Source organism: Anabrus simplex, chromosome 11 (assembly GCF_040414725.1).
Source record: "Anabrus simplex isolate iqAnaSimp1 chromosome 11, ASM4041472v1, whole genome shotgun sequence".
Taxonomy (NCBI): Eukaryota; Metazoa; Arthropoda; class Insecta; order Orthoptera; family Tettigoniidae; genus Anabrus; species Anabrus simplex.
In genome coordinates this window covers 113,978,297-114,122,475 of record NC_090275.1, presented here as the reverse complement: position 1 = coordinate 114,122,475, position 144,179 = coordinate 113,978,297, and positions in this window count along the sequence as shown.

Here is a 144,179-nt window from a genome sequence, read left to right as displayed (position 1 = left end):
TCTAAACACTAGCCACAAGGTGTTATAACTAATACCCGGGTATTTGGCTATCAAGTTTCTGACTGAGGGTAGGGCTGCCAATCCTCTGTTTTTCATCCTTCTAATCTGATCTTTCCACGTTCCTTTACTGTTAAAAATCACTCCTAAATATTCCAAGTTCCTTACTTGTTCCAATCTTTCTCCCTGGAGTATCCATTTCCCATCCATCTTTCTTCCTTTGTGTCCCTGAACTACTAATATTTTAGATTTATTACCATTAATTTTCAAGCCCCATTTCTTCGCAAACAACGACACTGCATTTAAAGCTCTATTCATCCCCCCTGAAGTTAGAGTCATCAATATCACGTCATCAGCAAATATCAGTCCCGGCACCTCCAGGCCATTAATTACCGGCACAGCCCAGTTGTTTGCCCCATGCCCCTCCAGAATATCGTTAATAAATAAAATAAACAATATTGGCGATAACTTGCACCCTTGTTTTAAACCCACTCTGGACTCTAAGGGTCTACTCAGTCTCTCATCTCCCAATTTTACACAAAACCTGACAACCCTATATATTCCCTCTACTGCCCTCAACATCTTGTCTGAAATCCCCAGCCTACCTAATTTCTCTAATAGGGCCTCTCTATTCACCTTATCAAACGCTTTCTCAAAATCTATTGCTTCCACATAAACCGTACTCTTGTACTTTTCTAAAAACAGTCTTCACTATCATTATATTATCCACTGTTCTCTTCTTTTTTCCTAAATCCCCTTGAAAATCTGTCAATATTTCATTTTCTTCCGCCCACCCGCTTAATCTGTTCGCTAACACCCCAATGTATATTTTACTTAAGGAGTCTAGCAGAGATATTCCTCTATAATTGTTCACACTGTTCCTATTACCCTTACCTTTATATATTGGACATAAAATTCCTATTTCCCATTCCTTTGGGTACTTACCTCCCTCATAGATCTTATTATATAATTTAACTGTGCCCTCTATCATAGTCTCATTTTGCTAATTTCTTTCCAAAACTTGTTATTTATCCCATTACATCCCCCGGGCGACTTTCCTCTAACTCTGCTTATCACTCTCAGGATTTCCTCCCTTGTAATTTCCTTGTCCAGTTCATAAATTGCCACTCTCCTATTCCTCCAAATTACTTCATCCCCCGCCCTTCTCCATCTTTCTTCCCCCTTCTCCCCCAGTAATTCATCAAAGTACCTCACCCATTGAACTTCCTCAATACTCGCTCACTCTATATTCCTTCCACCTTTAATTATTCTATTAATCTTTTCCCATACTCTCTCAAAGTTGTTAGATTTACAATCCTTATTTATGGTTTCAATTTGTTCCTCTAACCACGCATTTTTTACTTCACAAATTTTCTTTTTATACTCCTTCCTCAAATTGGAAGGATTTCTGTATTCTCCTAACGCGCCCAGCACTGTCCTCCGCATTTCTTCACACTCTCTGTTAAACCATGCTTCTCCCTCTTTCTTAGTTCTCTTTCCACAATCCGCCTTCTGCGCTATCATCTTTATAGGATGTAGCAGCAATTCCAAGGCTTTATCAATATTATTCTCCTCTAACGCACCTTCCCACATATATTTCAGAAGTTGTACTTCCTCTTTTACTACCCTATTCCAAGCCCTTCCGACTTCCTCTGTCCATTTATACTTATTATATATACTCCCGTGTATATCCTTCGTCTCAGCTTTCTTCCTTGTACCCTTCTCTTCCCCTCTTCTCAACATAACCCATGCTGGGAAATCGTGTGATTGAATCCAGTCTCCTACTTCCATTCTTACAATATCCTCAGTCACTCCTTCCGAACTTAATATCATATCTATCACACTACCACCCTTCTCAGTAACATACGTCAATTTCCCCTTATTGTCACCCTCCATCCATCCATTCAGGATATACAAATTCCCCACAGCGCACATCTCTGGGAGCTTCTCCCCATAACTGTTTATAATTTTATCCTCACTCCTTCTATTCTTCCACATACACAATCCATCCTCGCTACTATATACTGGGCTCTGTTCCCCTATTCTCGCATTCCAATCCCCGAATAACAACATATCCTCTTCTCCTGGAAACTTTCCTCTTATCCTACTAATGTCCACCAATAACTCTTCCAAAAAATATTTGTTTGCCTATGCTGAACTACTAGGATGGCAGTAAACGAAAGCCAGATTTATTATCTTCCCATTTCCCTCAACCCCTCCCATATTCAATCTCAACCATATAGTTTCTTTCATATCCGTCTCTATATCCTCTACCAGATCACTAGTTTCTTCCCTTATTAAAACTATCATCCCTCCTGGGGAGCGGTCCTTATTCCTCTCCTTTCTTCTATATTTATATTTTATCACAAACCCCTTCCATGAAATCTCCCTCCCTGTATCCAGGCCACGTCTCCAAGAGTACCACAACATCGAAACTTTCTATTACCTTCCGGACTTTTTTATTCCCTAATTTATTCATTACTCACTCAATATTCACACATCCTATTTTCCAATATAGTTATAACTTTCCCTCCCTCCCTTCTAAGTCTCTCGCTCTATTCTTGCTCCTTGTATTTATTCCCCGGATGTCTTTTAAACTCATTTAACTCATTTAAACTTCTTCCTTTACTCATAATTGCTTTACCTTCCTGCTGATCAGTCTTCTCGGAACCCTTGTTGCTCACTACACCACTACACTCTGCCCTCACAGTTTCTTGCTGCTCACTCTCCCTGCCCCCTTCACTCGCTTGCTCTTCTATCTCCACACGGCACTGTCCGTCCCCTGTTCCTTCCTTGTCGGTGTTCATACACTCACTTCCACTTAGCACCTCTCTCTGTCTCTCTTCGCACTTTTCACTAATACTTTCGATAATTGCACTTCTACCATCGTCCTCTTCTCCATTTTCAATATCTTTCACTTGACTATCTTCCCCACAATTCTCTACACTTCTCTTTGCCTCTTGGTCTTGTTTCATCGTCATTTCTAGGTCCAATAGTCTATCAACCGACCAGATTTTACTCCAGTTGTTGCCTGACACCACTAGTTCCTGTCCTCTGATGATTGCTCTCAATCCCTGCTGCCTGGCTCGTATCCTATGTTTTCTAAGGATTCTTTCGTTCTTCCTCGCTTCAGTTCCCATGTCCCTCTTTATCCATATTTTTTCCTCCTCAAGTTATCTTCATTACCAACCACTATATCAGCCATCAATGTAGAAAATAGTTGCACTTTGATAGGCCTATTACCTCTCAATCTTCCCACTTTCTGCACATCATCTATGTCCACTTGACTGAAATTTATTTTCATTTTCCCTTGAATTAGGTCCACTACTTTATAAATTATACTCGTCTTATCTTCCTTCTTCTCCTCTTGCACGGCGTATATAAATAGGCATTTATTTCTACGATTTCGAGTGTTAGTAACTACTTCGGCTTTCAGTTTCGCCATCTCCTCTTCTAATCGCCCTATTTTCTTTCTTAATGCTGAAACTTCTGCGCCATTTTTCCTCACCTGCGAAGCTGTGTCTTCTGCCTTTTCTTGGAACCACCCCTTCATTTTTTCAAACTCCCTCGTTTGTTCCGGGATCATGTTTTTGATTTGCTCAAAGGGACAGACCTCCGCGACCACCTCCTTTACTATTTTTCTAATTGCTTCCATGTGCTCCCAGCTCATATTTCCCCTGGAAGTCGGACCTGGGTTCAGTTCTACCCCACCAATCCAAAGCAATATCATAATTACCGCCGCAGATAGCAATAATTCTCCTATTTTTTCCAATTCTATTTTACATCCTCTTGTCTTCACTTCTTCTTCCTTCTTTCTTCTTTCTTCCCTCCCATCCTCCTATGCTCGCCCTGTACTGCTCCACACCAATCAATGGCTGTAAGCACCTCACTGCCTTCCTGCACTCCGCACTTACACTGCCTTCTCCCACTCCAGGGACCCTCCACTACATACGTCCGCACTCGCCAGTGGCTCAAGCTGAACTGTGAAATAATTCGTTGTCACGACAGAAGGAATTTAGTTTTAGGCTGTTCCTGTTCCGAAATATAATCGATTGGGGAATTTACGCCGCAACTTCGTCAGTAACCCTTCTGGAGAAAACGACGTCCATGAAGGTATGAGGCCTCCCTTGAAAGAATGTTCGATCGCCAAAGGCTGTATGAATTTCGTGTGTTAAATCAAGAAGAAGAAAAGACTAAGCGAAGGCAGAAGTGACAGAGATAGCATACGCAGTTTCAAACAACTACGTTTCAAGAAAGATGAATTGAGAAAAGTCAAGTCACCGGAAAGAGAGAGTAATTCGCAGACCTCTACATCTCACGTAAGAACGTCAGAAGATGAAGAGTAAATGAGACAGGTTAAGGTAATCATTTGGGACGAGGTAACCATGGCTCCCCATTACGCTCTTTCAGCTGTAGGTTAGCTACTTATAATGAACACAAAATTCACCTTTCGCTAGAAAAGTGATTTTGCTTAGTCCAGAATTCCGACTGTTACAGAACAGGTGGTATTTAGTCAAATTTTAAATATTCTCCTTCAGGGGCTAAAATTAAGATTTCGCTTCACTGAACGGCTTCTGATCCTCGCAGACGGTGAACTAGGATAAATGGCACTATTGAGATTCAACAAAAGAAAATTTCAAATAATATTCTACAAGTTTCAATTGGTTCTTCTTTTCATCCAAGTCAGAATACAATGTTTCCCAAAGAAGAAATTTTTTGCCCGAGAAACGGACAAGATAACATCATCAACCAGTAGGTTATGAACAGTTTCGTAAGTGGCCAGGTAAAGTGATATATCATTGCCTCCATAATGCGCGTTGAGGTTAATGAAGTTAATAAATCCGTTTTGTGCAATGGAATGGGATTGAATCTACGGTAGAAGAACAAAAATATTGTTCACGCAGAAATTCATACAGGAAGAGAGTGTTTTATACACAGAATAGATTTAGAAGCAGTGAATTCGGGTATAAACTCTTTCTTAAATGGAAGCAATTTACTCTAAATTTAGTCACCTCTATCACAATGAATAAGTTATCAGGTTAAATTTTAAAGTTGCAATAAATCTCCAAATTCCTGTGTTTTGGACAGTTTTGTGTATCATTCTGAAGAGTATGCAGATCCATGGACGTCGAAGTACAACTCCGAGCTACAACTGCACTGAATATGGTTTGTAAGGAAGTACTACAACGCCTGTTTTGACTCCATTCGAATGCCATATCCAAGCTGGATAGTGTAAATTGTATTCATGAGATACAGTAAACGTCCGTTTAGAATTACTTTATTGATAGTAGTTTCGACTGCCGGAGACAGACTTTTGTACTAGTAAACAAATATTTGTCCCAATTTGTCCTCTGAAATTCTAACTTTATTTTCATATTGTGATGTTTCCTACTTTTAAAAACACCACTCTAAAGTATTCTTCTAATGTCATTCTACGCCATCTCTCCACTGAAGGCTCGGAACATACGAATTAGCCGTGCAGCTCGTCTCCTCTCTCCCAATTCTTCCCAGCCCTAACTTTGCAACACTTTCGTAACGCTACTCTTTTGTCCGAAATTACAGAGAACAAATCGAACTGCTTTTCTTTGGATTCTTTCCAGTTTCCGAATCAAGTAATACTGATGAGGGTCCCAACCCTGGAACCATACTGTACTTGGGGTCTTACCAGAGATTTTTACGCCCTCTCCTTCAGTTCCTTTCTAAAACCTCTAAATACCATTACAACCATGTGGAGAGGTCTGTACCTTTTATTTACAAAACCGTTTATATTATTAACCCCCAATGAAGATCTTTTCTTATATTAAAATTTCGACAGATTTCTGGTAGTAATTACTTAAAAAATGAGAAATTAACCGTTTATTTTGCTTGTATACCTTCTCGGAATGAAGGAAAGGTAAATGGGCACTAAAGAGCTAAATGGCTAAAGGGCAATAAAGGGCACCAAATGGAAGAAAGGTGTACATGGCAATAAATAGCTGAAGGGCATTAAATGGTAGAATGGCCAAAGGTTTCTAAAGGACTAAATAGCACTATATAACACTGACACCTTAAAGGTTGCTGAAGTCTGGAATACTCAATTTCTGATGTTAAATGTAGAGCTTTGAACTCGTGAGACTACAGTAGCCGACAGTATATTTTTATCACATTAGAAATTAAATCTTTGTTTTCATAACCGAGAACGGTTCGCACTATTTGCCTAATGAAATGGAGATACACCAACAATATTTCCGAGACGTATAAGCAGAACATAATCTATTAAGAAACAATAATTACTTGTAGCACGATTCAAAAAAAGTTCACTTAAATTACTCTTATTGGACTAAGGAAGTGGGGTAAAGGCTAATGCGTATACATAGCTAAATCAGGTCAGGGGCTCACAACCTGTAGGAGCTGCTTGTCATCGGACTATAGCTGGAGACCTGACGCAGAGATATTGCGTTTATATTCCTCTCGAAGTTAGGCTGTCTCTCCTGCTTTATCCGGACTTGAAATCGGCTCTACAGCTAGTGGCGGAGTTAACAATATAAGGAGGAGGAGGAGGTTAGGGAGGAGTCTATAGTAATATAGCTATTTAAGCCAGCGTATGGTAAAGAGGAAGACTGTACTGTTGAAAGTTAGCTTAGAGATGAGGCCTTCACTTTGAAGACCTATTATTCAATAACAACGCACGACGTAATTCTTGCTCTAATTCTGAATGTTTTAGGAATAGTTCGGGGTCTTTAAAGTATGTTACGTCTACACAGGGTAACAGGGGCGTGGTGATAACTTTGAGTCTACGTGCAGACAATTGGTATGTAGGAACTTGTTTTGATCGGAGACACACTTGTGCAGGTTATTCGGTGTCTTGCTCATGGGCAGTCTGCACGTCAATGTGAGTGGAGCTTTACCTAGGATGAAATCTAATGCGCAACATGGTACAAAATCCCAGTCCCGAGTCTGAGGAAGTAAGTAATGAAGGTTGAAATCTTTGACCCGGACTCCCGCAAACAAACAGCTATGTAGTAATACAATGTCAGGCTCGAGACGTTGACTATCCGCCAAGTTCATTGTCGTATCGTCCTACTCCAGCTCAACTTCCACCACAGCCACCTGCGCTTGCAGTAATAACATAGCCTTCAGACTCCTTTAAGTCACTTCTTTCAACAGTATTCCAACATCTTCCCGCCTACAGAGAAAGAAAAATGCCACTGTTATTACATCACCCCAACAAGGACTGAACTTGGGAAGGGCAGCGGGTTAGGAAGATGAGGTCGAGTCGGGGCTCCTATTAACTAATACAAATATGAAAGGAATAGGCCGGATGAAGGCAAGCTAAACGAGTGAGGTCACCATTTACCTCAGGTTATCAGAGGTAGTTGCGCGTGACCGCCATATTGCGCATTAGCTCCTAGCCCAGGACGCCTCATTTCACCCTACTAATGCATATTTCCAGTTACTGTCGGCTGAAGAACGGTGTTACATGTGCTGCATTTTACATTTTATGAGGTTATACGAGATTGGTTATATTTCTGTGCACTTTAGCGAAATCAAGATTCGCAGTTTGAATAAACATTTGATGTAATAATAGACAGTAGTAGCTTCTGCCGTGAGGTATGCGTGGACAATAAGGAAGGAAAGGAGGAGCGAACATAATGGTTGAAATAGATGAAAGCAATGCCTTTGCTGGCAGGACCTAGTGTTTACAGTGCACTATGTCTTCTGGTATAGGCTAGAGCAATTTTGTTACTTTCATTGTCCTGTCTCTGTCTTATCCTTGACTTTGACAATGTGAAAGTGACTGAGGTATGAGCGATGCTTATGCAGCCAGTCCCTGCTATGAATGGTGTGAAAATGTTGCTCATATGGTCGGTTGGTGCATGCATTTTAGTGGGCTTGGCAGACTGATTGTAATAGCAACTTCTGGCTCGGTGAGGAAAGCAACGGGAAACTACCTCACTCCTCATTTCCCTAGTACGCCTCTTCAGTGATGCCTAGGCCATCTATGACAGCTGATGGCAGAGCTGTTGAGGATCCAACCAGCCTTAGGGCTGAAGACTGAACTTACATACAGATGAAAGCCAATTTCGGAAAATCTACAAATGTATAAACGTCACTGAGGGGAAATATTACAGGGCAGCGTTTATTCGTGGTGCAGAAAGGCAGAATTATTTAAAAATCTTGTTTCATTCGAGAGACGAAATAAGGAAGTAATGAAAGAGTGAATACCGCCGATTGCTTGAAACCTTACGACTGTTTGCAGGAGGAAGTGTCTGTTTATAACTTCGTGTGAATCACGATAGCAACAAGAATAGAGGGAGCAGATGGTGATGTTCGTTAATAGAACTTCTGTATACATTCAGAACACTGAAACATAATCTCTTCTGAACTTTCGCAGGAGAAAGCAACATTCCATTGGCTATCTTTACTCATTTATCTTCAAAAGTGTAAAGCAAGACAGCTCTCCTCTCCATTAATATACCTATAATTACTCGCCATTGCATTCTGTGTGTAAGGCTTGGACTTTGTTTACGGGTGTGTGTGTAATAACTTTTCAGCATTGGTTATTGCGGATGAATGAGAGTAATACGTCATTAACCATCTCGTTAAAGACAGGTTAGAGATCCGACATCGCGCTGTTCGGACGTCGTAGGCCTTTAGTAATCCCTCAACAAGACCTACTCGGGTGGTAAAGAGCTATTAAACACCAAAATATTAAATTAACATAAATTAGTTTTGTTTGTGTAATAATTTTCGGTAGCTGTGTTGAACACTCGGAGTGAAGTAACATTGTACAAATATCAGCCAATGGAAGTATTTATTGATGCCAGCTGTAGGTAAAATAACAAACGATTTATGATATCTAAGTATATAAAATAAGAGTTTTGTCTGTACATTGTTCAGAATAAAGAAAAATGGATTTCTGTTTCGGTCTTGTCCAAGGTTACAACAAAATGCACTTTTTCATTTTCAGTAATTTCTGTTTGTCTTCCTGTATGTATTGCGCCCGTTTAGGGATATCGGAGAACAAGTGGCACCTCCGGGGGTGCTCAGTAAGGATTTGACATCAATGGGTATAGTAGACCCAACTGGCAGAATAATAACGATAGTTTCGGTAATGAAAAAGAAAATATCGATATCACTTGAAATTATATATAATTTATTCACGGAAAGGAGAAAAATGTCTAGCCATCCTGACTAACTATAATTTATGAATATGATCACTACGTTAAGGTTAATTTTATTAAGGCTCTTGAAGTAACAAAAAAGGTATTCTGAACAAATGGGATAGTTCAGGCAAATTATTAGTCCTAATAATTCTAACGGAATTGATTGATGATCACAGTTATGTTTAATATATTTTAAACAAATCAATTATGTATGTCTTTAGTAACGAGGCCGTCGAGGTAAAATTTCGCGAGTAAATCTGGAAAATACATTAAATTTCAGTTAAAATTTGAACTATAAAACTTTTAAAGATTCACAAAAGTGAGTTTTCCTGTGATTAAATTTAGATTGAAATTGCATAAGTAGAATTTAAAAATAAAAATTATTATAATTTAATTTTATTTTAATATGCTATCAGAACAGTCAAAATTAAATCGAGACGTCAATTATATCTCTTTCGAATGAATATAAGTTTTTCACTACGTAATTTAACATATAACGTTAAGTGGCCAATTCAAATAAACTGAAAAATTAACAGTTCTTCAAAATCAAAATTGAGCAACTCTGAAACATGGACAGCCACCCGACACTTAAAACAACACTGATCTGCCTGCATGTCATAACACATATTTCTGAAATAAATCACACTATCAAACATCTCCTTTACTACAAATATAACTCAACTCTACAATAAAACTACGAAGAATGCTATAGAAGAGCTATCAATATCTACGAATAATCAATCAGTACTCTCACACACCAATCTAATTAACTTCGATATGCGAATGATGAACATGCAATTTAACACGTGGTCCAGGGTTCGTGCGCTAATGATTTGGGTACGCTTGAAATAGAACTGACGAAGGTTTGAGTAATTAATTATGAAAGAATCTATGTCATAATCCAAATATTCCTCGGTAAATAACCAACAAATCCGCTCAACAATTTTGAACAAATTATCTCATTAAATTACACCAGGATAAAATGTTCACAGTCACAAAATCAGGATTTAGGGGTACACCTGTCACACTTCTTCTTACAATTATCAAAAGACTTACCACGTCGACCATTGTGATCTATTATCATACATCACATAAAACAAGTGGTCGAGAAAAATCATAAAATATCACACAAGAAATAAACCTTAATTTGTCGAATGGATCTCGAGGATTGAAACTAACATTCTTAATCCTCTAATTTTACTCAAGTACTCCAAAGTTAATCAATTACTTGATGTTTGAATTAATATCTCAATGCCACTGCCTTCAATCACCACGAGGCCGAGTGTAATCTCCAAATATTACCGAAATATTGATTGAAAATGGAAAATATTACCAAACTATATTCATATGACACATATCTCTTCACACATATCGTAATATCCTTTAAATGTATAAAAATGATCACGATAACCCATGGATGAACTTTCAATGAACGATCGCTGTCATGAGAATGTAACACGTGGTTACGAAAACCTTTAATTCCATATGACTCAAATATGCGAATAAAGATCCACATTTCAACACATTTTATCTACAGAGTAATAAAAAGAAGATATATAAGAAATCGAGCAAATGATAAGCTAAAAGACCACACCACAAGAATAATAAGAAATAAACAACAACAACATAGAAGAGATATTTAGTATAAGACGTAATCGACTTTACTTAAACTGTAGACTCCAGGTTGAATTATGGAAAGTCGTCCTTAATTGGAAAGATTAAGGCGGATGCCCCTGCCTTTCTCCGCCGCTGGCGACGGTCTGACAATTTAGCAGCTCATAGTGGAATACATGTTGAACACGGCGATGAACGCCATCCTTGCATTTGCTGGTTATAGTAATTCACTGAAACTTGCACAGAATTATTAGCAATAATCCTAGGGTATGCGTACTTTCTTATTAATAATTTAATCACATTCGACGTCTGTTGGTGAAGTAGTTTATGTTTGAGTTGTGGAAGCAGGTGCACTTTTATAAGCTCCCATCTGGCACTCGAACTGCCCAATGCGACGGTCAGGATTGGAATGAGGTCTCGTAGTGACGTTCCAAAACGAAGTGAGGATATGCAGATATAATGAGAATGAACATTTAAATAGAGCACTTTCCCCCACTAGTCGTCGGAAATACAGGTCCAATTTAGATACTGAACTCTTGTAGGCTCATTGGATTTAATTATCACTAAAGTCACACGAGCATTTTCAGTGATTTAAGTATAAATTAAAATCTTAATATCGTAATTTAGATATGACATCATTATCACTATATGACCTAGTTACATATTGACATATTCGTTCGTTCGTAATCTGTTTGTCCTCCAGGGTTGGTTTTTCCCTCGGACTCAGCGAGGGATCCCACCTCTACCGCCTCAAGGGCAGTGTCCTGAAGCTTCAGACTCTGGGTCTGGGGATACAACTGCGGAGCATGACCAGTATCTCTCCCAGGCTGCCTCACCTGCTATGCTGAACAGGTGCCTTGTGGGGGATGGGAAGTTTGGAAAGGATAGGCAAGGAAGAGGGAAGGAAGCAGCCGTGGCCTTAAGTTAGGTACCATCCCGACATTTGCCAGGACGAGAAGTGGGAAACCACGGAAAACCACTTCCAGGCTGGCTGAGGATGGAATCGAACCCCCTCTACTCAGTTGACCTCCCGAGGCTGAGTGGACCGCGTTCCAGCCCTCGTACACGCAGGCACATTAATGGTGTCCCGACATAAACAATCAACACTGCCCCAATCCAGTACTGAAAAGGAGGGGAAGGGAGTGAACAAGGAGTGCTGAATATACAGTGTGTGTAATCCGGCGTTATACTGTAACATTGTAATAAGATGGCTCCTATCCTATCGCAGGTGAATCGAGGACGTATTATTGGCATGTGGGAGGGTCATATGGTCCCCCAAGCAATAGCAGAAGCAATACCATGCAGTCTTAAGACAGTTTGGAAATGGGTAGAAATATGGCAAGAACGAGGTGAAGAAGGATTGGTAAACCCAATATAACGCAGCTACAGAATATTCCTAACTACTGTAGTATAAAATACTTTTCGGTTAAAAACCTCCTTCACCTCTTAATACTGTAATTATCAGAGTAGGTTACTTTTTTAATTGTTTGTGTTATAATGCTATTTGTTCGGGGCGTCGACCTATAGAGTTCTTTTTCCCCTACTTGCACACTATATGAACCTGCATGTAATTGGAATTGCGGAAGTGTTGAGTGTTGAATGTGAGGAACGTTAAGGACGACACAAACACCGCAGTTCCCAAGCCAGGGATATTAATCATTCACAATTAAAACCCCCTGACCCGACCGGGAATCGAACTCGGGGCGACCGGACGCGTTGCCCCGTACACCGTTGGGCCGGACGAGTAGGTAACCTAATACTGTACTTCAGTCCATGCAGCAATGCGTTATGCGAGAAAGTGAGTAATTGTGCCTTCGACACTATCCCTTCACTCTCTCCCCTTCTTTTCAGTACTGGAGTGGGGCCGTGTTCATTGTTTATGTCGGGACATCATTAATGTGCACGTCTGTACCACTTTTAAAATTTCGTGGCAGAGCCGGGAATCGAACCCGGACCTCTGGGGGTGGCAGCTAATCACACTAACCACTACACCACAAAGGCGGACCTATTAACACGTAATTACCGTAGATCGCGCTGTGATGCCTCCTTTCATTTATTAGATGAGTGACAGCTGTAAGCGTGCATGATTCATTCATTTCTTCCTTTTCTATTTGTGTCGAGCTAGTCCGTCCCCCATCGATTGATAACAATTTGCCGCTCTACTAGGACAAATAAGACACGTGTCATGGCAACAAACGAGAGGCCAGGTGTTTCTCGTCGTATAAAGCAATATTTGGAAAGAAGCATACTGTCACAGGATGTACGCGCGTCATTATGAAACGGCTGAGGAGAATTTTAATCATAATCGGTGTGTAAAGTCAGGGATTAAGTCGCTACAATCTAGGCGATAAATAATATTATTCACGCTGAATGAAATCGTAGTTTATGGGAACGCCTAAAATTTAATTCTCAAATATTTATGTTATTAGCAGTCCCATCGATAACTAAAGTTATATAGTATTACATTTCCGATCATTTATGTCTTATACATTTTTACCGTACCGGCTTTGATAACGGAGATTATCTTTAAATTTGATTTATTTTTGCAAGTCCTTATCGGTGCCTAGTCAAGAGAAAATGGGTAAACAGAATTTGATGAAGATCGGTTTGTTCAGTAAATCAGTGAATAAAAAAATACAGTCGACGCTATAAGTTATTTTATCAGGCGCCCAAATATCAGAGTTTATAGGAAACACAATGTTAAGGCCTATATTATAGAGAGCTCATAATCACATTGATGAGCCTTCGTGGCTCCGACGGCAGCACGTCGGCCTCTCACCGCTTGATACCGTGGTTCAAATCCCGATAGCTCCATGTCAGATTTGTGCTGGACAAAGCGGAGGCGGGTACTGTGGTTTTCCCTGTCATCTTTCATTCCAGCAACACTCTCCATTATCATTTCATAGCATTTATCAGTCATTCATAAATCACTTTGGGAGTGGCGACCCCATCGTACTAACAGCCTATATATGGTTCATTCATTACATCCCTGACCCGGTCAAGGTTCCAAGGTTTTATTTTTATTTTCACATCACATCGACCATTGATTGTTGTGATGTGATTTGTGTCTTCTCTTGCCACTCGTCTCCGATAGATGGAGTTATCGTTGCATACCAAGTATAACAGTCTGCCTGAATATTGGCGGGAAGTATCTGGGGGTTAGATAACTTCCTTCCCTAGGTGAACATTCCGCTGGTTCATAAATATTCTGATACTGCTGGTACTTAACACAGTGGTTTATCACAGCATTCGAGTTATTCAGGCCCTAAACTGAGGCACTGATTGGAATTAGCAATGTGCACACATAACGGAGTAATAACAGAGGAGTGTTGACGACTGCCCGCGGCCTGGTCATTCTAGCGTTGGAACTTTTGAATGTTAGATCGGCACCGTATTCCTGTTTCTTTAAAATTGAGAAAATTTTCCATTTGACAGAGTATTTTACATGATAACATTGCTTTAATCGCTACATTCCTTCTGACGTCATTGTAATAACTTATGTTGACTTCCGTTGGGTAAACCACAGAGACAGTCTTTCTGAGAATTCCGTAGAGAAGCGCGGGTACATCAGCTAGTCAGGTTGTAAGATCACTTACTGAGAAGTGGTGTGCAGTAAGATTTATATGACTTAACACTGCGTAATATACTTTAATATGATTTATGCTGAGGAAAGCGTCGTCAAGATTCACCGTGCATGTCATTCCTGTTGTGTCATATTATGTCTTCTTCAGATAACGAGAGCAGCAAAGTACATTTGGGAGGTTATGGCGCATAGTGCTTTACGTATCGCACATTTACAGGCGCAACAGATTAAGTCGAACATCTTTCATTTGAGAAAAATAAGTTTGTAAGTTTCCGCACTCAGAAGAGCAATATTCCTCTTTAAAATTATACAGTAGGTTTGTTAGCGCTGTACAGCAGCTGTTGTACTCATTATAACTAACAAGTTCATCTAACAGTTTTATTTTATTGAAACATGTCACTGTTTTAGCTGCCAAACACAACTCAAGTGGGAGCTCCTTGGATCAACTCTTTACTACAGGCTGGGCACATGGTGGTTGAATTTTACCACCCCGTTGTGGGAAGTGACGAGGGAGGTGGGAATTTCCCTTGCCAAAATGCCTACATTCAAAATGTTTTAAATTCTTCCATTTGCTTCTGCAATAACAATTCTGTTATTTTACCCCATAAAACAAGGACACCACGAACATTTGTCTTCTGTTCCAGTCGCACAATACGATGAATACGACGCTACGGACAATGGCCGTATCTTTGGCGGTGTTCCAGCAGCTATCGAGGACTTCCCGTTCCTTGTAAGTACACCAGCATTTTAATGATTTCGCATATTTTACTGTAACTCCTATCATTGCTCCTCCTACCCCCACGTTCCACGTAATGAATGTAGCGAGGTTCTTTGGTTCGTTGCTGCGAAATCGTATTTTGAATCGTCTGTTATCAGCATCGCGTGTTAGAGCCCAGCGAAGGAGATCTCATGTCGAGAACCCGGCAGATAAGTCCATAGATCTGCCGTCTAGTGGATATGGCACAGAGAAGTGCACAGTAGCCTAGTGGTTGCTCAGCACTCGGCCGCAGATCTGCCGTCTGGTGGAATTTCTGGAATGGTGTTGCCAAAAATTCTCTGACACGTACAGTTGTCAATGTTAGGGTGAAAAGGGACGTTGTAGTTTTTCCGTGAACAGTATTGCCTCAGTCTCACACAGTTCATAGCGCAAAACTTGGAAGCATTCAAGTACCTACCAGTCTGAAAATGTACAAAATTAAACCACACGTGTCAGTTCATTTAAGAAGCCAACTCTGATGATACTGTGTTTTCTACTACATCGTAAGCTGTGGGAAACTAAAGTATCGCCTGAAAGATGCAGCATATTGGTCGCGAGAATCTTGTGCGTGCTCTTGAACTTTCGGCAGAGAGAGCTGCAATTCCGTGCTTGGCACCTACTGTTGCTTCAGCATCCTCCAAGTCATCGCAGTTGTGCGAGGTGTTAGGGTCAGCAAATATTCCTCTATTTAAAATCTCTAATCCGAAATTACAAGTACGTTTTTAAAAACCCACAGAAACCAAGAAATACCAGACGAGTCGACATAACGTAAGAATTATGTACCATAGTGCTACGAGGAAACATCAAATAAAATAAGCTGTGGTACTCCTGAGTTTCTATCGATCAAGCAACTGATGCTGTGGGGCCCTAACTAGCCAACTTTGTGACTGGAACATCAGAATTGGACAGACCAGGTTAAATATTTGTATTGACTACCCGGAGTGGTAGAAAGGCGAATTACTGGAGGATTTCCAATTTTCTTCATGGCCTGATGCAATTAAACATGAAAATGTGCTTTTATTTCAAGGTGACGCAACACCATGTGTATGGTATGAGCAGATAACTTATTGAAGAAATTTACTCTAAAATGGTGCTTGTCATGTGCCTATACAGGGTTTCAAGCAGGTGGGAGCAAATTATCCCAAAGTAGTTAGATTTGTGGCTAATACAGCCTCCAAACTAGTGCCCGCATTTCTTTAGTAGTAGTATTCATTCATACATTACGTTGTTTACATACTATTTACATGATTCTGTTTTTATATACACTGACTGACAGAGCAAATGCAACACCAAGAAGGAGTGGTCAGAACTTTATGCCAATTGCAGGGTAGACTGACGTCACTGAGGTATGCTCATGATGTGAAATGCGCCGCTGTGCTGCGCACGTAGCGAACGATAAATGGGACACGGCGTTGGCGAATGGCCCACTTCGTACCGTGATTTCTCAGCCGACAGTCATTGTAGAACGTGTTGTCGTGTGCCACAGAACACGTGTATAGCTAAGAATGCCAGGCTGCCGTCAACGGAGGCATTTCCAGCAGACAGACGACTTTACGAGGGGTATGGTGATCGGGCTGAGAAGGGCAGGTTGGTCGCTTCGTCAAATCGCAGCCGATACCCATAGGGATGTGTCCACGGTGCAGCGCCTGTGGCGGAGATGGTTGGCGCAGGGACATGTGGCACGTGCGAGGGGTCCAGGCGCAGCCCGAGTGACGTCAGCACGCGAGGATCGGCGCATCCGCCGCCAAGCGGTGGCAGCCCCGCACGCCACGTCAACCGCCATTCTTCAGCATGTGCAAGACACCCTGGCTGTTCCAATATCGACCAGAACAATTTCCCGTCGATTGGTTGAAGGAGGCCTGCACTCCCGGCGTCCGCTCAGGAGACTACCATTGACTCCACAGCATAGACGTGCACGCCTGGCATGGTGCCGGGCTAGAGCGACTTGGATGAGGGAATGGCGAAACGTCGTGTTCTCCGATGAGTCACCCTTCTGTTCTGTCAGTGATAGTCACCGCAGACGAGTGTGGCGTCGGCGTGGAGAAAGTTCAAATCCGGCAGTAACTGTGGAGCGCCGTACCGCTAGACAACGCGGCATCATGGTTTGGGGCGCTATTGCGTATGATTCCACGTCACCTCTAGTGCGTATTCAAGGCACGTTAAATGCCCACCGCTACGTGCAGCATGTGCTGCGGCCGGTGGCACTCCCGTACCTTCAGGGGCTGCCCAATGCTCTGTTTCAGCAGGATAATGCCCGCCCACACACTGCTCGCATCTCCCAACAGGCTCTACGAGGTGTACAGATGCTTCCGTGGCCAGCGTACTCTCCGGATCTCTCACCAATCGAACACGTGTGGGATCTCATTGGACGCCGTTTGCAAACTCTGCCCCAGCCTCGTACGGACGACCAACTGTGGCAAATGGTTGACAGAGAATGGAGAACCGTCCCTCAGGACACCATCCGCACTCTTATTGACTCTGTACCTCGACGTGTTTCTGCGTGCATCGCCGCTCGCGGTGGTTCTACATCCTACTGAGTCGATGCCGTGCGCATTGTATAACCTGCATATCGGTTTGAAATAAACATCAATTATTCGTCCGTGCCGTCTCTGTTTTTTCCCCAACTTTCATCCCTTTCGAACCACTCCTTCTTGGTGTTGCATTTGCTCTGTCAGTCAATGTACATAACACTTCTGACAACAATAATACTTAAAAGAAATTAATCACGGAAATAACTCTTACATATTATTAGTATTATTACCGTATCCACAATTAAAATAACGTCGTTATTATTATTATTATTATTATTATTATTATTATTATTATTATTATTATTATATATATATATATTGCGAATGAGCCCATTAGGACTACGCAAAGTATTTAGAGACAGGCATTTGCCTTTCTTTGTGCCCACACTTCCTTCATTCGTTTGCTGTGTGCTTCTTTTCTCTCTTGAGACCATGTTGTTCCGGTCTTCTTCTTTGGTTTTTCCTCTTGGTCAACTTGCCACTTATGAACTTTGGTTCTGAAGATAACCCGGCTTTGGATGTCTTCAGGTGTAATTCCTGCCAGTTTGAGATCTGTTTTAATTTCGCCAATCCATTTTATTGTGTCCGTTTTAGCTTCACTTCGGTTTTCATAAAATTCAACTATTTGCTTGGTAAGTCTATCTGGGTTCATCCTTTTTATATGTCCAAAGAATCTTAATCTGCGTTTTCTGATGTCGCTGTGAATGTTAGAAAATTGTTTGATTTCCTGTTTCCCTCTAAGGCGGTACTGTTCATCTACGAGTTTTGGGCCTAAAATTTTTCTAATGATCTTGCGTTCCTTTTTCTGAATATTTTCTAGATCAGTTTTCCTGTTCAAAATTAGTGTCTCTGATCCATAGAGGCATTCTGGTTTTATAACTGTATTATAGTGTCTTAGTTTAGCATGCTTGGAGAGACACTTTTTGTTATAGATATTTTATTATTATTCAAGTGTCATATTCGGTTGCCGAGACGTCGGCGATTACTCTGTCTTCTGCCAGTCGGAAGAGTCTCTCAGTTGTCTCAATACCGGTCCACTGCTTGCTGTTGTGTAACCATGTTATCTCTGGTCTGCCAACTCGCCGTTTGCCCTCTATTTTACCTTGAAGAATGAGTTTTATGAGGCCATATTTGTTTCCTCTTAATATGTGACCTAGATAAGCTATTTTGCGAACTTTTATAGTTGTTATTAGTTCTTGCTTCGTCCTAGCTCTACTTAGGACTTCATCGTTTGTTATCATATCTGTTCAGGGTGTTCTAAGCTTTCTTCTGTGCAACCACATTTCAAAGGCGGCAAGTCGTTTGATACTTGTGGCGTTTAAGGTCCATGTTTCTGCTCCATATAACAGTATTGACCAGATGTAGCACTTCATTAATCTCTGTCTGAGCTTCAGATTCAGATGATTATTACAGAACAAAGAACTCATCCTGAGAAATGCAGCTCTAGCGTTCTCAATTCTGCATCTGATTTCCTTATCTTGATCCATACTGTCTGCTATTATGCTGCCGAGGTACTTGAACTGATGGACTTGTTCTATTTTACTGTTGTTTAACGACAAGGTGATGTTTGCATTACTATTTCTGCTAAATACCATTAACTTAGTTTTCGCTTCATTTATATTGAGACCATACTGTAAACCTTTGACATGGATTCTGTTCAGGAGTTCTTGAAGGCCTTCTATAGTGTTGCACAGAATTACAGTGTCATCTGCATATCTAATATTATTGATCGAAACACCATTTACTTTCATACCCAGTTCAACATAATGCAAAGCTTCTTTAAAAATGATGTCAGAATAGATATTTACAAGGACCGGCGAGAGTATACCACCTTGGCGTACCCCCCTTCTGATTTTCAAATCTGATGTTTTGATTTGGTTGATTTTGACTGTTGCTTGTTGGCCCCAGTAGAGATTTTGTATGATGCGTATGTCTTTTCCATCGAGATGTTTTCGCTGGAGAATCTCTATCAGTTTTTCATGTTTCACTCTATCAAATGCTTTCCCATAGTCAATGAAACATGCAAATACATCTTTGTGTAGTTGGCGGCATTTTTGGAGCAGGACACTGACGCTGAATAAGGCTTCTCATGTGCCAAAGGCATTTCTGAAACCCATTTTGTTGTCATCCAAGTCTATTTCGCACTTCGTTCTAATGCGTGCGTGTATTATACGTAAGAATGCTTTTAGCATATGACTCATCAGACTTATGAGACGGTAGTCACTTCATTTCTTTGGATGAGACTTTTTAGGTATTGCGATGAATGTCGATTCCAAGCAGTCCTCTGGGATTATTCCCGTCTCATACATCGTATTGAAAAGTTTAGCAATTTGGTCAACATTCTCTTCAGTTATTAGTTTTAGAACCTCAGCTGGTATCTGGTCTGGACCCACTGCTTTACCATTAGGTGATATTGTGATGGAATGTAATACTTCTTCTTTTGTTATTTTTGGACCTTTTGCATTGTGTAAGTACACAATTTCACCCCTGTCATCACTGAACAACTCGTATCTGTATTCTGTCCAGGTCTGTATGAATTTTTGTTCATCTAGGATGGGTTTGCTGGTGTCATCAAAGAGAGTCATTGGCGTCAATTTTCTGTACAGCCCAGCTATCTCTTTTACTTTCTTGTATAACTTGAAACTATCATGGTCTTTATTTAGTTCTTTTATTTCTTCACAGTTCATTGTCATCCATCTTTCCTTGGCTAATCTGATTTTCTTCTTAATCTCCCTTTGTGTCTGTCGGTAGCTGTCTTCTCTGCCCTTTCCTTGTCTTCTCCGTTCCATTAGATCAAGCATTTCATCAGTCATCCATCTCTGCTTCTTTTGCCTTGTTGGTGTAAGAAGATCCTTACAGACTTTTAACAGTGTGTCATGTAATATTTTCCATTGATATTCTGTACTGTTGTCATTGTTGGTTTGCATTTTGTTGTTCAGGTCTTGTATTACTGCCTTTTTAATTGTACCATCTCGCAATTTGGTAACATCAAACTTGTTAGACACTTGCTTTGATGTGGTGGTTTTCAATTTCAATCTGATATCTGCCACTAAAGGCACATGGTCGGACCCAATATCTGCTCCAGGATACGTTGTTGCTCGTTTGACAATATTTATAAATGTTTTGTTATCCAGAATATAATCAATCTGATTCCTGATTGGTCTTCCTGTTCCCTTTTTTAGTTGTGAAATCCATGTGTAGAGGCGCCATTTATGAAATTTGAACCAAGTGATACAAACAACTAGATCTTGCTCTTGGCAGAATTGGAATAGACTGTCTCCTCTTTTGGTAGCTGAACCCAATCCATATTCTCCCACTAAGTCAGACCTTCTACCTGGCCCAATTTTGGCACTGAAATCTCCTGATATTATTATTATGTCAGTGCTGTTTTCTCTACACACCTTATTCAGCATATCATAGAACTCATCAACGTCGCTGTCATGTTTTGTGTCCGCTGTTGGAGCATATACTTGTATAATGCTTACATTAAAGGGCTGACTCTGCATCTGTAACAGCATTATACGGTCAGAGATTGGTATGAAGTTTTTGACATACCTGACATAGTTCGCCGAAACGAACACACCCACTCCATTCCAGTGATTGCGGTCTTGCGGGTCCCTGCCAGAGTAGTAGAGTGTGCCATGTTCATAGCGACACAATCCAGAACCTGGCCAGCGTAGCTCACTGATTCCTAAGATGTTCATTTTCAATCGCCTGACTTCTTGAATCATATTGTCCAGCTTTCCAGCTGCATATAAACTTATAACGTTCCATGTAGCTGTACGTAGTTGATTTTTAATTATGTTAAACCGGGGAATTCTTAGCACCCCTTGCCCACTTAAGGGCTGCCCGGGGCTAGGGGCCTTTCATTTATAATTTCTCACCATAGTAACTTCCTGGGACTATTGTCACTGGGCTGGTTTCCCGTTGCCTTCCCCTGTATGAATACAGCCGCTCCTAACATGAACAACAGACGCTGGGTGTAGCCGCCCACTATGGATCAGACGCTACCTGCCTGTTGGTCCGCGGGAGGTATTTCATTTCCCTCCTACCACCCTTATCTGGGAGGCATTCCCCTATCCGCCACCTGAAGACGTGCCATCTAGGGGTTACAGGCTCCCCTGAGGATCATTATTATCATTATTATTATTATTATTATTATTATTATTATTATTATTATTATTATTATTATTATTATTATTATTATTATTATTATTATTATTATTATTATTATATGGTTCACGGCGTGGGTCACTGTAGTAACGTCCTAGTTCGTGCACCTTGCCCTAGTATGTGGTCCTGAGTGTCGGGATACCAGTTGCTACGGAATGGGAATGAACATCTCGGCCATATTCTGAGTCATGGCCCTCCTTGTTCTCTGGCGGCTAGGACTACACAATCCACCGGCAGTCCCTAACCAGTTCGAGGAGAGGTCCTCACTTGGACTATGTGTAAGTAGGGTAGCATCCTGCTTCACGGATTAACCGAGCTCAGAACATTTTTAAGCAAGCCTCGAACTTATGGGAGTAACTGAGTCTCACTCTCATTTGACAGGCGTACATGGGTACATTATTCTAGCGTAAGGCTATTAACCGCTAGAAATGGGAGGGACTTCTTGGAAACAACTTAGCGAACGAAACTGAATTTAATGTGGAGCTCTCAATAGTAATGGGGCCTATGGAGGACAGAAAGTAGAAACGGCTAAGTCAGCAAAGAGGATGCATCCGGATATGCTAGGAGTAATTAATATTAGGGAAAGGAGAGATAACTAGGAGGATATAGGAGATTGTAAAGTTTACTCAACGGGTGTTAAAAATGGAAGGACAGAGTGTGGGGTAGTGCTGTTCATCAGAAAACTATTGCAGGCAACACAGTTTGTGTCATGTACAAAAATGAACAAATGACGTGAGTTGGCAGTTGGAGAAATTAAGAGGATAATTGTCTCAGTGTTTTAACTATTGAGGTTGCAGAAGGGGATGAAGTTAGCAATTTGTGTGAAGCATTGAATGACATCGTAGTCAGAGTCAACAGCAACGATAGGACAGTGCACCATTGAGGGTGCAGAAGGGGATGAAGTTGACAACTTGAATGAAGCATTGAATGGCATCGTAGTCAGAGTCAACAGCAAGCATAGGACAGTGCTAATGGGCGATTTCAATGCTAGAGTTGGCAATAGAACTGAAGGATACGAAAGAGTGATTGGAAAATGTGGGGAAGATATGGAAGCTAATAAGAATGTGAAGCGTTTTCTGGACTTCTGTGCTAGTGCGTGTTTAGCTTTTATGAGTACATTATTCTAGCGCAAAGCTATTAACCGCTACAAATGGGAGGGTAGGGGTACCAGATCCATAGTGGACTATATCTTAACCGACTTCGAATTCAGGAAACCTGTTAGGAATGTACGGGTTTTCCGGAGATTTTTCGATGATACAGACTATCTGATCTGTAGTGAACTAAGTATCTCAAGGTCTAGGATACAAAATGTAAAATCTGTCTGCAAACGAATAAGAGTAGAAAATCTCCAGAACGAGGAAATTAGACAGAAGTATATGGATATGATTAGTGAGAAGTATCGAGCAATAGGCAGTAAGCAGTTTCAAGAGATAGAATGAGATGCTGTAGTAAAAGCATCAAGAGTATGCCTAGGAACAACTGTGTGTAAAGGTGGGAAAAAGCGAACATATCGTGGGAGTGATGAAGTGAGAGGAGCTTGTGAACGTGAAAAGAAGGCTTAACAGAAATGGCTCCGAACAAGGACTTGTGCAGACAGGGAATTTTACTTTGATGAAAGAAACAGGGCGGAACAAATTTTTGTTGAATCCAGGAAGAAGTCGTGGGGAGATTTTTGGTAATAACCTGGAAAGTCTTAGCAAGATGCAAGAAGACCTTCCTGGACAGTAATAAAGGATCTTAGGAAAGGAGGGAGAAAGTAAATGAACAGTGTTTTGGGTAATTCATGTGAACCCATAACTGATCTCAGGGAATCACTGAACATGTGGAGGATATATTTTGAAAATCTTCAAAACTTTGAAGGAAATCTTCATTATGGAGTCGTGAATAATCGAGCTCATGGGGACGAGGAGAATGACGTTAGTAAAATTAGGCTTGAGGAAGTAAATAGCATGGAATATAAACTCCACTGTTATAAAGCAACAGGAATAGATGAGAATAGACTTGAAATGATGAAGTATAGAAGGAAGGCAGAGATGAGATATCTTCATAGACTAATAAGGTTAGCATGGAATGTTGGTAAGGTACCTTCAGATTGAACAAAAGCAGTAACTGCACCCATCCGCTGTGTAAGCAAGGGAACACGAAAGATTGCAACAACTATCGAGGTATCACATTGATTAGTACACCAGGAAAAAAGTATTCATTGGCATCTTTGAAAGAAGTGTGCGATGAGTGGTTGAGAAGAAGTTGGATGAAAACGAGTGTGGTTTCAGATCAAAGAGGGGCTGTCAGGTTCAGATTTGCTGTATGGGCCAGATAATTGAATAATGCTACCAGAGAAATGGCATGTTCATCTTTGGTAGACCTGGAGAGAGCATATGCGCCTTACTGGGGGACAATGGGAGTAAAGATAGATTATTACAATCAATCAAAGGCATTTATGGTGACAATTGGGCTGCAGTGAGAATTGATGGTAGAACGAGTTATTGGTTCAGGGTACTTACGGGGGTTAGACAAGGCTGTAAGCTATCACCTCTGTTGTTCGTAGTTTACATGGATTTTTCTGCTGAAAGGTGTACATTTGCACGGAGGGATTCGGTTAAGTGGTAATGTAATAGAGAGTCTGGCCTATGCTGACGACTTTATCCTAAAGAGAGATTGTGCCGAAAGATTGCAGGCTAATATATTGGAACTTGAAAATTGGTGCAATGAATATGGTATGAAAATTAGCGGTTCGAAAACTAAATTGATATCAGAATGTAAGGGAACCAAGAGAAATGAATGTCAAATTGGTGATACAAAGCTGGAACTGGTAGACAATTTTAAGTATTTCGAATGTATGTTCTCCCAGGGTGGTAATATATAAGTGAGACTAAATTAAGATGGAGTAAAGGCAATGCAGTGAGGATGAGTGTACTGTATGATGGGTATGATCAACAGCACGTGGTGGAGCAATGGATACAAATGGAATGGAATGACGTGATATTTTTATTAGTTATTTCTTCAATAACAGTTTTATTATGCATGGCAAAGGATTTAAGACGCTTCAAGATTATTCTCTGGCGTAATGAAATCGGTCGTAAAGAATCAGTAAGGATATTAAAGATGTTTTTGTATAACATACACCTCTTACTGCATCTTGAATCTTCATGGTTTATATTCTCAATTATATTCCCTTCTTGTTAATATATTTCGATACCTCAAGAGCATACAGCTGCTTTATATTAAATATATTTGTTTCTGCATATAACCATCTACTTGGGTGTAATCATTATTTATTGTACACTACCCGTAAATTAAGACTTCGAACAACTTTTGGTTTAGTGTTTAGGTTTTTTAAGCTCCTTCCCATATAAATATCCCGAAGCAAAGAATAGACTGAACCAGAACGTTATAAACCTATGTTAACAAATTCATAAAGGCTATGCGCTTCAAAGTGTGAAATGTATAAATAGGTCTTTTGAGTTTGTTTCTTAAATCGATAATATGATTTTTCATTTTATGTTCGCGTCAATTAATAAACCCAAATACTTAACATTACATCCTACATACATTTTATAGCAGTTACAATTAAATTTTCACTTGATGTTGTGTACAGACAATTCATTAAAATTATCCCTTGTATCTATTATTGAAAAATACACACAGTTTGTTTTGTTAATGTGTATAAACAAGTATTTACTGCACAAGCCTACTTCAACTTTAAGCAGTGCTTGAGTAGCTTACTGTCTGATGGGGTTCAGCCTATCACCTTCAACATAAGCGACTGTATCATCTGCATATGCAGTCGAACCCCGCTTAACCGAAATGGTCTGGCAAAATTTTAATGTAATTTTTTTTACTCTCTCGTTCTTAGCCGTCGATATTAGTAATTCTCTTGAGACATGTGCTGAGAGCTACGAGGCAAACCCTATTTTTATATTATGACTTATGTCAGAATGCACGTGTAGCATAAAACAAAACAGTTCCTTACCCTATAGTTCTTTCCATGATATATGTTTTCTTGAACAAGCAGGAATTATTATTATTATTAATATTATTATTATTATTATTTTATCATTATTATCATTATTATTGTATTATCATCATCATTATTACTACTATTATTACTGTATTATTCGTCATGTAGATTATGCAGACGACTCCGAACTTGACAATGGCAGTTTTGAGAATCGATTTACAGCAGATGATGGATTTAATGCAATCGAGGTAAGATTGATTTCAAATTTTTTAATACAGTACCACACGCTTAAATTACAGTACTGTAATAAAATCACTATATCCAGTATTCGGTTCAGTAGTAACAAAAATAATTGTTTCATTATTTCAGATTGCTTTGCGCCTTGTTGAACAAAGGAATGAATCTACAGCCGCTGATGTATTGTTGATTAGACGGTGGCGCGACATAGCTGCACGAGAAAGCTGCACTAAGAAAATTGAGACGAAAATCACAGATTTTATACAATGAGTGGCAGTATGTAAACATTTCAATGTTAATATACTGTCTGCACCTGTGCTTAACAAAGTTTATGCATTTTTATTTCGACATTTAACTTCCTAAAATATTCAGCATGTGTCATCCGATAAACCGCGTCAACCGAAGTGGCTCCGCCCCCTGTATTTCGGATAAACGGGGTTCTACTGAATTACAAAGTGCGTATGTTCGTCGTTTGCTACTGTTTGCTCTAGATAATTAATAAATAGAATAAATAATGATGGACCTAATACTGTTCCTTGTGGGAAACCCGATATTATCTTCATCGGTATGCTCAAATATGGATAAATTTTGGCGTCCTTTACGCTGTCAAACAAATCTCAAGCAAATCCAGCACCTTAACTTAATACTATTTCTTCCAATTTCTGGAGGAGCAAGCGGTGCGTCATACTATCAAACGCCTTTTCAAAGGTCGAGAAATATAGATAGATAGATAGATAGATAGATAAATAAATAGATAGATAGATAGATAGATAGATAGATAGATAGATAGATAGATAGATAGATAGATAGATAAATGTCTCTATTGGCTTAGTTAAGGCCATTAGGCCTTCTCTTACACTAAACCAATTTGTACATAGAATCAAAGTTAACACTACCGTAATTAATACTAAGTATAGCACAGTTAAAGGCAATCTAAAGACATTATAACAGAAATAAAATTCCATTCCAGTGAGATAAACATACTTACAACAACAACAATAATAACAGGCCTAATAATAATAATAATAATAATAATAATAATAATAATAATAATAATAATAATAATAGCTAGTGGTAATAATGTACTAACACCATCAGTAAAGGACTAGAACTGCACAGTTCATTCGTATCCTGTTGTACCTCTTAACGCTCTTTTAAATGACCTTGTGGTTGGTATTCCTCTGACGTCATCCGGTAAGCGATTCCATTCTCTGGCGGCAAACACGGAAAATGAGTTATTATATGTTGCAGTTCGATGGTGAGGAATGACGAGCAGGTTTGATGTAGCCCTTGTATCACTGTTATGCACATTTGAGAAAAAATTAAAACGCGAAGAAAGGTAAGATGGGGTAGATGTAGGCTAGTAAGGACTCGGTGGAGGAGAGACAGAGTATGATGATTACGGCGAACGTGTAGTCGGGACCACTCTACTTCTAGGAAAGATGATGACACGTGGTCATATTTTCCTAGATTGCATATATACCTCACACATGCATTTTGAGCGCGTTGTGGACAGCAGTGGCCTCACATCATTGAAAACAACATCGCAATAATCGAAATGTGGCATTACAAGAGCCTCGATTGATTTCTGCTTAAGTTTTATAGGAAATATATATTTATATTTATATAAAGAATGAAGAGCAGAGAAAACCTTTTGGCAGATATGTAAGATATGTCCAGACCAAGTCATGCGTTCGTCCATGATAACGCCTAGGTTCTTCACCTGTGGTACAAAAGGAATTGCAACATTCTGAAGGATTACTCTCGGCAATGGACGTTTATTGATACTTGCCATTTGATTTTGATGGCCAAGAATGATTACTTGTGACTTTGTAGGGTTCAATTGCAGGCCGTGGGCAGCAGACCATTCACTAACAGTCTGTAAGTCAATGTTTAGTAAGTCTATATTTTCCTGAAGGTCTTGTGCTGTAGAGTCTGTGTAGAGTTGAAGGTCGTCAGCGTACATGTGGTATTTGCAATGTCTTAAATTCGATGATATGTCATTCACAAAAAGTGCGAAATGAAGAGGTCCAAGTACAGAGCCTTGAGGGACTCCTCTATTCACGTGGCGCCACGACGAAACAATTCCATTATTACCTTTCACACATTGTTGACGTCCGTGAAGATAGGAGTGCATCCAAGCAATCGTACCCTGAAAAAATGTAGAGCCTTCAGTTTGACAAGTAATATGTCAATGTCTATGCTGTCAAAAGCTCTACTGTAATCTAGTAGTACTAGAACTGTGACTCGTCCTCTGTCTATATCTTGTCGAACGGCCTTCGTCACTCTGAGTAAGGCTGTAGTTGTACTATGTCCTTGTCGGAAAGCGGACTGGAAAGGATTAAGGAGATTGTGCGTTTGAAGGTACTCTGTCATTTGTTTATGGACTATATATTCTAAGATTTTAGATAAAGCTGATAAAATACATATTGGACGATAGTGTCCCTCGTTCGAAGGCGTTTGACTTTTTGGAAAAGGTAGCACAATAGCCTTCTTCCAGAGAGTTGTATATGTGGAATATAGAAGAGAGAAATAGATTATATGGGTTAAGGTGGGTAATATAAAATCAAGAATTAGTTTGATCAATTCCTTTCGCTTTCGTGCTTATCCTAAGGACTGCTTTCCTGACTTGGAGGGGTGTCACGTGACTGAAATATAATTTATCTCTGTCAGGCGTGGAGTGTGTATCGTAATGGTTCATAAGTTTCTGTTTATCGTCAGGTCGTATTGCAGAGGAACTAGCAATAAAGTACTCGTTAAGAGTCTCGAGAGGTACTGTAATATCGTCTTTGTTTTTTTCTTCGTAAGTCCAAAATTATTAATAGATTTCCACAATGTCGTCGCTGTTCTACCGTTAGGCGTAATTAAACTGTAAGCGTGTCGCAGTTTAGCGTTCCGTATTTGTTGTGATACCTTGTTTCGTAACTTCCTATATTCGTCAAACTTGTAGACTAGGGTCACTTTTGTATTGTCTGTGGGCGCAGTCTCTTTGTTTGATTAGTTGTCTAATGTCGTCATTTAACCACGGGGAGGGTCCTTTAGATTTTCTCGCTCGCCGCTTTGGGGCATGCTTGTCAAATAGTTCCGTTACTTTGCTGTTAAAGAAGGTGGCTTTGTCGTCTAGTTTGTTATATGTCGTTATGTTATGCCAGGGTATGTTGCTTGCGTCCTGGAAGAGTCTCTCTTTATTTATACTTTTCAATGGTCGGTTTCGGTGGCCGGAGGTTATACGAGATGTATATTGCGTAATGTGCAGAAATACCAGGTACAGAGGTTTGACCAACATTGAGAACTCTGTCTGAATTGCTGGTAACTATAAGATCTAACAAAGTGTGTGAATGAGATGTGTGGTGAGTTGGAGAAAGAGGCAAGATGTCCACATTATAGGATTGAAACAATGTTTTAAGTCGCGTGGTTTCGGGAGAAGTTACGTCAATTAAGTCCGTATTAAAATCTCCCATAATTATTGTGTGGGGGTAGTCTGGCAGCAGTTCAGTTAAGCCAGCTTCAAAGTCCTCTAAGAGGCCTATATTCGGAGATTTGTAAACTACTCCTACAAGTGCTTTAATCCCATTCACTGTTATTTCTACGAACATGTATTCTGGTTTTCTCTCATACCTGCCTGGTGAATGACCTAACATTTTGGGTTTGAGGCTGGTTAAGAAAAAGCCACATACCCCTCCACCTCGCTTGTGGGTGCGGTCATTTCTCAGAAGCGAGTAGCCTTCAATTTGACACAAAGAAGAATGGCTCTTATCAGTCAACCATGTCTCAGACACTAGTAGGCCATAGAAAACAACTGGGGGTGAATATTTCTGTAAGCTCATCCATTCGATTGGCAGCTAATAAGCTTTGGTCGTTTATATGGCAGACGTGAAGGGCTCTAGGGTGTTGCGAGACGAAGTTCTTAAGAATGTTAGCGGTACTTTGGTCAGGTTGGAACTACAGGGTGGGGGTAGCGGGGACAGCGGAAGGAAAGGAGAGGGTAATGGCCTGGTGGCTGCTGAGATAGACTGGTGACGTCAGAGGAATGTCCATTGTGATTCGTGACAGTAACCAATCACCAAAATAGACAAATAAACACGAGGAGCTAGGAGGAAATTATCGTTAACTGAAGTACAAGGGTGCAGGTAATGAATTAACTGTGGATAAAATTACCTAATATTTTTAAAGTACAACGAAACTAGGGGTGTCTTGTCATAAATTAATGAAGTATATATTACTGGTAAACTATTCAAACTATTTAAATATATTACATTAATAATAATCATAAAAAATAAGAACGCAAGTACACGTATTTGGTTAAATTCAAAAGCTAATTAAAATTAAAAATGAAGTGTTGCGAATAGGAAAGGTATATACAAATATAGTTATACTGAAATATCAAAGTCACAGTTCAGAATAGTGGGCAACGGAGTTTCATAACTATGGAAAATAACGTTATCTTAATATTTACAATGTGATGTGTTCCATCCGTGTTGCTCGGATTTTGCTGGTTTGCGAATGATGACCGTGCAGTCTTTGGTCCACACGTTACGTAGTCCGTGGAGCTCCACTGCTGCGCGAAGGATGCTCAGCCGGCAGGTCGTCAGATCTTCCCGGATGGTGACCCCACTCCCTTTAAGCTTGGTCCACACGTTACGTAGTCCGTGGAGCTCCACTGCTGCGCGAAGGATGCTCAGCCGGCAGGTCGTCAGATCTTCCCGGATGGTGACCCCACTCCCTTTAAGCTTGGTCCACACGTTACGTAGTCCGTGGAGCTCCAAGGCTGCGCGAAGGATGCTCAGCCGGCAGGTCGTCAGATCTTCCCGGATGGTGACCCCACTCCCTTTAAGCTTCCTCTTGTTATGAAACAGTCTGCTGCGGTCTCTGTATGACACAAATTTAACTATTATCGGGCGAGGTTTCTATCCCGCCTTCGGACCAACACGGTGGTTGCGCGAAATATCGGCTAACTGAATGTCAGCTCCTATTTTTCGTGCAACATCCAGTACAAGATGGTCAGTGTCTTCCCCTTCAGTCTAAGACACACCAAACACTCGCAGATTGTCTCTCCTCTGGTACTGCTCGAGGTCATCAGTCCGAGAGATAATTTCTTCTTTAGACGATGTCCTTAGCGCCTCCAAGCTTTGCCTCACATGTTCAATTTTACTGACCTTTAAACTGAGTTGTTTTCTAATTTCCTCGTTCAAAGTCTTGAACTCGGACAGTGCCCCCTCCACTCTATTTAAAATTTTAGTTTCTATGCTGGCTGCAACCGCATCGGCCAACACCTTCGCTACGTCCGGCTCCTGGAGTACGCACCGAATGGTGTCCTTCACGCCAGAGTTGGCAGCACTTCCTCTGGGCTTGGATGCAGGCATGACGCTACTTCACAAAGCAATCAGTAATTTAAAGATAATTATGACGCCGCAGCTTTTTCGTATGTGGTACTGAACCGTATCATCACATGCTTCATTGGCAAATTTTAATCGTGATAGAACACTGTGGACTTATTGCGCAACATGGCTTTGTGTGGGAGTCTGTTTGGGAGACGGTTAGATACCTGACCACGCTAGCATAAGAGGAGCGGCCCGTGGATGGCTTCAGACAACGAACTTTGTTTAAATTTGAACGTGGTTGCTGGAAACCGCCGCAGTATTCTTTGTCAAGCCAGTTTTGAAATCCGCCAATCACGAGCTAGTACGAGGACTCTGCGAACGGCCGAACCGCAATGGTAGAATAACCAACCATCTAACTGCATCTTTGAACCAGTTTCCATTTATGATAATAATCTGTCATTGCGCCGATATTCCACAGTTCTGATGTGTCCAGGGTGATAAGGGTAATTTTTCTGATGCCTGAGAATATATTTGGTGCCTACTTAAGGCATAGATGTTATTTCGCATTTACCAACAGCTTCTCATTCAAACTAAACCGCCGCTCAACAGACTTTCTATTCTTCAGAAGGGAGTTCCGTTATCTCAAAAACTCGAAGAGTCTTTATAACTGCCAGTAACAAGGGAGCGTCACCTCATTCTCTGCCTGAACTTCGTGCCGTATAGTCGCTTGCACGCCGAGACTATGTTTACCGGAGGACGCTCTTTTCTTATGTTTGAGAACTAAGCCAGTGATACGGGTTCGAGTAAATACAATCTATAACTGTGATCAACTGTGGCACAATGTATGTGCAGTATCTTAATTCGATCCGGGAGTGATCCGTATATATGCGATAAAAACAATTTGCGGGCGCGATCGGGAACCCTCGGAATCGTGTGTCGCGTTGCCGCGCCAAGGACTCTTCACGTCCGGGCCGAATTGCCCTTAAATTAATGGTGAGCTGGACGAACTAATTTCTGCTTGCGGGTCGTAGTCAATTGACGGCCAAGCATTAAGGGCGTGATCTCACACACGTGTGTGACTAGCGGCGAAGAAACGGTGCCTAATTCAACTGTTACAGGTGCAACATCAATCAGCGCTATGGAGCCCACGCCGAGCATCGATGGACTGTCTTCCCACATCCGGAAGACTGGGATGACCATGGCCTAAGTTCGTGATGACGCCAGTGGCCATGTAAACATCATGGGTGATGACGCCGGCGCAAGATAAGCACCTTGTCATTTTTTTAGCATGCCTGGGTAATAGTTGCACACTAGTTTAGGTCAGATGTAAATAAATAAATTTCAAGTTAATTCTCAGCCAGAGGGCACAGTGGTTCTTCAATTCAAGTTATAGTTACATGCGTCCTGGGCTGATGCATGCTTTTATTTTCCTTTTATTTTTTTAAGTTAGTTTAGATGGGGTTAAGGGTGTGCCAGTGTAGGTATAGGAGTGTTTTCATGTGTTTTGCTTTCCAGTGTATTCCAATATGTGGTCGATATGCAAGCTCTGATCGTCATTTACAGAGGCTACACGCCGGTGATGATGTATGGGAAATCAGTTTACAGCTGTAGTTTTTCTCTTTTAATTTTATTTTCATGCATGGGAATTTCAGCTGTGGTCAGGAAGCAGAATAGCGGAGATTCAACGTTGTTACGTAGAGTCATTACTATACAAGGGAAGGGCGAGTAACGGTTCTTATCGAACAGCTGACCGACCAAGTAAGACGCCGGAAGTGCATGTTATAGATGAATGTTAACCTGGGGCTGGTTATGTGAGCCGAATGGAATCACGTGTATATTGGTGAGTAATTCAGGGGTTGATAGATTGAGACATGTGAAGGAGGCTGGAACGGCCGTAGTCATGACATAAGGAGGGCGAGAACCCGTGTACTGCAAGATGAAAGACCCGAGTATGGTCTCAGGATCTACAGTATGTGATGTGGGTATTCATATAAGAGAGGCTGACGCCTGTATTGAAGTGCCTTTATTTTAAAGCTGCGAATTGAGATCGCAGGTCATTATAAGGAAGAAGCAGTAATAGTGCTGCGAATGTTGTGAATTTATCCTTGTCTCCGAACGAGAGTTAGCAGGTAGAGACCAACCCTTTTCTTGAAAATTCAAGTGTACTTCCCCAAGGCTGTGTTTCCATAGAGTGCTAGGTGGACCGTTATTCGCATTCTCTCCCGAGAAGTCAGGAAGTTACAGGTAACAGCTGTTTGCGACAGTGAAAGTGGTCCTTAAGGGATTGCCCTTGCGTCCGACTTATGGACGTAACCCATGTACCTGCCTGCTGGGGAGGATCCCGCTGACCACATGTGGAGCGTTTATGCATATTTCATGTTGTTATTTTTCAGGTTCCATACTCCCACTTTATTTACATATGTTATATGCTTATCTGGTTTGATCCATGATTTCTAGGAGATGGTGACGACTGGTTTGTTTTGTTTGTGTTTGTTTATTTCCTTTGCATTAGGTGTCGGCGTGACCAGCGTTGCATTAGATTATTCGTGTGTTTTATTAGCTCGTTTGCTAAACAGGTGGTCGTTGGCACTCGTGCCATCCAATTCCTATGTGGACGGCCACATATTTAGAATCAGTGTAGTCATAAGTTGCAGCTCAGGGCTAGTGTTGAATTGAATTGATTTTGTTATTGATATGTAAATATGTATAGTTTGGATCGGTTACTAGTGTGTTTAACTATTTACCGCGGTCATGTATAGACACTTTCCGAAGCGCATCCCATAAGGGAATCATGACATTGAAGCGAATCTTGCGTCGACTTAAAGTAAAATGTATTCATCCGAAGTCAGTTCCAAGTCGTGTCTTTTTTTCAATAGGAATTCTAGAAATTGTGTGTTTTAACATGGACATGTGCGGGGCACATATTTTACCTTGGTTTTATGAGGCCATCGGGCTTAATGTATATATATATTTCATGTCGAAGTGAATGGGTTAATGTCTTGAATAAATCCATTTTACCCCCAATTTCTCTGTCTTATTCACGTAGTCTATGTACCCGACTTCCTGTCATGTACCTTTGGTATATTGCTCGTGACGAGTTTTGAATTTGTGTGCCCATATCGTTTTTTCTTCTCTTTGAACGGTAACCACGTCTCTGCCGCGACTAGCCCGGGATATTATGAAGACGGGTACGGTACAGTACGTAGCTATCAGTTAAACACGCTTTACACACGGAACACAAGCACAGTTTCAATGCACACTTCACTGTTTTACCCCTCCAATTTTTACTTTCTCCGGGAGCCTCACAACTCACGTTGTTGAGTGGAGAGAAGAATAAATCTTTTAATATATTCACTTTATTAAGGTGGATATGACATTAGTCATTTCAAGATTCCTAATGAATCCAAACTGTCTGGGCGAAAGAATCTAATGATTTTTCTAAAAATTGTTAAATGTTGTTGTTTAATAATATTGTTGTAATTATCGAAATGGGTCTGTAATTTCGAATGCTACGAATATTTCCTGACTTGTGAAGGGGTCTTACTATTGTTGTTTTAAGCTGCTTTTGAAAATAACCTAAGGTGAATCATTGCAAATATTCAGCAAATCTTCCTTTAATGATTCGATATTTCCTTGAATTATTCGAGCCGAAATACTGTCTATTCCTACAGTTTTATTTTCATTTACATTACCGAAATATCTTTAAAAATCGTAATCCGCTACCGGTCCAAGGAAGCAAGGATGAGATTATAATAAATATTTGGTGATAAAAAGGTTGCGTAATATTAATAATCTGCTGACGCGTTTCGATCTTGCGGCCAGGATCGTCTTCAGAGCAGTAACAAAGCATAGTGGCAATTGTCACTCCACAGTAACCAGACTCAAGATAGAGAGACCCTGTTAGAAATATAGTTTATTCCAGGGCCTCCAGAGTCACGGAGAGAGATGTTGACGAGTTAGCTATTAAGAGTAGCGATGATCTCAGTATATAGCCATCACCTTTGTTAAAATTATTAGGGCGTGTAGCAATTTCTATCGCCTTCGAATGATTCTAGGAATAAAATGTTTCTCTATGTAAATGACAGAAGATGCATCAAAAAGGATTTGATGGTCATTATGTATGGCACGTTTTGCCACAGCAGACTTACCTGGCTGGCAAAGACGTAAGTACCTGCGATGTTCTTTAACCCTTGGTGTTACGTTCCTACATGTTTGGCCAACATAAACCGATCCAAAAGAGCATATTCCATCACAGTTTAAACCAATAGGATCTTTGGCAGATGGCAACAGATGTTCCTATGATGATATTAGGCTTAAAAGTGGTCTCGATCTTGTGCTTTCTGATAATATTGCCAATCTAATCCGTGACAGATAGTACGTATGGTAAGAAGGCCAGTCTCAAAGGACGAAAATCACGTGAAAATCTATATTTTGGCTTAGGATGTAGCACTTCGTCAATCTGTTTCCTTGAGTAGTCATTACTCAGAAATATTCCGGTTAGGAACTCAAGTTCACCGTTTAATTTTTCCTCCACACAAACCTCCCTTGCTTGGCTGATAAGGGTGTTAATCACAGCATGCATTTGGCAACGATGGTGGTGAGAGTACCCATGAAGGTATCTATTAGTATGGGAGGGTATATGGTAAACCGAATGACCTATGGTTCCATCTGATTTCCAAGAAACCAAAAAATCCAAGAACGGCAAACATCCTCGACGTTCAGTCTCCACGGTAAGTTAATCCAAAAATATGGATAATTCGTGTTGACCGTGGGGCCGGATAAACAATGTGCCATCCACATATCTCAAACAGATGGAAGGCTTGGGCGTGCAAGATTGAAGACAACGCTCTTAAAAATTTTGCATATACGAAGGGGGCATCACATATTGTTTTACACTTTACTTTTTTCTACCCAAATGGAGTACATTACACATCAGTTGTTACACCCACCTTCTCAACATTATCTCCTTGTAACTGAATGCACTTTCGACATCGATGTACAAGTCTCCACAGACCTTCCTGAAACTATTCTTTCGGAGTGCTGCGTAACCATCCCTTGACAGCTGTGTCCAGTTCTGCAAAATCCGCTAAACGGCGACTACGCAGAGCTTTCTTCATGTTTCGGAACAGGGTGATAATCACTTGGTGCCAGGTCGGGAGAGTATGGTGGGTGTGACAGCACCATGAATCCCATTTGATCTATGGGGGTGGGCTCATCACCAGTCACAAGCCTAGCCATGAAGTCGGCTGGCTCTTGATCATGACGTCGCAAAAGTTCTCGTCACACGTACACACGCCTCTGCTTTTCGTCTGCAGACAATAGTCTAAGCACCCACGTGGATGATACCTTCCTGAACTGTAAGTGGCCGTGCACGATCCGATGCAGGGTGTTTCGGCTAATTGCCGTGGCTGCCTCCTTTTCCGTAAGCGTGATGCATTTGTTTCCTTGGATGGCTTATTTGACCAGGGCAATGTTAGCTGGTGTTGACACTGTCATATTCCTACTAGAACTGGTTCCATTTTCCACACATGTGTGCCCTGTTTTCCAACCTTCCACCCAGTTGTAAACTGTTTTCCGTGACGGCGCATGTTCTCCACACACTGCCACCAAGCGCCGACGAATTTCTGCAGTGGCCACACCTTCCTTCCATAGGTGCCAAGTCGTATTGCGCTGTCCCTGAAGGTTGCTTTCCATGTTGTCTGCTCCTACGCTGACAGTGTTGTGATGAAATGGCTATGGCGAGTGCATTCGTTGGCTCCTGTGCGTGTGCTGCTACCAAACGGTGGAAAAAGACACTAGTTACACGTCACCACCTTCAGAAGTGAAATGTGAACCATACTCAGATCTACAAATAATAAAGTGTAAAACGAAATAGTACACCCTAATAGAAATTAGCGGTTACTGGTGCCAGTGGAGATCCCATGGCAACACCATCCATTTGTTCAGACATTGTACCATGTGGTGGTGAGAACAAAGTGAAACAGTTTCACAATATCATCAGGATTTTATTCAACAGAGACAAAGTGTCCTTGATTGGAACCCTAGTGAACATAGGCACTATCAAAACTGACTAGAATATCACCAGGAGAAACATGCAGATTGAATAAAATGCCAATAAACTCCGATGAATTTCTGATGGCTGCCCCATTACAGAACCTATGTACGGCTTGAGAAGTTCTAAAAGGTATTTGGCAACGTTGTATGTGGGAGAACCTATACTGTTAACAATAGATCTAAGGAGAAATCCGTCTTAGTGGATCTTACGGAGGCCATAAAGTCGGTGAACTCTCGTTTCACAATCCACTTTTAATCAAAGAATGATCAATAGATTATTTACTTGTACCAGATACTGTAGTAGGATTGTTTATTAAAGTCAGGAAATTATTTTCTTGCAAAATGTTGACATGTTCTTCAGAATCATGTTCATTCAAAATGTCTGTATTTTAGTCCTCTCTTATCAGTTCTGATTGAAACTGTTATCTCACCTGGATACAACAATCTAACGCTACTTATTATATTCATGTGACCGACTTACTCCTGTGATAGCTACTTTTTTGTTGTCATAGGTAATTACTATTTTGAGAAATTTAAAGTTGTCATACTCAAGAATTTCCATTTCCAGATACAAACTATTTCTACTATTAATACAAAACCATCAGTGTAGTTAATTGGACCATCGTTGTAATAATGTTTTACATGGCACGATTACATGTATTTACATTACCCAGAGTCCAATTTTCTGATAAAATTATGACATCGAACCTGCGATCATATGCTTTCAATACAACGTCCTCATTTTTCGTTATGCTTCTAAAACTGTACATGAATATAATAAGCAGCGTTAGATTATTGTATCCAGGGGAGATAACAGTTTCAATCTGTAATCAACTCATGTAATCTCTGATGCCCCTATTCGCCTCTGAAAGAGTTTGGTACGTTACCTGATCATCTCCTAAACCTATTCTGATTATTTACAGGATAAGCTCATATTCAACGGATAGATAATGCTAAGAAGGAAGTGAAGCATGGAGTTCCTACAGATAGTTGGGGCGAGATCAGTGTCCAGAGCTAGTGAATTTGAAGCAGGTAGATGAGATGCGTTCGCCCAAATTGGGTGGGATGAGATAGCAGAGAAGGGAAGAGTGATATGTCTTAGAACAGCGCACAAAACTCAGCTACTCATGAGCTAGTAAAATGAACAGAAGATTAATACGATATGGAATGTCACTCATCTGCTGGCATCATATCAGGGCTTTTGAACCGGATTTCTCCAGGTCGAGGTTTATTACCACTTTTAAGCCTGACTCTGCGGCTCCGGTCAATATCAGTCAGTTTTATTTCTGCACCAACGTCACGCACAACGTTCAATACCAGATAATGCGTGTCCTTATTAGAATGCTAAATATGTTTAGGTTATTTCTACGTTGATACTGTTCCAACTGATCGTAATTTGATTTCACTTTCGCTTTTAGTTGTGTGAGTTCCTTGTATCCCTGAGCGATCTGTTTCTTTAAGTGTTTACATGCACAGATTATTCCAGGCTTTGTGTTACACACTCTGGTATTGCGTCTATTATTATACTCACAGTTAACTTCACGCATACTGTGGCGTTCCATTGTCCTGATTGCTAATACACGGAGTCAAGATGTTTACTATTTACCGCAAATAAAATTAAATAGTACGCATTAAAACGTCAGAGAAATACAAAGTTATACGATACAGATGCAATAGGGAACATGCTTGATCCCGGCTTTTAATTATAAATATGCTAATCTTATTCAAAATTTCATGCAGAATTCAAAAATGTGAACAGAATGTACAAATAATAACTCCAAACGTGATAAAATTCTAAATGTCACGTGACGCAAGTCCGCGATCTCATTGGTCTGACGTCATCGTACAGGTTGACTGAATAAGCAGACGAAATAACACATAGTGTGCTGTGAGAAACAGGATACACTTCGCGTATTTCTACTTTATGTTAGTGTCGGGCTGAGTGGTTCAGACGGTTGAGGCGCTGGAATTCTGGCCCCAACTTGGCAGGTTCGATCCTGGTTCAGTCCGGTGGTAGTTGAAGGTGCTCAAATACGTCAGCCTCGTGTCGGTAGGTTTACTGGCACGTAAAAGAACTCCTGCGGGACTAAATTCCTGCACCCCGGCGTCTCCGAAAACCGTAGAAATAGTTAGTGGGGCATAATGCCAATAACATTAATTACATTTGGCTTTTAACAAGCTGAGCATATCACGCAAGAAAAGTGTCTTGGTGACATTTTGGTCGTTCAATATAGGAATGTCTTTGGGTTTATTGACTTGACTTGTACGAGTATAACCTAAAACTTAGGCTAAGTTTGGATAATATTTTAAACACCAACATCAGTGTTATTTTAGTACCAGTAATGTATTTTCACCTGTGTGCAACTCACAGGGGTGCCGGGTTCGATTCCCGGCAGGGTGGGGAATTTTATACATCATTGGTTAATTTCGCTGGCACGGGGGCTGGGTGTATGTGTCGTTTTCATCATCATTTCATCCTCATCACGACGCGCAGGTCACCTACGGAAGTCAAATCAAAAGACCTGCATCTGGCGAGCCGAACTTGTCCTCAGACACTCCCGGCACTAAAAGCCATACGCCATTTCATTTCATCACCTGTGTGCAATTATGTTATTTCATTAATATTATGATAATTATTATAACTGAACATAGTTAACTTATAAGACTGAGACCACTCCAACCGACAGTGAGGGATTCAACCTCCATCGCTTCAAGAGCAGTGTCCTGGAGCGTGAGACTTTGGGTATGGTGATACAACTGGTGATGAGGGCCAGTAACTCAACCAGGCTGCCTCACCTGCTATGCTCAACATGGACCTTGTGGGAGGATACGAAGATCGGAAGGGGTAGACAAGGAAGAGGAAAGGAAATGGTCGTGGCCTTATTTAGGTGCCTGGAGGAGAAGTGAGAAACTATGGAAAACTGCTTTGAGGATGGCTGAGGTGGTAATCGAAACCCTTCTACTCAGTTGACCTCCCGAGGCTGAGTGGACCTTGTTCCAGCCCTCTTACTATTTGTTTTCAACTTTCATGGCAGAGCCGGGAATCGAAACCGGTCCTCCGGGGGTGGCAGCTAATCACATTAACCACTTCACCACAGAGGCGGACTAGTACTATAATGCTACCTATATGTTTATGTCAGTGCTGAAATCCGATTTGTTACTTTAGTAATGCTGAAAACCCGAAAAGGTAATGTTATTCTCTAATATGGGAACCAGTCTAGAATGAAATGTTAAAAGTGATGTGATTTCTATCCAGGTTCGTTGTTATCCTAATACTATAAGTTACACTACACTGAATGTATGTAAAAGATGCCACTTACCAATTTGCTTGCGATCCGCGAATTTCTGCAGCCACAAAAGTCACTATTTTTCAAGAATGATTACATCTACACATGGTAGATTGTCTGACTGTGCTGTTTTGAACCCTTCTTCTGTCATTTTGAAGGTATTCGCGATCACGAATAATAAACAATCGGCTTTTAGTAACAGCTGATCCACAATGGCTGGTAGAGTTGCATGCGGTACTGGATCGTGACGTCACAGCGCGCCGCTTACGTCAGAGGCCGTTTCAGTCGTCTTGCGGAAAGGGACTTTTAAATATTTTTTTAATGGTAGAAAACAAGGCAACTTACTACAATGTAATACGTTTACGTACTATATCATTGGTATACTTTTCAAAAATAAAAATTGAAAATTATGCATGTTCCCTATTCGAATCTTAGTGGCCATGACCGAGACAAAATGTATCTTTTAAATTGTTAGCACCAACACTGAGAACAAGAGGGAACTGATTTCAGAAGGCTGGCGAGAAAGTCAGCATACGCAATTTCAAGAAGAGAAGAGATATTTGCAAGGTTAATCATCAAATTAACCAGGAGAAATACAAAGAATAGCAATAATATACGTTCACACGTTTAATACATATTTAATTTATTACATAAAACGTACAACATATTCAACAGAGTAATTGAATTCATCCAGAAATGTAGAAGGAAGGAAAGGAAGAAGCTATTGACGGACCTGACTTGTATGAAAAAGGTTTCGTTAGGAAGCATATATAAAGAAAACGCAATCATATAGAAGATACTATTGAATTAAACTACGTAAAGTCACGCCAGACATTTTGGTAGTCTGTATAATAACTTAGACGTAAACGCTTATCTAAAACAATACTGCAATAAAAGTAGGCTTTGCATTTGACAAAATGTTTTCATTAATGTTTTCATTGAATCTGTATTTCCTAAAAGCACAAAAGACTGACATGATGGACCTGTAAATCGAGAATGGGGTTGACGAGCAGAGGAGACCAGCCAACTTGACGGGCAGACGAGAGCTCGATTCCCGCAGAAGAGATTCCAGATGACCGAGTCCATAACATCAAAGGACTAGTGCAGCTGATGGTTTAGCTGGATCAATACCAATCCCGGCAGAAGAATACGGAATAAGATAAGTTGTCAGAATATTATCAAGTGAGTTTTATGTTTTCTTTGTATAATGTAGACTGTGTATATTTGTTTGGAGTGCAATAGGTCGTTACATCTTCATAATGTAATTCAATATCGATCAGTTTCTCGCGAGTGATCTAAAACGTGACATGTTTAGGAAGGCGATAGGTAGTCTTCAGCATGAATAATGTTTATCTCAATATAGTGAAGTAACCATATAAAAGTATAATGTTATGTCAACCAAATCAGACAATCATAATACACCACGCCATTAATGAAAGAGTATAATTATGATGAGAATATAGTGTGATAGGTAGTAATATTTAGATGTAGGACATCAGGTTCGTAAAGATAAATCATTTATCGCCATTAATTAATCAGAGGAGGTTAGATATGGATGCATGTGTATGAATAAGGGACGTATTGGCAGAAATCAGAGACTGATATTGATCCGGGGAATAATTTAAAAAAAAGTGAATTGAATCATGCCTTACTGTGAATTAAATAAGAAATATTGACATGTGGTGCGGTAAAGATATAAAGAGAAACATCAGAAATGAAGTGTGAGATGGTCGAATATTGATATATGAAGGAAAGAATTGAAGAATTGTGATAATGGTGCGACGAAATAAGAGGAAAGATTTATATATTAATAAATAAAATGTAGTTTAATGGCGCAGACGCGGATCAGTGGTAGATATTGTGGTGGTAATGATGTTTACACAATGAATAATTCATATCGCATAACAAATGGCAACACGATAAGGTATTTACGAGCTATTGATAGGGATTGATCATCAAAATACATCCTGAGACCCATGATTTTCACTCAAATGGCGATTTCAATTATAAATTCATACTTTTTAAGTGGCTTAAGTTTATCAAAGCTAATATAAGAAGATATCAGTGACATGAATACACTATAATGTCTTCTTAATAATATTTTATGACTGATAATGACTTAGAATTTTCATCCAAGGTATCCATTATAAACCTACACAAGATTGACTGGATTTCATGAAATGATATACTAGAGTTGCAACTTAATTATGAAGATACCATAATTATTTAGGACAAGTTCACTCATTTCAAAAGTAGATATTGAATGTGTTGGTGATCATTAGTAATTTAGTAGATAGTAATTGATATGTAGCCAATGAATGCTACACAGGGATGAAAGTAATATTATTCTGTCTGCGTCTAATGTAAAGAAAACATCTAAATGCATTCGTTCTTAACATGAAGAAGTGAGTTCATGATGAAATGAGAGACATTTCTGTTAAGAAGATTAATTAATTAATTCAAACTATTCAAATCCATGCAGATTTGTAAAAATTTGATACGTTTTATTTTATCATGAGTTGTTAAAGCAAAGTTGAGTTAATTACCTTTTCAATGAATATTATGACAATTCCTACGATGAAAAAAAAAACATTGTTGAACAAATAATTTTGAAGATAATATTTCAATTTCATCATTAATTTCAAACTTTAAGCAAACCTTATATTTTAATTTATTCATCATATTCATTTTCTTGAATAAATGATGTTTAGTTAATATAATTTATTTTTCATTAGTATAGATTATCGGTATAGTATGCAAGTTATGATTACTGCAGCATTAACATATAAAACCGTCACCTAATTGACAAGCGATAGAGAGGTCTGTCAGATTTATCTTGAACGAATGAAAGCGTTGCGTTGAGCATTTATCTCTGGATTCAAATTAAAAATACATGTTATTGGTTACAAACTCTGAGATGCCTACCGACCCTAAACGTGAATTTTTCTTTGACGCCAAGGGACCTAGACTCGGGAATCGGCGTAATATCTTAGACTGGAGAGTCTCCTCTATAATTTCCGTGAGTGTGTCTTCTGTTGGGTTGGCACTCCCGCAGTCGGATTGTTGTTGCTTGTGCCATTTCAATGTTACACTTCAGTAATTACACAACACAGTCGCTCTTGTTTTCACCTGCCGAAAGTCGTAAATTCCGGATGCAAAAACTCACGCATGTAATTCATACGGCATCACACTGGAAAAGTGAGCTTTAAGTACTTTGTAAGTTTGTATCTAACCTATTACATTCTGAAGAATTTTAAGGCATTATGTTTAAACATAATTTTTGTATATTTTATGATGCATTTTCTGAACATTTTGGTCATTTAATGAAGTAACTTTAAGCGCACTTTTTAATATTCTTTCCGTGAATAATATCCGGACCTTATAATGGATTCTCACAGTTTTTCAAATTAAAACTCACACAATGTTCAACTTCCAACCAGGAGGAGAAAGCAAGAAGCAGAGTTGCTGACAGCTTAATCGTCGAACTTTGCCTACCACTTTATCAAATACTTACATCTTGATTCTGGTCACGAATGCTAGCATTTTCTCTAGGTCTAGCTTGAGTGCGTATCACCATCAGCGCCATACGCCCTGCGGAGAGGTTTGGAACTGAATGCAGTAACAGTTAAACAGGCAAATAATATCCAGGAAACAACTTTAGAGCAATGTATCATAAATTTTACATCACATAGCGAAAACTGAAGGCGTGCAACTAACCTCTTCTACATATTACAATTAAATATTTTCCCACCAGATCGTGCATCAATCGTCTGTCAATATGTATACATTTCGACTATCGTACTAAACTTCTTCCGCCAGAGTGTGCAAACATTGCATGTGCGCGCGCACCTCCTCTATCCACTGCTTATCGATCTGCTATAATGCACACGCACTGCATGCTGATCTATGCATTCCCCCACCCGCTCAACGTAGGAATATTAACTGAGGATTGAAATGAGATTATTGAATGGGTATGTGATCCAAATGGGTCAGTAGAAGATAAGGAACTACGTTCGGATGCAGTAAGTGAGTGGTTTATTAAGAAGTGTTATAGGGAAGTACAATGAAGAACGCTGGGTGGACGTCGGAGCGGTGATGGCAGTATAGGAAGCAGAAAGTCGAGTAAGAATGACATAAATGGCTAGTCTTAAAATGTAGAAGGATTGTATACAAATGAATATCACAAAGTATCTTAATAGCTAATTAACTATATAAATAAAGTTGTAAGAGGTCCGCTGTATATAATACCGTTTGTTTTGCCAATTTTTCAGATATTTATCCGATTTAGATCAAGCCATGACCGTATCAGTGGCTTTCAGCTTTCGTTTCTGTTTGTCCGTCAGTCTGTTCTATCGTCACGGCGAAACTGCTGGGTATATCTTCATATATAGAGTACACTGAATAGACTGGGTTTTAAGGGGGGAAACCACAACAGTTTGCTTCCATTTTCTCTTATGCTACCGATTTTCTGTAAAATGCATCTACTATATGTGAAACGGCCCTTCGTTCTTAACAACTGTTGTTATGAGCATAATTTTGCTTACGCTTCAAATGACGGAGAGCGGGTTTCATGCTTTGCATAGAGAGACCGACGAACCGACTACGAACCTACCTGTTACCATAGCAACGGCTCTGGCCATATGCAAATACCAATTTGTTCTATCCGGCTGTCGTTAGATATAATCCTCCTATTTTTTTATTAATTTCAGCGTTCCTAACTCTAATAACTACATCCTTATTTACTCCCTATATTGTTGTTGTTGTTTGAGTCATCAGTACAGAGACTGGTTTGATGCAGCGCTCAATTGCACACTATACTGTGCTAACTGCTTCATTTCTACATAACTGCTGCATCCTACATCTGCACCAAACTGCTTGTCATATACATACATTGGTCTACCCATACACTTCCCTCAAAAACCAACTGCACAAGTCCTGGGTGTCTTAAGAAGTGTCCTCTCCTTCTATCTCTTCATCTCGTTAAATTTAGCCACAATGCTCTCCTCTCACTAATTCGATTCAATAACACTTCATTTGTGATTCGATCTATACATCTCTCCTTCAGCATTTTCCTGTAACGCTATATTTCGAAAGCTTCTTTTCTCTTTCTTTCTCAACGTGTTATCGTACAAGTTTCACTTCCAGACAATGCCGTGCTTCTAAGGAAAGTCCTCAAAACATTTTTCTAATTCCTATGGCAATATTCGAAGTGAGCAATTTTTTTCCTTAAGAAAGGCCTTCCTTGCTTGTGCTAGCCTGAATTTTATTTCCTCCTTGCTTCTCCCATAGTTAGTTATTTTACTACCCTAGTAAAAATATTCATCTACTTCGTTTAAGACTTAATTTCCTAATCAAATATTTCCTGCATCACCTGACTTCGTACGACAGCACTCCATTAATATTTTGGACTTATTTATTTTCATCCTATACTCCTCACACAATATTCCTTCCATACCATACAGCAACTTCTCCAGATCTTCCCCAGTCTCAGATATAATAAAAATATCCTCGGCTAATCTCATGGTTTTTATTTCCTCTCCTTGGATTGTGATTTCTTTCCAGTAGTATAATAAGCGGGTTCGCCTCAGGGCTCCCAGGGGCCCCTCCGCCTCCGCCTCACGGGAGGCCCTCCCAGAGGCCTCCTCCGCCTCCGCCTCCCGAGGGGCCTTCCCAGAGGCCTCCTCCGCCTCCCGCGGGAAATTTGAATTGGTAAACAAAGCCACGTGCTTTTTGACAGCTGTCATCGACAACAACGCATCGCTAACCTCACTGCTGCCATCTTGACGGGCCTAAACCTCAGTAGTACCAACTTAACCTCACAACCGCGAGATAAACAAAGCCACGTGCTTTTTGACAGCCACGTGCTTTTTTGACAGCTGTCATCCGCCATCTTTAAACTACAGAGCACCGTGCTGCCCTCTTTATCGCAGTAGCTGCAAATTCGTCACCTGTCATCGGCAGTGCTGCCATCTTGGCGGGCCTAAACCTTAGTGCTACCAACTTAACCTCATTAGCGCGAGATAAACAAATCCACGTGCAGCTGTCATTCACCATCTTTAATCTATAGAACACAGTGCTGCCCTCTTTAGCTAGATACCTGTGGTGGCAGGCAATTCTACGTGACAACAGCCAACTTTGAGCACCGTGCTGCCCTCTATGTGGTGGTGGCAAATTCTACATGCTCTTGTTTGGAAACAAACCCACGCGCTTTTTTTGACAGCCATCATCCGCCATCTTTAAGCAACAGAGTACAGTGCTGCCCTCTTTGTGGTGGCGGCAAATTCCACGGGCTCTTGTTTGGAAACAAAGCCACATGCTTTTTTGACAGCTGTCACCCGCCATCTTTAACCAACAGAGCACTATGCTACTATCTTGCGGGCAATTTCGTTAGCTGTCATCCGCCATCTTTAATGAACAGAGCACCGTGCTGCCCTCATGCGGGGAAATTTCGTTAGCTGTCATCCGCCATCTTTAATCAACAGAGCACCGTGCTGTCCTCATGCGGGGCAATTTCGTTAGCTGTCATCCGCCATCTTTAATGAACAGAGCACCGTGCTGCCCTCGTGCGGGGCAATTTCGTTAGCTGGCATCCGCCATCTTTAATGAACAGAGCACCGTGCTGCCATCTTTGTGTTGGCATCTTTATTCTTTGACATGTGGTAGCGGCAAATTCTACATCCACAATCTGAGAGCACCGTGACGTACTCTTCGTTGTGGCGGACAATTTAAAAAGAACATGTCAAGGAATACCTTTGTTCTAAAAGAAAACAAGACTACAGTTCTGAACGGCTTGCGTAAGATAGCGATTGTTATAACCTCCTTTTCCCTGCTCTGTTAAGGCATAGCTTTATCGAACATACAACGCGATCTTACACATAAAACAGCATGCATATCGCGTACCTGCAAGTTTAGACATGAACACATAATACTGCTTATAGTTCGAAGTTGTTGAACACTGCATTGCATGACTAGAATCGAGCACTGTTTAGAAAAAAATATCTTCTCAACATACTTACTAAGCTGCTCTTCTTCCTCTATCAAGCTACATCTCTATCGAACATGCATTGCAAAAGCAAGAGTGTGCAAGTTTAGACTTGAACACATACTACCGTTCATAGTTCGATGTTGTTGAACACTGCATTGCAATCAAACACTGTTTAGAAAAATAAAAAAAATTCTCTTCTCAACATGAGCTAGACAATAACATACTTACGAATCTGCTCAACACCTTTTTTCTTGCTTTTCTTCTTTGAGTAATAAACGCAACTCTATCTTGCAAATAAGGAGCGGGAAGAAGGTAATACCTAATCTAAAATAAAAGAATATGCCAATTCTACATTATTTATTTACATCTTGTATGTACAAGTTTTATCTTGAATCATTTTACCCTAGTGATGTTTGCGTACTTCTCCCATTCTCGACGCAATTCTTGTATGTACAAGTTTAAACTTGCCGTACTACGCTCTCAGCGTACCTCTCCCTATCTTTATACAATATGTACAGTGAATTGTGATGTAAGACAGCGTAACGTATATATTACAAAGTACACACCTCTAGCATAATGTTTACACACATCTGCTTTATGTAAAGTAGTACCTATCAATACTACTATGCCCCCAGGCTAGAGTGTTGGTAGAATTTGGAATGACAAACCGTTTGCAATCAACATTATTAAGGGCTACCTTACTAATTAAATGAGTGTACAACTGGTGCTTCATGCTTCTAATGATAGACATTTGCTTATGCAAAACAGTGGATTACTTTTAATGCAATTGTTATAGTTTTCAAAACTTAGCTGATTCTGAACGACATTCTTTTTAACCCCCTTCAATCTCTTTATTTGTAGTTCATTTAAGAGTTTTATGCAATATGACTTGGATTTAGTACCTACAAATGAATCGATAATATTCCCAGCACATTCATCTTTCATTTTACCTAGAACCTTTTTGTTCACTAGCGGTAGATGATATTAATTATTTGCAGGATATTTACTTGTATCAAACCTACCCAAGTCTGGTTTTATATCATTGTAATAGTCATCAGTTTTGATTTGATAAATAAACGAATCGGCTTATTATACTACTTTTTCCAAACTCTTCTTTAATTTCGTTTACTGCTTGTTCTACATAAACATTGAAAAGGATGGGGGACAAACTACAACCATGCCTCATCCCTTTCTGGATTGCTGCTTCTTTTTCATAGACCTCGATTCTTATCACTGCAGACAGATTTTTGTGCAGATTTTAAATAATTTGTCTTTCTCGGCATCTGATCCCGATCACCTTAAGAATATTAAATAGCTTGATCCAATCAACATTATCAAATGCCTTTTATAGATCTACGAACGCCATGTATGTGGGCTTGCCCTTCTTAATTCTATCCTCTAAGATCAGACGTAAAGTCAGGATTGCTTCACGTGTTCCTACATTTCTTCTGAAGCCAAATTGATTCTCCCTCCTCAGTTTATAACTGCCTTTCCATTCTTCTCTAAATAAAACGTGTTAGAATTTTGCAGGCATGAGATATGAGATAAGATAAGATAAGATAAGATAAGATAACTCTTTATTGCCACCCTAGTTTGCACTATCTGTTACAGGCAATAAAGAACATAAAATACACATGAAACCAAACAAAACAGTATAAACTAACATACTATTATATATAATGTAAAGCTCTAACTATCTACACTAAAAGTATTAACTATGGACCCAAAAAACCACACAAAATAATATAAACCAAACAAAACGATTTACTGTCTGAAGGCTGAAAAAACTTGATGAACACCAACAGCAGCAGAACGTGTCTTTGGCAACAGTGGAAGTAGCAAGGAAGGTCAGTGACGTAGAAAGGAGTGATATTACGGAAGTGAGCGAAGTCCACATCACATCAGGTGCGGGAAGTAGAGATGTGCTGAACAGCAGTGCCAGCAACCAGGTGGGCGGAAATGCAGAGTCCTTGAAGAGTCATCACAACACAGAGATGGAGGAAGCAAGTAATGTGCCACAACTGGTGAGGAGTACAGTGAAAATTGTGAATGAAGGTAACAGTAGGCAGGGTAAGAATGCATCCTCTCCGAGTAAAAGTAACACAGAAAATAAAATGGAAAAAAGACAGGCGCTAAATAAGGAAAGATCATTAAGTTTGAAAGATTTGTGGGGAAAGAGAAAAGGCGTAGGTATGGAGAAAGGGAAGGATGACGGGAGAAAAGAGGATGAGGAGAGATCTGGAGAGGACTCACAAGGAAGAGTGACAAGGAGTAGAGGTGGAAATGGAGAAGCACAGGTGCAAGGAGTGGGAGGGAATAAATAACTAGAGATGGCGATAGGGTTGTGGAATATTGAGGGGTTTATGGGGAAGATAGGGAATAAAGAATTGGAGAAAACAGTAAAGGAGTATGAGATTATTGCCCTAGTAGAGACGTGGTTAGGGAAAGGGATAGAAATTGAATGGGATGGGTATAGAGTAGTCAACGTGATAAAAGAGAAAAGGGGGAGAATGGGAAGAAACCCGGGTGGGATAACAGTTTTAATAAAAAAGGAGATAGTAGAGAGAGTAGAGAGAATACAGAATGAGGTAGAAGGGGTGGTATGGCTGAGAATTAAAATGGGAAATGATGCGAAGGAGGCAATTTGCCTGGCTCTATTATACAACCATCCTAAAGACTCAACTTATGCGAATAAAACATTTTTTGAAGAACTGATTGAAGAAATAAACAAAATGAAAGGATTATATGTGGAAGATGGAATGATATTGTTAGGGGATTGGAATGCAAGAGTGAGTAATAGGGTACCCGATTATGGGAGAGAGGATAATGAAGTGAGAGAGTACAGAAGAAATAGTAAAGACAAAGATATAAATAGCTATGGGGTAAGATTATTAGAGTTATGTGCTATAGAAAAATTATATATTTTAAATGGATGGATGAAGGGAGATAGTAATGGTGAACTGACATTCATCACATCAAAGGGCGGGAGTGTAGTATATATAGGAGTAAGCACGGAAATAGCTCTAAAGAAGATAATAAGTTTTGAGGTGACAGAATGTGTGATAACAGAACATATGCCCATCAAGATAAAATTAAGAGGGGAGTATGATGGAGTGAAGAGAAGGGTAAGAAAAAGAGACAGGTATAAGGAGGGATGGAAGTACATTTGGAATGATACTACGATCGAGAGATTGAGAACAGAGTTAAAAGAGAGTGAAGAAAGTATAAGTGTTGAAAGTGAAAGGATGTTGGAAGGAGGGGATGTGGATAAAGTTTTAAAACTAATAGAACGCCCAGTATGGAAGGTGGGTAAGAAAGTGAGAATAAGGGAAGAGATAGACAGAAACATAGGCACGGGGTGGTTTGATGAAGAGTGTAAGAGGAAACGAGTGGTTGTAATGACAGCTCTAGCAGACTTCAAGAAAGGAGGGGAACAAGGGAAAAGAGAGGAATATTGTAAATTAAGAAGAGATTACAAGAAGTTACTAAATGAGAAAAAAGTGCTGGAAAGAGGCGGAAGCTGAGAGAGTGAACAGGTATGGTAAAGAGAAAAGATTTGATAGGGTTTGGGAAACTATAAATAAGATAAAGAGAACTAGATCGACAGCGGGAGGAACAATGATAACAGAAAATGAGTGGATAGGATATTTTGCAGAGCTTTTGGGTGGGAGGGGAGAAGGACAGTGGGGTATGGAAAAGACGTATATTGTAAAGGAAGTACAAACAGGAGTACAGTTACTAGATGAGGAGATAACAAGTCAGGAAATAGTTAGGGTGTTAAGTAAAGTAAAAACCAAAACGGCGGGTGGGGCAAATGGTATTACTAACAGGATATGGAAGGAAGTAGGAGCAATTGAAGTAATGTTGAAAGTGATGGTGAAATATTTTAACAAGATATGGGAAACGAATAAACTCCCTAGCGAGTGGAGAAAAGGAGTACTTTGTCCTATATATAAGAACAAAGGAAGTCGAAGTGATCCAAACAACTATAGAGGAATAACACTCCTGGACTTGCTGTCGAAGGTATATACAGGAATTTTAGCTAATAGGATTATAAATTGGGCAGAGAAATATGGAAGGATTTCGGACTATCAAAATGGATTTCGAAAAGAGAAAAATACTGTGGATAATGTATGGATTTTGGATACTTTAATTACGAAGTATGTGAAAATAGCAGGGAAAAGATTATATGTAGCAGCAATAGATTTAGAGAAATCCTTCGATGCAGTGAATAGAGAGGCGTTATTTACTAGATTAAGAGAGGTTGGGTTATCGGAAAAAATGAGGCTGGCAATAGAAGGAATATATGAGAAAGTATTGGTGATGATTAAACTAAAAGGGGGTGGGTTGAGTAAGTGTGTGGAATCGAAAAGGGGTGTGAGGCAGGGTTGTAAGCTATCACCGATATTATTTCTACTGTTTATAAATAATATATTGGATAGACATGGAGGCGAGAGATGGCAATGCCCTTGGATTGGGAAGAGGGAGATACCGGGGCTGCTATTTGCAGACGATTTATTGATCTTGGCATTAACAGCAAAGGGGTTGCAGGAAGGGCTAAATGAGGTAGTGGAATATACTAGAAGATGGGCACTCAAGATAAATGTACGGAAGACGCAGATAATGATATATAGGAAGAGGAAAGCCAAAAAAGAAAATAAATTCTGGACAGTCGAGCAGCAAGAAATCAGACCAGAAAAAATGGAGTACTTAGGAGTTATAATTAGTAGTAACGGCACGTGGGAAAATCAGATTAGAAGAGCCAGATATAAAGGGAGGGGAGCACTGGCAGTAGTGGGGATATTAGAAAATAAATTTCCGGATATAAAGTACAAAATACAGAGATTGGGGTTCCAATCAATGGTCAAAGGAAAAATGTTATATGGGGTAGAAATATGGGGATTAGAGGAAAATAGAAAAGAACAAAACCATGTGGTGGCGAAATTTAGTAAGTTTATTATGGGAGTCCCAAACTGTACTGCAAATGTGGGGCTAGATTAGTATGTAAAGAATCGATAGACACTACTATAGCCAAGAGGGTGATGAAGTATTGGATGAGATTGGAAGAAGGGAAGGGAGGGGATTTAGTACAAGACACATATAGGTTCCAGAAAAATTTGGAGAACGAGAGGTATTGGCTAAATAAGTGCAAAAATAAATTACGAAAACTGGGGTTAGGAGATATAGGATGTGAGAGGTGGAGAGAGAAGAAAGAATGGATATGGAGAAGGGTTATAAGGAGAGTTGCCGATATAGAGAGAGAGAGTTTAATAATGGAATGTAGAGAAAGAGCCTCACTATCAGTATTAAACAAATTGTTAGAAATCATGATCCCGAAAATCGAAGTTGAGGAGCGGAAGGGCAAAAGAGGTCTATACTGGTGGATTTTTGGAATTCCTAGAAACAGAGGGTGGATAGGTACAGAAAAATGCGGGCATGAGATATCAAACTAACTGTGCAGTAGTTTTCACACTTGTCAACCCCGGCTTTCTTGGGAGTAGGTATTACAACATTCTGCCGAAATTGGATGGCGATTCTCCCGTCTCATACATCTTGCACACTAAGTGGAACAACCGTGCATTGCTGGTTTCTCCTAAAGCAGTCGGTAATTCAGAAGGACCGCCATCAATTCCAGGTACTTGTCTCCTATTTAGGTCTCAGAAACTGTGTCGAATTCTGACCTCAAAGTTAGGTCACCCATTCAATCAGCATCCAAAGGCTCTTCTTGCTCCAGAACCATATCATCTATGTCCTTACCTTGATATAACCGTTGGATATGTTCTTTTAATCTTTCTGCCATATCTTCTTTCCCTAGAAGTGGTTTCCCATCTGATCTCTTAATAATCATATACCTAGTTTTCATTTCTGCTATGGTTTCCTTAATTTTCCTCTATGCAGTACCTAATATTCCTAGGACCATACAACTTTCAACACTCTTGCACTTCTCCTTCAGCCATTCTTCCTTAGCTGCCCTGCACTTAATTCTTTAGTCGCCTGTATTCTTTTCTGCCCTTTTCACTTTTTTCATTCTTGTATTTTCGTCGTTCATCGATCAGGTATAGTGTCTCCTGATTTATCCATTGTTTCTTAATTTATCTTTCCTTACTTTCTAACATCTCTTCAGCAGCCCTACTTACCTGATTCTTCATGACTTTCCATTCTTCTCCTATTGTGTTTCATTTAGCCTTTCCATTTTTTCCTTGTGCAATATGTTCCTTGAAACTGTCCCGCGCACTCTTTTCTTTCAAATTGTCTAGATCCCATCTCACTGGATTCCTTCCCTTCTTCAATTAATTCAACTTTATATTTCATTTCATGATCAAGAAGTTGTGATCAGAGTTCGCGTCTACTCCTGGGAAAGTTTTACAATCCAACACAAGGTTTCTGAATCTTCTCCTCGTTCATGTGTACAGCCGTCGTTTGTAGTGTTTGAACCAAGTATTAGCAAGGACGAAATTATGACTGGTGCGAAATTAAACCAGTCGATTTCCTCTTTTGTTCCTTTGTCCCAATCCGAATTCTCCTACTGCAGCACATTCTCTTCCTTGGCCTACCACTGCATTCCAGTCTCCCATCACAATTAGATTCTCGTCACCTTTTACATACTGTATTAAAACTTCTATCTTGTCATATATTCCATCGACTTCCTCAACATCCGCTGAACTAGTAGGCATGTAGACATGCAATATTGTAATGGGCTTTGGTTTGGTGTCTGTCTTGACAACAAGAATCCTTTCATTATGCTGGTCGTAGTAGCTTACCCCCCGCCCTATTTTCTTATTGATTATTAAACCAACTCCTGCATTTACCCTATTTGATTATGTGTTTATAATTTTGTAGTCGCTTGACCAAAAATCCTGCTCTTCCTGCTAACGTACTTCACTTATACCACATCCCACTCTTCAGATTCTATAACCTACCATAACGATTCAAACTTCCAACATTTCACTCTCCGACTCGCAAAATGTTAGTATCCACCTTCCTGATGATCGCTCCCTCTCGTGTAGTTCTCACTCGGAGATCCGAATGGGGGACTATATTACCCCCGGAATATTTTAACCGGGAGGGAGCCATCATCAGTACTTCATTCATACAGAGAGAACTACATGTCCTCGGGAGTTAGTTACGGATGTAGTTTCCCGTTGTTTTCAGCCGTGCAGCATATCAACGGAGAGAAGCCATGTTGAGTATTATTAGAAGACCATATCAGTCAATCATCTAGACAGCCGCCCTTGCAACTTCCGAAAGCCTGCTACCCCCCTTTCGCTGAACCACTTGTTAGCCTGGTCTCTCGACAGATACCCATCCGATATTGTTGCACCTACGGCTCAGCTATCTGCTTCATTTGGATTCGCAAGACTCTCACCGCGGCAGGGCCACATCGCTCGCAGGGGGTACTCCGTATGTATGCGGATGCTAATGCAGAAACCTGGACACTCTTTCCTTTGAGTAAAAATTCCAACCTATTTAAATATATAAGTTTTAGGCCCCCGAACACATGGGAATGGAGGCCGTTTCAATGACAGTACAGGCCTCCTTATCGGGTAATTGGTGGCTAAACGGTAAGTCGTATCACAAAACAGACTGCACAGCCGCGTTTCAATCTGGAGAGATCTACAACTTTGGCCTCGTACGATCGATATACGTTAGGTAGAGCTGCATTTCTCAATTTTAAATTAATTGTGCACGATTTAATGTATATGCCATCGTTTGACACACTTATACAAAAAATAGAATCATCAAATTTGTTACGCACATTGACACGACTATTGGTCATATATTAGCCAAATTTTATGATTCCAGCTGTCATACAATTATTCGCAAAATACAGTAATTTGTGAAAACTATACTCTAATTTAACCCTGATGGCTTATACAGAATCCATGACAGTTTTCTTCCGTTTCCTCGTATACTATTGAATTTCTGTAAAATCCGTGGACTGTACGTGAAACGTCGCTTCATATTAAGCAAATTTTGTTATATGTGTAATTTCGCTTGGTCACTGGACACTATTTTCTTTGAGGGGAAACATGAGGCCCAGGAAAGTATCGAAATATGAAGGCAATTTCAATGGGGGTGCAGATCTTCGTTTCGTGGTAACTGCTTTGTAAACGTTAAGTCATTTCACAAGGCAGATTACACAATTGCTGCCGAATTTCGAGAGATCTTCAACTTTGATCGTATGTCTTATTGTCGTATCTCAATTCTTTATACTTTAGATAGCGCTTAATTTATCTAATATAATAAATTCTCTCCAACTCGATCCTGACTTGCATTTGGGAAGCGAACCTCTCATTATAATGCAAACTACTCATCTCTATTGCCAAAGGAAGTTGGCAAGTGATCTTGTCGTTATTGTATAAACTCCCGAACGCTGTTGTGAATGGCAGTAGGAAATGTGGCCTGCCATTATCATCAAAATGTCCCCAATGTGCACCTTACACCGAAAATATTGTGTGGGTTCTACCACGTCTTGTTTCTCGGATAGCACTAAGAGACATGCAATTTAATATAATCTGACTCACTACGTGTACAGTAACTTACGTAGAACTCCGTTTACAAGGTAGAATACCGCAGCGAAGCGCGGGTATATTTGCTAGTTAGAAATAAAAATGTATGAATCGTACACAAGTTTGCAAAAAATCACGTCTTACAACAGGAGATGATTGAGTTTCTTCCTTTTTTTTTTTTTTTTTTTTTTTGCAGTTAGTAATATGGTATCTGTCACATAGAAGGTTGCAGAGATCACAAAGGCAGTCCTGTTAAGGATCATGGATCTTTTTTTACGTGTTTTGTGGTGGGAACCATGCACCCCTAATACCATTGTCAAAGGACGAAGATCTCGTTTGGGCCCTATTTATGACTGAAATAAAACTCCTACCATATTCTTTTCCTCTTCTCTTTTCCTTCTTTTACAACTTCCTCCCAGATAGTCGTGAAGGTGAGTGAGAAATTTACTGTATTCGTAGGTCCTCCATCAGGAAAGTTCGTATACTGAACTTGGTGAAGTTCTAAAACCAACTTTAAGAAACGGGATATTTTGTACCATAACATAGGGTCTGAATTGAGTCAAGGCTGAAAAGTGGTTTTATGGATGCGGAAATTTTGTCATGGAACTGGATTGTTTATCGAGAGAAACGTTAGGATCGATCGGAAAGGGCATATTCATACGGGTGAAAGTAGAATTTGGGAACTCCGAAAAAGTTAAGGATGAAACTTTAGGTGTAAGACATATATCTGAGGACAATAGGCAACTTGATGCCTTTGCGGAGTGCGGACCTGGCAAGGCTGGCGCTCACGCTAATGCTGGGTGAGGTAGTGAGTTATGTGGGAATGACACAGGAAGAAAATTTATTGTATCAGGTCATTAGAACTTACCAAATGTAACCTGGGAAAGGGGCGCGAATGACAAAAGGCATGGCAAACAAATGGTGAATAAGTTAATCTGGGAAGGTCAGTGGAAACAAAAAGTCATGGAACCAACTCATTGAACGGGGGGAGGTGAATCTTACGGACAGGTTGCTAATAAAAGCAGATTAGCTCTATAGAGAAACTCAAGTGATACTTGCTATGGATGATCATGAATTTTGTCGTAGTTTAAAAAATGTGAAAGGATTAACGGTTGTAAAATTAGGACTATTAGGCAGCACCCAATGGTTAAGAGTCAATCACTACTGATCTGCATTTAGGGCAGTCGCCCAGTTGATAGATTCCCTATCTCTTGTTCACCTAGGTTGTTCCTAAATGATATCAAAGAAATTGGAATTCGATTATTTTACATCACCCTGGGTAGGTTATTCCAGTCCCTGACTCCTCTTGAGCTCCAAAATTATCTTCATATTGTGGTCTTTCCTACATTTAAAGGCACCACTCAAACTTAATCGTCAACTAATATCGTGCCACGCCATCTCTCCACTGACAGCTCGGAACATACCGCTTAATCGAGCAGCTCGTCTCCTTTCCTCCAAGTCTTCCCAGCCCAAACTTTGCAACATTTTTGTAACGCTACTCTTTTGTGGGAAATCACCCAGAACAAATCGAGCAGCTTTTTCCTGGATCTTTCCAGCTCTCGAATCAAGTAAATCAAGTAATCCAGGTCAGGGTCCCACACACTCTATTTGGGGTCTTAACAGAGACTTATATGCCCTCTCATTTACATCCTTACTAAAACCCATAAATACCTTCATAACAATGTGCAGAGAATTGTACCCTTTAGTTACAATCCCATTTCCGTGCTTACTCCATTGAAGATCTTTCCTTATACGACTCCTAGGTACTTACAATGATTCCCAAAAGGAACTTTCACCCCATCAACGCAGTAATTGAAACTGAGAGGACTTTTCCGGATTGTGAAACTCACAACCTGGCTTTTAACCTCGTTTATCATAATACTATTGCGTATTGTCAATCTCACAATATTATCAAGTTCATTTTGCAGTTGCTCTTGTAACTTATTCATAACTCTATACAGAATAACATCATCCGTAAACGTCTTATCTCTGACTCCACTTCCTTACTCATATATATATAAGAAAAATAATGGTGTACTAATACTGCTTTGAGGAATTCCCCTCTTAATTATTACAGGGTTAAATAAAGCTTTGCTTACTCCTATTTTCTGAGATCTATTTTCTAGAAATATAGCCACCCATTCAGTCACCCTTTTGTGCGATCCCATTGCACTCATTTTTGCCTCTGAAATGCCCTAGACCGGTCAATCGCGATACAACCCCTTTGACCTCCTGAATTCAAGATATCTGCTATATCTTGCTGGAATCCTACAAGTTGAGCTTTAGTGGAATAATCTTTCCTAAACCCGAACTGACTTCTATCGAGCCAGTTATTAATTTCTCAAACATGTCTAATATAATCAGAAATAATGCATTCCCAAAACTTACATGCAAAGCATGTCAAACTGACTGGCCTGCAATTTTCAGATTTATGTCTATCACCCTTTCCTTCATACACAGGGTCTACTATAAAAACTCTCCATTCATTTGGTATAGATTTTTCATGCAAACTATAATTAAATAATTATTCAGTTTTTCACGCGTTGCCAGTTCTACAAAATAAGTGGTTTGTTTCAGAAAGCATTCATCCGAAAGGTTATAGATAAGAGAACTGTGCAACTTATAAATGCGTTGCATGGTAAATATTACAGCATTCGAAAATAATGTACACGAGATAAGAATAAAGATTCGTTTAAGCAGAAAATTGAAGGGTTTAAGCAAAAATGCTCATTGCTTTTTGACGTAGAGGCTTGCAAATGGACCATTGTTTTAATTGCATTTGTAACAGAACCCCTTATTTATGTGAATGCGATGTAACTGAAAACTGTGTTTGTGCAAAATAAAATAAAATACCTGCTATTGAACTTAGATTTGTTTACTTATTACGAGCGCACGGAATAGGAAAAACTGGAGGGCTGGACGTGTCTGAAACAAAGAAACGTATTAAATCATTGGGAAGGAGCTCGCAAATCTCACCTGAGACCCTTGTGCTCACATTCAAATATAAATATTGCCAATACTGACGATGAATACCAATATTCTTCTAGTAAAGGTAGCGATAGCGACCAATATTTTTGAAGTTCCAAAAAGGTTTCTTCTGATAATTGGCCAAAATCTACTGCATTACTATTATGGAGTTTCTGATCGTACTACCGTTGCAATCGCATGAAGTGTTTTGCACGACGTTGGATTAATCTCCGATTCTGACGTCTCACATGTTATAGAAGAACACAAAGTAAGAAGAGGAAAACGAAATGTTAGAGCTGAATTGTGCAGTAAATCTGAAGAATTTCTATTTTGATGGGAGGAAGGACGGCACGATAGTGGTAGACCTACCCCATTCGAAAAGGTTCCGTGGAGTAAAATTGGAAGAGCATTCCTGGATAAATCAAGAACCTGGTTCAGTCTACATTGGCAATATTACTCCAACTTCTGGAAGTTCTGAAGATATTCTCACCTCTATTACTTCTTATCTGTCTGGTCGTGGTAATTCTCTTGAAAGTTTAGTTGTCGTAGGATGTGATTGCACTGCTGTTGATACAGGTTGGAAAAATGGTCTGATTTGCCGAATAATAAATTCATTTGGGGAAACCGTTACAATGGGCAGTTTCTCCTCTATTATGAGAAAGGATATAAAATATCTACTCGATATTTCCATAGCAATAAATTCGGGAAACCGTAAAGAGGTTTTGCTGTACGAGATCCTGTTCCCTTGTCACACCGTACCAATCAATACAATATTCAAGGTACCTGCCTGAAAACTTACGTAATATTGTCGACCCTGTGATAGAACGAAATGGCTTTCTCTCCCATCCAGGACATTTAATGTTAGCCAGAGCAAGCAGGATACTAAGAAGATAAACCAAATCACGTAAGAAAGCTCGGACTTCGACGAGTTATGAAGAAGAGACAATTAGATCGAAAGAGAACAACTATCAGAACATTCCTGCCGCCGAAACTCAATTTCACGGCTCAAGACTACTTGGAAATAATTAACTAGATGGACTGTTATTTATCTTCTCCCCCAGTATTAAAAGATATCAGTGACGATGAGATTAAATCGTAGGTTCAAAGTGACTCAGTCCCTAATTGAGATACAACATTCAAAACATTCTCGGTTCACACACAGGCAGTTGAACGATGTGTAAAATTCGTGACAGAAGCCTCAAGAAAAGTTTGTGGAGCTGAATCTAGGATGTTTTTATCAGAGCGAATCTGCTTCCAAGGTCAACCATGCCTAACTTCGCCCATAAATACCTTCAGCTAGGAATGAGTGACAACTGTGATGAGTTTCTTCTGCCGTACGCACCTCATGTCAGCACGGGGCAGCTTGTGTTGGTGATTGCATTCGGATTTCGTAAAGTGCCTCTGATAGTAGACCCTACTCACTGGTCTGTAAAAAACAGGGAAAGGTCCACGGTTTTGGTTCAAACCCGTCAAACATCCCTTTAAAAAATAGCACATACCTACACCAGTGTATTTAAACCTCAATGGTTGTGCGGTTTTAGCTTAAAAATTGTTTATAAATATTACTTATGGTCTAAAATAATTTGTTTTTGAATATTTAACCCATATATGCCCGCAACTTTTGTTTTTGAATGAAGTGCTCATTTTCACATTTGTTGCTTCTTTTAGTGATATTAGTTTAATGGCATCACTGATTTTTTGTTTCTATTAGCGTCACTGTCTGATTGGCCATGGGTCGAAAACGACCCTGTGGGCATATAAACTACCTTTACCTAAATTGCTGTCATAACATATCTTACAGTTATTTACTAATACAGACAACCATTATTGTGTGAAATGTTATTGTTTTGTTTATTACAATTATACACACATGTTATTACACAGATAATTATGAGTTCAAGTACAATGGTGAAATACAACACATTCACAAAAATATTGCAGCACTAGAAAGTTACAAGCACTGTGTGCATCTTACACTGAAGTCTCAGTCTTAATGAAAAGCTATGCATGAAACGTTAAGAAACATTTATAATGCAACGCGACATTGCATCTCTTGCATGCTTTCGTGGTTTTACTTTTGCACGAAACACATCTTTTACGTTTCTGACCCACAGTAATCGTATGACCATCACTTTTGTGTGCGATTTCAGGGACATTCTTTACGACATTCCTTGATCGGGTAGATGGGCCGGGTTGTGTTCGCGCAACTCCGTATTTCAGAAGAAGCGTTTTAGCTAGTTCCCTACGAAATGATAGAAGATCATTGGTTCTTCCAAGGGAACGAGCTAGAAGGTAGGCATTGTTCACAGAAACATCTAGCAGCCAAAATACAATCGGTGTGTACCATTGCTTTCCCCTAATTCCAACCCGGTACACAACAACATTGCTATCCATTTGATCCACTCCGCGCATATAACCATTTTACTGATGAAAACCGAATGTCTGAGGAATAGCAATTCCTTTCTTCTGTGCTGAAGAGTACCTTTGCGTGGGTCGAATAGGATGAACTCCGTACTCACTTGACAGGAGCGTAACAACGTTGTTATCATGCCACCTAATTGTGTTGATACCGTGTTTCTTGTTTATCATGGTGTCAAATGCTCCTTTAGGCTCCTTGCCCATAACATCAATTCCCTTTAGTGGACAGTGTCCTGTACGGTCCTTTCTAACAGTTCCTGTTGCCTTTACACCTTTTGTCTGAAGCAATGACCTTCTTCAGTGGGAGGTTGTATAGCCACATCAATAGTTAAAACCTCTTGTTTGGAAGATAACCTTTCAAGCTCTTCTAAAATCTCAAAAGTTATAAGACTGTTTGGGAAACTCGGAAACATGAGAAGAAGAACTCTTAAGTTTTAGTACCGAGTCGGTAATTGATTCCCGTGATAATTCCCTCTCCCCAAATATAAAAACGTTGCAATAATAATGGAAAGAAACTAAGCTATATCTTATCATTGAGCAATAGTGCAATTATGATCATATTTGATGAAATGCATGAAAGGTTCCTTATATCTCGTTTTATTACATGACCATATAGAAAAATTAAATAACTTGTGACATGTAGTCGTAAACTATATTCTTTACTCTAAGTAACAGCACAAGAACTAAGCTAAAATAATAAACAGCAAAATTGTCAACTTACATTTTCTGCCACACTGCATCAACACTATGCTGAAGGATGTAACACAGCAATCTGTTTGCAGTTACAAGGCAAACAATACAGCTTCAAATCAACAATCACACATTCACAATAATAGCCAACATGCTGACAAATACATAATCATGATTTTAAGTCGAAAACGAATGCATTGGGATAAATGATGGCAAATGAATATTGTGGGTCGTTTTCGACCCTGTGGGCATATATGGCTTAATATTCAATAAATAAAACAAAAATAAACGCGGACGTTGTTATTATTTCATTCTCCTTGAACTGTAATCAACTTTATTTGTATACAGGTTCTTTTCAAATTTTCCTTAAAGTTGAAGGAAAGGCGCGACCAGAAAATGTTGATGGATTTAAATAAACATTATTTTCTGTGGTTCTAGTACGCAAGAATTCGACTTACTGCATTCGGGAAGAGGCCATTTATAAAATGTTAACAATTATCGAAAAAGTGATATTTTTTCCAAATTTCTAAAAATTTAGAGCACATGAGCGAACGGAAAATATAAACCGGTTTTGTTAATTCTTTTGCCCATTCTTATTCTCTCGAATTCGCAACTTTTTCTTGGTATTACGACTTGGAAAAGAATATCCGAGCTTTTTCTGCCCACCCTAAGTCGTACAAAACCTGATAGAAAAAGCTCTAACGACCAGCTCAGTAAAACTAAGCGCAGCTTAATAAATTTTTGCACAACCAAACCCTACTAGTTGTTAGCGAGTGTACTTATCCTCCCATCACTGTGTGTATTGTATTGTGAACTTGGTCAGTGGACCAGACTGCGTGGCAAGTCGGGGGGAACTGAATAAATTAGAATCATTAATAAGTGTACTGGGCTCATGCTTAGAATTTATCTTGCTAAATTAATTGAGAAAACTTTGTTATTTCTAATTATGTATGGGTTTCACGGGATCTCAGATCAGGACTTGCTGGGGTTAAGAAATAAGTTGAAAACTGGAAGTCAGCTAGCTGGGATAAATGCAAGTCGGACCCCAAGACGAAGTGTGGTCAGTTCATTCTGAATTGAAACTGAGAACACATACTGGATTTAATCAAAACTTATCTTTAAAGTCCTAGATATTCTCGCAGTGTGTGATGTTGCCTTTGGATTGTAGTTTCAAGTTTCTTGAATACCAGTATTATATACCCACGTTTTAAAATTTTTTGCTAATCGACCCCCGCTCCACCCTTTCTTTCTTGAGCCTTTTACCTATCCTATTTCTATTTTAGGGTTTGGTTGGGATAAAATAAAAATACGCGCCTGTCGTTAAAGTTATATTAGATTATGTACGTGTGTTAAATTTTATTCCCCTTTTTTCGGAGTTACTTTCTGGGCACGTTGGATCGAGCGTCGAGATCCAGCGTATAGGTCTACCTATTCTCTGGACCTTAATCCACCGGCTTATGTCTGTGGAGACACATGAAAACATGGTGTACGCTTCTCTGGTTAACGACCTCAATAACCTGGAGCAGCTGCTCAACAGGAGTTCGTTTGATCACAGGAAATGCACCCTCTTGTCCCGACGTTTCTTACAAAATGTTAACTGTGCGATAACGTGGAAGGTCATTTTCATACTTTATTTTTCAGGTTCACCTACACATAACACGCAAGGATAAATATGATATCACCGGTAGCCTTCATGGTTGTGGTGGAGCCATCATAACAGACGACTGGGTGCTAACGGCTGCTCAATGCGTGGATCCTGGTAAGTACGAGACCACATTTCGAACGTCTCGTTATACAATGCTATTTCATTGATTAAGAATAGAGGCAAATTTACAAGAAGTTGGCAGTAGGAGCCGACTTAAGAGTATGACGTTGCACACACTCTGGCCTGGATGCATGCATTGATTCGGTTGGGAACAGTGTGATAAAGCCGTTGAATCTTCTGGCGCACAACTGTTATAACTCGTCCCTCATATCCTGGATATAGGGATGGAGTTGACCTCCGATCTGGTCCCAAACATGTTCTATCGCGAACTGACCTGAGGATTTTGCCGGCCACGGGAGTACCTCGACAACACGCAGACAGTTCATAGAGACACGTGCCGTGTGTGGATATTGTACGATCACAGTGATCACGCAACATCTAGCGCCGTTCACGCCCGTTATAAGTCTCACCAGGCGTGGTAAGAAAACTAATGCACTCTGGTGGCCGTTCTACTTGACACGCAGAGTTGTACATGCCCGCCAATGGTTTGTACGTTGACATGCGATCATTTCTTCTGGGAGCTCGTATTTTTTGTCAGACATTATACATGCCTAATAGTCGGGAGGAAAATGGAATTTCACATCAAATTTCCTTCTCTTATGAAAAATCCCTGAAGCACCGATAGCGATTCAAAGTGGTGACGTCACTCAACTATCATGTCCCCAATAATGTAGAAGTCGTTTTATTGGAGGATCATCTCGATCAAAAGCGACAAAAAGACACCGCATGCGATTGTGCTGCTATGTTCACAGTTACTAAAAACTATCGTTAACCTGAAGTTCCGAGTGAGAACCATAATTACATTCTTACGAAATATATTTTCCTTGTCGGTTTGTCTATTGCTAGATATATTTATTATGTGTCTCGCATAATAAATGTTACTAAGATACTACCGAAAAATGAAGAAATTCAAATAATTATATATATAAATTATTTACATAATACACAACATTTTCAGTAGCCACCAGTGTAGTATGACAATGCGTCTGATAGCTTGTCTAGGAAACGCGGATATGCACGCAGTAACTGTAATTTATACAGTTTAAATATAGTTATCCCCGGATTGGTAAAGCTCGCAATACGAGGCTAGGAACGTTATTAGTGCCAATTGTTTAATTACAAGTGATACAAAAGTGATGTACATGTTACCAAATTGTACTTCCATCAAGTGCTTAAGTCCGTGGAGTATTGCGGATGGTACGGCGAATCCCGGCCCCATTCACCGAACTGTATGTGGCCGAGCGTTGTCGTGGACGGTTTTGTAGAAAGTGCCGCCGCTTCGTCATGCAGCACATTGACGGTCTGTTGTAGAGAACCGCAATGCGTTAGGATAACACCATCACAGTCGTACCCGAGAATAACTGTAACTTTCACACATCTGAGGTCCTGACGAACATTCGATCTTTGTTGTTACCAGTAATGCCACCATTTGTTCGATTGGCGTTTCCGTTGTGGCTCGTATGATTTGGCCCATGTCTCATCCAGAGTAAGAAACCGTCTCCTTCACGCTCATAGCGCTCCAGGTGGTTACGAGCAGAGTCGTATCGTAACCATTTCTGCATTTCTGTCAAATCACGCGGAACACATCGTGATGCAATTTTAGTCATACCTAAGCGTTCGTGCAGAATGCGAAACACAGTCGTATGCGCTAATCCGGTGTCCAGCGCCAGCTCACGAATCGTATGGGGTCAGCCAGTGTTCAGTAACGTGGCAACTTCACTGTCACTTTGACGACATGGGCGACGCGTGTTTGCCAAATTTTGGCGTCCCACCGTACCACTGTTCTGTAACGCAATGCAGATTCCCCGCAAGCCTCTTGGAGACCTTGATGACACTGTCATGTTGTACGAACGCTGACACATTGAATCATTATCCAACTCCGTTGTTCCTGTTTCGACACTACTTTTGACAGCCAACTAACTCAAGGCTCTGTTCTTTTCGCCAGGTGGCATGCGCGCGATATCGTTGTACTCTGAGGTAAGATAGGTATGTAACTAACGTGTGCTACCAGCGACATTATTAGGTCCAGTTGCATAGCTTATCTACAGCAGGGTGCTACTATTAAAGTCCTTACGATGTACAGCGTTTTGCACAGCCTCAATATATTTATAGCACTTTGTTTGGTTCTCATTGGACATCTGGGCTAATATTGGTGTTACTATTGAATTAATTCTTTCTACTTGTCCGTTGACACGTTATAATCCGGTAGTTATCGGCTTGTATGGATTGTTCTCAAACTCCTTTGAAGTGAAAGATGACCTTCAATCATAGATTATTTGCTCTGGATTCCCAAACACTGCCTTTTGTATATCAAATTTGGTGATCACTCCTCCAGCAGTTGTGGACTTCTTAGGACTTCGTAAATCTACCACAGCAAACTTGTATGGATCACACGAGGACTTGAACTCTCTGGAAATCCCAAACAATTTCAGTTTACACGTCATTGTATGATGAGAGCAAGATTTTTGTAGGTTGAGGACGTATTTACGAAGTTGTAAATGCCAGTTTACTTTCTTTTTCCGTTTGAATCTCGCGCCACACCAGCTGATCACAACCACGTTGTGAACTGCAAAGTTAGACGTATTGCATAGCTAGAGCATGAAGGGGCAATGCAGTGGCTATAGCAGTTATCAGCACAAATTCTTGTGTGATCACAGTCCGCTGGCCAGCTTCCAATGCCTTCTCCTAAAATTGTCCTCGAATCTCAAAGACGGCAGCATGTATCGCTTAGACGTGACTGCCGGTAAGGCGTAGGGTGCTAACACGGAGTAGCTGTTTGTCAATCGCAGATGAATCCAAAATACTGTACCTTCAGCTAACTGCTTGCTAACAGAAAAGATATGTAATCTCAGTTTCTGAAGTTGAAAATATTAATTCATTAGGATTCCTACAAGTATGTTGGCGGCCCTTTTAGTAGGATGGGAGGATATACTCCTTGAAGTGGAGGGGAGAGTTCCTTTAACAGCAATATTACTGGTATCATCATCATCATCATTAGTCGTTGTGCTCATTACTGAGCTTCGTGACCTCATAACTCTATCATTTCCCTGTTGCAACCTTGACAAGGTGTCTCCATTCCGAGCGCTTTTCAGATTTCTTTAATATGATCTGAAGTGGTAGACCAGTGATCTTCTTCGCCTGATCTATCCATCTGCTTGCTGTTCTTCCTCGTGGTGTACTGCCTTCGATTTAGCCTTGCGAAATGACCTTTTCCAAGTTCTCTTCGTCTCGTCTTAAAATGTGGCCAAGGAACTGGAGGTAACGCTCACTCACACGGGAAGATACCGGTAGGCGTTTCTTGACGCAGAGTTCGTGCAGAATGGAAATATTAGTTCTTCTTTCTGTCCGGGGTACACGTAGCATTCTACGCCAACACCACTTCTTAAAGGCATCAATGCGCGTTTTGTCTTTAGCATTCACGGTCCACGTCTCACAGCCGTACAAACACTCGGAGAACACTAGTGATTCTACCAAGCGCGTCTTCCTGGCTTATGATATCGCCGGGTTCTGCCAGATCTTAGTAAGTTCAACCATTGCAGCACGACCTAAGACAAGTCTTTTTACCTCTTTATCACAGCTTCCCGTGTCATTGATGACAGACCCGAAGTATACAAATTCCTTACCTATACATTACCGGTATATAAGTTATTTATAAATTTCCGGTATCAACTTCATATTTGCTCTGCTCGGCTACTTCCTTTGAATGTTTCATTTCAGGATTTGTATTAACTGTTTGATATCTTTGTAGATTTCCTTATTGTGACGTTGACTGCTAGTTTACGAACTCTTTTACAAATTTAGAGTTATTGTTATGTGTATAACTTTTAGTTTGAGATTATAAATCGCGTTAAGCTACTGTATTTCCTTGTGGCAGCCCAGATTGCCAGGGATATAACGGTTCCTTTCTAACAAATAATAAAGGTAAGTTATAATTTTATGTATTTACGCCTCGCACAATAGATATGATTCCAAATGTCACTAGGACCGTCACCAATCAGGATAGGGGCCCGAAAACCTGTTCACTCAACACATAAATATCGATCATTTTGGAAGTTTTCTTCTTCACGCCTTCCAACTTCTATTCCGACTGGGACTGAACTTTGACTTACACGGCATTCGGAATGTCACATTTTGTCTTAGCGACCCCGAAAACTATGGAATCGGGTATAATATAGGTCGTTCTGGATAATTTTTAAATTTCATTCCCTCCCTCATATTTGTACTATGTTTGGTTGAGTGCTATGCTCGAACATAAACAAATACATCCATAATCTCGATCATTTGGAACATTTTCTTCTCACCAAGTAGCCTATGCCGATGAGAGTGAACATTGACTTAAATATTATCCAGACTGTCACGGTTCATCTTAGCGACCCCGATAACTACGGACACAATTTTCTATTCTTTTATATACCACCCCTTCCCACTTCCATCCCTAGGGGTGCTAGGGATGGCTTACGCCCACATCGTTCTCTTCCAGATAGTAAGTCATTAGTGTACAAAGTCTGGTTAAATTCATCAATTGGTTTAGGAGGAGATACGGAAATGTACTTTCTAAAACATGGCGGCATGATGCCGTCCTCGCATATACAGCATTTCTGATCGGACTACCATAATACATAGTAAGTCGCTGTAACTTAGAGACAATATGTCCATCAAGGTTGATCCTAATATTGGTGCGGCTTTGAAAATAAATTAGTTACATGAAATAGCTCATCAAAACAAACTACAGTGCGGTACCTAATTTCATTCAAACAACTTCCTAAACACACTGAGAAGTATTAATAAATAAAACGAGACATTTTCAGCGAAATCTGTTCAGTAGATTTTGGGTCCATTCGAGACTTTCAAACAAGCTACCATACATACAGGTATGGATAGAAACATGTCCGCTTATTCTACAATACTATTTAAAATACAATATAGGCAGAATGGGCTACCGTTAACCGACTGAGTGCCAATTTATAGATAGTTTCTTAGTATACCGCTTGTTCTGTGTGCACAGAGTGACAACTCATAGTTAGTTTGTTAGTATACTGCCTGCTCTGTGTGCACAGAGTGACAACTCATAGTTAGTTTGTTAGTATACTGCCTGCTCTGTGTGCACAGAGTGATAACTCATAGTTAGTTTGTTAGTATACTGCCTGCTCTGTGTGCACAGAGTGACAACTCATAGTTAGTTTGTTAGTATACTGCCTGCTCTGTGTGCACAGAGTGACAACTCATAGTTAGTTTGTTAGTATACTGCCTGCTCTGTGTGCACAGAGTGACAACTCATAGTTAGTTTGTTAGTATACTGCCTCCTCTGTGTGCACAGAGTGACAACTCATAGTTAGTTTGTTAGTATACTGCCTGCTCTGTGTGCACAGAGTGATAACTCATAGATAGTTTGTTAGTATACTGACGGCTCTGTGTGCACAGAGTGACAACTCATAGATAGTTTGTTAGTATACTGCCAGCTCTGTGTGCACAGAGTGACAACTCATAGTTAGTTTGTTAGTATACTGCCTGCTCTGTGTGCACAGGGTGATAACTCATAGTTAGTTTGTTAGTATACTGCCTGCTCTGTGTGCACAGAGTGACAACTCATAGTTAGTTTGTTAGTATACTGCCTGCTCTGTGTGCACAGAGTGATAACTCATAGATAGTTTGTTAGTATACTGACTGCTCTGTGTGCACAGAGTGACAACTCATAGTTAGTTTGTTAGTATACTGCCTGCTCTGTGTGCACAGAGTGATAACTCATAGTTAGTTTGTTAGTATACTGCCTGCTCTGTGTGCACAGAGTGATAACTCATAGTTAGTTTGTTAGTATACCGCCTGCTCTGTGTGCACAGAGTGACAACTCATAGTTAGTTTTGCACCACTCCCGCGTGCAGGTGGGGATACACGAGTTCCAGACTAGCTCTTAATAACAATTTCATCTGCCAAATATTGCTGGGTTGTGAGTTCCGCGTGAAAGAACACCGCTGGCCTACGGTAAATCCCAACCTACGTAGATGAACGTCTTCAACACGCTATGAGTCGGATACCGTACTTGTATGATACCAAAATTTATCGTGAAATTCAGATTATCATGGCTTGTCAAGAATTCCGTACATGTCATTATCATAATCGCAATCAGAATTAGTCATTATAAGCTTATATCTAGTACTTATTCTAAATAGACATTGAAAGAATTTAATGTTTTCACTACTCAGCTTTTATTAATAAATTGGTCTAAGTATGAGTTGAAATAAAGGTAGAATATCTTGAAAAATTATTTATACACTGTGGCTGATTCCCTACGCAATCAGCATCTCTAAATGACGTAATTATGTTGCCTTGAAGAAAACAGGTTTAGAAAAACCTCTAATAAATAAATGAAATTAGGCCTCATTCATCTGTATCCTAGTCCTGGCCTGTCAAAGAATTGTATCATAACTAAATAGTATCAAGGGAATTAAATGAAAAGGAAAATAAATAAATTATATAATCAAGTAAAATTATTCAACATAAATGTAATAATTGGATGCATCCAAATGATTTAAGTAAAACAAGCTATACTCCCTACTATATACAATGTTCAAATTGAGTTTCAATTGAAAATGTGAAAACGCAAGGAAGGTGGCCAATAATTAATCAATTAATTAATTAATTAATTAATTAAGATCTGGAATCTTTCAATATTAAGCTGGGTTGCTTCTTAAAATTACCAAAATTCAATCGTCTGAACCTAAATTCACATGCAATAAAAGAAATGCATATCACTCGGTTGAACACTTCACATCAATGTCCACGCACAGTAGAAAAATCGTGTGAGAAGATTAATGTCTGTCCATTAGGGATTTTCTCTAGTTGAGGTTCCAAATTATTTTATGTTTCATATTTCATTTCAACTGACCTCCATATAAGCAAATCTAAGTCCACTTTAAGTCGTAAGCAATCTCAAATTAATTTCATTGTAAGGTTTATGTGACTAAATCATTCAATTATTATTTTAATTCATGGTTGAAATTCAATTAAAGTGCGTATATGACTTAATATAGCATTACCAAGTGTATTTAATTAACCTTCCAACGAATAATACCATAGGTGGAAAAATTGACACATAGGAAGACTCTATCTTCATCTAAAATCCACATATGAAAGACTAAGTTACCAGTGATGTGTTAAGTTGCTCCCATGAAATCACAAGTTAAATTGCCGTAAGTGAGAATACATGAAAACAATCGTAGATATGTCAGTGAAGGCCTAAATATTGACGTAAGTGGCCTCTCGGCTCTTCTGATGATCCTACTTACTCAATTGATTCTATAGTGATGGCATTGAGATCGTATCCTAATCTGTATTATATATATATATTAGGGAATAAAATAGCAATTGAAAACAGTATGTTTCAATACCTATACCTTAGCATGTGCAACCTACACATACTACCATCTCTCGAAGAATACTATGACCAACTTCCTAAATGACAATAACTATCACCATCAAAATATACTATCAACTCATATGCTTATTACATCCACCATTTCACACTTCAATTATCGCGTAGCATTCATAATCAAAGCACTCGTTTCATCAAATATGCAACATATGTGCCATAACCTACATATATCATATATCATTACTGTCATAGTATCAAAGAACAGCACATCGTAACCTTAAAACTGTGCCACTATATTTTATTGTAACATTCCCTAAATACGATCTTTACGCATGTTATTTTGTTAAAGCCATCACGCATATAAATATTAGCTTCCTCTTAATACTCTAACACTTCACTGACAACGAATTAAGAAAAAATATCACTCACTTCTCCAATACCATATTGACAAACTTACGAACGGCATTCACTGGTATTTTTACACCTATGTCTGGGATTTACGGTAACTTCGGATGAATACCTATTTCCTTGTAAGCACACTCGTGTATTGACTACGCACACACAATGTCATAATGCACATTATATATTAACCAAAAGAATAAGGTTTTCTACTTACGACACGACTCAAATGGGGACTTAACTTTGCTTATTGGGTATTGACTTCCATCTCGCTGTTGATCGTCATGGGATGGTAGGCCTCGCTCCATGGTTCGGCTTAGGTAATCGGGTCCATCTCGTCCTCACAGCTGATTACCGCCCTCCTGGATCATCGATCTCGTGAAGCGTCACCATAGCCAGAGTAGTCTTTGCCTCAGCTTCTTAGAACATCATAGTGGTCTTCATTGCGTCAAGGACAGAATAACACAAGGCATTAGTTGATTTATACATGCTGTAATCTGCTTAGTAGTGCTAATGCGAAAAATATATTTGTAATTTGGTCCGTCTAATTTGCTTATAAGGCTCTAAATATCGTCTTATTTCAACTGTCTTGCTCGCCGAAACGGTGTGAATTTTACGTGCTTTTAGAATTGCACTTTATTTTCCGTTTAATTCAGCTCTCTTGAAGTTGTGCAGTATCGGGCAAATACAATGTTCCGAGCCCAACCGTGACGTAGTACAGATCCAACTTGACGTTTCCTAACAGCTGGTCTATAATCCCACGTATATGTGTCAACCACAGCTGATGTTAAGCGGGTTATCGTAGATTTGATCTTATCTCTAATAATTGATTAAAGAATCCGATAAGTAGCTGTTTTCTTTACTCGATTCCGTCTTTTCTTCGATGCAGTGCTGAATTGAGATTTCTTCTAATGGAAGACTTTTTTTTTTTTCAATAATCGGTTTAAATAATCCGCTCTCGTCATTCTTTCGCACCGCCTTCTAAAAGTGGTTCTTTCCGTGATTGCCGGTTGAATTTATTGTCTCTTCAACTCGTACGGCTGCTAATTGCTTTTATACTGATCCGTTAATAGCCGGAGCGCCATTTTTGTTCCTAATACTGCAACTATAGAACAGTGAAATGGCACATTTACTCCTCCCACGTTGATTTAAATATATGGCTTGCTATATATTTATCTCATATATTTCTAATGTCATAATGGGACTTTTCACTGTTCTTAGTCAGAATTTTGGGCACATTACTGTAAGTTTTTACAGATCAATTGGTTCATTCTTGTCATAGGCCATTCCAGTTCTCATTCCTTGTTTAACTGCGATATTTGATAGACTCTAATCCCTTTGTTCCTTGAAGTATAATTTAATATTTGCCGCGTTGTGTATTCCTTTACTTCTACCATTCAGGTCGTGAACTTCGTATGCGTTGTTCCCAAATGATCGATGTATAACAAATGGTCCATCGAATAAATGTACGAACTTTGCAAATACTTTAGTGGATACATTCGAGATTGCTGGCTTCTTTACTAATATGAGGATTGATTTCCCACGAGTCTACTCGTGTTTTAACAACTATGAATTTTGAATTTTTCATTGCGTTTTCAACATTCTCCTTGTCTTTCTATAGATAAGTTAACATTCCTTTCTTTCTGTCTGGTAATCTTGACGTCCATTTTCGTTCGTCTTCTTCCCTTCTTGCTTTCGTCTTCATCTTCAAACATGGTTCGTTCTCTTCATACGTATTTGCTCGCCAATTCTCTGAAGTAACCTTTAGTTTTCTTACGGATCGTTTGGTAAGTACGGTGTTAGCCTCAAGTAAATGGATTTCTTCCTCTTCTTCATGTAAATCTGCCCTATGCATATTTATGTGATTCTGCATCTGCAAAATTTCTGCTTGAACTATCTTGGTTTCCATTTTTCTTCTTTTTCTTTGTCTCTCCTCCATTCTTGCAATTTGCTTCAGCTGCTTTCGTTGCCATTCTTCTCGTATGTCTGGTTTTCTTGGTCTTTCTCTTCTTATTTCTTCCCTGAATAGCTTTCGTCGTTTCTCCTCTGGTTGTTCAATTATTCTCAGTAGCTTTTCTTCTCGGTTCTCAACATCTTCTTCTTTCTTCTCCTCCGGTTTCTCAGCTTCTTCTTGTGATGATCCTCGTTGATTCTCATGTTCTTCTTTCTTCTCCATTCCTCCTTTAATTTCGGCTCTCCATTCATCTATAGTGTTAATGATCGCGTTCGCCTTTGACCGTGTTTTCAGAATCTCTTCCTTTATCTCCGTCACTATTGTTTTGTATCCCTCTTCTTGCTCTTGATGACCTTTCTTCATCTCCTCCTTCATTTCTTGCTTCATCTCCTCCATCATTTGCTTCTGCTTCTCTTCCTGTTTACTAATGATTTCTTCCATCATTTGTTTCATCTCCTGTCGATATTCTCTCCTTTCCTTTCTCATTTCTTCCACGAGTCTTTGACATCTCTCTTCCCTTTCTTGTTTCTCTTTTTTTCTCTCTTCTTCCTGCCTCTTCTCCTTTTCTTCCTGTTCTTCCTTCCGTTTTCTATACATTTTTTCTATCATTTCCCTTAATCTTTCCTCTTGCTTTCTCATTTCTTCTTGCCTTTCTCTCTTATTTTGTTCATCACGTTCTCTAGCTTCTTCATTGTGCTTTCGGTTTTCTTCCATCATTTGCTTTATGGCTTGCAACATTCCCTGTTGTTCTTCTTTCTGTTCTTTCCGATATTTCTCCTGCTCATTCTGGTATTTTTCTTGTTTCTCCTCCTGTACCTTCTGGTACTCTTCAAATTGTGCTTTTAATTGGCTCAATGTTGACATCTTTACTTTTACGTATTATTTCCGAATTCTCTATTATTTCAGATAATACTCTAATTCTGCCCTAACTTCTCTATAGTTCAATATTCACAAATATTCTTATTCTTACTCACTCAACTGTACTTGTATTATGCTTAAATATAGGCTTAACTACTCTGACTAGGCTTTGCTTACGAGGTTGACCCAATTACTCCATGAAATATGAAACATTTACCCTATTGATTAAGATTCCAAACCTTAATTCTGGCATGATTAATTAAAAAGGCTCAAATAACTCAATTTCTTACCATCTACTTCCTATATCTAAGTTATTTCATAATAAATTGTGACTAACATATTAGCAACATCCCTTAAATTCACTTCCAACTATTTATATTTACAATTATAAAGTCTTCATATTCTACCTCAGCTTCCTCTAGACAGAAATTCGATTATTTCCAGCCGTCCTGAGATATTTTCTTCATCTCATCCATCCGTTTCTCTTCTCTCTTATCTCTGATTATTATTATGGGGCATCTACTCGACTTCACAGCCCATCGACCTCCTGTGCTTTCTTCGATCCCAATACAAAAATTTATCTGGTCAAACGACAACTTCTTTTACCAGATATAACTAAATTTTGCATGATACTTCCATTTTCACTCCTCATCTGGTCCATACGTTCAAAATCCTCTGTCAATCAATTCCTAAAATACCTTTCCTTCTTATCAAGGTTCTCTCAGTAAATTTTTTTTCTCAGACTGCCACATGTTTGCGTAATTCTACAAGACTCGACAACTCCATTTCTTGACCTTAATACCTTTCTCTTCATTATGAATATGACGTAGCATCAAATGTACATGGTCTGATGACCAACGTCTCTCTCCCACGGTGTTTTTCTCTCAAACTTCCACGGGTATGAGCGACAAAATTACATGCCTTCGGAAACCATACCAGTATCTTTCTCAAAATTGCCACACAATTGGGCACGAAAAATTACATGTTTTGGCAGCTCTACTCCCACGGTGTCTTTCTCTTGAATTGCAACACGTTGCGGCGCCAAAAACTACATGTTTTGGCGACCCTTTACTCCCACGGTGTCTTTCTCTATTTGCCACACGTATGGGCGACAATTACTACATGCACCACTCCCGCGTGCAGGTGGGGATACACGAGTTCCAGACTAGCCCTTAATAACAATTTCATCTGCCAAATATTGCTGGGTTGTGAGTTCCGTGTGAAAGAACACCGCTGGCCTACGGTAAATCCCAACCTACGTAGATGAACGTCTTCAACACGCTATGAGTCGGATACCGTACTTGTATGATACCAAAATTTATCGTGAAATTCAGATTATCATGGCTTGTCAAGAATTCCGTACATGTCATTATCATAATCGCAATCAGAATTAGTCATTATAAGCTTATATCTAGTACTTATTCTAAATAGACATTGAAAGAATTTAATGTTTTCACTACTCAGCTTTTATTAATAAATTGGTCTAAGTATGAGTTGAAATAAAGGTAGAATATCTTGAAAAATTATTTATACACTGTGGCTGATTCCCTACGCAATCAGCATCTCTAAATGACGTAATTATGTTGCCTTGAAGAAAACAGGTTTAGAAAAACCTCTAATAAATAAATGAAATTAGGCCTCATTCATCTGTATCCTAGTCCTGGCCTGTCAAAGAATTGTATCATAACTAAATAGTATCAAGGGAATTAAATGAAAAGGAAAATAAATAAATTATATAATCAAGTAAAATTATTCAACATAAATGTAATAATTGGATGCATCCAAATGATTTAAGTAAAACAAGCTATACTCCCTACTATATACAATGTTCAAATTGAGTTTCAATTGAAAATGTGAAAACGCAAGGAAGGTGGCCAATAATTAATCAATTAATTAATTAATTAATTAATTAAGATCTGGAATCTTTCAATATTAAGCTGGGTTGCTTCTTAAAATTACCAAAATTCAATCGTCTGAACCTAAATTCACATGCAATAAAAGAAATGCATATCACTCGGTTGAACACTTCACATCAATGTCCACGCACAGTAGAAAAATCGTGTGAGAAGATTAATGTCTGTCCATTAGGGATTTTCTCTAGTTGAGGTTCCAAATTATTTTATGTTTCATATTTCATTTCAACTGACCTCCATATAAGCAAATCTAAGTCCACTTTAAGTCGTAAGCAATCTCAAATTAATTTCATTGTAAGGTTTATGTGACTAAATCATTCAATTATTATTTTAATTCATGGTTGAAATTCAATTAAAGTGCGTATATGACTTAATATAGCATTACCAAGTGTATTTAATTAACCTTCCAACGAATAATACCATAGGTGGAAAAATTGACACATAGGAAGACTCTATCTTCATCTAAAATCCACATATGAAAGACTAAGTTACCAGTGATGTGTTAAGTTGCTCCCATGAAATCACAAGTTAAATTGCCGTAAGTGAGAATACATGAAAACAATCGTAGATATGTCAGTGAAGGCCTAAATATTGACGTAAGTGGCCTCTCGGCTCTTCTGATGATCCTACTTACTCAATTGATTCTATAGTGATGGCATTGAGATCGTATCCTAATCTGTATTATATATATATATTAGGGAATAAAATAGCAATTGAAAACAGTATGTTTCAATACCTATACCTTAGCATGTGCAACCTACACATACTACCATCTCTCGAAGAATACTATGACCAACTTCCTAAATGACAATAACTATCACCATCAAAATATACTATCAACTCATATGCTTATTACATCCACCATTTCACACTTCAATTATCGCGTAGCATTCATAATCAAAGCACTCGTTTCATCAAATATGCAACATATGTGCCATAACCTACATATATCATATATCATTACTGTCATAGTATCAAAGAACAGCACATCGTAACCTTAAAACTGTGCCACTATATTTTATTGTAAAATTCCCTAAATACGATTTTTACGCATGTTATTTTGTTAAAGCCATCACGCATATAAATATTAGCTTCCTCTTAATACTCTAACACTTCACTGACAACGAATGAAGAAAAAATATCACTCACTTCTCCAATACCATATTGACAAACTTACGAACGGCATTCACTGGTATTTTTACACCTATGTCTGGGATTTACGGTAACTTCGGATGAATACCTATTTCCTTGTAAGCACACTCGTATATTGACTACGCACACACAATGTCATAATGCACATTATATATTAACCAAAAGAATAAGGTTTTCTACTTACGACACGACTCAAATGGGGACTTAACTTTGCTTATTGGGTATTGACTTCCATCTCGCTGTTGATCGTCATGGGATGGTAGGCCTCGCTCCATGGTTCGGCTTAGGTAATCGGGTCCATCTTGTCCTCACAGCTGATTACCGCCCTCCTGGATCATCGATCTCGTGAAGCGTCACCATAGCCAGAGTAGTCTTTGCCTCAGCTTCTTAGAACATCATAGTGGTCTTCATTGCGCCAAGGACAGAATAACACAAGGCATTAGTTGATTTATACATGCTGTAATCTGCTTAGTAGTGCTAATGCGAAAAATATATTTGTAATTTGGTCCGTCTAATTTGCTTATAAGGCTCTAAATATCGTCTTATTTCAACTGTCTTGCTCGCCGAAACGGTGTGAATTTTACGTGCTTTTAGAATTGCACTTTATTTTCCGTTTAATTCAGCTCTCTTGAAGTTGTGCAGTATCGGGCAAATACAATGTTCCGAGCCCAACCGTGACGTAGTACAGATCCAACTTGACGTTTCCTAACAGCTGGTCTATAATCTCACGAATATGTGTCAACCACAGCTGATGTTAAGCGGGTTATCGTAGATTTGATCTTATCTCCAATAATTGATTAAAGAATCCGATAAGTAGCTGTTTTCTTTACTCGATTCCGTCTTTTCTTCGATGCAGTGCTGAATTGAGATTTCTTCTAATGGAAGACTTTTTTTTCAATAATCGGTTTAAATAATCCGCTCTCGTCATTCTTTCGCACCGCCTTCTAAAAGTGGTTCTTTCCGTGATTGCCGGTTGAATTTATTGTCTCTTCAGCTCGTACGGCTGCTAATTGCTTTTATACTGATCCGTTAATAGCCGGAGCGCCATTTTTGTTCCTAATACTGCAACTATAGAACAGTGAAATGGCACAGTTTGTTAGTATACTGCCTGCTCTGTGTGCACAGAGTGACAACTCATAGTTAGTTTGTTAGGATACTGCCTGCTCTGTGTGTACAGAGTGATAACTCATAGTTAGTTTGTTAGTATACTGCCTGCTCTGTGTGCACAGAGTGATAACTCATAGTTAGTTTGTTAGTATACTGCCTGCTCTGTGTGCACAGAGTGATAACTCATAGATAGTTTGTTAGTATACTGCCTGCTCTGTGTGCACAGAGTGACAACTCATAGTTAGTTTGTTAGTATACTGCCTGCTCTGTGTGCACAGAGTGATAACTCATAGTTAGTTTGTTAGTATACTGCCTGCTCTGTGTGCACAGAGTGATAACTCATAGATAGTTTGTTAGTATACTGACTGCTCTGTGTGCCCAGAGTGACAACTCATAGATAGTTTGTTAGTATACTGCCTGCTCTGTGTGCACACTCAACGCCACTGGACCAAGGTGATCAATATGATAATTATATAAAAGTAGACTTTCCTTGAAAAGTGACTCTACTAAAACTTCTTTTTTTTCTAACTTTTAGATTGATCACATTGACTAAGACACACACAACTCTTCTGTTGAGATCTGGAATTTCAAACCCTTCACTGACAGCACCTGCAGGTTTTTAAATCAGAAATGTCTCATCTCGTGGACGCTCTTGATCATTTCTTCTTGCATTCCTTTTGGTACGGCAAGCACTCCTCAACATACTCGAATATTGAACAGGTTACCATCTCGGATCGTGAATTCTTATACGGTCGCTTTATTAGTAATTCCCTAATAGCATTGAGTCCGTCATCGTCTCTCTGTGCCCTTTTTATTCTGTGGTCTTTCTCTTCTTATTACTCATGACATACACTGGGTGAAACTCGTCATCCTACAAGCTTCTGGAGGAGAACACCCCAATAACTACGTTTACTTGTGTGTGTATGAAGTTTTGTTTCATATGAAGGATAGAAGATGCTTAAGTCCGGTTTCTTGCAAACTGATTCGTAGAATTTTTTTAATGCAGCCCTCTGTTGTTGCTCAAACCTGAATTTCTGAAGGATCCAAAGAGGTCTAAGAAACTCTGGACCAGTTTTACAGTTGTTGGCTCCTGGAAAATCATAACAGAGGAAGATAATCCTGGCGAAGAATAGATTTTATGATACTGGATTGGATGTTCTAAAAATTCAATACTAGTCTTAACGAATTTACATTTCTTCTTATTCACTGCTAGCCTACATGTTTTAGCTGTATCCAGCACTAGCTTCAACGCTGCAATGCTTCATTCTTGTCCTTTTCAAGAATTAGGATACCTTCCTCATAGATCCATAGTATTCCTGGCAAAACCCATGGACGGACTGCAAATTTACAAATCTTTGGGAAACCTCAGAGAATTAAATTTGCTGGCGGGATGTAGTGTTTACAGGCCACTATGTCTTCTAGTATGGGCTAGAATAAATTTATCTTCATTGATCTGTCTCCGTCTCATCCTGGGCTTTGACAATATGAAAGTGACTGAGGTATGAGTGGTGCTAGTAATACCATTCCTTATGCAGCCAGTCTCTGTTATGAATGGTGTGAAAATATCCCTCATAAGGTCGGTAGTTGCATGCATTTCATTGGGCTTGGCAGACTGATATGCAATAGTAACTTCTGGTTCGGTGAGGAAAGTGAAGGGAAACTACATCACTCCTAATTTCGCTAGTACGACTCTTCAGTGACACCTAGGCTCTTTATGACAGATTTTGGCAGAAGAAAGGGGGATCAAACCAGCTTTGGGGCTAAAGGCACAATATACAATATTTAAATTTTTCTTCGTAAATTTGTACTGACTTGGTCGTGTTAAGAAAGCGGTGCATTTTCTACTTTATTTCTCAACAGCAACGTGAAAAAGTCCTTTCTTTAAATCCTGAATGCAAAATACAATCGATCCTTGTAACTTATCCAACAGCTCTTCTATGAGCGGCAACGGATATCGATACTTTACAACAGTTGTGTTAATCAATGCACACTCGGGGAGATCGTCTTTCTTCTCTGCCACCACAAACTCCGATGAGCTGGACTCGATGATTCCCTGCTCCAACCAGCTCTTCACTCAGCTGGCGATAAACGCCTTGATCTGCTGAAAATTCGTTCGTCATCCTTCATTGTGATTTTAAACTTCACCTCTCACTCTCTGGTTTTCTTAGGCTCTTGATGAGGCAGTGTTAAGGCCTCGAAGATGGGAGCATATTGATCTGGATCTGATGTATCTTGAACAAATATGGCTTCATCGGGCTCATCAAATTGTTGTTCAGACGCTATTAATGACATATCTATCCGAAATGTATATCTTTCTGGCTTTACCTTGACCTTTCTGTTTCCCTTGACTTGACTTTCTGTTTTTGTTGTAAATAAAAATGGAGGATGTCTCAAATGGGAAGGACTTCTTAGCTATTTCAGTCGTTTTAAACACGATACGCCGACCTCTTGCCTACACCAGGCGATTGATTTCTTCATATAACCACAAGACACGAGGTAATGAAATTCTTAATAGCCCGATAGGCTAGTATCATCGGTTCGTACCTTACCGAACATTTATTTGGAAACGATTGCCAGAAGTATTCCCGGGATGTGTGTTGATTCCATATTTTGATGTTATTTTTTGGCTCGAGCCTGATACCTCTTGGTTTCGATTTACAAGTGATTTTCTTTCCTTGAATGATACTGCAAATGATTAATGGCATGCGTCTCTCATGCTATGTACGTGTTCTGATATTTTTTAGGAGACCGTGCTACGAAATGCGTATGTGGGAGTGATATCATCGGTCGTACCTAGAGGTCTTAGTTTTGTCTGCCGTATGCACCTAGTATCAGTACAAGATTTTGTGCTGTATGGGGATGTTTGGGGCAGCTTGTGTTGGTGATTGCATTCGGATTTCGTAAAAGGCCTCTGATAGTAGACCCTACTCACTGGTCTGTAAAAGAAAAGGTAAAGGTCCACGGCTTTGGTTCAAACCCGTCAAACATCCCTTATAAACATTACCACATACCTAAACCAATGCATTTAAACCTCAATGGTTGTGCGGCATTAGCTAGAGGTCTGCAGAACTGTTTCTGTGGAAATTGCTATGAGTAATCTCCTTTAATACTACAATAGCAGTATAATGGGGGGATTCGGCGGCCACCTCCACCTCCGGCTCCCAGGGGCCCGCTCCTCCTCCTCCCGGGAGGCCTTCCAGGGGTCCGCTCCTCCTCCCGCGCGGAATTTGAATTGGTAAACAAAACCGTGTGCTTTTTGACAGCTATCATCGACAACAACGCATCGCTAACCTCAGTACTGCCATCTTAACGGGCCTAAATCTCAATGCTGCCAACTTAAGTACACTAGCGCGAGATTTGTATCGGTAAACAAATCCACGTGCTTTTGGAAAACCACGTGCTTTTTAACAGACAACAACATATCGCTAACCTCAGTGCCGCCATCGTAACGGGCCTGAACCTCAGTGCTGCCCTCTTTATCGTAGTAGCAGGCAATTTCTTCAGCTGTTATCCGCCATCTTTAATCAACAGAACACAGTGCTGCACTCTTTAGCTACTTACCTTTGAAATGTGGTGGTGGCAATTTGAAAAATTCTACGTGCTCTTGTGTGGAAACAAACCCACGTGCTTTTTTGACAGCTGATATCCGCCATCTTTAATCAAGACAGCACCGTGCCGCACTCTTTAGTTGAAATGTGGTGGTGGCAATTTGAAAAATTCCACATTCCTTTGTTTGGAAACCAACTCACGTCCTTTTTTGACAGCTGTCATCCGCCATTTTTAATCAAGAGAGCACCGTGTTGCACTCTTTAGCTACATACCTTTAAAATGTGGTGGCGGCAAATTGAAATATTCCACATTCTCTTGTTTCGAAACAAACTCACGTGCTTTATTGACAGCTGTCATCCACCATCTTTAATCAAGAGAGCACCGTGCTGCACTCTTTAGGTACATACCTTTGAAATGTGGTGGCGGATAATTTGAAAAGCAGCCATCTTTTTATCAACAGAGCACCGTACTGCTATCTTTATCGTAGTAGTGGGCAATTTCTACGTCACAGCTGTCATCCGCCATCTTGCATAGCAAACCTCAATGCTGCACTCTTTAGCTCCATACCTTTGAAATATGGTGACAGATAATTTACAAATTTCTACACCAGCCATCTCTCAACGCTAATTGCACAAGATGGCGGCTATACATGACTCCTTAAGCGTGCTTACGCAAGATGGCTGCTATACATAGGTTCTTATGGCACACCCTTGAGATGGTTGCGCAAGATGGCGTCTATACATGGCTCCTTATGAGACACCCTAGGGATGCTTGCTTAAGATGGCGGCTGCTCTTATGAGACGACTTAAGGGTGCTTGCACAAGATGGCTTGAGACGCCCTAAGGATGCTTGCGCAAGATGGCGGACACAAAATGGCGGCTATACACGACTCCTTATGAGACGCCTTAAGGGTGCTTGCGCAAGATGGCTGCTGCTCTTATGAAGAAAGCTAGCTTAGAGGCTAACGTGCCATGCTAGTTCGATTCATTAAATTTGGGGCTCAAATGCAAAATGTTAAATATCTCGGAAACAGTGCGTCGTAGAGCAAAACGGACAACATTTTTCGGCCTACTTCCCGGGTTCGCAGCATCAGGAACATGATAGCATTAGAAAAGTAGTCTAATGATGAGATCAAAGGTTCGATTCCTACTTACGCCCTTTGGCATTGGCAGCTTTCTACAAGATGGCGGCTATACATAGCTCCTTATGAGACGGCGTAAGAGCGCTTGCACAAGATGGCTGCTGCTCGTAGGAGACTCCCTAGGGGTGCTTGCGCAAGGTAGCAGCGACAAGACGGTGACTATACACAGCTCCTTATGATACGGCCTAGGGGTGCTTACACAATATGGTGGCTGCTCTGATGAAGAAAGCTACCGTAGAGGCTACTGCGAAAGATATCGGCTGCTGTTATGCATACGATAAAGGGCAATTTGAAATTCTACGTGCACTCGTTTGAAAAATTCTACATGCTATTTTTTTACCGTTCTCATCTTTAATCAACAGAGAATCATGCAGGTATCTTTACACCACTAAACCTCATACCTTTGAAATGTGGTGGCGGCAATTTGAAAAATTCTTTGAACAGCTGTCATCTTTAAACAACGGCGGCTATACATAGGCTGTTAAGGCCTCATCATACTCCTCCTCCACCACCTGCTCCTCCGCCTCCTATGTCAAGGCATAGCTTTATCGAACAAGTTTAAACCTGCATCGCGAAGGCAAGAGTGGGCAGCGATAACATCACTGTGCATGTTTAGACTTGCGAAAAATAACAAGACTAGAATTAAACACTGTAATCGATGTCGTTAACCTCAACATGTGATCAGAACATTGATTGATGTGTTCAGAACACTGCATAAGTGATTAAGACTAGAATCGAACACTGTACCCGATACAACATGTGTTTACAACATGTTAGGGGATACCTTTGTTCTAAGAAGATGAGATTGAAACATAACAAGACTAGAATAGAACACCGTATTCGATGATGTTAACTTCAACATGTGATCAGAACATTGTTTGATGTGTTCAGAGCAAAAGTACAATTTCAATGATTTGCTTACCAGAAAAAATTCAAAAACACACTGTGCACATATCGCGTAGCTAACTCGCTTAGTAACGATATTGCAAAAGTACAAATTCAATGATTTGCCTAGTGTAAAATTCGAAAACACACTGTGCGCATATTGCGTAGCTAACTCGCTCAGCAAATGATATTGTAAAAGTACAACTTCAATGATTCGCCTAGTGTAAAAAATCAGAAACACACTGTGCAAATACTGCGTAGCCAACTCGCTCGGTAAACGATATAGCAAAAGTAAAACTTCAAATGATTTACCTACTATCATTCGTCTTATGGGAAAATAAAAAACTACAGAAAAACTATACTGCGTAGCCAACTCGCTCGGTAAACGATAATCTGATTTAGTTACAATAGAAAAAACATAGATTCAAACCTGTTCTATTATCGCAAATACGCAGAGTAAAATTAAACAGAACGATTGGTGCTATAAGAAATACATTGGTTAAATTTAAGTCCCTAGCAGTCGAACAAATTATCGCATAAACATGAAATACTAGTCAATATGTTGGCATGGGTTCTAATCACATGTTGAAGTTACGTCACTGATTCTAGTCTTAATCACTTCTTTTGTAATCTGATCCTTTTTAGAACAAAAGTATCCTGTGACATGTTCTAAACACATGTTGTATCGAGTACAGTGTTCGATTCTAGTCTTAATCACTTATGCAGTGTTCTGAACACATCAATCAATGTTCTGATCACATGTTGAGGTTAACGACATCGAGTACAGTGTTTAATTCTAGTCTTGTTATTTTTCGCAAGTCTAAACATGCACAGTGATGTTATCGGTGCACACTCTTGCCTTCGCGATGCAGGTTTAAACTTGTTCGATAAAGCTATGCCTTGACATAGGAGGCGGAGGAGCAGGTGGTGGAGGAGGAGTATGATGAGGCCTTAATAGCCTATGTATAGCCGCCGTTGTTTAAAGATGACAGCTGTTCAAAGAATTTTTCAAATTGCCGCCACCACATTTCAAAGGTATGAGGTTTAGTGCTGTAAAGATACCTGCATGATGCTCTGTTGATTAAAGATGAGAACGGTAAAAAAATAGCATGTAGAATTTTTCAAACGAGAGCACGTAGAATTTCAAATTGCCCTTTATCGTATGCATAACAGCAGCCGATATCTTTCGCAGTAGCCTCTAAGCTAGCTTTCTTCATCAGAGCAGCCACCATCTTGTGTAAGCACCCCTAGGCCGTATCATAAGGAGCTGTGTATAGTCACCGTCTTGTCGCTGCTACCTTGCTCAAGCACCCCTAGGGAGTCTCATACGAGCAACAGCCATCTTGTGCAAGCGCTCTTAAGCCGTCTCATAAGGAGCTATGTGTAGCCGCCATCTTGTAGAATTAGATAGCTGCCAATGTCAAAGGGCCTAAGTAGGAATCGAACCGTTGATCTCATCATTAGACTACTTTTTTCTTATGGTATCATGTTCCTGATATTGCGAACCTCGGTATTAGGCAGAAAAATGCTGTCCGTTTTGCTCTACGATGCACCGTTTTCGAGATATTTAACATTTTGCATTTGAGCCCCAAATTTAATTAATCGAACCAGCATAGCACGTTATACTCTCGACTATAGCTAGACCTGATCATGTTACAAAAACTTGCTTCAGTACAAGCAAAAACAGAGTAAATGCCAAATTGCCTAAGTATGAACCGAACCGTTGATCTCATCATTAGACTATGTTTTTCTTATACTTTCATGTTCCTCATACTGCGAACCTGGGTGGTAGGCAGATTAGTTTTGTCCGTTTTGCTCTACGACGCAACGTTTTCGAAATATTTAACATTTTGTATTTGAGCCCCAGATTTAATGAATCGAACTAGCACGGCACGTTAGCCTCTAAGATAGCTTTCTTCATAAGAGCAGCAGCCATCTTGCGCAAGCACCCTTAAGGCGTCTCATAAGGAGTCGTGTATAGCCGCCATCTGGTGTCCACCATCTTGCAAAGCATCCTTAGGGCGTCTCAAGCCATCTTGTGCAAGCACCCTTGAGCCGTCTCATAAGAGCAGCCGCCATCTTAAGCAAGCATCCCTAGGGCGTCTCATAAGGAGCCATGTATAGCCGCCATCTTGCGCAAGCGTCTCATGGGCGTGTCATAAGAACTTATGTATAGTTGCCATCTTGCGTAAACACCCTTAAGGAGTCATGTATAGCCGCTATCTTGCGCAATTAGCGTTGAGAGATGGCTGGTGTAGAAATTTTGAAATTATCCGTCACCATATTTCAAAGGTATGTAGCTAAAGAGTGCAGCATTGAGGTTTGTGATGCATAAAGATGGTGGATGACAGCTGTCGAAAAAGCACGTGGCTTTGTTTACCGATTCATATCTTGCGCTAGTAAGGTTAAGTTGGCAGCACTGAGGTTTAGGCCTGTCAAGATGGTGGCACTGAGGTTAGCGATACGTTGTTGTCTGTCAAAAAGCACGTGGTTGTAAAAAAAACTCGTGGATTTGTTTACCGATTCAAATCCCGCGCTAGTGTAGTTAAGTTGGCAGCATTGAGGTTTAGGCCTGTTAAGATGGCAGTACTGAGGTTAGCGATGCGTTGTTGTCGATGATAGTTTTCAAAAAGCACGTGGCTTTGTTTACCAATTCAAATTTCCCGCGGGAGGAGGAGCGGGCCCCTGGGAAGGCCCCTCGGGAGGAGGAGGTTGAGCGGGCCCCTGGGAGCCGGAGGTGGAAGTGGCCGCCGAATCCCCCCATTATACTACTTACAATAACCAATTATCATTGACCTAATTGCCCCATTGGCTGCTTAACTCTGGCTTATGATGATCAGGTTCAGTTCAAGAATATTTCTATCTGATATGGTCGGATCCATTGGATAACTTGTATATCTTTTGGGCATAATCTCTTCTTACGTTTCCACTACACGGCGTTTTTTGCTTAGTATATGATAACTGTTGATGTTTCCTCAATAGTCTTTCTCTTTGATATTTTATTGCGTAAGGGGGATTGGTACACTGTGAGCGATCCGTCTTTCTTCTTTACCACCACAACCTCATTAGCGTATTCCGATGCATTCGACTGGATGATTCCCTGCTTCAACCTCTCCTTCACTTGATTGCCAATAATGAAATCCTCAGCTGGTGATAAACGCCTTGATCTGCTAAAAATCGGTTCGCCCTCTTTCATTGTGATTTTCAACTTCGCCTCTGTCTCTCTGGTTTTCTCAGGGTCTTAGTTACAAATAAGCTGCTCGATTTCATTCTTGTATTCTCCTGTTACCATTTCATTTATGTTCAGCGCTTATTCTTCAGTCTCATCGATTCTCAGAAAATAAACGCCGGCTGTTTTCCCTTGTTCCATTCATAACAGCCTTTCCTTTGGTTATACGATTGATAGTTAGTTTTGATTGAGTTAAAAGCTCATTCCTAATAATCATTGGTAACATGTTTATTGTGTCTCTGGATGTCAGCTTCATATACTTCTTCCTCTATCTGTAGTTTAGTGCGTAGGTATCCTCGTGGTGAAATGAAGATTATTCCCGAAACCTATTAGCCATATACCAGTCTTGTTTAAGAGCAGTGAACCAATGTCTTAACTCATGTCCTCGCAAATGAGGTAAAGTTGGCATCCAGTATCTATTAATGCTTCGTTTGTTTTGGGACCAATCTGAATTGTCTTCATCTTACTTATTGTATTCGAGACATACCTAACTGGATTCCTACCCCCCCCCCCCTCACCCCTCTTGGCTTTGAATATGCATATGACCAATTTTGTTGCAGTTTAAACATTTCAAACCCTTTTCTTAGGACAGGCAACTTGCTGACTTATGCCCTGCTCCACCGCAACCAAAACACTTTGAAGATACCAGTCTTTCTTTCCGTGAGTTTTGCTCTCGAAGGATGCTCTCTGCAGGCAATCTTCCTCAACAGCCTTCACGATGACTCTTTCGCAATAAAATTATTATATATTCTTAGTACCGTCTAGATTTATAATATTTCCAGAAACATCCGCTAAACCATGAATAACATACTGAAAACGGGAGTCTTTATCAATATCACCCCTGCTGGATATTTCCCCTCATCACGGAAATGCATTCGATTCGATCTTGTGTTTCTTACACTTAATGAGTAACTTCGAAAATTCCGCAGTGGTCGTCCTTGTATCAAACATTTATCTTAGTGCTTATCGTAATTTACGCCATGATGAGTATCCTGTTTCACTCTGAATTAAAAGTTTAGTCAGACATGTCATCGAATTCTTGGCGAACCCTAGCATCTGCATTTCATCCCAGCCCATTAACGTTGCCTTTTCCTCACACTGCTCTATCCATTTTCTAAACATGTAACTTCTACTGCCATCAAAGTGTCGTATGGAACATTCAACGTTAGGACAAATGAATGACGATCATCACTTGGTCTTTGTTGACGTGTACTGACAGCCACGTGCGTTTCCCATGGCTGTATTCTCCATGTCGGCATAACTGACACTCACACTTCGACGACATAATTTCCGCCCTCTTTTTTACTTTTTCCGCTTTCTAACTCAAGTCTGAGAGGTTTGAATTGACTCATCGCAAGTTGCTTCATAACTGAGGCACAGCATGCTACTTCACCCTCCTTAAAGTTTTCACGAAAATTAGTTTATTATTGTAGTCATCAGAAACATCAGAAATTCTCTGAGGCGTTTTGGATTTCGCCTGTCCTCTTCATTGCCATAAAATGGTTTATGAAATATTCTAACAACTCAAAATGGAACTGTATATACATTTCTGCGGATATCCTCTATTTCACCTAGCTTAGTTGTTTTCAAGATGTGGTACACTAACCAATTATGAATTGCAAATCAAGAACATATTATCAGTACACTTCCTACGGAATTTCTTAACAGCTAGCTTTAACATGAATAAATCACAGAGCCTTCTTAACCGGCTCAAAGAACACCCCAAAACACAAACACGGCACAAAGTGAGCAAATACAAGAACAAGAATCAAATACTACTTACCTTGCCCACAGTTAATTAGGTAAATAAAATGTGGAAGTTACAATTTAATTAATTAGATATAAAAGGCCAGGACTAAAACGAAATAAGACACTTGACAAATAACTAACTATACTCAGTGTACCAAATGATAAGACAAGACCTTTGTAAGGCGGAAACAAAATATTTAATAAGTATTAAAATTTAACTTGGAGTTAAACAAATTGGGAGATGTTTCAAATACTTACAGTGTTTAGCAAAGATCAGGAAAATATATGGATCAATAACAGAAAACAATTCTCATATAAAATCTGAAATACTGGACAGTCATTAAATTTTTGACATAGTTCCCGTTGATAGTTACAAATAAGTTAATTGGATCGAACTGAAAATAATATATAATGAAATTAATGAAAGTTGAAATTTGCTTCAACCAAATCAAACTTCACATTAAAATGGTTAAATTATAATCATAGTAACAATTTCAACTTCAATATGCACATCAAATGCGACCTCAATGAAAGTAGAAATTAATCTCAAGCCTTCAAATTAACATTACAAAATCACAGTAAAACGTAACCCGATATAATCACATAACATTAAAGAAAATATGAGTTTTCCACCAAAACTGCAAAAGAAAATCACAAAAGGAAGGGAATAAAGCTGTCCAAGCCAAGCTACTACTAACAACAGGCGGGGCCTGCTTAACCAAATCGTACACAAAAAAGAAGGAAATCGCTAGTAAAATTGGAAAGGAAGAAAATAAAACACAGATGTGGATCATACTGGCGAGTGGCTAAGAAAAGAAAAATTAAGAATTAGAAGAATCAAATTTCAACTCTCTGCATACCACGACGGTGATAATAATAAGAAGATTCACATTAGATTGTATTATTTTCATTGCACATAAACACTAAATTTAACAGAGGAAAAAAGCGTGGTCATTGAACTTAATGTAAGGTAGCCTTCGAAGTGACATGATGGACTTATGAGGTAGAATTTAAACACTAAACACCAGAAGAAAAGAAAAAAGAAGAACGATCCCTTCACGAGAAAACACCATACACAGACAAAGCTCACAATTAAGTAATAATACTGTAACTTTACGAGTGTATGATTCGCAATTTTAGGTTAGGAAATTTTCGTAAAATAATTTTAATATAAAGTAGTAAATATCTTGTGAGTTTTGAATTGAGATGTAAGAACATTGTATTAAAAGAAGAATTTGGTAGTAGGGAATTATGTATCTGTTTCTTTATATTGACGTAACCTTAATTTGTGCATTAATCCGCACATGGCATAGCAGTAAAGTTTATGCAAGCGGGAAAACAGCTGCTATATCGGTAAAGACAGTTGAAGATTGGCGGACGCTGTGCTGCATATGTACGTGCTTGCTACGAGTTTATTGGTATTATTTTGGAATTGTTGTGCATAACTGTTACAGTTGCTGATTATTGCTATTGAGGTTAATGTTGACGATAATTGATACCGCGAAGTGGGTGCTGCACGGGAGCTTTTTTACTGCACAATTACGGACTCAACAGTCCATTGCTCGTTAATAGACTTTCCCAGTGAGCGGTTGGTGGAAGATGCTACACGGTGATGTTTTATAAGACTATGGATTTTTTCCTCGCCGAGGAAATGCACGTTGTAGGCAGCCTTTATATGTGTAGTGTGGAAGTAATATGTGGTTCACAGAACTAATTACAGGTACAACTTGATGATATACAGCCCAGTTGTTCGTTACCTGCGTATTCTTGGAAGAATACCACATGCTTGTTGCTATTTATCGTGGATAGAGGCTTTATAAACTTAGGCGAGAATGGAACTGGAATCATATTGTTTTACATTGTCCGATGTGCATTCAGATTCAGTAACCAGTACGGACTCAGTGTGTGGACAGTTTTCATTTATACTTGTTTGGCTGCAGTTGTCTTCGTTTCACTTAATTTGTTATTTTTTCGCAAGCACCTGACTTGACATTGTACGTAGATAAGATTGGATTTGATTTCACCTAGGACGCTGATGTGTCTCATACAGTGACATTACTTGGTGTTCTCAAACGGTGATGGTGTTTCTTATTCAATATGTATACGAGGTCAAATGGGACGAAGATCTCGTACTTCTAAACTGTCAGTAATAGGCTAAGCAGTCTGTAATCTGGATAAAGATCAGGGGAATTGGTGCAGTGTTTCCTGGGTGGTGAGCAACTAACCAACTTATAGATGGTTATGGCAGTTCGAAAGGCCCAGAAGTCAAGATTTAAGAAGTGAGCGTTGTGTTAGGTTAGGGATGCACCTAGCAAATAACTGGTTTCAAATCATAATGCTAGTTGGGGCATCTAGACCTTACTAATCAATATGTTGAGTGAAAATAATATGTGTTTGAATCTGTTATAAGGGCATACCACATGAGGTATGTATGTACAGAGTAAATTTTAAAGTGATTTGCAAAGAATTATATATTATGTTGTTTGTGAAAATGGCAAGATGGAAATGTAATCGTATATTGTGAATAATGTTAGAATTTTTGATAAATTTTAATTCTCAGTAAATTTAATAGTTAAACGTACGATAACTTTTACATAGATCATGATGTGGGTTACTGTAGTCATGTACTAGTTTGTGAGCCATGGACAACGTCTGAGTGGCCTAGTAAGTGGTCCTGAGAGTCGGGATACCAGTTGATATGGAATGGGATATATTCTAAGTCATGGCCCTCTTTGTGCTCAAGCGGCTAGGACTATACAAGTCACAGGCAGTCCATAACCCGTTGGAGGAGAGAACCTCACTTGGACTATGTGCAAGTAGGGTAGCATCCTGCTTCATGAATTTACCTAGCTCATAACATTTTAAGCCAGCCTCGGACCTTTGGGAGTAAGGGAGTCCCACTCCCATTTGGCAGGCGAGGGACTCCTTGGAAACAACTTGGCGAACGAAATTGAATTCGATGGGGAGAAGAGGTATAGAACTAAATGAGGCCACAACACTAGTTGTAAATCGAGGATTGTGGCGACGTTTAGTAAATTCACAGAGGTTTGGAGACTGAACGCTGAAAGGCATAACAGTCTATAATGATAATGTATGTAACATATGATAACTTTTACTCGTGGAGTGAAAATCTGGCATGACGCCTAAATTTTATTTTCAGGGGTAAACAGGGACAAGTAGGGTTCTATAGCATGTTTGGAGCATCGTCAGCCTGATGACCGCCATATTGGGAGAGGGAGTTCTGTGAGTCAATGATTCCTGTAAAAATATTTTCAGGTGGCACTCACTTTCGTTATTTATACTTTATACTAGTGACCATTCATATACTATTTTCTGTTTCGCCAAACAGTTGCAATACAAAAGAATTAACAAGCATATGAATAAATTAGGTAGAAACAAAAAATACACGATAATAAGCATAAGGAGGACGGGTCCCCAAAAGAAAATCAGGAGAAAATATCAAACACAAGCATGAACCAGAGTTAAATTAAAAGACTTATGGGTTGAATTTACACTCGTAGGCCCGCATACCACGGTAACAAATCACCTCAGTTACCCATTAAAAATTTTACTGGTATAAACAAATTAATAATTTAGATACTTTTGAAACATTTCTGAAAACCAACATTTTTAGTTACACGTTTATCCGATAATTTTTTTACTGCTAGGGTCTTAAAAGTAACCAATGTATTTCTTAGAGCGCTAGGCGTTCTGATAAGAGAGTATGAATAGCCGTCATCTCGTACAATCATCCATAGCCGTCATCTTTCTCTATACGAGTCTATGTAAAACGCCATCTTGCGCAATCGCCCATAGACGTCATCTTTCTCCATAACAGCCCATGTATAGCCGCCATCTTGCGCAGTTGCCCTTAGCCGTCATCGTTCTCCATTATAAGCCGTATATAGCCGCCATCTTGCGCAAGCAGCCCCTAAGCCGTCTCATAAGGAGCTGTGTATAGCCGCCATCTTGTGCAATTGGCGTCGGAAAAGGCAACTTGCCGGAGAACTACGTCGCTGTGTTGTTACTCTCCTCCATGTGCTTACTTATGTCAATCCCCATTGGCCTACAACTTAAAGCAACGTTCGGAGAATCATCATTGTTCTACTACTCAAGATAGCGTCGGGAAGGGCATCTCGCCGTAAAACTGCGTCCTGTAATATTAAACCCTCCAGGATAACTACTGTCCACGTCGAAAAGGGCATCTAGCCGTAAAACTAAGGTTAGGCCTCTCCAAGAGGTTGGGCTTGCTCCCTTAGGCTTCGGGAAGGGCAACAAGCCGTTAAAGTGAGGTTATACCCCTCAAGATCACGTGGAATTCAAATTTCCCGCCACCACGTGCATAAGGTACGAGCCATGAGGTTTTCGCGACGTAAAGATGGCAGCACTGATGTAGCAATGGTTACTTGTTAAAAAATGGCTGCTGTCAGCTGTCAAAAAAGCACGCGGCTTTGTTTACAAACAAAAGCACGTGGAAATTCGCGCGCGCTATCACGTGTCCACTCCGTGGCCTCTGATTGGATCGTGTTAAGGAACCCCTTTCCTCCTCTACTGACATCCGCCACTTGGTGACCTCAGTAGCTGTGCATGGGTAGCATCACAAAGTGTACATGAAGAAGCGTTTTCACGATCCCGGTAATAACTGTGCTATCAGCCTTGTGATCGTTACCACGTGACCACATGTAAAAAACTATTAGTACCCTGGTAGGCTTTTGTGCTTATTTAAAATGTTTACAGTCAAAATTCGGGGTATAAGAAGTATTGCATAAACTTATGTTGCTGCTTATTTGTCATTTAACAGTGCGTGTGAGCGGAACTAATTTTACGTATAAATCATTTAACTTCCTCTACCAAAGTGAAGTAATTTCCATTCATAGCGGCATAACAGTTCTAAGCAAATGGTGCGTTGATGCTTTCACGGCCCGTACTTATAGACATGATATAGGCTTTTGGGCTTATGCCGTGTGAAGAAAATAAGGTGAAATTCCTTAGCAGAAATTAATGTCAATCTAGAACGTAGGCTCGCTCAAGCTGGTACCGAAATCGAAAAACGATTTACCGAGTCCAACGCGAAAATGAAGTTCACGGAAATCAGTAAACGACTTACACGTGACTTAGAGGACATGAGGGAAAGTATTAAAAGTCAAGTAGTAGAGGAAATGAAAGCCGCCTTTCCTACTTCCCAACAAATTATTAAAGAAGTAGGAAGCTTAAAGGCAGACTTCAAGGAGTTTCATGGAAACTTGTTACTAGCACAAGCTAAGATAGCGTCTGTTCAAGACAATATTCATGATTCCTTCAAAAACAAGTATATCAAATTAAATAAGGAAGTTAACCTGTTTAAAACACAGCAGAAAGAGGCTGACAAATAATTAAAGTCTTAGTTAGATAGCGCCCATACTCAAAATACTCGTATAGATCGCGATGTAACAGCGGTGAAACAGGACCCTGAATAATAAATTAGGGAATTCGAAAATTCAATGCGAGGGTAAGTCAAGACTTTTAAAGTTAAACTATAGGGGAAAACTGAAACTCTTAACAACAACGTATCTCATATAGAAAATGATGTATATTCATCTAATTTCCAAGGACTTAGTGGAGAAACCACAAACATTTCTTCGGTAATGAGGATATCGGAAGATAAAGCAGCGAATTTTCCGAGAAGGAAGAACACACGGCAAAGGAATTTCTTCTTAATGTAGTGGAATATTTCCAGGAAAATCGCATAAGTCGCGATCTTAAGTTACGTGTAGCGTCGAGGTTATTGAAAGGATATGCGTTAACGTGTTACTCGGCGTTTAAATTTAAGAGAGACTCACGATCAGTTTATGGAGGCACTAACCAAATGTTTTGGAGTGTAGAGACGCAGCACTTCATTAAACTTTTGAAATTTTGCTCTGTGGGCCAAAAATGTATTTTTGATCCCTCGTGTTACAGTAGCAATATTCTACCACGCTTTTAACGCAAAAGAAATAGTTAACGTCAAAAAGTAGAATAAATTAAGGCGGACGCCGGACCCATCCTCCTCCAACCCTTCTTATCCACGGACCGCCGCCTACTGCAGTCCGTGTCACCCTCTCCCTTCCATCGAATCTATCACACCTCTGACTCTTAAAATATCTTCTAAATCCCCAAAGCAGTTAATTTCCTAACCATTCTCGCTACCCACTATTACCGACGTTCCCTTGACCGAAACAATCCCATCTTCTTCGCTCTTCTACTATCTCCTCTCAAATCCCCCTTTTCATCCATACCCCACTCCATACATTCAAATCCCTCCACCAGCCGCTTACACCCGGAGAGCGAGTGGAGACTGCATAGGAGCGATTCCCCACATTCGTTCATTCTAACTATCAGCACTATCGTTGTACGTAGCAGACACCCCTTCTCATAAAACAACAGCCAATTTTTTTTTATTTCTTCACTTATATCTTTGTATTTTTTATACAAAATATGAAGGTGCCTATTTGTCAATCCCCTACCTACAGTTACTTCTGTGGCAACCAAGTAAAAATGATTTATCTTTATATATACTATGTTAATGCATAAATTGTTACTCATGGCGATACAACAATCAATGTCGTGTATAAAATCAATGATCAAATGAGTCATTATGTCTGCCAGGTGCACAATATTCATGATGGCCAGTGAAAACAATAAGTAATCAGTTCATCCCTCTCTCCGTTTATGGCATAATATGTATTAAGGAACAACCTTCCCCAGGCTATATTTGCAAAGAGTGTAGAAATACCTTTCTCCGGGGCTAGAACAACAGACATCGCGAGATAACGTGTAGTGCAATTTTTCAGTGTCAGCACTGTAGAGGTCAGTTCAAGCACGCTTACTATGGCCAGCGTCTTGCGTTGTAACTTCGTCGGGAAAGAAATTTAAAGAACTGGCAACCTCTACAAATTATTTTAAATTCTACTTCATTGTCCAGATCTACAACAAGTTCCCTTAATGCGCCCACATATCAAGATGAATAGAAGTAAGATGCAGAAGTGGAAGGAAATGAATATCTCAACGTCCTTTTACCATCATAGACTTTTAAATCTGATTCATTGTCTTAGCCCGCTACCCTGTCTGCGGTCGTGCAACCATCTCAAAATGATGAGATAAAGATAAGGTGAAAGAAGATTACAACGTCTCTTTACCATCAAACCAAGGTACGGTTTTACCTAAAAACACCATTGATGAAACACATGAAACATCAAAACAAATCATACCGTTTCCTACACACCAACTGTCTGCATTTAGTCTCACTGTTATCTATAAGCCTCTGTTACACTATGCAGATGCAGGATCCTGGAAAAGTCCCAAATTGCTCGTAGAACGTATGCAATTGCTAAGAGCCTATCGAGGCTCTTGGTCACACGCGGGTTTGAAGTAAACATTCTAGATATAAAAAATAAATACGACATCCAGGTATTATTGAGTAAAACTTCTTCTAAGCGAAAACCATACTTATAAGTAATCTCTCCTCCAGCACAGTATGTTAAACACCTTCCTATTTTCCTACCCCTACACCTAAGCCATTTTCTGTAGCATATAGTAGACTGTAATGTTCCAGATTTTCCTCCCCAAAGGGTGATCACTCCGCCTCTGGCTGTACAGCCGGTCTCAAACACCGATAAAGGAAGAGAGAGGTCCCAAATAATAGAACAAGTGAAATGGTAGTTTAGGGAAATGTCTGAAATGTAACTCTCGTAAAGCTCGCGTTGGTAGCAGTTCTATCGAAAATTACTACAAAACGGAAGTTGAACAATATGATGTTTCTAATAATTTTTTCTTAACACTCTTCGCTGTGTGAAACGGTGTAAGACATATCACAAATTTAAACATTTCCCGGGTGCGAGTAAATGGTTGAACAGAATGAAGGAGAACTTCCAATTTCAACTTTAGGAATAAAGCGCTATCGCGCAGCCTATAAATAATTTTATTCATGCTAGCTGAAATGGTAGTTTAGGGGTAAGTCTAAAATTAATTCTCGTATAACCGCGTTAGTAACACTTCCATAGAAAAGTTGTAAAATAGGCCTATATAATTTCTAATCGTTTTTTGTCTTAACACGATATTCTATACTGAAACAGGACCGCGCGTACTTTAGCTTAGTGGAGAGCATGAATTGACGCCAGGGCGTATACGGTCCATGCTCAGAGAGTATAAGAGAGAAGGGTAGTGCAATGAGTTCATTTTAAAGTGGAACTTGCAGTTTATTCAAGAAAACATAGAAATCATATGACCTTTACAGAGGAATGGTTTGCGTGTCCTGAAAGATGTGGAGAAGGCGTCGTCCCACGTCGCTGGACTCCTCACTTCCCACCAAGGTACCATGTCATCCCGCGGCGGTTGTCGACCCTCCATGTTAAAGGAGACTCGAACCTGGGGTCGGTCGTGTGGTGATAGTGCAGCGTTGAATAGTTGATTAGCTTTTCATTCAACCAAAGTCCTATGGAGGGAGTAGAAAAATGTAAGATGTTCGCACAGAATGTCAATAGAATCTGATACGACACTTCCCTAGTGCACTGCACTGCAAGTTGTGGCGAGACACTGTTTATTAACTGAACAAGTTCCACTGTAAAATGGTGTTGGACGCACATTACTTTGAAGAAATGGATTCGAAATCACAGTTCTGTGAAAATAATAGAAATTAACACTGTTCATGCAATAGTCACTGGCGAACTCGAAGTGATAGGTAACGAAAAAAATAATCTGGAACTTTCTGAGATTCAACTGAATATAACTTCACTTGATCTCATTGCGAAGAAGAAAAATAAATTGAGTCCTACGGACACAGTCTTTCGTACTGTTTGTAATGAGTACGCGGAGGCAAATGCAACGATCTAACACACTCACACACACACACACACGTACGTGGAAATACATTAAAGTTTCTGTGAAGACAGTAAACAGTTTATGACTCTTAACATGCAGTCTCGCGAAAAAGAACCAAGTTCCATTAAGACACAGTCTTAATAAAAAAAATCACACAGTCTCTCAGAAATAAATTCTCCGCTGAGGCACAGTTTTACAAGTAGCTTAACACAATCTCCCGACAATAAATGTAGACATAGTCTTTCACGAAGTGAGTTTACATAGTCCTTTGAAAGGAAATGAAGGCGCGGTATTAAGCGAATTAACACAGCCTTTGAAAATAAATGTCAGCACAGTCTTGTGGAAAGGAATGTTAGCACAGTTTTTCACGAAGTGAAAAGAAACATTGGGATTGTCCTTTACGACGCGAATTAACACAGTCCTTTGGCACGAAATATACATTCACTAGGGCACAGTTTCACGAAATAACTTAACACAGTCTCTCGAAGAGGAAACGATGTTTCGCTAAGGCACAGTCTTTACGCACCAAGTCCTTCACACTCTTATAACAGCACAGTTTCAAAAATACCTAGCAATTACTGTATAGTCTCCGCAATACGAAGTTCACAAGACGAAAATAATGGTAATCAGCTCGACAGATCGAGAATACAAATGAACAAGTTTCCTGTTCGCACGCGAATTTAGAGTCCGATGAGAATATGTTCGACACTTGTATCGCGTGTTTTCTAACACCGGTCCTTAGCAGGAGAGAGTGAGAGACTGTACTACCGCAGCTGGCCCACACGGCGTGGCAGCTGGTACACGACGAAATCACACACACACACTGTCTACTACGGGCTTGGCGAGCTACTTATATTGCCCTAGGTCGGACGGCCAGACTGGAAATATGAGCTTTTTAAAATGTTATAACTCGGCCATCCTTCCACCGATTTTCATGAAATTTTGGGCACTAGTATTTGTTATCCAGGCCTACAAGGTGACGTTCTTCAAATTACGATCTGACATCCCGTTCGTGATATAATGACTTTGAAGGTAATGGAACATTCGATCGTGACGTCACTTGGCCTTGGCTGGTACTCTGCACCGACCGATCACTTGCACGCTGTCACCCATGATGCCTGCGCGCTCGGCGCTCGTTCTAAATCCATATAGTCGGGTGTTAGTGCGTTCTCCTCAAGAAATGCATGAACGGCGAATGCTGACAAGGCATTCCCGATTCAATAAAGACTATATTAACAGAGATGATATTAAAATTTGTTTTCCTTGAGTTGTGAGAAAATGGTCGAAAAATGCAATAAAATTCAGCCTATTCTTATTAGTGGGAAATCATTACAATCTGCTCATTTTTCACTGCTCATTAGCCCTTGCTCATCAGCGACCGCTCATTTGAGCTACAATATGGAGGGTGAAGTAAAGGACATATCCCTTGCAAGGCAGAGTAGAATAGCAGATTCTCTACCAATGGCAGTTTAGTTAATGCCTAACAAGAATTGAACCTTTGACTTTGAGGTAGAGTCACTCGTATAAGAGCATGCATAAAGTAACGTATGAATAAAAAAATCCATATCGATATTTTTGTCGAGGCACCTCTAGCCATATTTTAGAAAATATACCGATGTAGTGTAGAAACTTTATTTGAAGATGTAGAGCAGGTAAGATTTTAAGCTACCGGGCGAGTTGGCCATGCGGTTACAGGCGTGTGGCTGTGAGCTTGCATCCGGGAGAGAGTGGGTTCGAATCCCACTGTCGGCAGCCCCGAAGATGGTTTTTTGTGTTTTCCCATTTTCACAAATGGGCAAATGCTGGGGCTGTACCTTAATTAAGGCCACGGCAGGTTCCTTCCAACCCCTAGGCCTTTCCTATTCCATCGTCGCCATAAAACCTTTCTGTGTCGGTGCGACGTAAAGCCACTAGCAAATAAAAGAAATTAAACTGGAGAAACGTTTTCTACGGCTACCCGTTTGGAAGATAATGGATTTTTAATTAAATAGACATTTACACCCCCTACGCAATTTTCTACTTTGAAAGTAAACTGAAGTATGATCCGAAAGTTTAACGTTAGAACCGAAAATTTTGAATGAAACAGTTAGGGTGAGTTGATGCATTTCAATTTTGAAGGATTATTTTTGATACATTTTAAGCTAAAAGCTGTTTCTTCGGTTTCAGAGTTAATATATTCCTAATTTGAGGAATGTTTTCACCCCATCCCAGATATTAGTGCATTTCAATACACTATTGCAGTTTCTATAATACTGTAAGATAGGTTATGAAACAAATTCTACTTGAATGCGAGTACACAACTACCTCGATGTAACACAGTTCCTAATGAATTAAATGAACTGTTTGTTAATAATCCACCCACTGCACATAAAAGCAGATAAGAACAATCCAGATAAATACAGAGGCATCCTTATCTTGTATTGCACATACAAGATTTTCTCCAGAATCCTATACAGCAGGATCAAAGAGCAACTAGAGGAAGAATTAGGTGAATACCATGGAGTCTTCAGGCCTTGGAGAAGCTGTGCAGAACAAATCATCACTTAGCCATATCATATCACGAGAAACAAAATAAACCTCTTGCAATAACCTTCCTGGACTTTAAAAAGCTTAGACTTTCGATGTTAAAAATCGTAAGAAATTTCGGGTTGCATCCAAAATTAATCAAATTGATAGAACTCACCTTAAGCTACACTAAATCAAACGTCAAGTTCATAGGGGATTTCTCTGAGCCATTCATCAGAAAAACAGGCGTAAGACAAGGTGATTGTTTGTTACCACTGCTCTCCAACTGTGTCTTGGAATATATAATGAGGAAATGGTACAAGATTAACCCAAAGTACATCCGAATTGGAAGAGCTAAAGACAACATAAGTTTAAATTGCCTAGGATTTGCTGATGACCTTGCTCTCTTGTCCAACAATATTCAGGGAACCGGAAAACAAGTTGTATCACTACAGGAAATAGCACAAAAAGTCGGTTTTGGAATATCCTTTGAAAATACAGTAATCATGTTACCTGACACACCACTCATAAACAAAATTGCCATAGGAAACCAAGAAATCAAAATTAGAGATACATTTAAATAACTGCGAGAAATCATAATATATAACCTCAATGAAATTCCAACATGGCGTAACAGAATAAATTAATTGACCAGAGCATAATATGTCACCCAGAATACCTACAAGAAATGGGCCTGTCAACAGCAAGAAAATGAAAACACTACAAAACGATCACTTAACCAGAAAAAATAGGATGTGCAAATAAAACCATCTTCAAAACAACTAACAGTGCTCAATAAGCAACATACTCAAGATAGAAGGAAGAATCATTAGAACGTGCATCAACAAATCATACGAAAACGATGGACAATGGAGGGTAGCTTCTAAAGAAACAGTCTATAAGGAAAGAGAACCAGTAATGACCGCAATCAGGTAGAAACACATTTCATTTTTTGGACATCTAATCAGGACACCGGAGAACAGGATCATCAGGAGAATGGTAGAAATATCATGGAATGTTAAGTGCCACATAAAGTGGATTACAGAAATCAAGAAAGATATGGATGAACTGCAAATTACAGTGGAAGGCCTAAGAAACAAAATCTAAAAATCAGGAAACTCACAGACTAGCAAATCAGACTGTAAACGATAATCAACAACCAGACAATAGGAACGATGATTTCTGATGAAGAAAGAAAGGTAAGGTCCGTGAGAATGAAGAAGTACTGAGCTGAGAGGAAACGGAAAAAAATATTGTATAAAGTTGGCTAGAGTGGTCCAATGAAGGCCATAGAATGTATATAATAATAATAATAATAATAATAATAATAATAATAATGAGAGAGCATGAAACAGATACTCGTAATTTGTAAAACAAATCTAGTTACTCTATACCTTGCAGGACATACCAATAAATAAATAAATAAATAAATAAATAAATAAATAAATAAATAAATAAATAAATAAATAAATAAATAATCGTCTAGACCATAAGGTTAGCAGCCCTATGAGTTTAAGCCTGGAATCAAATCAATGCCTGTTAGTTTAAAGCTTGCAATATAGGGCATCAAATTGTGTGGTGGGTAACCCCTTTAAGGGGTCATTCTAAGCCTGTGAGGTTAAGTTGCACACGTAGCCAGTAACGGAATGTGAGGTTAAACAGGCAAATCTCAGTAGAAGCGGACGGTAATGACAATTGGTCCCTCTAAGCTTGTGTAGAGCTTCCGTTCTAATTTATTTGTGGAAATTTTGAAGAAAAAGCTGTTGGTCATGCGCACGTTCTTGGCAAAGAACTAGTTTCGTGCGGAGTTGAAACTTCGTGCCAAAAACTGAAATGGATTTCCATGTAGCTTTTGTAAAGTGCACTCACAGAACACGCAGTGAAGTGATGAAAGAGGGGGTAAAGAATGGTACTGTATATCCTGAAAGTGCAAACATTAGGGCGTACAATAAAGAAAGTGTTAAATAAAATTAATAACCTAGACATTACTGAACGACTTTCTGAAATGCCATTTTGGGGGAAAATATTGTCAGCAAATTAAAATAATGTATTTGGATCTTCTTCTTCTTCTTCTTCTTCTTCTTCTTCATTTTCCGATGATGATGATGATGATGATGATGATGATAAAATATCTCAAAAACTGTATTACCATGTTGTGATAACTAATGGTATTTTGTAATCAAATACACACTGTATAACATACTTTCTTTTCTCGAAATAAACATATTCTTAAATTATAACTTTATCTAAAATGTCTAAATTCCACATTATAAGACACTGTTCCAACTACTTTTGTTGGTGGGGGATTTTGGTAAGTCTGTGTCAATATTGGCAGCACTGCTACAATTCATAAAAACGTATAGGTTATGATAAAAGTATTTGGAATCTTTAGCTGAAAATAAAGAAATGTGAATTCCACTGTTTGCTATTTTGTGTGTTTAAGATCGGTAGTAAGCACTGCAATTTCCCACAGACATTCATGATATTACAAAAGCAAAGTCATCTACGTACAGGCCATGAAGGCCCTGGGAGCGGTGGAAGGTAAAGGCTTTCACTATCCGTCACCTCGGCACTTATTGTGGTGGAGTGGTTAGCCCTGCGCCCGGCCGCCTTTGCCCCCAGGAATTATCCAGGTATTCATATCTCGTGTAGGCTGAGTAGATCTCAGGGTCACGTGAAATTCTTACAATTTTCCGACTTCCTGACGGGATTGGAACCCACGACCTTGCAGGATTGACACGACCTCGCCTTTGCCGCCCCTGAATCCATAATATAACGGATACAAACGCTACAACATATTCACCAACTTCACTCCCTTGCGAACTCTAAGAAAAAATAATTTAAAATGTACATTGAATGTTACTAACGTTTCATGTTTCACTTCAACGAGTCGATTCATTTGAGGAAGGGTTTTATTCCCAATCTTAAAACCTGCTTTCTTTAACGAGGAGAACCACTTAGACTACAAATGTTGTGTTCTGTAGACTCTTTATTTTGCTTCCTGCATAACCGAGGGTTTTTTACTAGGTTTCTTTCTAAAATGACGGTAGAATATGATCTTCTTCCCGACCACATGCTTAGTTTAAGTTTTAGCTCACGTACACTTGCGTCGTCTAGAACTTCCCAGCGGCCACGTGGTAGAGCAGATCGAGGTTCGAGCTGGCAGCAGCTATCAAGACAGAGGAGGTGTAACGCGCCGCGTTACGAAGACAGTGCTATTCAGCATCCCTTCACGTCTCACCCCCGGGTTTTCGGCAGACGAATTTCCTCCAGATGACATCGCTCTTATCCAGGTATGTACAGTCACCACTAAGGTAGTGTCATAAAACTACCCTCCATAGGAGATCTCTCTTTTCAAGTACAGTCACCACCGAGAGGCACACAACTGTCATCCACATGGGGTCGATCTTATTAAGGTATTGCGGGTGGTAGGTTTTTATAATTATTTACGAGAGGAAGAAAGGTAATCGTTGTAGCAATATATTCGAGTGACGGGTGACGGGAGGTGAACCGTGGATGGTACGAAGGGGAAAGTTATGAAGATATAAATAGCAATGTACAAGCAGTCGGGAAAAAAGGACTCTAAGGGATGAACTTCTTCTTCTTCTTCTTTTCTAGCCTATTTCAATCCACTGCTGGATATAGGCCTCTTCCATGTGCTTCCATCGTCTTCGGTCTTGAGCCACCAGCGTGTTCCAGCCAACAGCTTTATGTCGTCGAGCCATCTCTTCAGGGGTCTTCCAATGCCTCTCTTGTGTCCCCATGGTCTCCAGTGAACAATCCTAGAGGTCCACCTGTTGTAGTCTTGTCGAGCTACGTGTCCTACCCATTGCCATTTTAGTCTTGCTACTATCTCTAGGATGTCTGTTACATTAGTTCTTCTCCTGATGTCCTCTGAACGGATCTTATCCCTAAGGCTGATCCCTAGCATCTGTCGCTCCATGGCTCGTTGTGTTCGCTGAAGCTTACGAGCACTTTCCTTCGTCAGAGTCATCGTTTCCAGACCGTAAGTTGTAACTGGCAGCACGCACGTATTATAAACCTTGGTCTTCAGGTTAATTGGAACATCCTTGTTGGTGAGGATGAACCTTAGTTTTCGGAATGCAGTCCAACTCATACCTATTCTGCGAGGAATTTCTGCACGTTGGTTGTCTTTTACAAGTTTTATCTTGTGTCCAAGATAGATGTACTCATCGACAGCTTCTATATGAACAAGAGCTGCCAACTTATTAAGTACAGTCACCACCAAGGTAGTGCCTCACCACTGTCCTCCACATGACACTGCTCTTATCAAGTACAGTCACAACAAAGATAATGTCCCACCACTACTCTCCTCGTGGCATTTCTCTTACAAGTACAGTCACCACAATAATCATGTCACAACACTACTATCACATGCCACCGCTCTTATTGAGTACAGTCAGCACAAAGATAGGGCTTCACCACTACCCCAAACATGCCATAGTTCTTCTCATGTACAGGCACCACCAAGACAGTGTCACACGACTACACTCCAGATGCCACCGCTCTTATCAAGTACAGTAACCACCATGATCATGTCACACCACTACTCGCCACATGCCGCCGCTGTTACCAACTACAGTCACCACAAAGATAGGGCCTCACCACTAACCTCAACATGCCACCACTCATATCAAGTACAGTCACCCCGTAGAACATGGCACACCACTACCCTCCGCATGCAACCGCTCTTACCAAGTACAGTCACAACAAAGGTAGTGTCACACACTCGGTCCCGGTGTCCAGTAGTTTGTTCTGTGCACTGAAGCATTCCTCGCGTAAATTCTCGGCAGACGCCCGTGATGAGTTGCCGGAGCTGGTAGGGGTTGCTCGGCGCTTCAGTATAAACAACGTTCTTCAAATGCCACCACAAGAAGAAGTCTAACGGCATTAAATTTGATGATCTGGCAGGCCAGGCCCCATCCGCTCTTCGTTCAGATTGTTACGAACGGGTAAAGTCGAATGTGGAGGAGCTCCATCCTGTTGCAACAACATCGTCAAACGATCGTGAAAGGGCACATCCACCAGCAGCAGAAGTGCAGGTAGCGTGGGCCCGTCCAATGGCCCTCAAAGAAATAAGATCCAATCAGGCTATCCCACACGATTCCACACCACACAGTTACTCTTCATCGAACTTGATGGACCGCTTCTCGCACCCAGTGAGTATTGCCCGGACTCCAAAAGTGAATGGTGTAGTGATTGATGTTCCCATTATTGTGGAAGCACGATTCGACCGAGAACAAGATACGAATGCTGAATCATTGTCCATCCTGCCTAATAGCCACCGACAGAACTCCAATCGAGCTTCGAAATCCCGGCCATGAATCTCTTGGTGTAGCTCAAGATGGTATGGGTGGAATTTATGTTCATGCAGTATTCGCCAGACGGACGGCTGGCTGGTGTTCACCTGTTGTCCAATTGCCGTTGTACTGATGTGTGGATTATTACGAGCTGCCTCCAGAATGGGCTCTTGTGTTCGAGCCGATGTAATGGATCTATCGCGGACTGGTGGCTGTTTGGAAATCACGCCTATTGTCTTTAGGCGTCTTACTACACATCGGAATGTCGTAGCAGCCGGGTGTCGCCTCTCGGGATACCGTTGCTTCTATAGACGTAGTGCCTGTACGCGTTTTGTCTTGATTCCCAATAAATGAGGAGCAGTCAACGTATTCCTCTGTGGAAATGCCGAATGACAGCACAGATTATATTCAGTCCATAAACAGCGGAGTATGCGCAGGGCACAAGTTGATCACGATGTCGTACTACTGTTTGAATGTGGCAAACGTGGGCATGTGTTTACGTATTAGTATTTAAATTATTGCCTGTACTGCCGCCAAGGCGTCATCGAACGGATGATATAACGTTCGCTAGGGTTCAGAATCGTGTGCAAAATATGCTCACTGAATGTAAATACCATACAGTACGCCGATGTGTACCTTACCGCACGTACAGGGTATACGAAATTCCCTAAATGCCGGTCCATTGGCACTCGTATCAAAGGACATGAACGTGATATTCGTCTCAGTCAACCAGACAAATCGGCAATGGCTGAGCACGCTCTATCGTCGGGTCACGATGTCATGTTCCAAGATGCTCGATCGCCACGCACACTAGACACTACATGTCCAGGATTATAAGGAAGAGTTGGAAATACGTAGAAATCCTAACAATTTCAACAGGGACACCGGCTACCAATTTAGTAATACCTGGTTGTCAGCCATTAACATTTACGTAGGTAGTTCCCTTCCCTGTCCCTTCACTATTGTTATTTCTCCTCGGTGTTTTCCAAATTCGTACGTTCCTCGTCGCTAGATGTTTCATTCCAGGCTTGTGTCTATATTATACACCTGTCTATATCATATGTTACTCAAACACATTATGCGAACCGCTTAGTCTGATTGTGATTGTTCGGTCAGCTTCCGCTTCGAACGCTAGCGTTTTGCCACGTCCTGGGGGCCATCTGGTGGCGAATGAACGTACCATTTCCACTTCTATTATGATGTCCAAATTTCAAAGTGTCATTGTTTAAGATGCCTTTCTCGTTGTCAGTCGAGATTTTCTTCTGAGGACGCAGAGCACACTTTTCTGCGAAAAGTTAAGAATTTCACCTTATTTTCTTGACACGGTATAAGCCCAAAATATACAGCATCATGTCTACAAGTACGGGCTGTGAAAGCATTAATGGCAATAAGGGAGATATCATTAGAGGCGAAGTCCAGTAGACACAGCCCAGAAGGTGTACGTGGAGCTGATTCCTTATCTATATAAATAAAATCATAACGACCGTGTGTATGTACATTGACTATTTTGGAGAAATTTTCTTTCAGTTTTCCCTTTCAGGTGTAATAATGACCATCTGCATATTTTCTTTTTTTCTTAGCTTTGGTGTCTGTTTGTTTGTTTGTTTGTTTCTCTGAGTTCTTATAACTTGAAAACTACTGGGCGTATTTCTACCAAACTTCATGTTTTGAATCCACTTGTCCTTGTGCATGTTTTAGGATAAACATCGTTTCTAAATCCCTGAACTTACGGGAGTGGGGGGGGGGGGGTTAACCGAAGAGAAACCTTGATTTGACAATCTCACTTAATGGAAATCAGTTTCTAAAACTTTTTTCTCATATGCATCATTTAGATACGAGGATTCATAACTGAGTTATCATTAACGGACCGTTTTTCACTGTAACTTCCAGCGAATTTTTTACAGCTTGTTTTATATATGTCCGTTCGTCGGATTTGTTTACTCCTTACAACTGAGAAACTGCTATATATTTTTATACCAAGCTTTATATCTGTCCTTGGGTAGGTATTAGCGTCGATTTTATTTCTAAATCCAGGATCGCTTTGGGAGTTTATTGGAAGTCGAAACTGTGATTTTACTTTCCCACAAAATATACATGAGCAACCTGAATGGAAAACTAACAAAGGGAAATCAATATCTAAAAAAATTCTCATGTGCACCTTTTCGATACCCGAAAAACACAGGAGTTACCATTAACGGACTGTTTTACAGCCTGTCACGTCATTTCAAGTAGCTTAAGTAAAGAACCATTTTAATGTTTTCGATAGGATAGATAATAAGGGAGATTATCGTCAATGATTGGTTTCATGAGTCTTCAGCCACTCTGCCACTCCCGGTTTCAGATGAACAACAATATGTACCCGAGAAATAGGCACAACTGTACTGTGATCGACATTCTGCCTGCACTTTGTTCAGCTTCCCCGTACTTCACGTTACTGCCGCGTGCTTTCGTAGGACAATCTCAGTTCAACATGCCGTATTAAAATTTGAATACAGGCATATAAACTGGCATACATTCATTACGGAATTACCAATTCCAGTGCGAAGAACGGGTATGAATGCTAGTAGAATATATAACAACAGACATTGAGTTCACGAAATCTGTCAGGAATGTGAGATTGTTTTTTGATGATGTAGACCACTATCTGATACGCAGTTAACTAAGTACCTCTAGGCCTTGGGTAGAGAAAGTGAAATCTGTCTGGAAATGAATAAGGGTAGAAAATCTCCAGAACGAGGAAAACAGACAGAAGTTCATGGACATGATTAGCGAAAATTTACAAACAGTGAACAGTAAGCAGGCTCAGGACATAGAAAGAGAGTGGGTAGCATTCAGGGATGTTGTAGTAGAAACACGAAGCTAATATCAAGAAACAACTGTGTGTAAGGATGGGAAAAGGCAAACATCTTGGTGAAATGATAAATTGGGTGCAGCTCGTAAACGTAAAACGAAGGCGAATCAGAAATGGCTCCAAACAAGGACTAATGCAGACATATATTTGTACGTAGAGGAAAGAAACTGTGCGAAACAAATAATTGTTGAATCCAAGAAGAATTCGTGGGAAGGTTTTGGTAATGACTTGGAAAGGCCAGGTCAAGCAGCAGGGAAACCTTTCTGGACAGTATAATAGAATCTTAGGAAGGACGGGTGGGGGGAATTGAAGTGAAAAGTGTTTTAGGTAAATCAGGTGAACTCATAACAGATCCCAAGGTATCAGTGGAGAGGTGGAATGAATATTTTCAAAACTTTCTCTAGGTAAAAGGGTATCTTCTTCGCGATGTCGAAAACAACCGAGCTCATGGGGAGGAGGACAATGATGTTGGTGAAATAACACTTGATAAAGTAGAAAGGAAGGTAAATACACTCCATTGTCATAAAGCAGCGGGAATAGATGAAATTAGACCTGAAGTGGTGAAATATACTGAGAAGGCAGGGATAAAATGGCTTTATAGGCTGAGGTGTTAGTAATGTACCTTCATATTGGACAAAAGCAGTAACTTCACCTAACTATATGCGAGGGAACGGGAAGGATTGCAACAAATATTGAGGTATCTCATTAATCAGTATATCAGGCAAACTTTTCAGTGGCATCTTGCAAGGGAGGGTGCGATCAGTGGTCGAAAGGAAGTTGGATGAAAACCAATGTGGTTTCAGACCACAGAGGGACTGTCAGGATCTGTATGCGGCAGGTAAGTGAAATGTTACGAGAGAAATGGACAGTTATGTTTATGTTTTGTAGATCTAGAGAAGGCATGTGAGAGTACCGAGCAAAAAGATGTTCGCAGTGTAAGGGGGAATGGGATTATGGTTACCTTATTAAAATCAATCAAAGGCATTTATGTTAACAATTGGATTGCAGTGAGAACTGATATCAGAATGAGATCTTGGTTCAAGGTACTTACAGGGGTTGACAAGGTTGGGATTGATCACCCTTATTGTTCATAGTTTACATGGACAATCTTCCAAAAGGCATTAAGTGGCCGGGAGGGATTCTGTTAGGTGAAAATGTAATAAGCAGTCTGTCTTATGCTGACGACCTGGTCTTAATGGCAGATTGTGCCGAAAGCCTGGAGTCTAATATCTTGGAACTTGAAAATAGGTGCAAAGAATATGGTATGAAAATGATACTTTCTAAGACTAAATTGATGTCAGTAGGTAAGAAATCCAAGAGAACTGAATGTCACAATTGGAATACAAAGCTGGAACAGGTAGATAAGTTCAAGTATTTAGTGTGTGTATTCTCCCGGGATGGTAGTATAGTAAATGAGATTGATATAAGGTGCAGTAAAGCTAATGCAATGAAAGCAGGGTGGACTCAGGATATCTTATTCATAAATCAGATATAACGGACATGAAAGTGGCGAGAAAGATTGCCGGTAAAATCAAGTGGGAACAATGGTAGGTGAGTACTCGAAATGAGGAAATAAAGGCTAAATTAGGAAAGAACTCGGTGGCTGAAGATATACGCATAAAGCGGCTTCTGTGGTGGGGTCATTTAAGGCGAATGGCAGTGGATAGGTTGCCTAGAAAAATAATGGATTCAGTTACGGAGGTTAAGATGGGTAGGGTAGAGGGAGACGAAGAAGACGATGGTTAGACTCAGTTTGCGACGATTTAGAGATAAGAAACACATAAATAAACGAGGACACAGAACTGGTTACAAATATAGGATTGCGATGGAAATTAGTAAATTCACAGAGGCTTGCAGACTGAATGCTGAAAGACATAATGGTCTACAATGAAGATTTATGTATGTACTGTGTGTTTATTATTGTACGTATCTTGCGTAGGTACGCATTTCCATAGTTAGCCACGTATTCCTAGGTTTCTACAATTAGGACACGTCTAAGTAGATTAACTGTAGTGTAGTTATTTTGTAACTTAGTTTATTTCTGCCAGTATTGCTGTGAAATACTTTTGTAGTATATATTACTTCCTTCCTCTGATATACATAATTATAAAATACGCTATTTTGTTTCTGTTGATACATCAATATTTTTTCACATGCCATTTATGAGATGAGAGATTGGTTGAGGGAGGAATGTGTAAGAACTGTAGGAGTGAGGAGGGATAGGGGAAGATGAGGGAAGAGATCGCAAGTTTGAGCAAGATAATTAGACTTGTAACGGAAGGTCAACGTACATGATGCGGTAGTTGAGCAAGAGGTAAGGGAAGGAATGGGAGAAATCGTGGAAGACATTTGGTCTATTTTAAGGGGAAGGACATGGAATGCTAAGGGTTTTCTCTGGGAGTGAGCGCACGAGAGGTATCGGTAAAGAATCCGTATGAGTTACGGCAGAAAATTCAGCAGAAGGAAGATGCAGGTCAGGAAAGTGTTACAGCGAAGGGGCGGAGGAAAAGCAAAGTGTTACGTAGAGTAGACGCTAACAAGAGGAAGCTGAGAGGGAGAGAATTGTAGGTTTTCCAGGCGTCAGGGGAGTTAGGGGAGACCAGGATAGGAGGGTATCTAATGAAGAGGGTAGGCTCTGGTCAAGCGTCAATCAATTGTTAGGCATGTGGCAGAGGGGAACAAGGGAAGGGTATGTTCCAGGGATTTTTTAATGCAGATATTAAGGAAAAGAGAAGGGAAGCAGGAAGGTAAGGAGAAGGTGGTAATTTTCCACGTACGTACGAACAACGTAAGGCAAGCAGGGTAGGTACTAACATAGTAGGGATTGGGGGTGTCATCTGGTTACGGCAGCATCGATAAATTTAAGAAAACAGAGATTGTTATCAGTGCGATTGGGTATAGGAGTGCACTGACTGGAGGGTGATTGGAGATTGGAGATTTGATATTGTGGAATGGTTACACTTCTTTCGTTTGAAACACGTGTGCCGATTTATTCTTAATATTTTTGGCTGTTTTCCCCCTTTGCTCCCTCTAACGTGTGTCTATGTCCCTAACTTCTCTGCTTTTTTTCCTTTCCAATACTTCTGCTGGTCACCTGGCTTCCTTTCATCTCTGTCCTAAGTCTCTTCCTTTTTCCTCTTTTTATCCAGCTATCTTCTCATCGTACGCTTCGTCATTGTGTCCTCCTTCTGAAGCTGGTCGTCGGGCGATGTGAAGAATAAGCGAAATCGATGAGAAAATAGGGAATTTGTCTCCTCCCTCTTCACACACTAACTCTCATCTCCTGTACCAGGCCTCCCCTACCTGCAGGTTTAGTCACGGTATGGACCAAAAATTTGCTGAGGAATGGGAAAAAGAGAGCATCGCATTGGATGACAACAGACACTATAAAATAGCGATGAGAAGTTTGGAAAGAACACTCTGAAGGAGAGGGAACTCATGACTCTCTTGAATAGAGATTTCAGAGAAAAGTTCGCAAAGATAAGTAGCAGTACTATAACAAGACCTGTACTGACTTGGAAACATCATGAGAAAAGTCTTCCGACATATATCACCCTAAGAAATAAGTTTCAACCAAGAATTTGAATGGTGAAGAATGCTAATTGGAAAACGATTAGTGATTGTGAACTCAGTGAAAGAGATTACCACTTGTGTTACAAGATGAAATAAAATTAGCTCTAAAGTCATTAGCACAAAGAAGGTATTCAGGAACAGATGGAATTGTAACTGAAATACTGCAAGCAACGAAATAATTATCTTTTCAGGTTTTAACTCTAATATGTCAACAGATTGGGAAACCTCAACTTGGTCCACGGATTGGAAACGATCCATTTTCATCCCCATTCCGAACAAGCGAGATCGTTTGGACTGCTCCAACTATAGCTCAACATCTCTCATACCACATGCCGAAGAGATGATACAGTACTTAAGTCATACAACGATAATTAGAACCGTACATGGAGCGTGAAATATCCGCTAGTGAAGCTGGATTTAAATGAGGTACAGGAACGCAGTGATGGAAACAGCAGAGCAATACTAGAAGGAGCTGTACATGTACTTTATAGATTACAGGAAGCTTTTGACAGCTTAAGTCATACGGAGATGTGGAATGAACTCAGACAGATGGGCATAACTGAACAACTCATTTTCCTGATACATAACCTCCACTTGGGACAAGAAGCCAACGTTAAAATTGAGCATGGTGAAACAGAATGGTTCCCCATTAGCAAATGCGAAAGGCAAGGCTGTGTAGTTTCGCTTTACTTGTTCAATCTAAACGTTGAATACATTATACCTTGACTGGATGAGTCACCTCATGGTTTTACGACTGGTGGTTTCAGAATCCACAACTTGAGGTATGCAGATGATACCACTTCGGTTGGTGAAAATGCGGAAGAGCTCCGGGACAGAGAACAGAATGAGAACATGAGCCTGTACCTTAATATCAACAAGACCAAAATCGCAACTACTGGTGAATAGTTTCTGTTTGTTGTTTAGACGTGGCTCAAGCAGTCCTGCAATTCGCCGAATACTTGCCGTTAGGTGAGCAGCACTGAAAGACCTGGATAAGGTCTTCAAGTGTTCGCACACTAAAGTCATAATGGTTAAGGCTACATGTGGTTGTGAAGGTGGATCATAAGGAAGCATATTGATGAACTTGAGCTCTGGTCTTTGGGAAGGATATTGCATATCCCTTGGACAGGCAAGAAGACAAATGCATGGGTCATTCAAAAGAGATCTGTCTCTTGAGGCATTCATTACAGGATTACAGTTGTCATACTCTGGACACATTACCAGATGATCTGATTCATTGGAAAAGACTAGAGGGCGGAGGGAACTCAGAGACGAGGGCGGTCAGCGTTGAGATGGATTGACTTCAGTAGTTAGGGTGTGAGATCACCAGACTACATCGGCTTTTGATTGGTCAATTTAAAGGGGAATGGCTTGTGAGTAGACACTTTTGGATGGTTCGACGACATCCGGAAGCCGGTGGCCCCGGGACGAGGCCTGATCCGGTGAGTGACGTCACAGCGCGGTGCGGCCTGCTATCCAAGAGCGTGTCTTTAACCTTATTTGGCTAAGAGCGTGCTCTTAATCATGCATGATCTTACGCTCGTTACGTGTCCAGGCTTAACCTTACAGACCTCGGGTTCGACCCTAGGTTTAAGGGCCTTAACATTACAGACAAAAGTTCGACGCCAAAAAGTGCAAGCTTACCCTAACATCCAATTTGATTATGGTTAAGAGGGCAAGCTTAATCTAACATGCATGACGTCCCTAGGCATAACTTCGCAGATCCCGGGTTCCACTCCAGGCCTTAGGGCGTTAACCGTACAGACCCTAATTCAAAACCCAAGAGTGCAAGCTTTAGCCTAAGAGACTCAAAGTTCAGCACACGGGCTAAGCTCATAAGGTTGGAGGCTTAACCTAACAGACTTCAAGTTCGATACCCGGGCTAACTGCAGGGCTAACGTTACGCTGACCACGCCTTAACTACATTAACCCCCAGGGATTTCAATCTGAACTTGGAACGAGGTGACGGCTATAAGACTTAATCCATATGCTTTATTCGTAGGGGCGTAACATTGCTAAGCGACTTAAGATAGCTTGGAGCTGAACCTTGAACAAGATGGCGGCTATAAGGTAATAACGTATGCTTTATTCATAGAGGTATGAGAACGGAACGTGACTTGAGGGGCTCAGAGCTGAACTAGGAACAAGATGGCGTCTGCACATATTAATAGGTAGATGGTGTAAGACTTATTACATGTACTTTGTTCATAGGGAACGTGTCCGACTCGTTGGCTGAATGGTCAGCGTACTGGCCTTCGGTTCAGAGGGTCCCGGGTTCGATTCCCGGCCGGGTCGGGGATTTTACCCTTCATTGGTTAATTCCAATGGCCCGAGGGATGGGTGTTTGTACTGTCCTCAACATCCCTGCAATTCACACACCACACATAACACTATCCTCCACCACAATAACACGCAGTCACCTACACATGGCAGATGCCGCCCACCCTCATCGGAGGGTCTGCCTTACAAGGGCTGCACTCGGCTAGAAATAGCCATACGAAATTATTATTATTATAGGGAACGTAATATTTAGGAAACTTATTTGGGACTCAAAGCTGAACCTAACCTCACAGACTAACCACAAAAAGAGTGTAGGCTTAACCTAACGGAATTTAAGTTCGATAACCAAACTAACCTCACAAAAAGTGCAGGATTAACCTTACCATGACCAAGCAATATCCTAACCGGAAGCCCTTCCCTACAAGTGCTTAGCGGCTATACGTTGAGCTAATAGGACTAGTGAGATTAACCTAACAGGCATGACGTGTCTAGACTTAACCTTGCATATCCCGGGTTCGACTCCTTCCCTAAGGGCGTTAACCGTACAGACCCTAGTTCGAAGACTGAGAGTACCACCTTTAACCTAAGAGACTCCAACTTCAATACATGGGCTAACCTCATAAGGGTTGAAGCTTAACCTAACAGATTTCAAGTTCGATACCCGGACAAATTGCAGGCCTAACGTTAAGCTGACCACACGTTAACCTAACTTAACATCCCAGGACTTGGAGCTGAACTTGGGAATTTTTCTTTTATTTAGCATATGGCTTTACAGATACAACACACAACGATTTTGAAGAACAAACTATATATTTATATCCAAGTTATTTATATAGCTAATTGTCTCTGGAAGCGAATGAGAAAAGTTACTGATATCGCTACTGGACTATATTTTTGGACATTTGCTGATAATGTGCAGGATGGTCTGCTTGGAGGCACCACTGTCGCAGTGGAAATCTGCGCAGTTACCATGGCCCGATCGTATCTTGTTAAGAGTAGACCAGGTTTTCCGAGGAAGCTCAAATCCAGGTGGCAGTGACAGTCCTATGTGTAGCAAAGTTGACTCAGGCCTAGTATCTTGTCTTCCCTGCCATTCCTTAGTAATATTGAAGTTGGTATTCTTCAGTTCTATTGCAGTTCTTATTGGTGGATTTCGGGACCTTAGACGATTCAGATGAACACTTGGGAAAAGATGGCGCCTATAAAAACACATATGCTTTATTTCATAGGAGCGTAACATTGGAATGCGACTTAAGGTAACTTGGAGCCGAACTTTGAAAAAGATGATGGTTATAAGGCTCAATACGTATGCTTTATTCATAGGGGTGTAATATAGGAAGGTGACTTCCTGGGCTCAGACATGAAACAGGAACAGGATTGCGGCTGCATGTGGTTCTAGGGAGATTGTTTAAGGCTTAATACATGTACTTTCTTCATAGGGGCGTAATATTAGGAATACATTGTTTTTATCCTTTAAAATGTCATAGTAGTGTCTTAACCTCTACAGTAAAGCAGTTATTGTCACATATATTGGGTTGTTGCAGGTTGATGAGCCGTGGCCGTTGGACGGAAATACCATTTCACTTGCCCGTCTTCCTCGACAGGATGATCCCATTCCTGTGAAAAAAAATGCAACGATCATGGGCTGGGGAATTACAGATGTGAGTACCGCTGAAGTTATTTATACACATATGAAGTAATTGGCACCCTCCGTCAGAAAGTACTCGAGTCACCTCTAGCCTAGGCTGTGCAGGACGCCCAGTGGTATATTACTGTAGCCCTCTTAGAGGGAATATAAAGGAATCTGGGCCACGCATGTTGCAATAAGAAATGCTCGAGCTAATTCTTTCGGGCTATACGACATAGTAATAGTCCTTGATGTCATTTCTCTTTTGCTATTAACTTCATACGAGAAATTTAAGACAAAATGGAAGTCATATTTAAGGTCAGTGAATATTGAGTTATGCAATACAATGAAAGGGACATGGGTACACCACTTAGTCATTCACTCTCCATAAACAGCTCTGGGAACGTTCTACCAATCGATCCAACCCCTGACAATGGAAATCCGGTCGTTGGTCCTGGAACCATCGGAGAACATCTGTTTGTGTTGACAAATCTTTTTCCTCCCAGATCTTCTGTCAACTTGTCGAACCTCAGGAAATTGCTTGGAGTAAGTTCTGGAATGCTTCAAAAATATATCTACAGGAAATAATACCGCACGTCACTTTATCCGTAGCATTTAAGATACAAAATATACGTGCAAATAGTCGTCAAAACCCGTGATCGACTACGTTTAAACTTCATAAGAAAGATCAGGTGGAACAGCATACAATTAGGTCGGGGCTCACAAGTGACCAGGGCTGGCCGTGGTCCGACAGCTTTACACTCCGACCGGCCAACCGAGCACGGGAAGGGGGTTCGCGGCTCTACCGTGGCTCTACGCCTCTTAATTTGGAAGACGGAGAGGGGCTGGTCCTCATCGTCCACTGTCCTGAGAATGGATTTCCGCGGTTTTGTGTTCTCCTGCTCTAAGGCGAATGCCGGGACAATTCCTAGTGTAGGTCACGGCCGTCAACACTCTCACCTTCTCCGATCAAATCTCCTGGCCTGAGAGACGGAGTCACCATCCTCTCCCCTTAGGGGAGGAAAGAAAACATTTAGTAGTTGTAAAACTGCCGATGCGGGAATCTGGTTCTATCTCAGCACGTTGAGTAAAACTACGCGCAGTGTTTGCTGAGCAGTTAGAATAAATAATACTATTGGCCTGTGGCAGCAACAAAAACTAAAATTGAATCTAATGATACAGGAAGGATGAGAAAAATAACGGAAAATATATTGAACTCCGGAGGATCATTTATTTGTCTTTAAACACACACTTTCATTATGATTATGCATTTATAGAATTCTTGAACCTCGGTAATTTGTAGAATTTTCACAACGAACTCTGTTCGCAAGGCTTGAATTTATCCCATAAAGCTGGCCGTATAATGCTTTACGATTGTCAGTAGGCTGTGAATGATGTACCTATGAATCTGATCTAATTCTAGCTATAAAGGACATTGTACTAGTATACAGCCTTAATCAAGTACATCTTGGAAAATAAACCAAACCCTCTTTGGAACACGAGGGAGATAGTAGAGCTCAATATAGTCGTAAAATTAAATTTCATCAATAAGTACGAAGGGTGTACTATATTGTTTTACACCTTAATATTTTCTACTTCTTTCTATTCTTTTCTACATCCAACATCAGTTATTACGTCCACCTTCTCAACATAACCTCCTTGTAACTGTATGTAACTTGTGCCATAGATGTGTCAGTCTCTCCAGATCATCCTGAAACCATCCTTTCGGAGCGCTGCGAACCCATGCCTTGACAGCTGTGCCAGTTCTGCAAATTCCGCAAAACGGCTGCCACGCAGAGGTTTCTTCATTTTCCCGAACAGGTGATAATCACTTGGTGCCAAGTCGGGAGAGTATGGTGGGTGTGGTAGTACCGACAGCCCCATTTTATCAATGACAGCGGTGGTCTCTCGACTTAGTATGGGACCGGGCATTGTCATATTGCAGAAGCACACCTTTAGCCCATTTTTCTGGCCGCTTAGTTTAAATGGCACGGCGTAAGCGCTTGGCCCTGAATTCCAGCCAGTCAGTGAGGATGATGCCCTTTATATCACAGAACACTGGCTCCATTCGCTTGCCAACTGATGGCACTGTTCGACACTTCTTTGGCGGTGGACTGCGCCTATGCTTCCATTGCATCGATTGTTGTTCCCTTTGCGGCTGATGGTAATGGAGACATTTCTCATGACCAGTAACAAGTCTAGCCATGAAGTCGGCTGGATCTCGATCATGGCGTTGCAAAAGTTATCTACACACGTCCACACGTCCACTCGCCTCTGCTTTTCGTCTGCAGACAAGAGTCTATGCACCCACGTGGATGACATTTTCCCCAACTGTAAATGGCCGTGCAAAATCTGGTACAGGATGTTTCGGCTTATTCCCGTGGCTGCCTCCATTTCCGTTAATATAACGCATTTGTTTTCTTGCATGGCCTGTTCAACCCGGGCAATGTTGGCTGGTGTTGACACTGTTACGTTCCTTCCAGAACTGGTTCCCTTGTCCACCGATGTGCGCCCTCTTTTCCAACTTTCCACTCAATTGTTAACTGTTTTCCGTGACGGTGCATAATCTCCACAGACTGCCACCAAGCACCGATGAATTTCTGCGGTGGTCACGCCTTCTTTCCATAGGAACCAAGTACTACAGCTCTGTCCCTGACGCTTGGCTTTCCATGTTGTCTGCTCCTACGCTGACAGTGTTGTTATGAAATGGCTATGACGAGTGCATTCATTGGCTCCTGTGCGTGTGCTGCTACCAAACGGTGGAAAAAGATACTAGTTACACGTCACCACATTCAAAAGTGAAATGTGAACCTTACCCCGACGTAGAAAAAATAAAGTTTATAACAATATAGTACGCCCCTCGTAGTAGCGGAAACAGTACTTCCGTTACGTAAGTAGTCGAAAACTTTCCATTCCAATTGCTACTTGATAATTAGAACGTGAGTCTAGCCATCGTCCATTTGCTTTACCCCTACTTCTCTTACCCTCGATGACCGAGCCCATTATGCTCCTAGATGAACTCTTCTCCCACATTCGCTCCACATTACCCCAGCACCGAAGCTGGCTAATGAGTACATTAGCCTTTAGTTTTATGTAATCTTAGAAAATGACTCCTTCTCCACTTTCTCATTAGAGACCGGAGGTATGTACACTCGCGATTTTAAAGCCTTTGACCTCTGGCTGTGTGCTCAGAATATCGTGATTATATAGCGCATGAGAATACAATCTGAAGTAACAAGGTTAATTAAAAAGAAATGTAGCACACTTTGGTCACAATATGCGCAAAGTGAAGTACCTCCACCGACAGTATAAATTTGAAGCTAATGTAAAAGGAAGAAGAAGACCTAGTCGGGAAATCTGGGTAGAAGGATTGGATTTTCACGAGTTCGGCAGCCTCCAACTGCAGCGAGATGTGCTCACTAAGAGACTCATATGACGTCATAAACTAACGGCGACGCATAGGAGTGCAAGCTTAACCTCACACGACGTCCTAATGTAACCTGCCTTAACCTGGCGGTGATTAATAACAGTTCAGGTTTAACCTCACATGATTTCATAACCCAACCTGCCTTAACCTACTGTAAAGGTGGCGCGTGAAAGTGCAAGACTAACCTCACATGACGTCATACCGTAACGGTGATGCAGAAGTGTGCAAGCTTAACCTCAAACGGCGTCATAATCTAACCTGCCTTAACCTGACGGTGATGAATAACAGTGCAAGCTTAACCTCTCTTGTCGTCATAACCCAACCTGGCTTAACCTAAGGGTGATACATAAGTGTGCAAGCTTAACCTCAAACGGCGTCATAATCTAACCTGCCTTAACCTGACGGTGATGAATAATAGTGCAAGCTTAAATTCACATTACGTCATAATCCTGTAGCGGTATAATTATGGGGAGTATTTTGAATTACCGCTACACCGGAAATCTGTTCGTGTGGAATTTAAAAGGAAAGGTGAAAGGAATCCATTGTTTAACTTTGCCCAATATAACGCAACACTGCGATAACTAATTGTCGTGCATTTGAGGTTCTTATTGTTGTGAATTGTAGTATAACGGTGGACTGATCCATCACCACTGGATATTCCGTGGTGCTTTGTTGTTGTGAAATTGGTATTGGTTAACGCACCTCTTGATTGTTGACTGTTTTCCACAGCGCGCCCTGGCGTAAGCTGCTAGTACCGTTGTTGTTGGTGGCCAGTTTCGCTTGAGGAAAGATGGCTTGGGAGAGGAATCCTGTTTCAATGGCCAGCAGACGGTCTGTGTGTGCTTTCAAACCACCCTAATGTGAGCCTTCGTGGTAAATTAAAGTACTGTAAGTGGTGGGTGGTTGATACTTATTGTGTGCAGTTCTCATTTTAAAAGTTTAATGTGACTGTTCCGTTCACCATTGAAGCATGCCGTAGTACATGGGTGTAACGGCACCACGGAACTAAGTTTTAAAAGTTATTTAATATTGTGAAACCGCCTCATCACCTTGGCAAGTCCAACTTTATATGTTACTAGCAAGATATCCGTGCTTCGCTACGGTATTACACTGAAATTTATAATTGAATGCTTAACGTTTTAAATATATATTCCGCCCATATTCGCGATCTGACTCATTTTCTGAGAGATTCCGGCAAAATTCGCGATCTGACTCGTTTTCTTAGAGATTACGGCGAAGTTCCTCCCATTTTTCAATCTTTTTTCCAGCAATCGATTTCATACTTCTCGGGCTAGGTTCAGGTATTCCACCCGGTCAGTTGGGTCCCTAAATCTTTGCCATCTTTTCCTATAAGCTGTTTTAATGTGGATCAAATCCTAGAGGAGATGAGAGCGGGTGTCCTCTGGGCTGCCTTGGCGGTACTGAACCCGCAGCCGGACTGCATTCGTAGTCATTACCCTCACATGACGTTATTTATCGTTTCCAGTGCGGGCTGCACATTTTGACGACGTTTCAGAACATTATTATTATTATTATTATTATTATTATTATTATTATTATTATTATTATTATTATTATTATTATTATTATTGTATGTTGTATGTTGGGTATTCAGCCCGAAGGCCGGTTTGATCCTCTGCAGCTCCGCCAACAGCTGTCATAAATAGCGTAGGCGTCACTGAAGAGGCGTACTAGGGAAATGAGGAGTGAGGTAGTTTCCTGTTGCTTTCCTCACCGAACCAGCCGTTGATATTACATATCAGTCTGCCAAGCCTACTGAAATGCATGCACCAACCTACCCTATGAGTGATATTTTCACACCATTTATAACAGGGACTGGCTGCATAAGCAATGGTATTACTAGTATCACTCATACCTCAGTCACTTTCATATTGTCAAAGCCAAGGATGAGACTGAGACAGGTTAATGAAAGTAACAAATTTGAAATAGCCCATACCAGAAGACATAGTGCACTGTAAACACTACAATATGACAATATGACCAGCACCATTGTCGCCCGGAGGCAAGTGCGCAGGATTTCTGGCGATGCGAATGACATACTTCCGTGCAAAATTGAATTAGCTCTCAGTAAGTGTAAGATTGGGAAGTCAGCAGGACTCGATGACCTTCGAATGGAACAAATTAAGAACTTTGGTCCTACTGCGAAGTGCTGGTTGCTAGAACTCATGAATAACTGCATTCAGTCTTCCATGATACCTAAAATATGGAGGAAGGCTAGGGTTATAGCCATTTTAAAACCAGGCAAAGATAAAAATGACCCTAGGAGCTACAGGCCAATCTCCTTATTATGCCATCTTTTTAAGATTCTGGAGAGACTAATCCTCAATAGGTTGACTGATAAAATCGAGCCACTTCTGATTCCACAGCAAGCTGGATTCAGGAGAGGGAAAAGCTGCACATCGCAGGTGTTGAAATTAAGTCAACACATAGAAGATGGCTTTGAAAGACGGAAAATCACAGGAGCTGCATTTATAGATCTCTCGGCAGCATATGATACTGTTAATCACCGAATTCTCCTTGGAAAGGTATACAGCATGACAAAGGACTTCCATCTGACTTGTGCCATTAGAAACCTACTTCAAAATCGAAGTTTCTTTGTTGAGTTCCAGGGAAAAAGAAGCAGGTGGAGGATACAGAAGAACGGACTACCTCAGGGAAGCGTGTTGGCACCAATGCTTTTCAATATTTACACAAATGATCAGCCTCTTCCTGCCGGGACGAATAGTTTCATCTATGCTGATGATTGTGTCATCACATCTCAGGGGGATAACTTCGAGGCGATTGAACAAACATTGTCCACAGCTCTAGACACTCTTGCTGGCTATTACATGAAGAATCAACTAACACCAAACCCAACTAAGACGCAAACCTGTGTTTTCCATCTAAACAACAGAGAAGCTTCCCGAACTCTGAAGGTCACTTGGCAAGGCATAGCATTACAACACAATCCTACCCCGAAGTACCTCGGAGTCACTCTGGATCGTGCCTTAACCTACAGAAAACATTGTTTGAACATCAAGCAGAAAGTGGCTGCTAGAAACAATATTGTGCGGAAGCTAACTGGAACATCTTGGGGAGCACAACCAGACACAGTGAGGACATCTGCCCTTTCGCTCTGCTATTCCGCAGCTGAATACGCATGCCCGGTGTGGTACAAATCTTGCCATACCAAAGCAGTTGATGTAGCACTCAACGAAACCTGCCGCATTATTACTGGATGTTTGAGACCTACACCTTTGGAAAAAGTGTATTGCCTTGCAGGGATAGCACCTCCCGATATTCGCCGTGAAGTGGCAGCCAAGAAAGAAAAGAGAAAGGTGTTGACATCGGAAGCCCACCCTTTGTTTGGATATGAGCCACCACGACAGCGGCTTAAGTCTAGGAAAAGCTTCTTGAGAGTAACCGAAACACTTGCAGGAACAGCGCAGCAAGCAAGAATTCAAGAATGGCGCGTCAGGAGTCAACATACGAGGATCAGTCAATGGATGACTCCAAAAGAGGAACTCCCTCCTGGCCATGTCACAGATTGGGTGAATTGGAGAGCACTGAACAGACTGCGCTCTGGTGTTACGCGGTGTAGGTTAAACCAGAAGAAATGGGGTTTCGAAGTGGACAGTACCTTGTGTGTATGTGGAGAAGAGCAGACCACAGCCCATTTGCTGCAATGCAGTTCATGCCCATTCAGCTGCACAACAGAAGACCTGGTTAAAGCGAAGCCAAATGCACTTGATGTTGCAAGGTTTTGGGCTCACATAGTTTAATGTGGCTCTTCGCCATTGGAGTATTTATATTATGTTTTATGTTTTTCCTTATCTTTAATTTTAAACTTATGTATGCTTCTGACACGATATAAATAAATAGGGGAACAATTGAACGGTCAATCTCATTCCTATCATTTATTTCATATGTTATTAAATTCTTGTTTATTCATTTTGTATTATTATTATTATTATTATTATTATTATTATTATTATTATTATTATTATTATTATTATTATTATTATTATTATTATTATTATTATTATTATTATTATTATTATTATTATTATTATGTTATTGCTGTTCTGGACCCCACAGCAACATGCAAGACTGCTACTTGGCGGTAAATTATATCTGCTGCCATTGTCATTTTTGACAATATGACCAGCACCATTGTCGCTCGGAGGCAAGTGCGCAGGATTTCTGGCGATGCGAATGACATACTTCCGTGCATTATTGATCTTATTATAGAGGGGAACAATTGAACGGTCAATCTCATTCCTATCGTTTATTTCATATGTTATTAAATTCTTATTTATTTATTTATTTATTTATTCATTTTATTTATTTATTTATTTATTTATTTATTTATTTATTTATTTATTTATTTATTTATTTATTTATTTATTTATTTATTTATATCTACTGTAATCTAAGAAGGTTCTCCAAAGGAAAAGATGGCTCTAGAAAACGAACCCAGGAAATATTAAAAATGATCGGTTTATGATAAGAATAAGTACATTGAAAATCCTCAGCCTGTTTCTAGTCATTCAGCCGGATCAGGAATGGAATTAATAAAGCCCCCAGCTAGCGGCGAGGTTAGGAACTGTACCGGCTGCCGAAGCATGTCGCACTCCTCTGGGACAGTGATTAATGAATGACAAATTAAATGAAATGATATTGGAGAGTGTTGCTGGAATGAATGACGACGGGGAAAACCGGAGTACCCGGAGAAAACCTGTCCCGCCTCCGTTTTGTCCAGCACAAATCTCACATAGAGTGACCTGGATTTGAACCACGGAACCCAGCGGTGAGAGGCCGGCGCGCTGCCGCCTGAGCCACGGAGGCTCTTTGTAAGTACATTATGAACAGTAAAATCAATTGGTCTGACCTCCTTTTCCACCCCACCGCGGTTAAGTTGATTTACCCCCCCCCCCACCCACCGGATAAAGAAGGCGTGTTTCTTTATGTATTAAGGGGATTCCAAATACCAATGTTCACGTGTGTTACCTTCAGTTTTGAGGCATACGTTTCCCCATAACAATAATTTTCTTAAGTGAATTTTCCGGCAAAAATACTTGGTTTTTTAATAGCAAAGGATCTTCTAAATAACGATTATCTTCAGTTTTTGAGAAATGTGCCCTCATGAGACGAATTCAACTCCTTTTCACAACCGCCCCCAAAGATGATTAAGTCCCTAAACGCGTTGTTTTATTTTTAAAGAAGATCTAAACAACTTTCGTTTTTATTAGATGCAAGTTTCCTTATTACAATTAATTCAATTTATTTTTCAATTTTTCACCTCCCCCTCCCTTCATTGGATTTTCTGAGAATACCTGTTTCTTTACTTCAACAGGAAATTCCAAATACCAGTTTTTACGTCAGTAACATTTTACGTTTCTGAGATATACTGTAGATATAGTCTTTCTAAAAATTCACCCCAATTTGTCACTCCTGTTTAACGCCCATTAATTAGATTTTTCAAAAACAAAAAAATTAAATTTTTCTTTATTTTTAAAGGAGGTCCCATATACTAATTTTTAGGTCTGTAATATCTTAAGTTTCCGAAATATAAGTATCCTCATTAAAGACATTCAACCACTTATTCACACTTTGAACCCCTCCTATTGGGATTTACAGAAAACAAAAAACATGTGTTCTTTTATTTTTAAAGGGGATTATAAGTACCAATTTTTACATCTGTAAACTTTTAAAGTTTTGAGATATAGATACACTCATTTTAAAAATTCACACCCCCCCTTCAACCCTCCTCTATTTGTATTTTCCAAAAATAAAAAGTACATGTTTCTTTATTTTTAAAGTAGATCCCAAACACCTTTTTTCAGGTCTGTAATATCCTCAGTTTCTGAGATAGAAGTATCTTCATGAAAGGCATTCAACCCATTTTTCACTCCTTTTCACCCCTTCTATTGGGATTTTCCAAAAACGAAAAATACGTGTTTCTTTATATTTAAAGGTGATTCTAAATACTTTCTACATCTGTAAAGTTTTAAAGTTTTGAGATATAGATACACTCATTTTTAGAATTCACCCCCCTTTTCACCCCTCATTATTTGGATTTTCCAAAAACAAAAAAACACGTGTTTCTTTATTTTTATAGGAGGTTCCAAATTTAAATTTTCATGACTGTAACGTCTTCAGTTTTTGAGATATAAGCCTCTCATAAAAGGTGTTTAACCTCTTTTCCCCCCTTTTCACCCCCTTCATGGATTTATCCGAAAACAAAAAATAAGTGTTTCTTGATTTTTAAAGGAGATTCCAAATATCAATTTTTATGACTCTAAACTTTTAAGTTTTTGAGATATAGATATCCTCATTTTAAAATTTCAACCCCCTTTCCACCCCCTTAGTGACAGAATATCCAAAAATCCTCTCTTAGCCAGCACCTACATCTTAATATGAATGTATCCCCAAAATTTAATTCCTTTATGTCCGGTAGTTTTGGTTCGGCGATGATGAGTCAGTCAGTCAGTCAGTCAGTCAGTCAGTCAGTCAGTCAGTCAGTCAGTCAGTCAGTCAGTCAGTCAGTCAGTCAGTCAGTCAGTCAGTCAGTCAGGACAAGTTATTTTATACATATGTAGATATAAACTGTTTCGGCGAGATTGATGAGCGTAGCATCGTCAAGCCTACTGGTGAACGAAATTCAAAATGTCGGCTCGGCATGTTATATTAATAATGTTTTTGGGACTCAAAAATACCATTTTACTACCGACCATATTAAGTTTGAATGAACATTTTGCGGTTGAAATTATTTAATTCCGCAAGTTTTTAACCTTGCCCAAGCAGTTATGTTATTCTTGGGCGAGTTAATAATTTCCATTGAAAGGACATACTTCCACGTCACGAGAACTATGTTGTTTTAAAATGACCTGCTCTTTTAACAGGAGCTGTGACAAGTAAATTGTGTGTAGTATGTTGTATCATTAGCCTCATAAAGGCGACGAAGTATTTAAAATTGATGTCACGGTTGCTGATTTTAAGCCCCAGTGAATACTGAAACGTGCCTTCGGTCGAATTGAATTTAATTCCATTTTCTTTTCCAAATTAATTTTCTTCCTTAAGTATTATTATTATTATTATTATTATTATTATTATTATTATTATTATTATTATTATTATTATTATTATTATTATTATTATTATTATTATTATTTTCCTTTCTTTAAATTTTGATGTACGGCTACGGTTCCTGAAACTATGCTCCATTTTAATTGCATTGTTGTGGTATGCTACCGCCTTTTTTAATAACGGTTCGATTAGCTTGCCTTATCGCGGCGTGGTCATTGTTGTAACAATACTTGAGATGTGCTGACGTTCGCTGTTGTGCGGTTAACTTATGCCGTTGGTGTGATGAACTGGGTCACGAGATGAGTTTAATTGATTTAATATTATTGTGTTACCTTATAATGGTTTTCTTTCAATCTTTTTGTTTCTCTTTTGACGTGGGCTCTTTCTCAATTTAATTTTAGCCTACCTTTGTTACTCGTGGACATTGTCGTTCTGTTGGGGTCGCGGACAGATGTTTTCATTTGAAACGCTTCCGTGTTCACTGAGGGATATCAAACTATGTCATAATTTTTAATTGCATGAATGCCTGTTGCCTTTTAATTGTTCAAACAACAATTTGGTAAATTGTTTGAGTAATTTTATTGGGGCGCGCGCGTACCCAGATAGGTGCACCTAAGATATGAATGACTTGGAATATTTCTATTATTAGATCTTATTTTAAAGGAAGATGGGTTCGAGCTCGAACAGTAAATTGTAATGAACCTCTAAACCAAACTGAAGTTAATTACGCCTGGAAAATATTACTGAACCTTTAAATTTGTTTGAAATTGTTGGTATTCTAGCTTGGTGACCACGCTTGGTAGATGAGCCTTGTCATTAGTTTTCCTTTTTTTAAACTTAATTGTTTTCGATTTCTTAAATATATTTAAATTGCACCACCCACCCGACGTATTGTCTTTCTTATATTATATTAAATGCTGGTCTTTAAGTGTGACGGTGAGTGTTATTATATCGAATTGCTCTATCCCTTACTCCTTCCACCTACTGTTATGGTCGTTGACCTATTGGCCTTGCCCATATTCCATCGCGTCCCTATTCTGTGTTTGTGTTTTATCGAAGTCCTTCCCTCCGTAGTTGGCGTGATAAGCGCTGGGAGGCGCCTCTTAACTCTTTAGTGGTAGTGCTGACACTTGAAGACCTAGGCTGCGTATTGTGACTTCAGTTGTTTGATTGCCCTACTTCTTCGATTGTTAGTATGCCACAACCCAACCAGGCTTAACCTAGCGGTGATGCATAAGTGTGTATGCTTAACCGCAAATGACGTCATAATCTAACCTGCCTTAACCTGACGGTGATGAATAACAGTGCAAGCTTAACCTCACATTACGTCATAACCCAACCTGGTCTAATATAACGGTGATGCATAATTGTGCAAGCTTAACCTCAAATGACGTCATAATCTAACCTGCCTTAATCTGACGGTGATGTATAAGAGTGCAAGGTTAACTCCACAGGTCCCCCTGTGGGTGAGGGTGGTACAATAACACCCACGTTAGAAGCGACTAAAAGGGACCACAGAGGCTCTAAACAATGGAGCGTGTATATCAACCACGGGGTCCTTAGATGAGTCCCAATATTGCTTCCACTCAGGTCAGGCTCCTCAGTTTGATCCATCGTTACCGACCTTCCTTGTTCTTTAACGACCTTGAAGTTCATACGTATTGCACACGTCACCCTACCCCTACTCGGGATAGTCTGCTAGAAGGGTCCATACAGGGCAGGAATCAGCTTAAAGTCCAGGGGATTTATTAACACTTGGTGATGATGAAATATGGAACAAGGAAAAATAACACTAACAACGATCTGGGGACTGGGATGAATATACAATTATTAACTTGTCCGCTGGACATTTCCTTTAAATTTTGGAAGATGTGACTCTTTCTGTTAGAAAGCTAAGGCTAGACTGTGTACAATTGTGATAAACTTTACTGCAATGACCATGTGTCTGCAATATACATTATTTAAATAGTTCCCTATGCACTGCACCTTATCTGAGTGGGACTTGTATTTCAAACCTAACAAACTTAAAAACTAGATATTTATAATAACACCAACTGCACACACAAGAAAACTCAAAACTATCCCGTTTCGGACACCAACCCAAGACTCACAATACTGATCCATACACACACAAATTATATACAATACACAGCAATTGAAGTGAAATGAAATGGCGTATGTTTTTTGTGCCGGTAGTGTCAAAGGACATGTTCGGCTTGCCAGGAGCAGGTCTTTTGATTTGACACCCGTAGGCGACCTGCGCGGCATTATGAGGATTAAATAATGTTGAAGACGACATATAAACCCAGCCCCCGTGCCAGCAAAGTTAAGTAATCATGGTTAATATAACCTAATTGAACCAGGGACCCCTGTGACAACAGATCGGCACGCCTACCATTTACCCATGGAGCCGGGCATAGCAATTGAAATATGGACACGATGAATTCAGCTGAACACGGGACCACTGCGCACGTGGTCTCTGACGTTCGCCTAGGCGGCCTTTCCGCCCCCAAATCCTTAATTCTCATATTTTAATACGTTGCTGTTTGTAGGAAGTGAAACACTCAGAAGCAATGATCTGAGAGATGACGTGCACGTAGGCCCAGCAGTGTCCTTCTGTGTGTGACCGACCAGGGGAGTATTACGGCACGCTCAGTCAGTGTGGAGCCGTCTTACGAAGTGGAAACGTGTACCTCAGTGCCACTATGCCTCGCAGACATCACAGGAGAGAATATCAGCATGCGAGTGTGTTCGAACGGGGCAGATTGATAGGGCTTCGGGAGATAGGTCTGTCGTGACATTGCGGCTCGTACAGTGAGGTGTATGTGGAACCAGTGGAGAGAAGAGGGCCGTACACAACGCCGACAGGGTACTCGGCGACACAATGTGACCACAGCGCGAGAAGGCCGCCATCTCGTCCGTTTGGCCGTAACGGACAGAACAGCTTCGTCAACGGTGTTGGCTCGAAGTTGGAGCTCTGCAACGGGTGTGGGGATGTCTGCATCGACGGTTCGACGGTGTCTTCTGAGGGCCGGACTGGTGGCACGCACGCCATTCCGCCGGCTTCCATTAACCAGCAACCACCTACGTCGTAGATTGCAATGGGCAAAGTGTAGTGTTTTCGGACTAGTCCCACTTCAACTTGTCCTACACTGATGGCCGCATACGCGTTAGACGCCGCCGTGGTGAACGCCATCGAACAGACTGTATTGTTGAGCTGCAATGCGGGCAAACGCCAAGTGTGATGGTGTGGGGCGCAATTGCCTATAACATGCGATCTCGCCTCCTAAGTCTTGAAGGCAATTTGAACAGCTACCGCTACATCAGGGAGGTTTTACCGTCCGAAGTACTGCCCCTCCTGCAGCCCGTTCCAGACGCCATATTCCAGCAGGACAATGCCCGGTCACATGTGGCGAGGAATGTGCAAGCCTTCTTCGAAGAACGACGGATACCATTGCTTCCCTAGCCTGCCCGTTCGCCGGATATGTCACCCATTGAACATATCTGGGATATAGTCGGTCTGCGCCTTGTTCGTTCAGGTCCTCCTGCAGCCACTGTTGATGATTTATGGACGCGCCTACAAACCGCGTGACAGAGTATTCACCAGCAGCATATTCAGGCGCTCTTTGATTCCATGCCACGACGTCTGGCGGCTCTGATTGCAGCGCGTGGTGGCTGAATTTCCACGATCACCATGCATGTATAGTTCTGTAATTTTAATCATTTGTGTCTTGTCATTTCCCTAACATGTGGAATAAATTGCATTGTGATCACAGCTCTCGGTCTTGGTGTTTCACTTTCAACAAACAGCAATGTATGTTAAATCGATTACCCTATTTCTGATTCAATTTAATAGTCCCCGCAAATTCCCAGGGTCATCTGGCAAATGTCCAGCAGACACTTGATAATAGGGGATTCCCAGAACGGAGAGAGGAATTATATTATCATATTGTGTACACCTACTACGAAACTTTTACGGAATAACCTCATTCTGAATCTGATGATATTGTCCCCCCCCCAAATTGCCACATTATTTCATCCGTAGCACCCCGTGGAAAGGGGGAACTCAAATTTGAGTGGGGGAAACTAGCCGGAGTGATGCCTTTTCGTACCTTATATGATATAAATAACCAGAGACCCTTAACAAGCATCCCTTGACTTCTGTATCTCTGGTGTGAAACTCATACGTGCGTGCTCGGGAATAGATTCCTTAGTTAGATTGACTCTTCAATGACAGATAATAGGGAAATAATATCAGTGAAATAAGCGCTAGTGCAGGAGGAAAACTCGGATCACCCGCGCATAACACGGGACCTAGTAAAACAGTGTAGCGTTGAAAGCAAAGTGCATGTGAATTGTGACCTCCTGTGTGTCAGTTCCCAGCAATTAACAGTGAATACGTGAAGGCGGGTGTGCCATGAACTGAACCAGGACTTTATGGGATTCGACGCAAGGATGATTCAGTACTAAACCACACCATGGACGCCCCGAGTGTCGATTGGCTACGAAGGCTGGGCACCTAATTTGCATATTACTGCATTGTCTGGTCATTTCTTAGTTCGATTTCTGCTCAGTCTTGTGGCATTTCAGGGTGCTAGCCTCGTGTCGGTAGATTTGCTCACGGGACACATGCAGAATGAAATTCTAAAGGTTCGACGTCTTTAAGAACCATAAAAGAATTTAGTGGGATGATTTCCTTCTGTAAATGCCCACAGTTTCTTATAAGCGGGAGATGGTTCAGCTTTTGGAAACGTAACAGGAAGGGAAGTTCATTCCAGTTAGAAAATAACTTGATAATTGCCTTAATAAACTGCTGTCTTGCAGCTTCGCGGGAGTTGACAGCGGACACACGTAATTTAGCATCGGTAGCTTTCAGAATTATTCACAAAGCACTAAATGGGGCATTTGTATCAGGAGAAAGGCATGTATCTTTAATTTGAATCGATGAGTTGGAAAGTTTAATATTGATTCTGTCCGTTCTACATGAAAGGATGTGAGTTCGATTTTCTGTCAAGAAGTCAGAGGTCCACTACTCCTTCGACAGAAATCATTACTAGGTTATTTTATTAGGGCGAAGACGGCTTGTTTTTGGATATTCTCAGTGCAATCCCGCCTGAATTTCTCGGGTGAAATGAGAGTAGACTGAGGCTACTTCACGAGTAATAAGAGGAGAACCAAAGCGATAAGTGTATTGTTTGTGCTACGTTAACCTGACTTGTACAAAGAACTGATGGTAGGCGCCATTTTCTGTTACTAAACGGAATATAGTTCGTATCCGCTGTGAAAATTGAATAAGATCCGGATTTACTACAGTCGGGAGAGCGAGTGTAATTTAAACGTCGGATCTCATGACCTAAACGATTTACGCATCATAAAAGCACTCAGCTATCAAGGTAGGTTACTCCTTATAAACTTATAACGCACGGGTCTTCAAATGGCGGACTCCGATATATCAACGGACCTCGAAATTGCATGTCAAACGTAAAAAAGGGAAAACATACAACTACATACATACATAAATCCCTTATGCCTTTCAGCGTTCAGTCTACAAGCCTCTACACACCGCCACAATCCTCCATATGAAACTAGTTCTGAGGCCTCGTTTATTTCGATACCCCTCATTCTTAAATTTATTTATTTATTTATTTATTATGCCTTTGTAGGTGGCGAAGTTAGGGCTCTTGGCCCTCTCTTACACTTAACCACTGTAGTGATACAGTCTGAGTACATCATATTATACAGTAAATAATAACCTACACAAAAATACATTACACTTTTCTAACTCACATTCATTCGATCTTCCAGTCATACAAGTTAGTCAGCTGCATTTAGCAGGTAGTCTCGGCAAGCAGACTTGAATTTAGGTAATGAGGTGGAATTTCTGACACTGACTGGCAGGGAATTCCAAAGTCTAGAACCCGCCACAACGAAGGAATTGTTGTACATAGAGGATCGGTGGACAGGAATAGAAAGGGAACTGAGTCTAACCATCACCCTCTTGTTCTCCCTCAACTTCTCTTTCTCTCCAGGACAGAGTCCTTTTTCTCCTATGTAACCTATCCTCCTCCATTCGCATCACGTAACCCCACCACCGAAGCCGGATTAAATGTACAGCATCATGAACTTAACTTATCATTTATATTCTCAATCCGAGTGCCCTCTTGTCATTGTCCCCACATGTCTCGCTACTTTCTGAAACCACTCTGGTTTTCATCCAACTTCCTCTCAACCTTCCAAAATCCCAGGGAACACCTTGCCTGGTATACTAACCAATGAGGTACCTCGACGGTAGTTGTAATCCTTCCTGCTTATTGATAGGTGCAACTACTTCTTTTGCTCAGTCAGAAGGCACTTTAATAAATGTCCACGCTAATATTATTACTCTATGAAGCCATTACATCCAGGCATCCCCACTATATTTCACCGTTTCAGGTCGAATTCCAACTGTCCCTGCTGCTTTATGACAATGGAGTTTATTTACCATGCTTTCCACTTACACAAGCGTAATTTCACCAACATCACTGTGCTCCTCCCCATGAGCTCGGTTGATCGCCAGTCACCAGAATGATTTCCTTTTACGTTCAGAAGATTTAAAAAAAATCCTTTCGACTGTTCAATGATTTCCTCGGATCCGTTATGCGTTCACCCGATTTACCCTAAACACTATTCATTTCCTTCTTGCCTCCCCTCCTAAAATATTGTATTACTATCCAGCAATGTCTCCCTTCTGCTTGGCCTAGCCTTTCCAGGTCATTACCTAAACCTTCCCACGACTTCATCTTTGATACAATAACTTTTTCTTTGCTAGGGGCTTTACGTCGCACCGACACAGATAGGTCTTATGGCGACGATGGGATAGGAAAGGCCTAGGAGTTGGAAGGAAGCGGCCGTGGCCTTAATTAAGGTACAGCCCCAGCATTTGCCTGGTGTGAAAATGGGAAACCACGGAAAACCATTTTCAGGGCTGCCGATAGTGGGATTCGAACCTACTATCTCCCGGATGCAAGCTCACAGCCGCGCGCCTCTACGCGCACGGCCAACTCGCCCGGTGATACAATAACTACGTGCTTCGCTCTGCTTCCTTCATTTACGTACTGTTCCCTGTTTGGAGCGCGGGGAGATGTAATCGCACTTTCTCTTGTTTATTTATTTATTTATTTATTTATTTATTTATTTATTTATTTATTTATTTATTTATTTATTTATTTATTTATTTATTTATTTATTTATTTATTACTTTCATTTCTTTTCCTTCAGCAGTGGTAAAGTTAGAGGTTGTAGCCCTCTCTTAAAATTAACCACACAAATATTAAAACGAAATATACTATTCTATTATTATGAAATGAAAGAGAACTAAGCCAAATAAAGGATTTGGAGAACATTTCATGAAGGAAGCAAGCAAAACTCAAGAAGTAAAACAAATGCGGAGAATTATACGCTGTGTTTTTGGGTTTAATTTCATTAAACAAAATAACTTTGTAAAATTTCAAGTGTAACCACTAGCCCCACCCTAGATCCTCCACCGATTCTTGGTTAATAGTGCTGCCCCAAAATCTACCCTATCCTTTATTTCACCCGTCAAGTACACTTTATAATCTCCTATCCCTTCGTCGTTATCTCCTCTTACCCGAATATCATTAACTCCTAACACATCCAGGTGCATCGTCTTTGCTGACTCAGCCAGTTCTGCTTTCTTTCTTCCATAAGCCCCATTAATACTGATAGCTGACCGTCGAATTCCAATTCGTACGCCAAGTTGTTTCGAAGGAGATCCTCGCCTGTCAAATGGGAGTGGGACTCCTTTGCTCCCATAGGTCCGAAGCTTGCTTAAACCGTTCTGAGCGTGCTCGGTGTAAATTATGTGAAGTCCCAGTGAATATCTCTCCTGCAACGAGTTAGATTTCACCGGCGGAGTGTATAGTCCTCCTATCCGCCTGAGCACATGGAGGCTACGACTCAGGAAATGACCGAGATGGCCACTACCACTCCATAGCAACTGGTATCCCGCCTCTCAGGAACACTTACTAGGACACTCAAGCGTTGCAAGTGGTTCACGAACTAGGACGTGACTGCAGCAACCCTTACCACAAAACATACATCTAAAACATAGAGAATAATGTTCCCTGACCAAAAGCAATGTTTTCTCCACAAATGGCAATGAATGTTAATTTTGATGCTTCTCTAGTCTGTGGCTTATTCCCTGCCTCAGTTATAAGTTACCTGTTGCTTGCATCGCATGGGTTTTCAAAAATAGAGCGTTTCTTATACATTAGTGTAAGTTTTAAATAATTTTAATGAACTTTTGTGTCGTGAGTGACTACGAGAGACGTAAAGTGAACTCTGAAAATTCCGTCTTCAAGCCTGTATTGGAACTGAACGTACAGACATGTTTAAAATGCGATCGGGAAGAGTATAAATTTAGATGGACATTTCAACAGTAAGCATGTCGATTAAGACCAAACATTTCCACCTGGCAGTGATGCAAGACACCGGAAGGTCAAACAATTGAAAGCTTCACGAGACGAGTTACCACAGAACAGGAGAACTACAGGTATGGCGAAACACTTCCAGCCTCTGTGCTCCCTGTTCATGTGTGGGTTTTTAGGTGTATTCTCTGAGGATCTGTGTAAAACTTGGCTTACTAGTTACATACTAAGTTCCAAAGTGTTCTAATTGTCTAATTGTGAAGTGGCAATCGAGCAAATCCATTATTCTAACAATCGGAAGAAATGGCAACAAGGCCACAAATAGCGGCGAGCTTGAAGGCTGCAGCAGGTAAGGGCCACCGTGCAGCCATAGGACGTTCTTTCAGCGATCGTTACCGCGATAACAGGGACTGTGTCTAAAGTGTGATTCGACTTCAATAAAGACATACTAAATGAAGTGATAGCCGATTTAAATAAAAAGAACGCTGGACTGAAGGCCGTTGATATCGAACTTCAACGTGAAACTCACGTACTGAAGCAATAGTCTCTGGATATTCCGCGTGCCTGAGAAATTCACACAAGGGAAGTATCAGGTAAGACAGATCGACACAGTAGTTGTTCTCTCACGGGACAACGTGCGGATTAAACTGCAAATCTCTCATATAGATCAATGGATGTGGCACGAGTACTGTTCATGTTAGCTACAGCCCAAGGCCAGTGATAAGCTAGTCATCTGTGGGGTGTTTTCTGCGTTCAAGATAACCACCAACAAGAGATGCCATGACTTGAGCAACAACAACTACCAAACTTCGGTTGAATGACAGAAGAGCCTCAACGACTAATACTACCCAACAATGGCTCCAATGAAGAAGACGCCACCACCTGGTTTCGACCTTTATTGTAGACTACGGTTCACAGTGAACAGGATTCGAACCAACCTTCCACTACAAGTGAAACAGAACATGAACGACTGAGTGTGACTGCTGTGCTCAAATCTGACGATCCAGCACATCATCACCGATTGTAAGACAAAAACGTATAACGTCAGTGCTATTGACTTTGTTCTCGCGACTCCAGAAAGTACAGACTACATATAAAATTTGGACGTACGTATATAGAGGTGTAGATCCTACCTAAGGCAGATACCAGCCATACGCTAAGTAAATATAATCCCACAGTTAACTTGATCTGATAGTAAAACAATTCCGACAAGATCATATATTGTATATTCACTCATAATCCACAAATGCAAGCCGAAAACTGTCACTTTCGGGGATTTTAAGAACATTAAGATGGGTGCCTTTATTTAGGATGCTAATTCTACGCAATGGTACACTATTCAGCATCCCAATGTTATGGTGTTGTTGAAGCTATTTTAAAACATGCTTCCGGTAATCGGAGTGTACCGTATAACAACAGACATGTGGCATAAAATACTCTTATTGGTATTTATTTGATGACACAAGAAGAAAGTGTGTATTTGAAATTTAAGATTAAATGTTGGTTCGATGTGAGTATAGTGATATATGTGCATCCCTCAAGGGAGCTGCGTACGTAAGTAATGTTTTAAAATATAAATCTTCAGTTTCGTGTGGAGCCTCTGTAGTGTCGTACATTCAACGAAGGTACTACTATTATCTGATGTAAGGGAAATTTTCATTTTCTTTGATTGGAGATATGTTCTGAAACGTTCAATTGGGCTGTTGGCCGAATATTTGAATCCTTTGAGATGGTGAACTTTTCTGACTTATTTAACATTCTTGGATTATGTAATCCGACCTGAGTTTTATTTCTTTTAGTTGGTCGGATGCGCCATTATCTTATCCCTCTCCGTGATGTGGTTATTATTGATTTTTGGATTGCGCAAATTGACGTCGGTGTTCCGAGTTGTCCGTGTTGGATCTACTGTGTGCTACATAATTTGGGAGTATTTTATTTATTCGTGTCAGTAGCACAATATAGATTACAGATGCAAATTAGATACAATGTATGAAATTACAATATTACACGAAATTAAAGTTATTTACAAAATATCGGCCAAGAATTTGGCCACGTTAACAGCTCTGATACTGGCCTGTGCCAGATGAAATTCTGTGCATTTAACAGGGCATAGAGGGCAATTAATAAGGTGTCTTGACTTTTGTACCACGCCGCATTCACATAAGGTCTGATCCCCCTTTAGAAGGCCCCATTTCTTCATATTGTCCTTGGATCTTCCAACGCCTGCACTTAGTCTGTTCAGTGCCTTCCATGTAGTCCAGGTTTGTTCATGACCAGGGGAAGCTTTTCCTCCCATTTTAAGCGTTGTGGATGAAAAGGGATCTTCTGATTCCAGAGTAGAAGTCTGGTCTTCCTTGCATCTGCACTAGCGGGGGATGAGGAGTGCATAAAACTGTTCCTGGACTGCAATCGAGTTGGTGGTAGTTTGTGTCCATGTAGGGGGTGGGCTGAGCTGGTAGAAGCCGTTAACCTCTCCACATTTGCAGCTACTTCGCCTCTGATCTGAGGAGGGGCTATTTCTGCAAGGGGGTACAGTTTGTCTGTTGGTGTTGGTTTAAGACATCCTGTAATATGTCTGCAAGTTTCATTCAGGGTGGCGTCGATCTTTACGGCATGTGTAAATTTATACCAAACGGGACTAGCGTACTCCCCTGCTGAGTAACAAAGTGCTAAGGCTGTTGTCCTTACCGTATGAGGGCGAACGCCCCTCTTTGAACCTGTCACTTTACGGAGCAGGGAGTTCGGAGAGGAGACCTTTGCCTTGATGTTCGAACAGTGCTCCCTGTAAGTTAGAGAACGATCCAAAGTAACACCCAAGTATTTCGGCGCGTAATTATGTTCTAGAACTTTGTCCTTCCAATTCACTTGCAGCTTCTTTAAGGCTTGCTTGTTCTTCAGATGAAAAGCACATACTTGAGTTTTTGATGGGTTTAGTTTGAGATTATTGGTCTCATAGAAGTGAGACAAAATATGCAATGCTGAAGGGAGATTGTTTTCTACTCTTTCAAAGCATTCACTCTGAGTAGCCAAGGTCAGATCATCAGCGTATAGGAAGCTGTTAGTATGAGGTGGATGAGGCTGGTCTTTGGTGTATATATTGAAATGTAAGGCAGCTAGCACACTCCCTTGAGGAAAATCATTCTTTTGCGTTCTCCATCGACTTCGCCGACCCTAAAATTCAACAAAGAATCGTCGGTTCTGTAAAAGGGCAGCAACAATTCTGGTAAGCTTGAAATTCTTTGCAAGGCTGTGCAGTTTATGTAACATGATTTGGTGTTGTACGGTGTCTTAGGCACATGAAATATGTACAAAAGCTACTCCTGTGAATTTTGGGATTGAAAACTATCTTCTATACGTGTACTATGTTAGGTTTACTACTTGTGCAGTACAGTTCATTCCTGGCTTAAAACCAGCTTGCTCTGGGATTAACAAAGGCACCACAGATGGTGAAAGACGATTAAGAAGCATTCTTTCAAATATATTGTAGAGGTGACACGAAAGGGAGATCGGTCGAAAGTTCTTAGGGTCATTAGGGTCCTTGCCGGATTTAAGGATAGCAACTACTCTGAACTTCCTCCAGATTTTTGGAATGTGACAGCGCTCCAGGCAGTTATTGAAGAGTTGGAGTATCCATTCTTTGGTAGCTTTTCCAAAATGTTTAATTTGTTCTATAAGAATGTTGTCTAGACCAGGTGATTTTATGTTCGTACACATCTTGATGGCGTTTTCCGGCTCTCCAAAATAAAAGGTTTGGATATTTCCCAGGTTTTCTCTTCAATGTTCCTTAGAAATTTTGGTGCTCTAGCTCTGCGCTTAACTTTACCATTCAGCAAGAGTTGATAGGCGATTTCATTTGGAGATACATTATAATGAACAGATGCCTTGGTGAGGTTATTATTCAAACGTTTTAGTAGTCTCCAGGATTTCATTCTGCTCTGCGACATATCCAATTCCTCCATCAAATTAATCCAACGTCCCCTTTTCAATTTACCATCAGTCTCTCTCAGTTTATTACCAGCCTGTATTGTTTCTTCGTTAAAAGGAATCCGCTTCAAAAAGCGAAATGTAGTTTTCCAGATCTTCTACTGCACAAGCATCTAAACCTTGTATGTACTGTGCTCAGCAACCACGTGGGATTGAGTTGCGTGAACATTTCTTGATACCATCAGTGAACTTACCAAATGAATCTGGACTTGGATCGATGTTCAAGATCGTTTCATCTACACTCTTAGTGAAGTTATCCCAGTCAGCTTTCTGAAAATTTTACCTTCTTCGAAAAGGTATTATTTTAGGTCGAACCGCTAAGAACACCTGACACTTTATTGGTCTGTGCTGAGTATGATGAATAGGTTCATAGACTTCCTTTACACATTGATGGGATATGGTATCAGTGACAAATATGAGATCAGGATTGTATCCGCGTCTCCGTCTGCCACAATTGAAGGACGATGGAAGCTCCTAGACGGCTGAATCTCTTACCCCAGTAGCACTATTACTAATCAGTATGGTTAAAAATTTCGGAGTGACATTTATATTTTGCAACTTTGACGGTCACTAAGTGGTTATGTTAAGCGGATGTATTACGGTATGTGTCAATTTAATCATTTTTCTTTACTGTGAACCTTTAATTGTCAATTTTGTGATTTCTTCGTACTGTCTAAGGCATCGGAGAAATTGAGTGGCGAGTCTGGGCGAGTAGGGCAAACTCCTATGTAAAAATACAAGCGAACACCAAATGTAAATTAAGGTGGAACTGAAACCAGCAGTGCTTACCCCAAGGTAGCCCATCTCGGGAGAGAGGATTCGCCGACGTGCGTCTGATCGCTGGACTGACGAGAAAACGAATGACAACGAAATCCCGCCTTACTCTCTTAAAAAGGCAAAGCTGGCCCCGGTGTGATTACCGAGTGACCAATCAGAGCACAGGAGCTTCCCTATTGCCACCCACATCCACCAATCAAAACTCTGATCAAGTCACGATATTTTCACAATATTCCAGAACATTGGCAGACACTAATCCCGAACATTCCGCCTTCCAGAATTAGCAAAGACCTGCTTCTAGAATTGACAGGGACCAACACACCCTGTTCCAAAAGTCGGCGTCACAAAATTTCCGGAACCTTACAAGATATCACTTCACCATAATGATTTACAATATAGTAGTTACTTAGATAGATAAAAGGAATACAAATAAAATATTCTGCAATAATATTTTACACCATACAGTAAACATTCCAAAAAAGAGATTCTCCACATTTCTCAATAACTACTGCCATTCCAGAATTTGAAAACACTTCACAAAAGGAGACCACAGAGTACCATAGATTATCTCGAATCCAAAAATTTAGATAGGTAGATCGAATCACGAATATTATTTACTGAAAATTTTAGCGGAAGAAGGGATGGGAAAATATAAACTGCGTACAAGTTCTGTTGCTGGTCGGATTTTTGAAAGGTAATAAAAGGTCTTTAGGCAGACTGTGTCGTAAGATGTTAAGGTAAAATATTATTAATACCTGGTTACATGCGCGGCGTTCAATAAATCTCAGCTAGAAGTCAACGAAAAGTATGGTACAGTTAGTTCTGCACTTGGGCGGTATATGGGTTCAAATCTACAGTCTGTAATCTCCAAAATGATATTTTTATGTTGGTTTCGAATAGGCGCTAATGGATCTATAAAGATCTCTATGGGTTTTTATGGACACGTATAGGAGCTGATGAACTCTAATATGCGCATATGGAGTTCTCAAATATCTAATAGGATCTTTTTGGCTCTAATGTACACGTATTGATTCTAGTGGGTTAAAACGTGCGCTTAAGGGTTCTTATGGGGCTCTCATGGAATCCTAAGGGCTCTAACAATCTTTACTGAGCACTAATGGGCACTTGTGTTTTTTAATGGCCACTTAAGGGCTCTACTGGTCTCTTATAGGCTCTTACGGGTAATAACAGGCGCTTATGGGTCCTGATAGATTCATATGGGTTATAATGTGTTCTAGTGGGCACTTATGTGCTCTTGCGGGTGCTTGTGGGGTCCAATAGACTCTATTGGCTGTTACGAATTCTAATGGGCACTTATAAATCCTGTTGGAATCTTGAGATATATAATGGGTTCTTATGGGCACTTACGAACTCTAATGATATCTTATGGACTCTTTTGGTCTTGCATGGGCTCTGATGTCCCTATTGGCTCTTCTTGGTTCTACTGAGCAGTGTGTTGTTAATGGATCGAATGGGCAGTTATGGTGTCGAATGGTATTTTATGGGCTCTAACGAGCTCCTAATGGTCTCTTATTCGTTATAAAGGGCGCTTATGGATCCTGAAGAGACATTATTGGATCCAATGGGATCTCATGGGTTATAATGGACTCTCATTGTCTATTTTGTGCTCTAATGTGTGCTCATAGGCTCTTATGGGTTCTTATCGGTTCAATTAAGAATAGATTCAGAAATCATATAATGTCTGAAGACTTTTTTTTTTTTGTAGAGATCAATAAAGAGTAACCTGTAAGAAATAGTTGCTTCCGAATTAAGCAAAGGCATAGAAGAAACATTATCAATATTTGTGAGGTGCTTGGTAATTGTGATAATGTATGGGATACATTTTTTGAAGAGAGCGGTGCTACATATAGACGAAAAGGTAAAACATTGCTCTCCACTATGATTTGAAAATAAATGCAGATGTATACCCTGAATAGGTCTAGTGCCTATTAACGAGGGTGCTAAGCGTTTTCCATAATAGGAGTAGCACATTGTTTATCTACATGTGCAGTTCCATTTCATCTAAAACATCTCTAACTGCAGACTTGTTGGATGTAATTGCTGGAGTTATAGAAATCGAGGATAAAGATTGTCATTCAGTAGCATTGGAAATTGGTGACATGTTGACAGAAATCTTGTTATGTGGAGATACGTTACAATTCTTTTATAATTCTGGACAGGAAAAACCAATATTTAATACATTTTACGTTATTATATATTGCAGCGAAAAGAAACGGAGCCAGAGGTACTGATGAAGCAGGAAGTGGTGGTAATCAGCAAAGAAATCTGCAACGGAGCGTGGTGGTTCCGGCCGGACCCAAAGCCAGTCGTTACCGAAAAACAGATATGTACATTATTCCATCCTAAAGAGCCGGCGTCATCCACCTTAAAGGTAACTTCACTTCCCTAAATCATCTGAAATAAGTATTCCAGAGATGGCAAGTTCGAACCCCACTTTCTCCAAGGTGGTTTCACATTGTTTCATCACACCTTTAAGCGAACAGAAAATTATAAGTATCAAACACTTATTTGGCTCTGGTACGTAATATCCGACAAAAGAGTAGCGTTACAAAAATATTGCAAAGTTTGGGGTGGGAAAAATTCGGAGGAAGAAGATGAGCTGCTCGACTAAGTGGTATGTTCAGAGCGGTCAGTGAGAGATGGTGTGGAATGACATTAGTAGACGAATAAGTTTGAGTGGCGCCTTTAAAAGTAGGAAATTACACAATATGAAGATAAAGTTGGAATTAAAGAGGACAAATTGAGGCAAATATTCATGTCTAGGAAGGGAAGTTAGGGACGGGAGTAACTTACCAAAGGAGATGTTCAATAAATTACCAATTTCTCTGAAATCTTTAAGAAAAGGCCAGGAAAAGAACAGATAGGGAATCTGCCACCTGCTTGTTTGTTTGATTGATTGATTGATTGATTGATTGATGGATGGATGGATGGATGGATGGATGGATGGATGGATGGATGGATGGATGGATGGATGGATGGATGGATGGATGGATGGATGGATGGATGGATGGATGGATGGATGGATGGATTGATTGATTGATTGATTGATTGATTGATTGATTGATTGATTGATTGATTGATTGATTGATTGATTGATTGATTGATTGATTGATTGATTGATTGAAATCTCTTAGGGACTTAGGGCGAGCAGTGCACAGATCTAGACATCAGACAGACACTGTTGAAGCCTTCTAGACTAGAGAATACGGAATTACAAAAGGCTGAAGGTGCCAAATCACACCTCTCATCAAGGTAAAGGGGTATATTTGGTTTATTTTGTAAGACACAGATACCTGCAGCTAGAAGTTATCGCACAACACTACTGAAATGACACACTAACTCAAAGTATTCAGCCCTTGAATCAGTGACCAACACGGTTTTCGCTTGATCGCTTCCACTACCACGCACCTACGAGAAATTGTCCTCATATAAATTCACCCGAACAGGTTCAAGACCGCACAATGAACAAAGTTGTTCAGAAGAAATGAACTGAAGTGCACACAATGAACAGAGTTGTTGAGAAGTGAGCTCAAGAGCGCACATTGTCATATGTGACTTTTTCCTTGCATTTATTCTCTGTACGTGAGCATGAGCAAATGAATGCAAGTGTTCTTGTTCTTAGATTGTGGTGTTTTTCTACTCAAAATCACTGTGTTTCACATTTATCAGCTGCAAACTTACATAGATTTGGAATGGGTCACTTAAAACTGACAACACTCGACACAACATATTTCGGTGGAGGGGGGGAGGGAGGAACCTACTTACCGCCAACCATGAGCGCACTTCTACTGCCACCTTTCGCAGGTTGACGCATATGACTAGGGTCTGTATTGAAGCTTCGGCGCAGTTCCATACTGCCCTTCTAGTAGCTTATCAGCGTGGTATATATACGAGGCCGCTACGAGTGAGATCCGTTGTGTCGGTGTGCCCAGAGAGTAGCTGTGTGCTACCTGAGAGTACCGTGTGTGTACGCCGTGAGACAGCGACAATTGGAACAACGTCTGTAGTACTGTCCTGCTGTTTAGCACTGTTGACCTGTTGTTGTTCAGTTGCTCATAGCATGTGACCGACTGGAGTCGAGCGAAAGGACAGTTATCGTGTGTTGTGTGGCAAGTATTCCTGTGTTCAAACAGCTGTCTGTACGCACCTGTGGTGTGGGGTG